Here is a 144,179-nt window from a genome sequence, read left to right as displayed (position 1 = left end):
GCAGAGGACGCTGAAAGTCTGCAAACAGATATAGATAGTCCAAGTGAGTGGGCGATGGTCCGGCAGATGGAGTACAATGTTGGTAAATGTGAGGTCATCCATTTTGATAGGAATAACAGCAAAATGGACTATTATTTAAATTGCAAAAAATTGCAGCATGCTGCTGTGCAGAGGAACCTGGGTATCCTTGCACATGAATCACAAAAAGTTGGTTTGCAGGTGCAGCAGGTAATTAAGAAGGCAAATGGAATTTTGTCCTTCATTGTTTGAGGGATGGAGTTTAAAAATGGCAGCTGTATAAGGTGCTGGTGAGGCCACACCTGGAGTACTGTGTACAGTTTTGGTCTCCTTAAGAAAGGGTGTACTGGCACTGGAAGGGGTACAGAGGAGATCCACTAGGTTGATTCCAGAGTTGAGAGGGTTGGCTTATGAGGAGATACTAAGTAGACTGGGGCAATACTCATTGGAATTCAGAAGAATGAAGGGAGATCTTATAGAAACATACAAGACTATGAAGGGAATAGATAAGATAGAAGCAGGGAAGTTGTTTCCACTGGCGGGTGAAACTAGAACTAGGGGGCATAGCCTCAAAATAAGGGGAAGCAGATTTAGGACTGAGTTGAGGAGGAACCTCTTCACCCAAAGGGGTGTGAATCTGTGGAATTCCCTGCCCAGTGAAGCAGTTGAGGCTACCTCATTGAATGTTTTTAAGGCAAGGATAGATAAATTTTTGAACAGTAAAGGAATTAAGGGTTATGGTGAGCGGGCGGGTAAGTGGAGCTGAGTCCAAGAAAATATCAGCCATGATCTTACTGAATGGCGGAGCAGGCTCGAGGGACCAGATGGCCTACTCCTGCTCCTAGTTCTTATGTTTTTATACTTCTTTCACTCGTAACAACATTACTGGCAGGTATAATCGGAGCAATCTGCCCCACTGGTTTTCTATTTGACTCCCTTCTTCACATGTGACCTAAATGATATTTCAGGATTTTATTTTGAACTTCCACCTCATATCATCCTGGAGCCATTCTGAACACAACAACCCTTGGGATCCAACTCGGGACCAGTCCCAAAATTTTTGACTCCAGATCATCCACTTTAAATGTCCTCTCCATCCTAGGTGAATTATGATTCTTCTTTTGAACATTTTGTTTTACCTCCACCCTCCCTGCCAAATTGGGAAAGACCAGGTCCAACCTGCTCCTCATACACCTATCAGCAACGCGGCAGGAGATACTCCAGAGGCTATGTGTGGAGTCACCCTATAGTTAATGAGAAAATTAGCTACTTTTGTCTGCGGGGATGCTGGTGGTTGCTTTTTCAAGACTGCCAAAACTCATGTGGATCCGGAAGCTATACCAAAATTCTATAGAGTCATTCATGTGCCTTACTTGTTGCAACAGAAGGTAAAGATTGAAAATTAGAAAATTTGGGCATCATAAAGTGTATGAAGTTTGCAGAGTGGGAAGTTCCCATTGTGCCAGTAGTGAAACCCGATAAGACCATATGAATATGTGGAGACTATAAGGTACATATAAGGTCTATAAGGTATATAAGGACTATAAGGTCGGCCAGGCAGCAAAATTAGACAGGTACCCTCCACTTAAAATAGAGGAATTGTACATTGAGTACACCATGTTAGACATGAGTTATGCATACCAGCAGCTGGAACTGGATGACGCTTCCAGGGAATTCATCACTATTAACACACCCAAGGGCCTGTAGCAGTACATCAGATTGCCTTTTGGAGTCTCATCTATCTGTGCAATTTTTCAACCCACAATAGAGAACTTATTGCAAGATTTGCCTAGAGTAGTCATTCACTCAGATGATGAGCTAATTACAGGAGGGGAGCACCTAACTAACCTGGAAAAGGTTTTTAAAAGGTTCCAGAAAGCTGGAGTAAGACCAAAGACCGAGAAGTGTCCTTTTCAGCTGAATGAGGTGACTTATTTGGGCTTCAGAGTGGATGCACAAAGATTGTATCTGATGGAAGGTAAAGTTAAGGTCATTAAAGAAGCACCGGCTCTGAGGAATATTTAATTATTATGGGCGATTCATGCCAAACCTGTCTACGCTGCTGGCACCTCTCCATGCATTATTAAAAAAACATCAAAGATGGTACTGGAAGATGCAACAAAAAGAAGCCTTCACCCTTTTCTGCACTTTACACGACAAGGGCAATTTCTAGCACCTTCTTTTGGGTTATTTCTGTTTCTGCCAATAGCTTTTTTCTGTATGGCTGTATTATTTACCCCACACACTAGACGATCTCTCAACATATCATTAAGGGCAAACCCAAATTCACCATGTTCAGCTGTTTACCTCAATCTCGTCACAATAGCTGCTGTTGCTGTCCCAGGGGTTCTGGCTGTTGAGTTGAACTCTCCATCATTACTGAGGCCTCCTGGTAATAATGGCCTTTTACTATTTCTATTAGCTTTTCGAAGATTTTAAAGTCAGGGATGTCCGGAGAAGACAAGCGCCTTATTAAATTGTAGGTTTGGGCACTGCAGGCTGTTAACAATATTACCCTCATCTTCTCCTCCCCCGCCATTTTGTTTGCTTTGAAAAAATATTGCAAGCGTTCGATGTATTGAATTCAATTTTCCGAATTAGGGTCACAGTGCTCTAATTTTCTAAATAGAGGCATTGTTGGAACTTACTGACTCTTGAATGGTCCTGGCTAGAATGACTTGCACACAAGGGTTGCTCTCTCTTTCTTTGTGACAGTTTGAAGGCATTCCCATTCATCCTCGTTGCCAATGTGGTATCTCAAGGGATTGGCGACCTAATTAAACGAGCTATTTATTGTAACAAATAAACTGTGTGCAGAGTGAAAGAAATGTGCTGCCAGCTACTTTGACTCCAGTCTCAGACTGACTGGGAAAGCCTACCCTCAGCTCCAGGATTCGCGGGCTTTGGCCCGATTGGCCGATATGGTCACATGACTCCCCGAAACCTCGCCCACTGAAGGGACTCACGACTAATGAATAGGAGAACTGCACTAACCAACTGGGATGATCGGCCTACTCAAAAGCAGCCCACAGAATGAATTTTTATTAAAATCTTTGAAAGGACATCGGCTGGGATTTTCCTGTGCTGTCCGTGGTGGGAATCAGACCATGCGGATGGGATGGAAAATTTGATGGACCAGTCCAAAGGTCCAATGGCTTCCAGCAGGAATTCCTGCAGGACCGGCTAAGCCTAGCCATCATTTTTATGTTGTAGCCTTTATATACAGCATCACTCCAAAATTGGACTGCCTCCCTCTTCTTTTTAGATATTCTGAAAGTAACTTTTATTTACATCTTTTGCCCATTGCATAGAATAGAACATATGACACTGATCTGCTGGATACAATAGTTATCATGACTGCATCAACATTTTTTTACCAGATTGAAAGATGCCATTTGAGTATTTTTTTTAATGGGATTGACTAGCCAGAGCAGAATGGACCAAATTGCAATACAGATTTAGTCCTGATTTTGTATTTAATTTAGAAGTTTAATAATGGTACACATTGCTGAATATTGTTGGCATTTCCTATCTGGGGAATTCAGCTATTGTACTTTCATTGATCCCTGATGGAATTTTTCATCCGTGTATAGGAAGGGGAGGATATTAACTATGTTGTCAATGATACTGCTTTCTAGCAATATGCATGTATCTGTGAGTGTGTGTGTTTATGTGGTGTCTATATGAGTGTGTGTGTGTGGTCAATGTGAATGTGTGGAGTGTGTGTATGTGTGAATTATGTGTGTGGTGTATGTGTCTGTGTCTATATGTCTTTGTCTATAGCTGGGATTTTCTGGCCCTGTCGTATGGGACCCTCAGGAGATTCAGTGGCCCAGCCAAAAGTCTACTGACTTTCAGTGGGTCCGGATGATCATAATCTTGGCGGTGGGTAGGGCCAGAAAATCCCACCCTATGTGTGGAGTGTGTTTGTGTGTTGCATGTGTACATATGTATGTGTACATGTGTGTGTGGAGTGTGTGCATATGCAAGGTGTGTGCGCGGAGTGTGTGTGTATTCGGTATGTGTGTGTGTGTGTGGAGTGTGTGCGTGTGCACGTGCAGTATGTGTGTGTGGCTTGGTGTGCATGTCAGTGTATGGTTGTTCTGTCAGTCTGGCTGTTCTTTTGCAGCGTCTTTCTCAGTGATTTGTCATTTGGGGAGATTCTCTCTTTTCACAAAAACATTTGCTTAATGATAAATAATTAGCCAAAGGCATCAAATTCCTTTTACCGTGAATATTGTTATGACAATGATGATGTTGGCTCCTGGATAAGAGGGATATAAATGATCAGATCCAGCTCAAGGCCCAGATCCAAGATGTTCTAATAGAAAGGGAGTGAAAATAGAACAACGTATTTCATTTCAGAGGAGATAGATGACCCAAAGACTATCTTGAATTGAGAACCTGGTTGGGCATATGATCACTTGCGTTTGGGTATTATTTTTGACAGGATGAGAAAAGAAAACTATTGTTGCATGCACTGTGAATTAAATCAAGGCTACTGTTAATGTTGAGGACAGGCTGTGCTGGTGAGCCTATTTCTGTGTTGTAGTTTCTATGGAGTCAATTGAAAATGGAATTATTTTTAATTTAGCAAAAAGAAAGCTTGCAGCAAAGATGAGGAAGGAAATGTCAATGGCTGAAGGTAAACGTTGTGCCACTTTAACCCAATGACACACAGTGTACATAATCTTACATCAGTTTAGTAGGAGATGAATGAGTTTTTTACTATAATGAAAGTTTTATCAATGTGATTGCTGCTCTGAAAAATGCTCCAAGAGAAAAAAGTGTTAATGCACTGCTCATGACAAAAGCGAGTTTGATTTAACACTGTCATTAGGAATTCAAACTGTAGATTGTGTTGTCGCGAGAATGTCCCGCAGACCCAGATACACTTTCATCGTTCTCTTGTTATCGTTGTTGCTATAAGGCAAAGCTGTTTTCAGAAACATTTTGCATTTAAACTACTGAACAAATTCCTGCAATGTGCATTGGGGCAGCCTTTCATGTACTGATGAATAGATGCAACCTTCTCTTCTTGGGAACTGAGAGCAGTAACTGGCTAAATTCTGCTTTACAAATCGAGTGGAGCTTCGAATCCTCGGGGTAGAATCAGGGATCTACCTATCAGGGCTTCAGACTAGTTAGCCAGTATTCATTATTCATCTTGTGTTGCTGTTGCAGCCTGTACATCTTTTGCTCTCTGTTGCTTTTTCTCATTTTCTGCTTGAAGATTGGTGCCCAGCTCTGCTTGTCTCTATCCATCTGTCTGTTTTGCTACAGTTACAGGTTAGCCTAGTTTCTGTCTTGGATCAAAAAGTTAAATTGCCAAGATATCCACAGACTGGAGTGCTGGCAGTGCCATGGCTTCTGTGGCAATGGCTCCAGCAGTGCGCCACTTGAAATGGAACAGATGTCGCAAAAACTAGCAGAGAAGATCGGTACGACCCACTGACCACTCCTGCGTTCTTAGCTTGGGCCAAGAAAGTAACACTGCTCGGCATCTTGAGGGTTCTCAAGAATTTGAGAATTTTCTTATAATTGGGTCAAATAAGCAACTTCGGGTAGGAAGACTTGGATTGTGGCTCCTCGTTGCCTGCTCTTCATATGTAAGGTCCAAAATTCACAAAGATGCATGGGAATCCGATTGCAATTACAACGTGGAGTGCACAGTATAGTTCGGAAAAGAAGAGGTGCTTTGAAGAATATTGACATTTAATCGCTGCTGAAGTATGAAATTACATTGGTATGTACACATGCTTATAAATTGATCTTGCACAATGTAATTATACTTGAAAGAAAGAGTGACAGGGAGCCTCAGGAGATTTAATAGGGTGGCCCAGCAAAGCACAGAGCAGTTTCTGGCTGTACAAGTGTCAGTGTCATCTCCTGTACATGTACAGCACACACCAGGTAAAATTAAATGACTCACTCACATTCAGTGCTGTATTGCTTATGAATGTGAGTGTTCACTACAGCACATTTGGTAACTGGTGTTTGCTCCCTGTGACACCTTCTCAGTAGTGGTGCTGCGGTTCAGGTCACCTAACCTGCAGTTTCGCACCGTTTCACTTCTTTGCTTCTGCGCAGGTCCAGTTCCCAGCCTAAAGATGCCAAAAGACACCAGCTCTGCATGTGCAGCCACTTTCCGGCTGGTCCTTGCACAGAAGGCCCCAGGCCCACTGGGAACTGGAGTTTTCAACCTACAAAGGTAAGTATCCAAGCAATGAAAGCTCCTTCAAATAGGTGATATGTACCAGACAAAAATGGATGTTCCACCAAGATTTCATGCTGTATTTACTACTAAAGACAGAAGGTCATGAGCTTTAAAGCAGTGGTTAAGGAAGGAAGGAATTAATTGGAGTGTCATGTATTAATGCCTTGCGTTAATTTTTGCTGGTGACTTTTCAAATCGACATGAAACAATATTATTTTACAATTACCTCTCTGACAGCTCCATTATATACAAACAGTGTATTGGATATGGTGCGTGACCACCAGAGGCAGAACAAGCTGTCTGGGTGATGGAGGAGCTGGCATTCTGTCCTCTTGCATCTCCTATGAAGATATCAAGTGCAGAAAATGGCATATATGTCTTCCTGAATGGTGCATGTCTTCTGTGGCAATGATGCACTGTTTCCATATTAGACATTTGTGTACCTTTGCACTGTAATGCTAAACATCCCAAACGAGCCAGAACCATCTTTTTTGCGCATGAAGAACAATAGCAGCTATTTTTTTTAAAAATAGACACTTGAGGATATGCGATTATTATGGAAGTAAGATAAAGGTTTATGTCAGTAATATTTCTAAAAACATGTTCATAGATTTAAAGATTCTCTTTAAAAACAAGATTACTTACTGACTATCCTTTTAATCAGAGGTCTCATTTTCCACTCGACTCCGTGTGAATAGTTGATACTTCTCATTTCAGTTTGGTTGAACACTATCTTCCCATGGTGCTTATGATTGGAAACCCCAGTTCCCAGTGGGCCTCAGGCCTTCTGTGCATGGGAGCCAGCTGGGAAGAGGCTGCACGTGCGCAGTTGGTGTCTTTTGGTATCTCTAGGCTGGGAACTGGTCCTGCGCAGAAGCCATACACCAATTGCAGCCAAGACATCGCGCAGTTAATGACTTGCTCCCAGACTTCCAGCTTTTCTCCTCTGAAGCTAACATTCGGAGTCAATCTGGATATCATTTTACAATTAACATTCACTACTAAATGAGGATGAATATTGTGGTGAACCATAGATGGTTACCACTATGGGTACTTGTATATATGTTACTCTCGTTGCTGTTGGGGTTAGAGTTGTTGGGTGTTCCACCTGTTATTACTGTTTATGTGGTACACTCGGTTCAGCTCCGCCCAGGACTCCGCCTTCTTACAGGAGTATAAAAGTCACTGCTACTTCCTAGTAGTCTTTAGTCTGGGATAATATTGTTGAGTAGTGTGCTCCTATTTGTAGTGAATAAAAGCCTTTATTCCCGGGTACGTTCTAGCCTCCCGTGTGAATCAATCACGCATCAAATTTACAGCAGATAGGAACATAGCAATTAGACAGGGAAGTAGGCAAATTCAGCCCTTCGAGCTTGCTCCGCCATTCAATCAGATCATGCCTGATCTCTCCCTGGTCTCATATCTTCCTCCCCATATCCCTTTATCCTGTTTTTTAATTAGAAATGTATCTATCTCCTTGAAGCCATTTAACGATTCAGACTCCACCATGCTATGGGGCAGCGAGTTTCACAAATTCAACACCCTCTGCAAGAAGTAGTTCATCCTCATCTCAGTTTTAAATCTACTACCTCTCAACTTATACCTGTGACCTCTTGTTCTAGATTGCCCGATAAGAGGAAACATTTGGCCTACATTTACTCTATCAATCCCTTTTTAAATTTTATATACCTCGATCAGATTTCCTCTCATCCTTCGAAACTCCAGCGAGATATATGTCAGGGACTTGATGGTGTAATGTTGATCTCGACTCCTTACTGCTAATTCATCTGACGTATCAGTGTCAGACTGAAGCAGAGGTGTGGTGTAATAGCAATGGTTGCCTCGTCTGGTTTGTGGATGCTTTTCTCTGTGAAGAGCCCTGCAGCCGGATCCAGAATCACAGCTATAATATATTTTTTCCTTGTTGTTGCTCATCCCACTTAACAGCAGTCATCGCGTTCATGGCATTATTATTCAGGAAAATAACATGTTTTCTTTTGGCCGATTTGCAATCAAAGCTTGTTGAAATTAAACTATTAATATTTTAGCAAACTGTGAAACAGAACTCCCTCGTTTCTTGAAGAGCGCTTCTTGATACCAGTGTAGCAGCTCAAAGGAAAAAGTCAATATGTTCAAGCAACAGTGGTGAATTTTAAAATCTTTCATATCTGTCTCATGTTGATGATCTGCTAACTTCAGTGGTGAAGTAGCTCAGGGAGTTACTAATCCTGACAGTATGAAGGGACCTGAAGTAACATCAACAGAGATACAGCCATTAACCCTGAGGTGCTTTAGCATTTGTGCCGTTTCAACTCTGCGTGTTATGTCAAGTTAGATGAATTATCAAGCACAGCAACTCCTCTCAGCAAATTCCTCTGTGGGTGTCATGAACACTAACCATTGAAACAAGTATTTCTTTTTAAATGCAGTCTTTAACATCGTAGCCACAAGGCTGCCTTGTCATTATTGATTTTAATTTCCAGTGTGGAAATAGTTCATTGAAAAATACAAACTGTTCGCGGAAAATGGCAGTGTAACAGGTTCAAATGTTTGTTGCAGACATCATTTACATTTGGAGAATTGAGAGTTGAGCACCTCTTATAGAGTTGAGCGGTGTTATGCAAGCAGTTCTACATCGGGTGAAGAGCTGAGAGACTCCACTCAAGCTTCAGCGAGCATCCTTAATGCATTTAAAATTCTTATGAAGTTTTCTTTGAGCTTACTCTCTCTCATCTTCCCCTTTCAATTCCACCCTCCCCTCCACTCATCCACAACCCTCTACAACTGCCTCACGCCACTTCCAGCCCATAGAAAGGATGCATAATTTGAGCCTTTGTTTATTCTTTCAACAGAAACCATAGATATTGAGATAATGTCTTTGAGTTGCTAAGCAGCAAGAGAAAGTAGTCAATGATGCAATGGCACCAAATGACCTTGAGAGTGGATTGCCATCCCAATGTTGGTCATGCTAGCTCACTAATCACTCTTATTACTGGTTTGGTCAGGAATGCATTGCAGCATTTATTATTTTAACTTGCATTCATCACTTGAGGTAGGGTGGAAATCAGTTTTCATTTAGAAATCTGCAGAAAGGTTAAATTATATTCTTGATCTGGTTCTATTATTTTAGGTATATTCTCGATTCCAAAGGGGTAGAAAAAATAATGTAACTTACATAGAGGTAAAGTTGCCATAGTCCCAGATGACCATAGGCTGCTCTGCCCTTTGAGAGTGAGAGCTGACTGGTGGTGATTTAACCTGAGGGTCACCACACTTCAGGCAATGTTGAGAAGGCAGGACCTTCACGAATAACCTCAGTCGGTATGGGAATTGAGCCCACGCTGTTGGCGTTGCTCTGCATTACTAACTAGCTGTCCAGCCAACCGAGCTGAACTGATGGGGCAAGCACATTGCAGTCTGACTCGGTTTCACATTTTGTGGATTGCATGGTTGTGCGTAGACCATTCTGCTTCCCAGATGTGCTGAAGTGAATACAACAATTGCCATTGGCTGGCATTGCTGCTGCTGCTGTTTTAATTACAACAGAGAAGGTAAAGAGGGAATCTGCTGGAAACATTCAAAATATTAGACCAGAGGACCAAAAGATATAGAACCAGTATTAGGCCCCTTGGTCCATCGAGTCTGCTCTGCCATTCAATCATGGCTGATCTGATTCTCTTCCCCATAACCCTTGATCCTCTTATTGACCAAGAACCTATCTATCTCTGTCTTAAAGACCCTCAATGACCTGGCCTCCACAGCCCTCTGTGGCAGTGAGTTCCACATATTCACCATCCTCTGGCTGAAGAAATTCCTCCTTATCTCAGTTTTAAAGGAGCGTCCCTTCACTCTGAGGTTGTGCCCTCGAGTTCTCGTCTCTCCCATAGTGGAAACATCCTCTCCACATCCACTCTATCGAGGCCTCTCAGTATTCTGTAAGTTTCAATTAGATCCCCCTGCATCCTTCTAAACTCCATCGGGTATAGACCCAGCCTCCTCAACCGCTCCTCATATGACAAACCTTTCATTCCTGGGATCATTCTTGTGAACCTGCTCTGGGCCCCCTCCAAGGCCAACACATCCTTCCTTAGATATGGGGCCCAAAACTGCTCACAATATTCCAAATGGGGTCTGACCAGAGCCTTACACAGCCTCAGCACTACATCCCTGCTCTTGTATTCTAACCCTCTAGAAATGAATGTTAACATTGAATTTGCCTTCCAAACTGCCAACTGAACCTACATGTTAACCTTAAGAGAGTCCTGAACCAAGACGTCTAAGTCCCTCTGTGCTTCAGATTCCCAAAGCCTTTCCCCATTTAGAAACTAGTCTACGCCTCTATTCTTCCTACCAAAGTGCATAACCTGACACTTTCCCACATTGTATTGAACTATTTTGAAGAATTAAGGTAAGGCTCTGTGCATCAATGAGTGAATAGAGGCATACATGCAAGCACATCACCAAAAAAATGAAGCGAGAGCGTAACAGTTGGCAAAGTGGATTGTTATAACATGGGATGCCACAGTCACAACAGATTCCAAATAACTTTTCAAAGGGAAATGGTTAAGTATTTCAAAGACTCTTTTGGAGATGCAGAGGTGGATTGGCCATTCATATTGTTTTAAAATTAAGTGAGTCCAAGTTCTAATGTCCAGAAAATCTGCCCACTGGACTGGACTTCCTAAAGTATTTTGATCACGAGTATCACAACTGAGCCTGAGCTTGATCCTATGCTCACCCAGTGGCAACATACATTTTCTATCAGATATCATTGGATTTTATTTGCCAATTTTAACCCTCATCTCACTTGTCTGCACACCCTGTCTAGATCAACTTAATGCTTTCCAACTGCAGGTACTGCTTGAGATCAGCTTTCTCAACAGAGATAAAGGATTATTAAATATAAATGCAGAAAATGCTCAGCAGATCTGGCAGCATCTTTGGAGAGAGAATAGAGTTGATGGCAGGAATTCTCCAGTCTCGCACACCCAGCTGCCACTGCCAGCGGGAACAGAGAATGTGGCGCTCAGCCAAATCTCCATTCCCAGTGGCGGGACTGGATAATCCCAGCTGCGGGCGAGGTCGGAGAATTTCGGCCAACATTTCAGGTCGATGACCTTTCACCACATCTGGGGAACATTGGACATGTAATGGCCTCAAGCAGGTGAATAGGGGATGGGTTGGAGAAAGAACAAAAGGGAGGATCTGTGACATGGTGGAGGACAGAAGAGTTTCTAAATGACAAAAAAGTTACTGGTGCAAGGACAAAGGGTGGTGGCAGTGGAACAATGAAGAAACAAAAGATATCCACAGATCTCTAAAGGTTGCCACTCAAGTGGATAGGTCTGTGAAGAAGGCCTATAGTGTGTTAGCTTTTATTAACAGGGGGTTTGAGTTTAAGAGCCGTGGGGTTATGCTGCAACTGTACAGGACCTTGGTGAGACCACATTTGGAATATTGTTTGCAGTTCTGGTCACCTCACTATAAGAAGGATGTGGAAGCGCTGGAAAGAGTGCAGAGGAGATTTACCAGGATGCTGCCTGGTTTGGAGGGTAGGTCTTATGAGGAAAGGTTGAGGGAGCTAGGGCTGTTCTCTCTGGAGCGGAGGAGGTTGAGGGGAGACTTAATAGAGGTTTATAAAATGATGAAGGGGATAGATAGAGTGAACATTCAAAGACTATTTCCTCGGGTGGATGGAGCTATTACAAGGGGGCATAACTATAGGGTTCGTGGTGGGAGATATAGGAAGGATATCAGAGGTAGGTTCTTTACGCAGAGAGTGGTTGGGATGTGGAATGGACTGCCTGCAGTGATAGTGGAGTCAGACACTTTAGGAACATTTAAGTGGTTATTGGATAGGCACATGGAGCACACCAGGATGGTAGGGAGTGGGATAGCTTGATCTTGGTTTCAGATAAAGCTCGGCACAACATCGTGGGCCGAAGGGCCTGTTCTGTGCTGTACTGTTCTATGTTCTATGTGTAGAGGAGGTGATGATGGCAAGATGACGAACAGCTGCCGGCCAAAAGCAAAGGAAGAGAAAAATACTGGAGAGTAAAATATGCAAAGAGAAAGGAAACAAAAGATTGTGGTCTGCAATTATGCGGTGCTGAGTCTAGAAGACTATGAAATGCCTAATTGAAAGATGAGATGGTGTTCCTTAAGTTTGGGATGAACTTTTATTGGAACACTGAGAGGCCGAGGAAAGTGAGGTCAGCATGTAAGCAAGGAGGAGAATTAAAATGACAGGGGACTGGAATCTCGGGGTCACACTGAAGCAATCACCTAACCTATATTTAGTCTCTCCAGTGTAGAGGAAACTGGATTGTGAGCAGCGGATAAAGTGCACTCAATTAGATTTTTGCACATGCAAAATTTGCCATTACATCTGGGAGGAATGTTTTGGGCCTTAAATGGAGAGGTGGTGAAAGGACAGGTGTTGCATCTAGAAAGGTGCCATGGGCTAGGGAACTGATGTGAAGGATGATTGAAGAGTGGGCTAGGATATCACGGACGATATCACAATCCCTTTGGAATGCTGGAAGGGGGAAGGAGAGATTATGTTTGGTGGTGTAAGCATGCTAAAAAGTATTATGCGAAGCACTATAACTTGGGCAATTATAGTTTTGTTGTTTGAATTAAAATCTTACATTCATCATAGAATCCCTACAGTGCAGAAGGAGGCCATTTGGCCCGTCGAGGCTGCACTGACCACAATCTCACCAAGGCCCCGTTCCCATAACCCTATACATTTACCCTAGCGAGTCCCCCTGATATTAAGGGGCAATTTAGCATGGCCAATCCACCTAACCCGCACATCTTTTGGACTGTGGGAGGAAACCGGAGTACCCAGAGGAAACCCACGCAGACACGTGCAAACTCCGCACAGACAGTGACCCAAGGCCGAAATTGATCCCAGGTCCCTGGCGTTGTGAGGCAGCAGTGCTAACCACTGTGCCATCCTGCTTTTCATATATGGGGAAAAGGCATGGGGAATAGCATTAAGCCACTATGTTTTTTTAATGAGCTGGTACAGTCCAAAGATCTGCAGATTAGATGGATTAGTCATGGTAAATGCATGGGCTTACGGGGATAGGGCGGGGGGAAAGTGCCTTGGTAAGATGCTCTTTTGGAGAGTCGGTGCAGACTTGATGGGACAAATGGCCTTCCTCTGCATTGTAGGGATTCTATGATTCAGATACGATGTGCCTCTTTCTGCCTCTTTCTGCAGTGGAATGATTCTGTGGTATGTCCATAGGGCATCACAGCTTTGAGCTGTGATGTGGTCTGGACAATTCTAAGAAAAATATCATGATTGACTTTGTTAGCAGTAGAAAATTTGAGGCAATCACAAACTAACATATTAAGTTAACTTTATGCAGTTGTTAAATAAATCCTTGACTGAAGTGAAAGCAATCAAAAACCACATAATTTGACTCCTAATGTCATTGAGGGATACAGTGCAGACTGTGTAGATAGCAGCCCATGGTGCTGTCTGAGTTAAGACTACATGGCACCACCAGGCGCAGAGTTGTGTGAACAATTTTCTCCCACAAACTCCCAAAGAGTTTCTATTTTTTAAAAACTTAAACGAAGATAAATTGACAGTAGGCTTATAAACCTCATTTGCGGCTTCTTCAGTCTCAAACAGGCCAGAACTCTTCACAAAATTATATTATTGCATCTGAAAATGCTTTACTGAAACTATTATGGGAAGAACCTACTAGTGGCTGCTGGGAGCAGGAATGGCTGTTGCCTGGTTCTGGGCTGGAAGTGGCCATCTCTGGGTCTATGAGTAAGCTTGGCACCATTTGTTACAGGTCTATGTTGGCTTGTCAATTTTAGCTGCATCAGCCACCTTTAGTGCAATGGAGACCTAAAGCCTTTACTGTTTTATGTTTGTAGCCATTAGTGTGATCCATCCAGGGGAAGATCAGGACATAACAGGCCATGAAAAGCTTGCTTACAAGAATGTGTATGAAAAATCACAACTGAACTTTAAAAAATTGTATGTTTAGAAGCATATAGGTATATATAGCATAGAACGTGAGTATTGCTAAAAAATACATTTATAATCAAAGTTTCTTGGTCTGCACTCATCAGGAAATTTCACAAGGATACAAATCCAAGGGAGACAACAAATTTATACTGTATGAAGGCTGTTTGGTTGGCAAATGAACTCTGATTGGTTGATGTCGTGCCATTGGAGAATGCAAGTTGATGGTGACTGACAGTTAACTGTCATGCATTGTTTGAAATTTAATCTATGGAGCTTGATTTGGATTTGTCAAAGTGTTACCCTGAGGAATGAACCAGAAAACAGCAGTCACTTATTTTGTTTAGCGGAAACAGACGCAATGTATGTACCTGTTCTTTCTGCTGCAAAGAACAGGGTTCTGTGTAGTTTCCATTATGCACAAATGCACCACACTGTGAGTCTGACTGATCATCTGCAATGGATTATCAGCATAAAGTTTCTTTTTTCAGCTATATATTTATATATATAGCTGAAAAAAGCTCAGTTGGCTAGTGTGTGGTTCAAAATCATGACGACAGCTGGCTCAATCCTATTTTGTCTGAGGAAGGCCAAAGGAAGGCCACCACTGACAAAAACTGCCAAGAAAATGGCTCAGGATGAAATGTCATAGACAATAAGCTGAAAGGTTATTTTCATGGGTATTAATCATGAGTAATTTATAAAAGAAGTTCATGCTTTTATGTACATCTTATGAATGTGTATTGTGATGATTCTGTGCCAGGAAGAAATATCTGTATATCAAGGCTGAAAATCTCCTGTCTTGCCTGCCATGGGAATAGTAGCGGGTGAGACAGAAAATTCAGTGGACAATTTTAAGTCTGTTGAGCTCGAGTGGGAATTTCCGGTCTTGGGCGGCATGCGGCCTTAGAAGCCCACCCAACGTTTCTTGTTAAGAATCATAGAAATCATAGAAACCCTACAGTACAGAAAGAGGCCATTCAGCCCATCGAGTCTGCACCGACCACAATCCCACCCAGGCCCTAGCCCCATATCCCTACATATTTACCCACTAATCCCTCTAACCTATGCATCTCAGGACACTAAGGGCAATTTTAGCATGGCTAATCAACCTACCCCGCACATTTTTGGTCTGTGGGAGGAAACCGGAGCACCCGGAGGAAACCCACGCAGACACATGTTAGGGGTATGTTTGCAATTCAGATCTGTTTTTCAGGGTGTTGATTTGTCTCAGAAATCTTTAAATTGATAGCTGGGAGCACAGGATAAATCCTCATTTTAAACATGACGTGTTTGTTTTAAGCTAAGCGAATACATTTACTTTTATTTAGCTTCCCTTGAGGTTTCAGAGTAGAGTTTTATCAGGTTGATTAACAGGGATAGAATCATATGCTTAGTGGGAGGAGCTAAGTTTGCAGGGAAAACGGTTTCTCTTTCATTTTTAAAGGAAGCAGTTACTGCCTGGTTCTAGACATGTGTCTCTGTAGCTCTCTCTAGAGGTTGTCTAAAAGCTCCAAAACTGGAGTGAAACCTCATATCCTCACATTAATGCCAAAAATAGCAAATTGTTGGGGTCCAGTTTGACTTCATAACATCTCATGGGGTTTCTAATCTGGTATCCTAACAGTATGAACAGAACCAGTGAATAGAAATAAAAGCATCTATAGATATGATGAAAAAGAACTTGTGTTCTGAGCCTCTCCCACCAAAGACAATTGTGTTATACTATCACAGTAACAGTCAGGCTTCTTCTCTTATGTCCGATCTCAATATTTTATCCTGAGCATTGGCAATGAGTTGAAGAGTTCATTTGGTGGCAACTTATAGGCTTGTGTACAATAGCTGTTGGAGATTGTAAAAGACAAAATAATCACATCATTTTATGTAAAATACTATGTAGTTGAATGATGTGACATGCTGCAATAATATTTATAATCGGTTAGTGGCTGTTAAGTATTCCACTCCACAGTGCCTGTCCATTGACGTTTTGATGCCGTAATGGCTTACGGTGAGGATGATGTGTTTAAGTACATTCTCAACCTGCAGTAACCTTTCTTACTTCCCCCCAATATGCAGCTCATTCAGCTGTGCCGCCTTTAGCTGCTCTGAAGGACCAACTACATTAAACTGGTTTAAAACTGCGCGAGATGGGTGAAAAGGTCGACTAATGTGTTTGACCTGCGTGACCGCTGCTTTTTCAAATAGCCAGTTTCAGTGGAATGGGAGGGAGGTAACGTCAATCAGCATTGACGTGACCCAGAGCTGAGCTAGGCTGGCTTGGTGCAGGAAAGCCAGAAGCTATCAGCTCACTCCACACTATTCCAGCAGTGACAGAATCGACTACTCTAGAGATAGCTGATGGACTTTGGCATCATATATATTGCAGCTGTCATACTCAAAACAATAAAAAAAACTGGAACAAAAAGTCTCTTGGCAACAGGCAAAAGGAGGTGAGCAGCAAGGAATCTTAGCAGCAGGTGTGAACTGTGCGTGTGTGTATCTATGTGTAAGATATGTAGCCATAGTGTCCAACAGCTACTCTTAGTTTGAACTTGTGCCATCTTGTTCTACTCTTTCTTTAGTTCTTTCAGATTGCCTCACAGAGGTGGCACGGTAGCACAGTGGTTAGCACTGCTGCCTCACAGCTCCAGGGACTTGAGTTTGATTCCCGACTTGAGTGACTGTGCGGAGTCTGCACGTTCTCCCCGTGTCTGCATGGGTTTCCTCCGGGTGCTCCCGTTTCCTCCCACAGTCCAAAGATGTGCAGGTTCGGTGCATTGGCTATGCTAAATTGCCCCTTAGTGTCCTGGAATATGTAAGTTAGAGGGTTTAGCAGGGTAAAAATGTGGGATTATGGGTTTAGGGCCTGGTTGGGATTGTTATCGGTGCAGACACTGGGTCGAGTGGCCTCCTTCTGCACTGTAGGGTTTCTATGATTCTTAATTGCCCTCTTCAAAGTTAAAGTTCCTGTAGACTTGTCTCATAAACTAGTCATGTGATGAACTCTATTTTTCCACTGTTTGAATTGTCTCATTTACGTTTAGTGACCAGAGGTAGATGCGCTGCTCAGAATGTAGTCTGACCATTTTGAGCACAACTTTCTCTGACTTGTACTGTCTGAAAAGAAAAGAAAAATCAAATTATCTGCCCTTAGAAAGTTGGTAACTAAACATTATTGCCAAAGATTGACATGGGGCAAGTGCTAACATATTGACCCTGCAAATTCTAAAAGACATGTATCTACAGACATGAATAAACCTACTACAGCCCAAACTTTGAAATAAGAACATAAGAACATAAGAAATAGGAGCAGGAGTAGGCCATCTAGCCCCTCGAGCCTGCCCCGCCATTCAATAAGATCATGGCTGATCTGACGTGGATCAGTACCACTTACCCGCCTGATCCCCATAACCCTTAATTCCCTTACCGATCAGGAATCCATCCATCCGCGCTTTAAACATATTCAGCGAGGTAGCCTCCACCACCTCAGTGGGCAGAGAATTCCAGAGATTCACCACCCTCTGGGAGAAGAAGTTCCTCCTCAACTCTGTCTTAAACCGACCCCCCTTTATTTTGAGGCTGTGTCCTCTAGTTTTAACTTCCTTACTAAGTGGAAAGAATCTCTCCGCCTCCACCCTATCCAGCCCCCGCATTATCTTATAAGTCTCCATAAGATCCCCCCTCATCCTTCTAAACTCCAACGAGTACAAACCCAATCTCCTCAGCCTCTCCTCATAATCCAAACCCCTCATCTCCGGTATCAACCTGGTGAACCTTCTCTGCACTCCCTCCAATGCCAATATATCCTTCCTCATATAAGGGGACCAATACTGCACACAGTATTCCAGCTGCAGCCTCACCAATGCCCTGTACAGGTGCATCAAGACATCCCTGCTTTTATATTCTATCCCCTTCGCAATATAGGCCAACATCCCATTTGCCTTCTTGATCACCTGTTGTACCTGCAGACTGGGCTTTTGCGTCTCATGCACAAGGACCCCCAGGTCCCTTTGCACGGTAGCATGTTTTAATTTGTTTCCATTGAGATAGTAATCCCATTTGTTATTATTTCCTCCAAAGTGTATAACCTCGCATTTCTCAACGTTATACTCCATTTGCCATATCCTCGCCCACTCACTCAGCCTGTCCAAATCTCTCTGCAGATCTTCTCCGTCCTCCACACGATTCACTTTTCCACTTATCTTTGTGTCGTCTGCAAACTTCGTTACCCTACACTCCGTCCCCTCCTCCAGATCATCTATATAAATGGTAAATAGTTGCGGCCCGAGTACCGATCCCTGCGGCACGCCACTAGTTACCTTCCTCCAACCGGAAAAACACCCATTTATTCCGACTCTTTGCTTCCTGTCGGATAGCCAGTCCCCAATCCACTTTAACACACTACCCCCAACTCTGTGTGCCCTAATCTTCTTCAGTAGCCTTTTATGGGGCACCTTATCAAACGCCTTTTGGAAATCCAAAAACACCGCATCCACCGGTTCTCCTCCATCAACCGCCCTAGTCACATCTTCATAAAAATCCAACATGTTCGTCAAGCACGACTTTCCCCTCATGAATCCATGCTGCGTCTGATTGATCGAACCATTTCTATCCAGATGCCCTGCTATCTCCTCTTTAATAATGGATTCCAGCATATTCCCTACTACAGACGTTAAGCTGACCGGCCTATAGTTACCCGCCTTTTGTCTCCTTCCTTTTTTAAACAGCGGCGTAACATTAGCCGTTTTCCAATCAACCGGCACTACCCCAGAATGCAACGAGTTTTGATAAATAATCACTAACGCATCCACTATTACCTCTGACATTTCTTTCAATACCCTGGGATGCATTCCATCCGGACCCGGGGACTTATCCACCTTCAGTCCCATTAGTCTACCCAGCACTGCCTCTCTGGTAACATTAATTGTATTAAGTATTTCTCCTGCTGCCAACCCTCTATCGTTAATATTTGGCAAACTATTTGTGTCCTCCACCGTGAAGACCGACACAAAAAACTTATTTAAAGACTCAGCCATATCCTCATTTCCCACTATTAACTCCCCCCTCTCGTCCTCCAAGGGTCCAACATTCACTCTAGCCACTCTATTCCTTTTTATATATTTATAAAAACTTTTACTATCATTTTTTATATTAATTGCTAGCCTAGCTTCATAGTCTATCCTTCCTTTCTTTATCGCTTTCTTAGTCTCTCTTTGTTGTTTCTTAAATTTTTCCAATCACTTGTTTCTCCACTATTTTTGGCCACTCTGTACGCAGCTGTTTTTATTTTAATACTCTCCTTTATTTCCTTCGTTATCCACGGCTGGTTCTCCCTTTTCTTACAATCCTTGTTTTTTGCTGGAATATATTTTTGCTGAGAACTGAAAAGGATCTCCTTAAAAATCCTCCACTGTTCCTCAGCTATCCTACCTGCCAGCCTGCTCTCCCAGTCTACCTTAGCCAATTCATCCCTCATCCTATCATATTTCCCTCTGTTCAAACAGAGGACACTGGTTTGGGACCAAACTTTCTCCTCTTCCATCTGAATCAGAAATTCGACCATATTGTGGTCACTAGACCCAAGAGGGTCCTTCACAATAAGATCCTTAATTCTACCTACCTCGTTACACAATACCAGATCCAAAATAGCTCGTTCCCTCGTCGGTTCCGTAACATGCTGTTCAAGGAAACTATCCCGACAGCATTCTAAGAACTCTTCCTCCATTCCACCCTTACCGACTTGAGTCTGCCAGTCAATGTGCATGTTGAAGTCCCCCATGATTATTGCCGTTCCGTTTTTACACGCATCCCTTATCTGCTTGTTTATAGCCCTCCCTACCTCAACATTATTATTTGGGGGCCTATATACCACACCTACTAGTGTCTTTCTCCCTCTACTATTCCTCATCTCTACCCATAATGATTCCACGTTTTGTTCCTCAGAGCCTATGTCATCCCTCAGTACTACCCTGATATTATCTCTTATTAATAGCGCGACCCCACCACCTTTTCCTTCCTGTCTATTCTTCCTAAACGCCTGATACCCCTGGATATTCATCTCCCAGTCCTGGTCACCTTTCAGCCACGTTTCTGTAATGGCCACTAGATCGTACCCACTCGTGCTGATTTGCACCATCAACTCATTTACCTTGTTCCGAATGCTTCGTGCATTCAGGCAAAGTGTCCTTATTCCAGCTTTTATCTGGACCCGCTTTGATGAGTCGCGAACACCCTCTCCCTCTACTCCCTTATCTAAATTACCGCCTTCATTCACTTGCACCCTCTCCTCTACCATTAATTTTGTAATTCCCCTTACCCCTGCATCCTCCACCCCATCAATTAGTTCCTTGATCCTAGTCAACTCTTCTAGCTCCCCTCCCCCCAACCTATCTAGTTTAAATTCTCCCCAGTAACCTTAGCCAACCTACCGGCCAGGATATTGGTCCCCGTGTGATTCAAGTTCCACCCGTTTTTTGTATACAGATCACCCCTGCCCCTAAAGAGGTCCCAATGGTCCAGGAACCTGAATCCCTGCCCCCTGCACCAGTCCCTCAGCCACACATTCATCTTCCACCTCACTCCATTCCTGCCCTCACCTTCCCGTGGCACAGGCAGTAATCCTGAGATTACTACCTTTGCTTTCCTCTTTCTCAGCTGTCTCCCTAATTCCCTGTACTCCCTTTTCATGACCCCTTCTCCCTTCCTACCCACATCAGCGGTACCAATATGTACCGCTACCTCAGGCTCCTCTCCCTCCCACCTCAGGATTTCCGGGACGCGACTAGCGACATCCTGGATCCCGGCCCCAGGGAGGCAGACCACCATGCGAGAATCCCGCCTACCTCCGCAGAAACGCCTGTCTGTCCCCTTCACCATCGAGTCCCCGATTAATACCGCCTTCCTCCTCTTTTCCTTAGCCCTCTGAGTTACAGGGCTGGACTCCACTGCGGAGACACGGCCACTGCTGCTTCCCCCAGGCGGGCTGTCCCCCCCAGCAGTACTCAAGCAGGAGTACTTGTTGTGCAGGGGCAAATCCACTGGGGTGCTCTCAACCACCCTAGCCTTACCCTTCCTGGCCATCACCCACTTGGCCTCCTCCCGTTGCCCTGGTGTGGCCACCTGATGATAGCTCTTGTCTATCACCTCCTCATTCTCCCTCATCAGCCTAAGATCCTCGAGCTGCAGTTCCAGCTCCCTAACACGGTCCCTCAGGAACCGCAGCTCGACACACCCCTCACAGATGTGGATGTCCGGGAGGCCAGATGCCTCCAGGACCTCCCACATCCTACACTGGGAACAACACACTGGTTTCACACTCATACTGGACACTTTATGTCAAGTAAGACAGTGAAAAGTTAATAAGAGTGTAAGGAAACAAAAACTCACCCCTGCTCGTCCAAGCCCTGTGAGCCAAAGCCCTGACAGCTCACTCAACTTCCCACTCACTCTGCTGCCCGCTACGATGCTGCCCGCTGTATACTTTGGTGCGCTTTTAAACCCTCCAAAAACTTCCCCAGGCCTCTCCTGGCCCGACTTCCGGTTTTGAAAAAAACCTCCGATTTTAAACCCAAAATTAACTGAAAAAATAAATAATTAATTAAAGTCAGAAAACCCACTCTCTTACCCTCAGCCTGCTCCTGGGAACAAATCCCTGATATTAACAACTGATATTAAACCCAAACAACTGAGATTAAACCCAAACAACTGAGATTAAACCCAAACAACTGATATTAAACCCAGAACAACTGAGATTAAACCCAAAACAACTGAGATTAAACCCAAAACAACTGAGATTAAACCTAAACAACTGATATTAAACCCAGAACAACTGATATTAAACCCAAACAACTGATATTAAACCCAAACAACTGAGATTAAATCCAAACAACTGAGATTAAACCCAAACAACTGAGATTAAACCCAAACAACTGAGATTAAATCCAAACAACTGAGATTAAACCCAAACAACTGAGATTAAACCCAAACAACTGGGTTTAAACCCAAACAACTGAGATTAAATCCAAACAACTGAGATTAAACCCACAACAACTGGGATTAAACCCAAACTGAGATTCAATCCAAACAACTGAGATTAAACCCACAACAACTGAGATTAAATCCAAACAACTGAGATTAAACCCACAACAACTGGGATTAAACCCAAACAACTGAGATTAAATCCAAACAACTGAGATTAAACCCAAACAACTGAGATTAAACCCAAACAACGGTTTGGGTTTAATTTTAAACAAAATACAACGGTTCTCTTATTCCTTGTTCAGGATCCGCAGTAAAATTAATCCCCCCGGGTGTCACAGATATTCTGCATTGTGGAAATAAAAGGCCTGGTGGTTGCAGGCCGAGCAGCATGCCGCAGCCTTACACTGGTGACAATTTGTACCATTAGTTGGACATCATACAGCAGATCAATCTCATTAACTACTCCCATTACCTCAGTCCATGAGCTAACATCAAGATATGCAGAATGTTTTCACAAAATTGGCAGCTTTAAGGGAGCTGCAATGTTGCGCTTGTAGGAGAATGCAAGTCCGTCAATTGACCTAGTACATTTTGCCCAATGCAATTTCCAGCATCTACAAGAAGAAATAGTGAAAGATTCTACATGACAGAAATTGTGAAGGATAGCCTGATTCAATTCAGCATGTCCATGAATACTTGATACCATTTTGGCCTTTGAAATGCTTTAGGCATCTAATTAGGGGGTTATTTTTAAAGGCAAGCAGGTCATCATACCAGAATCTATGCAACCTGATATACTTCAATAACTTTGTAACTCACACCCGGGTATAAATTGGATGGAAAGGCCCACAGGAGAGACAGTCTATTGGTCGGATATGAACAATGATCTGGAAGTCATTCTGAAGAAGTATGAGACATGTCAAGTGCATACGCCAAGTCAGCATAAAGAACCATTGATTCCACATGAAGTTCCTGCCCATTCTTGTCTTTTATGTCCATGGCACCGATTTTATCATCCATGTGCAAATTGGCAGAGGACAAATAAAATTAGAAAGATAAATGCGTGGCTCAAAGACTGATGTGGGAGAAGTGGGTTCTGCTTTTTAATTTTGCGTCTCACCTCAGCCTGATTAAGCAGAACATCTATCTTTGTTCTGCTTATGTTGTTGGTACCTACATGGACCACGGTGACTGAATTCCCCCCTCCCCAGTTCCTCTTGAGGCCTGAGCTGTTGTCACAAACCCTTGCATCGGACAGGCAACACAGCCTCTGGAGTCTTGCTGTTTACTGCAGAGAACAGTGCCAATCCCCCTCACTATACTGTTCCTTGGTACCATTACATTCCTTTTTGCTCCACCCACTTGAAAGGCTTCCTGCACCATGGCACCATGGTCAGTCAATTCATCCACCCTGCAGCCCCAACTAGAAAATCTCAAACGTGTCGGACAATCGCCAAGACTGAACCTCCTGCACTTCCGCCCTCTGAGTTCCCTAACGCGCCTCACTCTCCTGTCCCTGAACACTGATTGCATCACAAGACCCAATTCTAAGGGGGTGTGACTGCCTCCTGTTTCAAAGTATCCAGGTAATTTTCCCCCTCCCTGACGAGTCACATGCCTACAGCTCAGTGACTCTGAGCTGAAGCTTCTCAAGCCATACGTACTGCAAACACATTTGCCCTGGATTTCTCCGGCATTCAGGAGCTGTCACATGCTGTAGCCAAGAAACATCACCTGTCCTGCCATCCTTAATGTGTTTTGATTAACCGCTGAATTATTTTATTCACATATTTAATTTCCTTTTTTATATATTTTATTAGCCTTACCAACAGTTCCTGTATTATGTTAAACCTGAGGAACAGAATAGACATTAACCACTTACCAGACACTAACCAAACAGGTAGCTTCTTCCTCTGCAATAGAGTAAGGACCAATTCCTGACAAGGTGAAAAAGTTGGAAAAAGGAAAGCAAGGAGTACCTCCGACCTAAACTCCCCCACTCACCAAACCCCCAGCTATCCACTCAGTAACAAGCACCAATCATTAGCATTGAAGACCCATGTATTTATAGAAATCATAGAAACCCTACAGTGCAGAAGGAGGCCATTCGGCCCATCGAGTCTGCACCGACCACAATCCCACTCAGGCCCTACCCCCACATATTTACCCGCTAATCCCTCTAACCTACACATTTTAGGACACTAAGGGGCAATTTTTAACCTGGCCAATCAACCTAACCCGCATATCTTTGGACTGTGGGAGGAAACCGGAGCACCCGGAGGAAACCCACGCAGGGACGAGGAGAATGTGCAAACTCCACACAGACATTGACCCAAGCCGGGAATTGAACCCAGGCCCCTGGAGCTGTGAAGCAGCAGTGCTAACCACTGTGCTACCGTGCCGCCCTATCTAATTGATCTGAGGGATTTATCTAATTGAACTGCAGCTACTGAAACCAGATTAGACTAGTTAGCTAATTAACTACTCAGCTACTCACAGTCGAGATATTTTTGCCCTTCCTCCGACTGAAAGACCACTGTTTCTGTAGTGTAATGGTCATCACGTTTGCCTAACACGCGAAAGGTACCCGGTTCAAAACTGCGCAGGAACATTATTGAAACTTGTTCGTTAAAGGTGAGGGAAATTTGCATGATTTAAGCTTGTTGCTGAACATTATCCGAATCTCGATATTCCAGCCATATTATCTTTGCTCTGATCTTGGCCTCAAAATCAGACTGGAAGAAACTTACTCCACTTACACAGTATTTTCCAGTAACTGCTAACCATAGCCAAGACTAGAATTTTCAAGAACAAGATCAAGAAGTTAAACTCTGCTACTCATCAAACTCCCAGGTATCCACTTAATAACAAGTTGTACTCATTAGGAAGCTTCACTTAAGACGGCTGAGGATTATTTTTAATTTATTTAACTATTTACCTAGAAATGGGAATTACTTTAAAATCATTGGAGAAAATATAATTAAACCTCTAACAATCTGATAGAATCCTGAATTCAAATACACATTGATAATAGATTTAAAACAACTACTCCAACATAAAACAGATATAAATATTTAAGTGCTATAGGTTTCAAGATAAACAAGAAACCTCTGTTGTTACAATCTCTTTAAACTGTTGCTCATTCTTGGATCAATAGACAGCCTTATGAGCTGAAGCCATTTTGAAATCCAGCCACGCATTCATAATGGCCACAGCTGTCATAACACAAACTTCCAGAAATATTGCTTCAAGCTGACAGAACAGATGGTATCCCATTTCCATTTCAAAACAGAGTGCCTGGCTGTCCCAATTTTTTATTCATATTAGTTACTATCTGGGAGCTCTGGTGGAATCAAAATTGGCTTGTTCATAATTCTTTAGGATGGAGCAAAGAGGTGTAGGATTCTCTGGTCTTTCTCATCTTGTTTCAGTGAGAGCAACAACCCAATATGAGTTAATGTTTTAACGTATATGAGATGCTGTCCACAGAGTTCTCCATCATGGTTCAGAGCTCCTACACTTACAAGAACAGTATTAGGTCCAATAGCTGATGTGAATTTGTGTCAGATAAACATTGTGGGGTGCTGTTGATGATTGGACCTTCAGATCAGCTTATTAATTTGCTCTGGTGGGTAGACCTATTAATGGAGATTGAAATTCCAGATAATTATACACTCAGCATCCTGACAAGTAAAATTTTAGCTGAACAAACAACTCATACTTTGTCCCGGGTAAACTATGTGGTTTAAGTCTGCTAAATCTGAGCATTCCTCTGGCACACTTGAGGGTAGATCCTGAAATCTTAGCTGTTACCAATGTATGTTTAATTTCTTTGAGTTCCATTGAGTGTGTACCCCAGATCCAACAAATTAACAGTGTAGTGATGTGAATGTCATTGCTTTGATTTGGAGGCTTTAAAGCATGGTTCGGGTTTTTCTTCATATGAGAAAAGTTGATAACTGTGTAAGTGTAGCAGAGTAACAGAAGTGTAGGATGTGGCATTGTCCGGTTAAGTACGAAGAAAACCAATTTGTAACCATAGAAAGTAAATACAGCTCAGTGAGTGGAAAATCATGCAGGAAGGTGCTGACTCACACAACCTACTTGCACCCAGCAGAAATAGCAATATTTGATTGGATTCAAAGGGGATACATCTGCCTTCAGAAGTTAGTGAAAAAAAACTTTATTTGATTGAGGCATAGAGTTCAAAGAGCATGAATTAATTGTTGACATCCTCTTATGGCAGCACGATTGTCAATGTAGTAATAGCAGCAATTAGTGTTAATTTATGGTCAGTTCTGCATTGCAGGATATGCTTAACAGGAACTAGCATGAGCTGCTCTTGATTAATTTCAAGTAGCCTTTGTATCCATCAAACAGATGATTTTTAAAATAATCCTCCCACCATTCTAAATGGGATTTGACTGGATTCCACAGATTATGTGAAAAGACTCCAATGAATCACCTAATCCCTGATGTGGAATCATGTGAAAGAATCCATTCTTGTTGAAGTGGGAGAAAAGAATTGTAAAAGTTGCTATTTTGTTTTCATTAATTTATGGGATGTGGGCATCGCTGGCTGGGCCTGAGGTATAGGTACACCCACAGTGCTGCTAGGGAAGGAATTCCAGGGTTTCAACCCTGTGCCAGTGAAGGAACGGCAGTATATATTTCCAAGTCAGGATTGGGAACCTCCAGGTCATGGGTTTGGAAGGTGCTGTCTGAGGAACCTTGATGAGTTCATGCAGTGCATCTTATAGATTGTACACACTGCTGCCACTGTTTGTCAGTGGTGGAGGAATTGAATGTTTGTGGAAGGGGTAGCAATCGAGTAGGCTGCTCTGTCTTGGGTGGTATTAAGCTTCTTGAGTGTTGTTGGAGCTGCACTCATCTAGGCAAGTGGAGAGCGTTCCATTAGACTCGTGTCTTGTAGATGGCGGACAATCTTTGGGGAGTCAGGAGGTGAGTTACTCGCCACAGGATTCCTAAACTTTGACCTGCTCTGGTGCCACAGTATTTATAGGGCTAGTCCAGTTCAGTTTCCGGCCAATGGAACCCCCAGGATGTCGATAGTGGAGGATTTAGCAAGGGCAGATGATTAGATTCTCTCTTGTTGAAGATAGTCATTGCCTGGTACTTTTGTGGCTTGTCACTTGTCAATGTTACTTGTCACTCTTCAGCCCAAGTCTGGATATTGTCGACTTCTTGCTGAATTTGGACCTGATGATGGAAGGAACATAATTGATGAAGCAGTCGAAGATGGTTGGGCTTAGGACAAGACCTTGGGGAACTCCTGCAGTAATGCTTTTGATGTTAAGATAATTAACTTTCAACCACCACAACCATCTTCCTATCTTCTTTTGTGGGAGGTTTGATTCCAACCCTGATTCCCGTTGACTCCAGTTTTACTAGGACATCTCGATGCCATATCGGGCAAAAAGACTGATGTCAAGCGTAGTCACTCTCACCCAGCCCCTGGTGTTCATGCTTAAACCCAGGCTGCAATGAGGCAAGGAACTGACTGACTCTGGCGGAACCTAAACTGAGCATTCGTGAGCAACGTATTGCTGAGTAAGTGCTGCTTGATAGCACTGTTGATGACCCCTTCCATCACTTTACTGATGATCGAGAGTAGACTGATGGGGCAGTAATTGGCTGTGTTTGATTTGTCCTGTTTTCTGCTTACAGGACATACCTGGGCAATTTTTCACATTCCCTGGTAGATGCCAGTGTTGTAACTTTACTGGAAAAGTTTGGCTGGGGGCGCGGCAGGTTCTGGAGCACAAGTGTGTGGTACAACTGTCGTAATATTTTCAGGGCCCATAGCCTTTTCAGTATCCAGTGCCTTCAACCATTTCTTGATGTCATGTGGAGTGAATCGAATTGGCTGAAGATTGACATCTGTGATGCAGGGAACCTCCAGAAGAGGCCGAGATTGGTCATCCACTCAGCACTTCTGGCTGAAGACGGTCGCAAATACTTCAAACTCTTGCACTGATGTGCTAGGCTCTTCCATCATTGACGATGGGGATATTTGTGGAGCCTCTTTCTCTAGTGAGTTATTTGATTTCCCACCACCATTCATAGCTGGATCTGTCAGGACTACAGAGCTTAGATCGCTTTGTATTACTTGCTGCTTTGGTACGCAAGTAGTTCTCTCTTGCAGCTTCACCAGGTTATTGAGTTGTACAGCGCAGAAAAGACCCTTTGGCCCATCGAGTCTGCACCAACTATAACTACCACTAAAACTGCGTTCATCCCATGACACCTCATTTTTAGGTATGCCTGGTGTTGCTCCTGACAAGCCCCCCTGCACTCTTCAATGAAGCTGGGTTGATCCCCTGACTTGGTGGAAATGGTAAAGTCCGTGATATGCTTGGAAAAGATGTTACAGATTATAACTGAGTACAATTCTGCTGCTGCTGAGGGTCACAGTGCCTTACAGATGTCCAGTCTCTGATCGATCTGTTTGAAATCCACTCCATTTAGCACGGTGCTACTGCCACACAACATGACGGAGGGTATCCTCAACGAGAAGACGGGACTTTGTCTCCACAAGGAGTGTGCAGTGGTCACTCCTACTGATGCTGTCATGTAACAAGTAGTGTTCCTAATTGCACATCTTTATTTGATCTTTGCTATATCTCTTTAATATCAAACACTGACAACATAAGTGGATCCGCTCATCCTTCCAGATTTAAATAATCGATATATACTAATTATCGGTGCTGACTGGCAGTGACTGTCACGGAAAGGAATGGACAATAGACCAAGTACTACAAAGTGATGAAATCTTTCGAGGTAATTGATCCTCTGCCTTACTTCCAAGTCGTGCTTTGCAGTCATTTCACATGGGAGAGCAGACAAGGTGGTGTTTAATCATTGGTTACTTGCTATTCCAACTCAGCATCAGCCTCCTGGCAATATGGGATTAAAATGAAAGCAGATCAGAGTGATGGATTGCTGTAAGATCGATGGGCAATATAGAAGCCATCTCATCTCAATAGATCGAGGAGGGGCTTCCAGACAAGGTGTACTGTCCCACTTGTGGAAAACTGAATTAATTATTTTTTACATGTTACTATTTATTAGTCATCCTCCAATGTAAAAGAGAAAGGGGTTTATTATTCTCTTTGCAATATATTGAAGGCCAATTGGATTGGCAGACTATTCAACGCTTCATTTAACGTCTCTCTCCTCCCTCTGGGGAATGCTTGATATAATGGATTTCACAATTGACACAGCAGTACACTAACTGCAGATTACCAAACCTTGTACTCTAACTTTCATTTCATCATTATTCTGAGAGGAGGTGGTATTCAAATATAGAGTGCTGTTTTGGTTTTACAGTGGGTCTTAAATTCATGATAAATAGGCAAAAAGAGATGCCTGCTGCCATTTTGTAGATTTGTTATTTCCAGGGTGCGTTGATGCAATCATCAGAGAAAGTCGTTCTGTTAAATTTTTGAATTAAAGCAGTGACCTGCTAATAGTTTCCCTCATTTGTAGAATCCCTGCAGTGCCAAAGGAGGCCATTCAGCCCATCGAGTCTGCACCGACAACACTCCCATCTGGGCCCTAGCCCCGTAACTCCACATCTTTACACTGCTAGTCCACCTGACATTAAGGGGCAATTTAACCCGCACATCTTTGGAGTGTGGGAGGAAACTGGAGCACCCAAAGGGAACCCACGCAGACACAGGAAGAACGTGCAAGATCCACACAGATAGTGACCCGAGGCCGGCATTGAACCTGGATCCCTGGCACTGTGAGGCAGCAGTGTTTACCAATGTGCCACCATTGTAGTTCAGGGCTCTACCGAAAGAAAAGTACTCCTGTAAAAGGATAATCCTCAATGAAAAGCAAAATACTGCCGATCCAGGAAATCTGAACTAAAATCTGTAAATGGTGAAAATATTCAGCAAATCTGGCAATGTTCGTGGAGAAAGAAAGTTAATGTTTCAGGTCTATGACCTTTGGGGTGACCACCCCTTCTGTATTGGACCAATCAGCACACCAAGGAACCCAGGGTGACCCAGCATCTGACAACAAATTTCGCCAAAGGTCTGAGTTCTTCATTGGAAGCTGTGATTGCTACACTCTGGCTCTGAATATCACTGTTCAAAGGGGATTCAGAGCATCACAGCAGTCCATCAATCTCTTCCCCAGCCATTAGTTGGACTTCGGAGGGGTCGATCAGTCCGGGAGAGTGGCACAGGCTGGAGTTCGACCCCGCTATCCTCCCTCAGGATGATGACATTCCTGTTTTCGTTCTTGCCAACCTCCATTCTCCTTGCTGTTGCTTGTCAGCCACCTGCCCAGGCTGCTGCAAACCCAGGCCAAAATAGTGTCACCTGAAACTCTCGTCCCAGCGTTGCTGGGGCTTGCCCTCCATGACCACCTTCAACCTCCTCAGTTGAATATTAGGAATCTTCTATTGTACTGTTCATGAATTATTTGATCACATAAAGACTGGGCAACAAGGGGCCTCCCTTGTCCCTGCACTTCCTGTTATATCCCCCTTCTCTTCCCCGCCCCCCCCCCCCCCACCCCCCCACCCCTCCACCAACCCCTGCCATTTATGCTCTTGTCAGCTTTTCACCTTACCAGGGGTGAAAAGGTTAATCCTTCATAATGTTGATGTTGGGCAGCACATAGTGTACTATTCCAAAACATGATAGCCCCTTAGAATGCCAGCTGCTGTTGGTGGGTAGTATTCACTGTCTAATCTCAATCATTAGCAAAGTGATGGAAGGGGTCATCAACAGTGTCATCATGCGGCACTTGCTTAGCAATAACCTGCTCACTGACCCTCAGTTTGGGTCCCACCAGGACCGCTCAGCTCCTGACCTCATTACAGCCTTGGTTCAAACATGGACAAATGAGTTGAATTCCAGAGGTGCGCTGAGAGTGACTACCCTTGACCATCAAGGCAGCATTTGACCGAGTATGTCATTAAGGAGTGCTAGCAAAACTAGAGTCAATGGGATTAGTGGGAAAACTCTTACCTGGCACAAATAAAGATGGTTGTGGTTATTGAACATCAGTCATCTCAGCTCCATGACATCACTGCAGGAGTTCCTCGGGGTAATGTCCTATCCTCAACCATCTTCAGCTGCTTCATCAATGATTTTCCTTCCATCATAAGATCAGAAGTGGGGACATTCGCTGATGACTGCACAATGTTCAGTATCATTCGCCACTCATCAGACACTGAAGCAGTCCATGTCCAAATGCAGCAATACCTGGACAATATCCAGGCTTGGGCTGACAAGTGGCAAGTAACATTCATACCACACAAGTACCAGGCAATGGCCATTTCCAACAAGAGAGAATCTAACCATGGTCCCTTGATATTCAATAGCATTAGCATCTTTGAAGCTCCCACGATCAACATCCTGAGAGTTATCATTGACCAGAAATTGAACTGGACTAGCTATGTAAATAATGCAGCAACCAGAACAGGTCAGAGGCGAGGAATCCTCACCTCCTGATTCCCAAACCTGTCCACAAAATACAAGGCACAAATCAAGATAGTCATGGAATTCACCTCCGTTGCCTGGATGGGTGCAGCTCCAACAGCACTCAAGGAACTTGACACCATCCAGGACAAAACAGCTTGCTTGATTGGCATCCCATCCACAAACATTCACTCACCACTGATGCACAATAGCAGCAGTCTGTACCATCTACAAGATGCACTGCAGGATCTCACCAAAGTTCCTTAGACAACACCTTCCAAACCCACAACCACTACCATGTAGAAGGACAAGGGCAGCAGATACATGCGAACACCACCACCCAAAAGTGCCCCTCCAAGCCACACACCATTCTGACTTGGAAATATATCGCCATTCCGTCGCTGTCACCGGGTCAAAATCCTGAAACTCTCTCCTTAACTATGGGTGCACCTAAATCCCATGGACTGCAACGGTTCAAGAAGGCAGCTCACCATCACCTTCTCAAGGACAATTAGGGATGGGCAATAAATGCTCGTCCAGCCATCAAAGCCCACATCCCTTCATTGAAGAAAAAAAAATGCTAATTTCTGATCAGGAGGTTGTGCATTCTAGTCCCAATCCAGAGACTTAAACATAAAAATCTACCCTAATATTCCAGTATGGCTCTATAGGAGTGCTGCACTGTCAGAGGTGGGAGTGGAAAGGTGCAGAGTCCAGAGGCCCACCTCTGTTCCCAAAAGGTTTTTTCTTGATGGTTCTGAGGCAGTCAGCAGCTCATCTAAATACGATTGAACAGTCTGACCACTTCAAAACTCTCCTGCCCCCTCATCCTCACCCCATTTATCTCCTCACCCAACTACCCCCCCTCGCCTGATTACTTCCTCGCCCATTATCCACTTTATGAACAGAACTCCCAAGTCTTGTTATAACATTTGGAAACGATTGATTGGCCCAAGAAATGCAGAGTAAACAAACATACTCTTCAAAACAGCTGTATAAATATTGACAAACACTTGTAAAATGATTAGGCAATTGGACTGAAACCAAGAGCCCATACAACTCCCCGGGCAAACAAATAGACTCTTCAAAGAAACTGTATAAACAATATCAAACATTTGTAATTAGGCACCTGGATTTCAGCCAAGCTACCCGAGCAAACAAACAGATTTCTGAACTGTTATCTCAACAGGTGTCTAAACTGAATACATAAAAGCAGTGGGAAGAGCTGAAATATTTATATTTGGTTATCATACTAGGCTACCCTTTCAATAGTGTAAAATATACTCTAGTTTTTTATTCATTTGATTAACTTTATGAACTGTTTTGCCCACTTATAATGTTGAACTTTTATTTGCTAGTTGGCAGAAGTGGCAATCTGGCAAACACATTGTTTAAGGGGTAGTTACATCTTCACAGTTCTATCATAACTGACCTTACTGAACATAGATACAATTCATACAGCAGTGTTTAATGAAGAATTGGACTGGAGGTAAAACTATTTTACTTACTTTTTAAACTCCAATACATGGTTCACACCTCCATTTAGCTGGCTTGAGAACTGCTAAGTTCTGGCTGCTTCCATGAAAATAAAGGAAACTAACTTGGGGGGGCTCTCAGTGAGCCGATAATGCTGTAACTTGTCTCCTCCATAGGAGAGAGTGGGTTCTGAGATCTGCTCACTCCCCCGGCTTTGTGAAAATAACCTACAGCCATCCTGCCCAGTGAGCTTCTTCCTTCAACTGGGACTATGAAATTCTAGCCCTTGAGCCTGCACTTTAGTAAGTATTGTCTTAGAGAACGGGGCCTGCGTAATTACTTAATACTGGGTTGGAAAATTAGTACCTGCACAGTGGGTCAAAAATATGTTTTGACATTCCTCTTAGTTAGAGCAGTGATTAGCAACCCAGGCTAGTGAGTGGGCTGCATGAGTGGGCCGCAGGATTGAAATCGGGCTTGTTGACTAACCATGATCCTATGAATAAGATTGAATGGTAAAAACAAAATAAATATTTACACTAAGGAAGCAAAGCAAATGCACAACTCTCACAGTCAATGTTGTGAGTAATCAGCATGCCCCTCACATCACTTGCCCTTGCTTTATGTGTCACAGAATCCCTACAGTTCAGAAGGAGGCCATTCAGCCCAACGAGTCTGTACCGACCAAAACCCACCAAGGCCCTATTCCCGTAACTCCACACATTTGCCCTGCTAATCCCCCTGACACAAGGGTCAATTTAGCATGGCCAATCAATCTAACCTGCACATCTTTGGAGTGTGGGAGGAAACCGGAGCATCTGGAGGAAACCCATGCAGATACAGGGAGAAAGTGCACAGTCCACACGGACAGTGACCCGAGGCTGGAATTGAACCCGGGACACTGACTGATGCTGTGAGACAGCCGTGCTAACCACTATGCCACCATGCCAACCACAAGTATGTATCACATCAGTCATATTAGTAGGAAAAAAATCTGCGGATGGACAGCAGAATGTGGTAGCCCCACGCGTGGACAATGCTCAACAAAATGTCTCATGGGCCACACTCAGAGCCCAAGTGGGCCATGTGTACACCCTGGGTCACAGGTTGCTCATCACTGTGTTAGGGTCTGCATTGAGTGTCGCTGGAGCTTTTCTGGTATTCTGAAAATGTGTGAGATATGGAACACAAAGCTGGTTAGGAAATAAAGTCATTGCTGTGACAAGGTTGCAAGGGCATCCTCCAGCAGATTGGATTTTTAAGATCATGAGCAAATCTTGTGGTATAAAATCTATATTGCAGAGAGCTTTTTCCCTGAATAATAGCTGTTACCAGGTCTTTTCAAAGCAAATTCTTCTGAAAATAGAATATGTTAACCTAGTGATTATTGTATTAGCCTAGAAGCCCAATTGTGGTGAGTTCAAATTTCAACATGGCAAGTTGTGAAGTTAAATTCAATCGATTTGATAACATGCTGGAGGATGGCCACAAAGCTACTGTTTAGTTCTGAAGACCCAACTGGGTCACTAATGTCATTTAGGAAGAGCCATGCATAGTTTGGCCGACATATAATTCCAGCACCAAAGTATGTGACCCTTAATGCTCTCAGGACAACTCAGGAGGAACAGTGAATGCCGTCTTATCAGTGTGACCTGCATCCCAATAATAAATAAAGCTATTTTTCTTTCTGTACCAAGTTGTAAATATTTTGTTTTTAAATTTGTCTTTAAATTGCAAATATTGTAATTTTTCTCTGCTTCTTGCCTTTCTCTTTTGCCCCATACTGTGTATGTCCTCTTGTCAACAGCTGTTTTTAATCTTATTGACTGGTTAAACTTCAAAATACATTTTTCTCTCATTCTCAATTGTGTTGCAAATGTGTTTTCATCATGTCTTGGGACTGTGTCTTTAATTTGGATAAAGTTTAAAAGTTTGTTTATTTATTAGTGACACAAGTAGGCTCACATTAACATTGCAATGAAGTTACTGTGAAAATCCCCCAGTTGCCACACTCCGGCACCTGTTCGGGTACACTGAGGGAGAATTTAGCATGGCTATTGCACCTAACCAGCACGTCTTTGGACTGTGGGAGGAAACAGAACGTGCAGACTCCGCACAGACAGTGACCCAAGCCGGGAATCGAACCCGGGTCTCTGGCACTGTGAGACAGCAGTGCTAACCACTATGGGTTTATCTGACCTGGTCTGAAGTCTGCCTGACAACAGGATTTGGTAATGTGGGTGTCAAAGACTGCTGTTAGAACTGGGTTGTTTTACTGAAAAGGAGATTTTAGTTTTTCACAGCTGGAGACAATGGCAGCAGTATCTCCAGTGATTACACTGCTAGTTTCCAGAGACCCAGGAATATGTTGAGAATGTTAGGTTGTAAACAGTTATGCTAAAACTATCCCTTTACTTCCAAGATAAAAGAAAGCTGGGTCTCAAGGTCAGTTAGTCAGCATTTCTACCTGGATACAGGGCTCATGTGATTCATGTTGTCAGGGAGATGGACTCTGATAGGGGGAGAGTCCTTAGTATACTAGTCTGAGATTGGGAACAGAGGATCTGGGAGGGACCAAGTAACTAGAGGCTGTACATCGCTATCGTTTACTGCATAAGGCTAAGAGCGCACTTGGATTGTAAAGACCAAATCTGTGAGGATTTGAAATGAGGCTGTAAAATTCTCCTAGCTTGTGCTAGAAGGAGCGATCGTAAGGAAAAACCCTTACTTTAAAAGACAGTTCTGCGGTTAAAAGTTCCCAGACTGGGAAAGGAAAAGAAGACGTGAGCTCTTGAATGTTAAGAATCACTTTGGACTGAGTCCAGGGAAATTAAATGACTTCTTAAAGGATAGTGGAAAGTAAACTTGTGAAATTTTTCTTTTTTTGGTTGTGTCATAAGTAAAATGGGAACATTTTATTCTGTAATTTAAAGTAAAAGTTGCCTAAATGAAATAGTGTTTAGTCAGTGTGCTTTTCGTTTGTTTGTTACAGTAAAAATCTTGAAACATGACACCTTGCCATGTCATCCTTTCAGCTATTAACTGGAAATTTGAATTTCATTTTAAAAGCCATAAAAGCCTTTATGGAGATTGTAAAATGAGTGACTGAGCTCATTCAAGATCTGTCAAATATTGAAGTGTGCATTCCTGATGAAAAATTAAATCGAGGATGATTATTTCCAATCTCAGAAGAAAGCAGCTGTATTTCAATGGTTTTATGTTCAATCTCACCGTTGAAAGTTGTGTTTTATATTTACTTGTAAGAAAATGCTGCTGTCAGTGTCAGCTGTAGCTCAATTGGTAGCACTCTTGCCTCTGTGTCAGGAGATTGTGGGGTCAAATCTCACTTCAGAGTCTTATGCACAATAATCTAGGCTGACAGTTTAGTGCAGTGCTGAGGAGCGGATGCACATTGGAGCAGCCATATTTTGGGTCAAATGTTAAATCAAGACGTTGTTTCTTCTCTAAGGTGGGTACAGAGGATTCCATGGTACTGTACCGAGGAAGCTGGGTGGCACAGTGACACAGTGGTTAGCACGGCTGCCTCACAGTCAATTACAGCCTCAGGGGACTGTGTGGAGTTTGCATGTTCCCCTTGTGTCTGTGTTGGTTTCCTCCGGGTGCTCCAGTTTGCTCTCACGGTCCAAGGATGTGCGGGTTAGGTTGATTGGTCATGCTAAATTGCCCCTTAGTGTCAGGGAGATTAGCAGGGTAAATACGTGGAGTTGTGGGGATAGGGCCTGGGTGGAATTGTTGTCGATGCGGGCTCAATGGGCCAAATGGCTTCTTTCTGCACTGTAAGGAATCTATGATTCTAAGAACAGGGGAATCATCCCTTGTGTGGTGGTCTACATTTAACTTTCAAACAACATCACAAAAATAGATTATCTGGTCATTATTGTAATGCTGTGCGAATTATCTTAACACATTTACTACATTACAACAGTGACTAAGTTTTCAAAGTACATCATTGGCCGTGAAGTGCCTTGGAATGTTTTGTTGTGTGAAGACACTGTATAAATGCAAATCTTTTTTATCTCTCTTAACTTCTCAACAATTATTGCAATCCTTTCAGATCTAACTCAACCCTTGCTTACCAGCTCTTTCAAAGGAAGGATCATAATTTCTCCTCCTTTTAAAAAAAATAAACTAATTTAGGGCGGCATGGTGGCACTGCTGCCTCACAGCGCCAGGGACCCGGGTTCGATTCCCGGCTTGGGTCACTGTCTGTGTGGAGTTTGCACGTTCTCCCCGTGTCTGCGTGGGTTTCCTATGGGTGCTCTGGTTTCCTCCCACAGTCCAAAGATGTGCGGGTTAGATGGATTGGCCATGCTAAATTGCTCCTTTGCATCAGGGGGACTAGCTGGGGTAAAAGCATAGGGATATGGGGATAAGGCCTGTGTGGGATCGTGGTCGGTGCAGACTGGATGGCCGAATGGCCTCCTCCTACACTGTAGGATTCTATGATAATTCCTCACTGGCTAACAAAATCAGGAGATAGGTTAGCTTTGAAATGTACACTTCCCGAGAATTGTCAGCAGTAAAAAGAAGCAGCTAAGTAATGATAGACTTGTAATAACGATCATTTAATGTTTCTTGAGCAGCTAATGAATTAATTATTCAGTATAAATATCGATTGTTTGTTAACCCAGCTGTAGAAAACACAATTTTGGTAGAGAATGACTCAATGGAATTTGAGGTATTCCTGATTTACCATTCAGTCACCAGGTATGCTAGTGCGGAGAAAACTGAGCACTTTCTGAGTGGGAAAAGACAGCCACCACTATACAACGGGGAACAGCAACCAAAGAAGCATATCACAGAAAGAGTGGGGACACTGTTAGTGGTTTATCGGGAAGTTGGGAAGAAGTATCTTTCCTTAGGGCGAGTTGCACCCTTCAATGAAGGATGCAAGAGGGCATGTCAAGAGCTGTGCCAGGGACACCTAAAAATAAGTTTTTCCTTTATTCATTTATGGGATGTGATAATTGCAGGCTGGGCCAGTATTTATTGCTGATCCCTAATTGTCCTTGAACTAAGGGCATTTAAAAGCTGACCACATTGCTGTGGGTCTGGATTCACGTGTAGGTCAGACCAGGTAATGATGACAGATTTCCTTCCCTCAAAGACATTAGCGAACTAGGTGTCAACCTGGCGAAGCTACAACGCAGGACTATTTGCGTGTCAAACAGCAGCCTGTGATAGACAGAGCTAAGCGATCACACAACCAATGGATCAGACCTAAGTTCCTGCCACATTCAATCGTGAATGATGGTGGACAATTAAACATTACTTGAAGGAGGAGGCCCCACAAATATCCCCATCCTTAAATGATGTGGGAAGCCCAGCTCATCTGTGCAAAAGATAAGGCTGAATCATTTATAACAATCTTCAGCCAGAAGTGCCAAGTGGATGATTCTTCTTGAACTCTTCTGGAGGTCCCTAGCATCACACCTGTGATGTTAGTCTCCAGCCAAATCGATTCACTCCATGTGATATCAAGAAATAGCTGGAGGCACTGGATACTGTAAAGGCTATGGATCCTGACAATATTGTAGCAAAAGTACTGAAGGCCTATGCTCCTGAACTAGATTCACTTTTTGCTAAGATGTTCCAGTATAGCTACAACACTGGTGTCTACCCGACAAAATGTAAACCTGCCCAAGTATGTCCTGTACACAAAAAGCAGGACAAATCCAATCGAGCCACAAAGGAAAGTGATGAAAAGCATTGCTGACAGTGCCATCAAGCGGCACTTACTCAGCGATAATCTGCTCACTTACACTCAGTTTTGGTTTTGCCAGGATCGCTCGGCTCCTGACCCCACTGCAGCCCGAGTCCAAACATGGGCAAAAGAGCTGATCTCAAGGGGTGCGGTGAGAGTGACTGTCCTTAATCTTAAGGCAGCATTTGACCGACACTAAGGCGCCCTAGCAAAACCTCCTGGCCATCAGGAGGTGGGGGGCGGGGGGGGGGGGGGGGGGGGGGGGGGAGGGGGGGAAGGTGGGGGTTGGTGGGTTGTGGGGAGAACTCGCCACCGGTTAGAGTTCTATCGAGTACAAAGGAAGATGGTTGTGGTTGTTGGAAGTCAGTCATCTCAGTCCCAGGAGTTCTCCAGGGTAATGCCCTAGACCCAAACATCTTCCAGTACCCCATCAGTGATCTTCCCTCCATAATATAGTCAAAAGTGGGAATGTTCGCTGATGATTGCACAATGTTCAACACCATTAATGATTCCTCAGATGCTGAAACAGTCCATGCCCATAAGCATCTAGACCTGGGCAATGTTCAGGCATGGGCTGATAAGTACAAGTAATATTCGTGCCTCGCAAGTGCGAGGCAGTGACCATCTTCAACACGAGAGAATCCAACCATCTCCCCTTGACATTCAATGGCATTACACTCATTGAATCCCCCAATATCAAAATTATAGGGGTTACCACTGACCAGAAACTGAACAGGACCAGTCATATAAAATACAGTGGCTACAAGAGCAAGTCAAGGCTGGGAATTTCATGGAGATTAACTCATCTCCTGACTTTCCAAAGCCTGTCCGCCATCTACAAGATACAAGTCAGGAGTGTGTTGGAATACTCTCCGCTTTCCTGGAGGAGTGTAGCTCCAACTGCACTCAAGAAGCTCAACAGCATCAAGGACAAAGGAGCCCGCTTGACTTACACTCCATCAACATTCCCTCTCTCCACCACCGATACACAGTTGTAACAGTACCTACCATCTACAAGGTGTACTGCAGCAACTCACTAAGGCTCCTTCGACAGCACTTTCCAAACCCTCGATCTCTACCACCTAGAAGGATAAGGGCAGCAGGTGCATGGGATCACCACCACCTGCAGGTTCTCCTCCAAGTCACTCACCATCTTAACTTGGAACTATATCGCTGTTCCTTCACTGTCACTGGCCAAAATCCTGAATCTCCCTCCCTAACAGTAGTGTGCATTCACTGATTTTTGTATAGGCTAATCCCAAATAATAGTTAATGGAAATGTCAGGCCCGAATAGCAAAACTGTCACAAATTTATTATCAGCATAGATTGGCATAAAGGCAGACATATTAGTTTGAGGAGACTGAGTGGATTTGAAAACTAATTCAGATTCAATCCAAATTAATGAGATAAAGCCACCAATCTGGTGGATCTAAGAATTGATGGTAAAATTAGTTTGGCCAGATTTCACCTACTTCTGAGTACAGTGAGAAGTCTCACAACACCAGGTTAAAGTCCTACACGTTTATTTGGAATCACCTGATGAAGGATCAGTGCTCCAAAAGCTCGTGATTCCAAATAATCCTGTTGGTCTTAACCTGGTGTTGTGAGACTTCTTACTGTGCCCACCCCAGTCCAACGCCAGCAACTCCACATCATGGCTACTTCTGAATAAGCACCGCTTCCAAGACAAACCTGCCGATGGGTGGTGTGATGTAAATTAGAATTAAATTGTCAATGTATCATACGCCTCAAGATTAACTAGTGTAACAAATGGAAAACATCAGATATAAATTGTCCCATTGGTAAGACGCAGCATGGGTTCATGAAGGGAAGGTTATGTTTGACTAATTTGGTAGAATTCTTTGAGAAAGTTACATGTGCAATGGACAATGGGGAACATGTGGATGTGGTGTATTTGGATTTCCAGGAGGCATTTGACAAGGTGCCGCACCAAAGACAGCTACGTAAGATAAAGGTGCACAGTGTTACGGGTAATGAATTAGCATGGATAGAGGATTGGTTAACTAACAGAAAGCAAAGAATGGGGGTAAATGGGTGTTTTTCTGGTTGGCGATCAGTGACTAGTGGTGTGCCTCAGGGATCAGTGTTGGGACCGCAATTGTTTACGATTTACATAGATGATCTGGAGTTGGGGACCAAGTGTAGTGTGTCAAAATTCGCAGATTACACTAAGATGGGTGGCAGAGCAAAGTGGGTGCAGAGGACGCTGAAAGTCTGCAAAGGGATATAGATAGTCTAAGTGAGTGGGCGAGGGTCTGGCAGATGGAGTACAATGTTGGTAAATGTGAGGCATCCATTTTGGTAGGAATAACAGCAAAATGGACTATTATTTAAATGGTAAAAAATTGCAGCATGCTGCTGTGCAGAGGACCTGCGTGTCCTTGTGCAGGAATCTCAAGGAGTTGGTTTGCAGGTGCAGCAGGTAATTAAGAAGGCAAATGGAATTTTGTCCTTCATTGCAAGAGGGATGGAGTTCAAAAAGAGCGAGGTTATGTTGCAGCTGTATAAGGTGCTGGTGAGGCCACACCTGGAGTACTGTGTACAGTTTTGGTCTCCTTACTTGAGAAACGATATACTGGCACTGGAGGGGGTACAGAGGAGATTCACTCGGTTGATTCCGGAGTTGAGAGGGTTGGCTTATGAGGAGAGACTGAGTAGACCAGGACTATACTCATTGGAATTCCAAAGAATGAGGGGAGATCTTATTGAAATATATAAGATTATGAAGGGAATAGATAAGATGTGGGGAAGTTGTTTCCACTGGCGGGTGAAACTGAAACTAGGGGGCATAGCCTCAAAATAAGGGGAAGCAGATTTAGGACTGAGTTGAGGAGGAACCTCTTCACACAAAGGGTTGTGAATCTGTGGAATTCCCTGCCCAGTGAAGCAGTTGAGGCTACCTCATTGAATGTTTTTAAGGCATGGATAGATAAATTTTGAACAGTAAAGGAATTAAAGGTTATGGTGAGCGGGCGGGAAGTGGAGCTGAGTCCACAAAAAGATCAGCTATGATCTTATTGAATGGCAGAGCAGGCTCGAGGGGCCGGATGACCTATTCCTGCTCCTAGTTCTTATGTTCTTATATTCATGCAGTAGATCTTTTAAGATGATGAGTGGAGAATATTTATGGATATAGACTGTTGGGATGATATTTGGTCTGCCATCATTGGGAACTTGACCCATGAAGCCAAGGAAACTTTGTTCTACTTGTACTTAGAGTCATAGAGGTTTACGGCATGAAAACAGGCTCTTCAGCCAACTTGTCCATGCCAGCCACATACATAACCATCATCACCAAAAAACAAGTCAAATGATGTTGTCCTTATCTCATTGGTGCTTGAGAACTTGATGTGCAGAAATTGGCTGCCATATTTCCTTTATTACAACAGTGACTACACTTCCAAATGACTTAATTTGCTGTAAAGCACACTGGGATTTGCTGAGGCCAAGTAAGGCTCTATATAAAAGCAAATCTTTCTCTTTATTTGCTGATCTGTGCTGTTTCAATTTTATTGGGGGTGGAGGTTGGAAAGGATTTTTCTCTCTGCTTGAGTTTCATTGATTCCTACTGAGGGAAAAATCACAAAAACAACTGACTTTAGTTATATAAAACTACTTAACTAGGGTAAAGTGACCCTTGTACTTTATGCTTTCTTGGATTGGTGGAGCATTGTCGCAGAAACTTAATGAAATCAATGTTGTAGATTTATTTTGCACAGTAATGATAAATGTACACGGACACAATACAATAAGTTGCTTTGATCCACGTAGAATTTTATAGCAATGTTAGCACAATCTCAAAGTTGTAATGCTAAGAGGTTGAGACAACATAAACTGTGTGATAGAGTTAAAATGGTTTATCAATGTTATTCCAATGCCAGGTATCTATTGAGTTATTGGGCTTGGTCCAATAGCATATGTCTATGGAACAAAATACTTGCTACCTGTGAGGATAAGGATAAAGATTGTCAGAAGGGCATTCTGAATATAGACCAAGGAGCAGAACACTGTCTAAAGCAGTGGAGGGCGAGGGGTTGGGGGAGAGGGAGGAGGGGGTATTTATAGGGAATTCAATAACTCAGGGAACAAATACCATCTTTCATAAGTAGGATCAAAATTCATATGGTCTGCTGTCTTACTGGTGCTGAGGTGAGAGGCTTCTTGAAAAGGCTTGAGAAGGTGCTGACAGTGAGAGGGCGAATCCAGATGTGACCCACAATGGGAGGGACAACAGAGGGAATAATAAGCAAGAGGTCCTGTTGGAGTGTACCAGCATCTATGAACTAAATTAAACAGCTGGTCCTAAGGATAATAATCTCTGGAGTAAGAGCTCTGTGAAAAGGAATAATAAATAATAAATGAAAGGGATGACTTTAGGGGCTAGCAGTATGCCAACACTAGAAGGAAAATGTGTCATGCGATCCTCAGTTTCAATTTGGCCTGTGAGCAGAACACACAGCGCACAGCTCTGCTGCTGATATTCTTAACCTTTCTACTTTTGTACACATTTTCTCACGTTCCTAGTCTAAATAAATGAACCCACAATATGTTTACACAACTCTTATGAGTGATTGATGCTTTTATCATTATAACAACACGGCATGATGTTTAGTGGTGGTCAAACACTGTGGCCACAAGATTAAGTGCAGGAACAACATTGCGAACAGTTTTTCAGATCATGTTACATGGCATGAGACAATGCTTAACATTTTGGCCCAACTGCAATGTCTCTGCAGCGTCAGAGAGTGTTGAAACCACAGCATGGTGACTGCACAGAAAAGCTTTGATGAAATGATATAGTGCTTAAGTAAAGAGTTGGTAAATAGCTAAATCCCTCGTGGTGACATTGCGGTGCACAGCCTGACAGTGCATTGGGAGGAACAGCACTGAGTTAACTCAGTCAGGAATACTGTGGGCTGAATTGATAGTAAATGAGGAAGAGTCAAACAAAGGAAACAAACAAAACTGTCCTAAAAACTTCTGACGGTGGGAGTTTTTGGTCCCGTTGTCAACCACCATGAAACTCGCAGCAAGGTGATGCGCCATCAGCAGGAACAAAGATCTCACCGGCGTGAACGATTGGAAATGTTTGTCCCAAACCTATTTTGGTGTGCCTGTGGATTCCGTGACACCAGCAACCTTTAGTTTCTTTTTGACTTTCACTTTAGTCTGTAGGAGGTATTTGGACTATAGGAGGTTCTCATGCTTTGTGACATTTCCTATTTCCCGCCAATGATCTATATTACACTGACGGAGTCTCTCCAATTTTCACTAGATCTCTGAATGCACCTTGGCTCTCTACATTGATCCTAATTACATACTTCTCCTTATCACCTCGGTGATTTTTCAGCACATCATGTTTCCATGCATGGTGCATCATAAACATTTTGTCTTACTTTGCTATTGATGTCAGGCTCAAGGAAACTAAACCTCGTTCAAGGGGTATGTTTAGACAGGAACTCATAAAGTGAACAACCTATTGTTGGCGGTGGGTTTATTCTGCAAGAGAATAGAAAATTGTGTAACCTGTGTCAAAGAGAAACATAGAAACCACTGTCTGGGTTATCACCAAGCAAATACTTCTGCAAAGACCTCTTCAGAATCTGCACACTTTCTTCAGTATCACCATTTCTTGTTGGGAGATATGGTGATATTAAAATGTGTTTGACTCCATTCTTGCTCAGAGATATTGCAAACTCCTCTGACTTAATCTGGGGACCATTATCTGACACCAACCTTTAAATTGCAAACCAACTTTTTAAAAACCTCAGTAGGTTTGGTACTTGTGGCATTCGACATAGACTTGCACTTTTTCCACTTGCTATAGCTATCTCCCTTCCACTTCAAAGATATCAACATGTACTCGTTCCCAAGGCTTTCGTGTCTTTGACCATGAACAGGAAGTAAGCTTGGTTGGATTGTTTGTTATTTTGAGACACATTTCACAACTTTTCACCAAGTCTTCAATGCCTCTATTTACCTTTGGATGCTTCTTGCTATTGCTTTCAAATGGACTATCCCTGTGTGCTCCTGATGAAATTCCTTTAACAGCCTTCCTCTAAACTTGACAAAATAATTAATCTTAAACCCATAAGAGACAACTTCAGTTCATTTTCCACTCGGTACATCACACTCTTTAAGAGATCCTCAGGGTAGTGTCCTCGGCTCAACCACCTTCAGCTACTTCATAGGATCATAGAATCTTTACAATGCAGAATGAGCCCATTCAGTCCATCGAGTCTGCACTGACCACAGTTCCTCCCTGCCCCTATCCCCGTAGCCCCACGTATTTACCCTGCTAGTCCCCCTGACACTAAGGGGCAATTTACCATGACCAATCAACCTGACCTGCACATCTTTGCACTGTGGGAGGAAACCAGAGCACCCGGAGGAAACCCATGCAGACACGAGGAGAATGTGCAAACTCCACACATACAGTGACCCAAGCCGGGAATCTTGAGTGCCAGGCAACGACCATCTTCAACAAGACAGAATCTAGCATAGTCCCTTGACATTCAATGTCATTATCTTCACCGAATCCCCCACTATTAACATCCAGGCAGCCACCATTAACCAGAAACTGAACTGGTCTAGCTATGTAAATACTGTGGCTATAAGAGCAGATCAGAGGCTAGGAAAGCTGTGGGAAGTAATTCACCTCCTGATTCCCCAAAGCCTCTCAACCATCTACCAGTCTCAAGTCAGGCGTGTAATGGAATACTCTCCGCTTGCCTGGAAGAATGCAGCTCCAACAACACTCATGAAGCTTTACACCATCCAGAACAAAGGGCCCACTTGATTTGTACCACATCCACAAACATTCATTCCCTCCACCATCGACAGAGAGTGGGCGCCGTGTGTACCATTTACAAGATGCACTGCAGGAGCTCACCAAAATTCCTTTGACAGCACCTTCCAAACCTGCAACTGTTACCAACTAGAAGGACAAAGACAGCAGATACATGGGAATACCACAACCTGGAAATTTTCCCTCCAAGCCACTCACCATCCTGACTTGGAAATATATTGCTGTTACTTCACTCCCACTGGGTGAAAATCCTGTAACTTCCTCTCTAACAGCACTCTGGCTGTACCTACACCACATGAACTGTTGTTGTTCAAGAGGACAGCTCACCACCAGCTTCTGAAGGACAACTAGGGATGGGCAATAAATGCAGGTCTACCCAACGATGCCCACATCCCATGAATGAACAAAAGATCAGCCAGACATTCATGTCATAAATGAGCACTTTACTGAGCACCACGTTCATGTGAGTTTCTTCACTAATTTCTCTGGCAAACTCTGGCATGTCACTTGTGTATGTAACTCCTTGAAAAGGAATAAATCAGTCTTCACAGGAAAATTATGCTTGCATTTGCAAGACCTGCATGATCTTATATTTAGTATCATATTGATGGCTAATTTTAGCATTTGGTTCTTCCTGCACAAAGACCACTTTGTGTTCTCTGAGCATTTCCTTAATGGAGACGCCGGCGTTGGACTGGGGTAAACACAGTAAGAAGTTTAACAACACCAGGTTTATTTGGTAGCAAATGCCACTAGGGCATTTAAGGGCAGCGCTCCGAAAGCTAGTGGCATTTGTTACCAAATAAACCTGTTGGACTTTAACCTGGTGTTGTTAAACTTCTTACTGCATTTCCTTAAAGACAGACATAGTCTTACTGGTCCCTACTTTAAATAACTTGGGCCAGTCGAACTGCATCCTCTTAAGCCAATTCTTTCCCACCAGGGATACTTTGTTCCCTTCTACCACTTACCAATTGGCAAATTTAGGGGAGGCAATAGCCTAGTGGTATTATCGCTACACTATTAATCCAGAAACTTTGCTAATGTTCTGGGGACCTGGGTTCGAATCCCGCCAGGTGGTGGAATTTGAATTCAATAAAAAATATCTGGAATTAAGAATCTACTAATGGCCATGAAGCCATTGTCGAATGTCGCAAAAACCCATTTGTTTCACTAATGTCCTTAAGGAAAGGAAATCTGCCGTCCTTACCTGGTCTGGCCTACATGTGACTCTAGAGCCGCGGCAATGTGTTTGACCCTCAACTGCCTTCTGAACAAGAGCGACTAGGGATGGGCAATAAATGCTGGCCAGCCAGTGATGCCCATGTCCCATGAATGAATAAAATAAAATAGGATGTATCCTAGTGTTCCACTCTAAGACTAACTTCACCTAACTGAAATCCTGTTATCGGAATAACTAGTCTGTTTCTCACAGGTTTTGCGTAAGGGAATGTGACGTAATGGGCTTTTTCTGCTCTCCTGTGAAGGTTGCTGTGATTCCTGTCATTCAGTATCCTGGTTGCTACGCAAATGCTGAGCCCCTTTTCCAAAGTAAGAGTTAAAGTCCAACAGGTTTATTTGGTAGCAAATGCCATTAGCTTTCGGAGCGCTGCTCCTTCGTCAGATGGAGTGGATATCCTGCTCTATGCCCTGTTTGAGAGCAGATATTCGCTCCATCTGATGAAGGAGCAGTGCTGCGAAAGCTAATGGCATTTGCTACCAAATAAACCTATTGGACTTTAACCTGGTGTTGTTAAAACTCTTACTCCCTTTTCCAAGCCAGAGAGTGAGGGCACCCAACCTGGGAACCCCCTGCCACTGGAGCCTGACCATGATTTACCTAGTAACGGATGAAATAGATTCTGCCCTTTACACAGTAGCCAGGAATCTCTTGGATGTGTCAGCGACCCAGCCGACAGAAGACCTGGTGCAAGACCTCTTGCGCATAAACCCTGACTGCAATTCAGTTTGGAGTGCAGATTTTTAAATTATTTATTTATGAGTCACAAGTAGGCTTACATTAACACTGCAATGAAAGTTACTGTGAAAATTCCCTGCAGCAGAAATACAGCATGCACCCCTTCCTTTTGGGTGGTGTATGTTGCGCCCTCTAAATTAAACAGTTTGAGCTCTTTTTCTTTGAGTAACTTGCGCTGTACTATTTGGAGATTCAGTATATAAGATGCATCATCTTGCTGAGTTTTTATTCTGTCAGAATAATTTATATACTAGGATGGTTTGTAATGTTTTAACAGAATGGGAATGAATTTTCCGCAGGATTTTTTTGTGTTGTGGGTGGGATTAACATGTGAGCAGATGGCTCAGATTTTCATTTTCTCAAAGCCAACTCTAACTGAAAACTGAGAAGTTCCTGACAAGGCTTGTTTACGCGCCAAGTGGTTGGAACCAGACCCATTTTTCATGCAAAGAAGTAAATCCCTCACAGCATCAGAAAGGTTCACTTGATCATTATACTGTGGCATTTGGGAAAAGCTGTCCTCCTTTCATCCTTGACACACTTCCCCATTCTCTCATCTGGCTTGTTGGCTAAATCATTTGCTTTTTCTTTTTCCCTGCACAAAGCTGTGCCTGTTCTGCCTGCAGATGCAAGTCCCACTTTCCTATAGTGAGAACGTTGAAAACACTCCTTAACGATTTCATTTTAAACTTGGGAGAGTCTTGGCTGAATTTTTGGTCATTTTGGCCTTGCAAAAACTGGCTGATGATTTGGTAAATGTGTAGTCTATATTGTTCATCTTTGTGAAAAATGACACTGAGGGAGGATGTTTTGGGGAAAGAATGCGGTCTCTGGAGTATCTACTTTTAAGAACTGTGCTCTACATAACATTTAAAATTAGAAAACAACCCAGTAACATTGATTGAGGTGCAAAATATACACCGATTAATGAAAACTGCTTGTTTGTGATAGAGCAACAGGTGTTCTTTTCTGTATCTTTAACATACAAGCTTTACTGTAATAGTTTTCATTTATACAGTTTTAAGTTAATTAAACAATTATTCTAAATGTCAAGTTTCACTAAAGCATGCATAAGATTATTACAATGCATTTGAATACAGAGGTTCAAAATAGCCTTGGAAAGTCTGTGAGATTTGAGGGTATGTATTTTGTACAAAAGGCTGAGCGTCAGCTGAGCATCAAAGCGACACAGTGATTAGCACTGCTGTGTCACAGCACCAGGGACCCAGATTCAATTCCAGCCTTGGGTGACTGGGGAGTTTACACATTCTCCCTGTTTCTTCACTGTAGAGATTCTACAATCCATTCTTTGATCAAATATGGAGTAGTGTCCTATATAATCTGGCCTGTTGTTAACCATTGCGTAGAGATGTCAACAAATAGCACATAGCACAGTTGAGATGTAGCAAGTTCCTGAGTGACCTTAACCCCAAACCCAAGGCTTGCAATGTCTGATTTTTCAACTGTAGTGGATACACTAAATCAACTCATATAATAAGTACCACAAATCACAATGTATAAGTTGACCTGACGTATAAGACAACCACATTTTACAGTGCCAAAGATCATGTTTAGGCTTATCCTTGGCATATAGGTCAACTTCCCTTTTCTGCTAAGAAATGCTATGCTCGTTTAGGAGCCGGCCTCAATTTCTCACCACAGAAGTGCACGTAATACTCAATTTATAAGTTGGTGCATGGGATCAAGCAGACAACATGGGCCATGTTGCCAAGACGATGCTTGGAAATTTAAGACACAGATTAGACCACGCATGGCAAAAGACAAACAGAAATAGACCCACTGGCAAAAAGAATCAAATAGGAAACTGTTTTAAGCTGAAAGTCATAACATTTGCTAACTCATCAAGTAACAATACTACAGCGAGGGATTTGGGTGGTCGTAAAAAACCGCTGTGGAAATTGAAGAAAGATTATGCCCAACGCTAAATGCGGCGTGAGAACAGGGACCAGCTATAAGACACTTAAACAGGGGGGGTCTCACTTTCCTCTGAGGGCTGGACCCCTTATTCTAGGTAGCAGTGACACAAAACACAAACTTTGGTTACAATTTCCACTTCATGTGGCAAATGGTCATTAACTGCACACGTGTGTGTCCAGTCACAATGCTTTTCCATTTGTCCCGATGTCCTCCACTCTCTATGTTCGTCCCACCCATTGTGCTGCGCACGTTGGTTCACACCACAGCTTGTTCCATTTTATTCACAGGAATACAAGAGATATTAAAAATGCCTTGTAGCGTAACAGAAATACAAGAGATCTTAAATTGCCTGACAGAGACATTGACCTGATCCTGAGAAGCATGTATCAGAATGGATCCTTGGAAATTGCCAGAATGGTTACACCATCACCACAAATGCATTGCATATTAAGCACATAAGTGGACCAAATCAAACTCTGCATGCAGCCTGACAGTTGGTTGGTGTAGCAGCGAAAATGTCAAGTGTTACAGAGAAGATGATGATTTCTCAGAGACAGCCTGAAGGCCGCAATGCCAAAATTATCCAGGAATTCATCATTAGACAGTGGCAAAAGAAATGCACACCTGTTATGTTGCATCAACAACATGAATGAAATGCCTATGAAGTTCGACATACTCAAAAGCCGAAACCGTGGAGAGGAAAAAAAGCAGTACCAGTGAAAACCACAGGACATGGGAAGATGAGATTCAAGGGGCATGAGCCTGCATGGCTGATGGTGCAAAATTAAATGCTATGGAAATGTTCAAATGTAAGGGGTTTTGTGTATATCCCTGACAATTGTTCGTTGGCTAAGGATGGAATGAAGCTGTGAATCATTAATATGTAGAATAGTGGAATGGCCTCATTGAGGCCCAGGAGGTGGGTCTCTTGGAGTATGAGCTCCCTGATTGAGGTAATGGTTGCCTGCCCAATCAGGGAGCCTCACCTGTGTATATAAAAATGGGAGTGTCAGGTCTACTGACACTCCAGATTCTGACTTTATACCTGAAGCACTCTTAGGAGTGGAATTGAGTTTGTAAATAAAGGGAATCTGGTGAAGTAACGCTGGCCTCTGAAGAGTTATTTCAAATGGGTGATATGCGGAGTGGTAGAATGTGAAAAGAATGCAGGTACATGATCATACCCCACATAACTGTTCAAGAGACACCTGGGGTGAAATAACACTCAAATTGCAGTTACACTGGGGGGCAGGGTGGGGGGGGGGGGGGCGTCTAACAGCCATAGTTCAGTCTTTGGATGTATGCCCCAACATGCCATTCAAGGATCATACTCACACCGAATGGAATAGGTGGATGGTTGATGGGGAAAAACCTTCACATTAGATGGAAATACCTGTGCTGCCCCACTTGAACTTTTATGTGGCTTTATCATTAAATCATGGGATGCCATCAACACACAAACTGCCATTGGATCGTTCAAATAATGCGGACTACTTAATTCAGTGGTGAGAAAGGAAAACTGTGGAGGGATGATTCTGAAACATGAGTGGGACTCTTACGATGATGCTACAGCCAAAGTGACTCAGAATGAGTTTGATGAATTTGATGCATTGGAAGCCAAAGACAATGAATTTGAAGTTTTAAAAAATGCTTTGGTTGTGGTGAAAGGTATGTGTGTGTAGAATCCATTCATTCAAGGAAACATGCCATCTTTCTTAAAGTTTTAAAGTTAATTTATTAACGTCACAATTAGGCTTACATTACCACTGTAATGAAGTTACTGTGAAAATCCCCTAGTTGCCACACTTTCGCACCTATTCAGATACACTGAGGAAGAATTTAGCATGGCAACGCACCTAACCAGCACATCTTTCGGACTGTAGGATTCCAGGTTTGGAGCACCTGGAGGAAGCCGACGCAGACACGCGGAGAACGTGCAGACTCTGCACAGTCACCCAACCCGGGAATCAAACCCAGCACCCTGGCGCTGTGAGGCAGCAGTGCTAACCACTATGCCGCCCTTGATTTAATTTGAATGACAGATGTTTTCATCTCTCAATTTCAACACGATGATCAGTCACCATAATATTGGCGATTCACATTTTATGCATGGCGTACGAGTTGACCCTGTTTCTGGAAGGATTCTTCGAGGCTTCAAAGCCGACTTAGGCAGCGCCATCTGTGGTGGGCAGAGTGGAATCATTCTCAGCAAAGATAACGTGGCACTGTAAAGTCATGATGAATTGCATAGCAGCATAATAAATTGTGCTTTCTTCCTCAGCAACTCACTTCAGCACGCTTTAGTGACCCACATCGACTGGAGGGGATTAAAGGCACGAATCCCATTTAAGTTGCTGCTGTAGCTTTGTTGAGAAATGACCCCAGCTGTGAGCAGCTGCTTATGACCAGAGAGATATGTTGTTACTTGGAGCTCTATCTGTGGAAAAGTTGAGCAATTCTGCCTTGATGGAGGAAGCCTGGTAGCTTTGTTTAGTTAATGAAGGAGACAATCAAGTGAGGATCATCCACTGAACCATTTTAATTAAACCTTTAGATTAATATAATGATCAGATTTATTGTAATGGTAGGTGAGTTTGTTTTTATTCAGGAAGGTACTGTCACTAACCGGGATTTTTGTTTAGCAAGAAGATTAATGGTTACTCATTTGGAATTGTACTGAGTTTCTGCCCAGCAGTTTTATGGCTCAGTGAGATTTTATGATTTACTTTTTATTACTAGCCAGATTATGAGGAGACACTATTTTGATCTTACATGGAGAGGGGAGCGGCTGGTGCAGATTTAATATATTATAACTTATTTTTTTGGAAATGTTAAACTACACGTAGCAACAATATGTGAGGAAGAAATCACATAAAGCAAAAGAGATCAGTATCATTATCTTCACTCAGTGAAAAAAAATACTGTATCAATAACAAACTGAAGCTCGTAATAGCCAAAGATAACGGTGACAAATAATATAAACTGACAGAAGAGTTATTGTGGTGAGAGCCTCAGTGCGGACCAGGAAGGAGCATAAAGAATTGGCTTCAGGACAGAAAACAGCCGTGGCAAATGGTTGATTTTTCAGACTGGAGGATGGTAGACTGGATTTTTTTGTTCATTCGTGGGACATGGGCATCGCTGACCGGCCAGCATTTATTGCCCATCTCTAGTTGCCTGAGGGCAGTTGACAGTCAACCACATTGCTGTGGCTGCAGAGTCACATGTAGGCCAGAACAGATAAGGACGGCAGATTTCCTTCCCCATTAGTGAACCAGATAGGTTTTTCCAACAATCGACAATGGTTTCATGGTCATCAGTAGATTCTTAATTCCAGATATTTTTACTGAATTCAAATTCCACCATCTGCCGTGGCGGGATTCAAACCCGGGTCCCCAGAACATTAGCTGGGTTCCTGGATTAATAGTCCAGCGATAATACCACTCGGCCATCACCTCCCCCTCAAGGGTCCTCAAAGGTCAGCACGAGATCATCTGCTTTTTTTGATAAATATGAATGACTAAAATCTTGAAACACATTTCAAAATTTATGAATGATACCAAAACTTGAAAGTGTGGCAAACAGGACAATAAAAACCTCCTGCGACAGGATGTGGGAAGACAAACAGAATGGGGAGGGTGTAGCAACAGAGAAACCTGGAAATACACATGCTGAGATCCTTGAAGGTGGCAGGATATATTGAGATAGCAAGTAACTCCTGTTTTGGAGGGGTTGGATTAAATATTGTTTATTGATATGTAGAGTTACCAATTGGAGGCTGGTGTCCCTTCCCTATGCCCTGTCCAACCTGCCTTCCCCTCAGCCCCCTCACTGGACCATGCCTGAGATCCCTGGAGGTTTGGATCCAGTGCTGATTGCCTCCTCCTTGACTTAGCTGCAGTATTGGAATTGGCCCTTGTTCCTGGTGGTGATGCTTGCACTCAAGAGTCACCGGCCTACAGTTGGCCAGCAGCAAATGAGGCAGTGCTTCCTTCTAAAGAGCATCAAGGGATCTCATCTGATCATAATTATAAACCCATTGTTCAAATGAAAACGGGATAACCCAGCCAGGCTGAAGTGGCCTCGCCTTTGACATTTACCCTGAGGTGTGAGAGCTAATCCTCAGTGAATAATCCAGTCCTACATATCAATAAACAATATTTAATCCAACTCCTCCAAAACAGTTCCCTGGTACTCATTCAAATCCATTTTATTCTTTGTATTAATCATGCACATTGTGTCACGTTCGTGTGACATAAGGTTTGACTAATGCCCTATCTGAAGACAGCCACTTGATGCAAAAACAAGAAACCCATTATGATTTTTTTTATGGGCAGTTGGGAGGTCAGGATGAAGAGAAATTGCTGAGTTTGAATCAAATAGAAAGTAATTAAAAAAATACTGCCTCTGGTAGTCTAGCTATGGTTTGCTGTACTATTTAATCAATGTTCCCCCTGTAAATTGTTGATAACTATCAACATTAATAATCATTTAAATGTTCAAATAGTTGCAGTAACTGGCACAATATGGTGATCAATTATAAATTTCATCTCTGTCCTTGATTTGTGTGCTGCTGTTTCACTGAAAGCTGTGTCAAGTCTGTCCCCGCATTATTTTGTTGCCACTATTACTGATCTCTCTTTAATATCAAGCCTCGACTTCTGTATTTCCTTTTTTTGTTCCCCAAGGATCAGGTTATGTGCAGGATCAATGATTTGGGATCATGAAGCTGGATTTGTCAGTGAGGAGTTGACATCAATAATGAGGGGGTTGAAGTTAGTTTCTGAAAGAATCCAATTGTGCGGATCCAACTGAGGATGTATTTAGCAGAGGATAGAATTGTCATTTGTACTCTGCCAAGAAGCTTGCCAGGGCCATGACTTTTTTGCGTGCAGGAATGTTCTTCTGTTTTAATAAGTGACTTTGTATCCTGCATTGGTAGCTGTGATATTATAGCACCAGGATGTCAATAGTTTCTGCAGTTATAAACCTGAACCTTATCTGGTGCAGTGTTTTGGGGCTGCAGTACTTTTTAAAATTTGATTTGATTTGATTCACAGGTGGCATGGTGGCACAGTGGTTTGCACAGCTGCCTCACAGCAGCAGGAACCCGGGTCGCCGTCTGTGTGGAGTTTGCACATTATCCCCGTGTCTGCGTGGGTTTCTTCCAGGTGCTCCGGTTTCTTCCCACAGTCCAAAGATGGGCGAGTTAGATTGATTGGCCAGGATAAATTGCCCCTTAGTGTCAGGGGGATTAGCAGGGTAAATACATGGGGTTACGAGGATAGGGCCTGGGTGGGATTGTCATCAGCGCAGACTCGATGGGGCCGAATGACCTCCTTCTGCTCTGTAGGGATTCTATGATTATTCTCACATGTATTGGGATACACTGAAAAGTATTGTTTCTTGTGCACTATACACTCAAAACATATCGTTCAATTAAAAAAAGTTTATTTATTAGTGGCACAGGTAGGCTTACATTAACACTGCAATGAAGTTACTGTGAAAATCCCCTAGTCACCACACTGTTCGGGTACACTGAGGGAGAATTTAGCATGACCAATGCACCTAACCAGCTTGTCTTTTAGACTGTGGGAGGAAACTGGAGCACCCGGAGGAAACCGTTCATAGAGTACATAGAGGAGAAGGAAAGGAGAGGATGCAGAATATTGTGTTGCAGTTACAAATACTGTGTAGAGAAAGATCAGATGAATATATGGCAGGTCATTCAAAAGTCTGATGGCGGTAGGGAAGAAGCTGTTCTCGAATCGGTTGGTACGTGTTCTAAGACTTTTGTATCTTTTTCCTGACGGGAGAAGGTGGAGGAGGGTATGTCCAAGGTGTGTGGGGTCCTTAATTATGCTGGCTGCTTTTTTTCCCCAAAGCCACCTCTTCAGAATTTCTCTGGGTTCAGACTGACTGTACCAATCATCTATGGCACTGAATCTCAGATAATTTCAGAAATTAGAGAAGAGACCTCTTTTTTTAAAAGAAAGGCAATTTATTTTCAATTGGAGAGTGCACTTAATGTAATGAAAAGGAAAAAAAAACATTCTGCTAAACGCATTGGCTGGAATTCTCCGACTCGCCCAGGGCTGGGATTCCCCAGTGCCGCTGCAGTGAATGGAGTTTTGGCTGAGTGCCAAATTCTCCGTCCTCGCCGGGGCGAACGAGATCAGAGAACCATGGCCATTGCCTTGAAAATCAAACTGTTATCTTCCAGCACGTGGCATAACATGTCGAACATCCACCTGCTGCAATACAGAACAAATGAATGACTGATGCAGCCGACCTCGTGCAATCTGGCCAACAGAATAGTCACAATGGAAGGAACAGAGGTGACCTTTCATTTCCTTATGATGCAGCATAACTATTTATTTAATCAGAAGCATTATTCTCTTGAGTGGGGTTGTTGTAATTACACACAGGGACAGTTGCAGATAGAAATGCATTGCTTTAAGTCCTGCTGCCACTCATCACCTGCAGGCACATGCATAGACCCTGAACCTTCATGTTTGGATGCTGGATCTTTCCTGTGTAGGAACATGCACGAAGAATTGCTAGGTCAGAGCACCTTTAGATTTCACACCCTGTTCCCATAAAATACAGAACTGGTTGCATTTTGTAACACACACACTAACAGAAATTGGGTCTCATCTTTGAGGGCAGCATGGTGGCACAGTGGTTAGCACTCCTGCCTCATTGTGCCAGGGGCCCGGGTTCAGTGCCGGTCTCAGGTGACAGACAGTGTGGTGTTTTCACGTTCTCCTCCGGATGCTCCGGTTTCCTCCCACAGTCCAAAGATGTGCGGGTTAGGTTGATTAGCCATGGTAAATTGTTCCTTAGTGTCAGGGGGATTAGTGGGGTAACTATGTGGGGTTACAGGGGTAGGGCCTGGGTGGGATTGTTATCGGTGTAGACTCGATGGGCCAAATAGCCTCAGTCTGCACTGTAGGGATTCTATGATCTTTTGCAATCATTCAGTGAACTGATTATTTGTCCTTCCTGTAGCAAGCTGGGTGCAAATGTTGTGAATTGCTGGGATGAAGGCACTCTCTTTCTTTTCCATCCCTTCACCTTCCCCTGATTATGCCGCTAATGTTATGAAGCAGTTTCTCCGTGACAATTCTCGTAAAACATAAGGAGCTGGCGCTGACTGCCAGCGAGGAGATGGGAGGCTGGAACAACATGAAGTTAGATACATGAGCCAGGCTTGATTGATGCTTATAATGACCTCTGATACGGCAGAGCCTGTGAATTGAAATTCTGCAGATACAGTTGTAAATTAAATATTAAAGGATAAGTTATTGGGCTGTGATGAAGCAGATCTTGTGTAGAGATGCCGGGATTATTAATAGCATCCGACTTTAATATTTGAATATTTATGAAGTATGTAAGAGCAGCTGAGATTCACATTGGCCTGAAACAAGCTGGATCGGAACACCACGCAGTGTGTTTTATTTAATAAATTTTCGTCCATTAAGAGTTTCGGAACCATTCATGTTGTTGTAGGAATTCGCAAATAGTGAACAGTCTTGAAGGAATAATTTTGCTTAGACGCTATTTTCCTGAAAATTTAATTATGAAATCCTGTGAAAGCTACTCTCTCCTAGCAAGCTGATTTAGCAAATTTGCTTGAAGAACACTTTTTAAATTAGAAGAGTTCAGAATATGTTAAAAAAAACATGTGCTGGGAAAATTTAGATAATTTAATCCTTCTCTTTACTAACCTGTTTATTCTGCTGCGCGATATTTAAGTCGCACTCCCTGAAAAGAACACACATTATACAGATATAGTTTGTTTACACATTGTTGGCTCTGCATGTCATTGTGCAAAATATTAATTATTGGCTTGTAAATTTATTAGATTAAATCTTGTCAATAAATCAAACTATAGTTGTTATTACTGACTGTTTGGTTCTTTTTTTAATATATCGACTGTCTTTGAATTAATCAGATGTGGTGATGACTGCATGTAAATCAGGTCACTAAAGCTTCACCCCATCCTGAGTCCGGTGTATGTGATTTTATTTTTGGTGACAATGCTCAAACTGGCAGCCAGTGTGTTCCTTGTCACTAATATTCTCAGGAAAAGATTAATGAATAATGAATTGATTGGAGCCTTAGCCGTGCTATACCATTGGGTGGCACAGTGGTTAGCACTGCTGCCTCACAGCGCCAGAGACCCCAGTTCGATTCCCGGCTTGGACCACTGTCTGTGTGGAGTCTCCACCTTGTCTGCTCCCGTTTCCTCCCGCAGTCAGAAAGACATGCTGGTTAGGTACACTGGCGGTGTTAAATTCTCTCTCAGTGTACCCGAACAGGTACCGGAGTGTGGCGACTGGGTGATTTTCACAGTAACTTCATTGTAGTGTTAATGTAAGCCTACTTATAACACTAATAAATATTTTTTAAAAATTGTGCACTAAATCCAGAGTGTCGAAGAGACTCGCCCTGTTGACATGTTTAGTAGCCATTTCTACTCTTTGGCCAAAAATGCCCAAAATATCTCAGATTTAATTCTTGCCATTATGCCCCTCCTATCAAATGAATTTACTCACTTGTATGGAACCAGGAAGGCCAACCTAAACATGGCAATCTTTATAAAGATATTGATGGTCTTCAAACCTGGGACAGTAAGCTTTGTAACAGTTCTGCCTTGTGCACACACACCATAAGAGTTGCAGGCAAAACTTTGGTGCAGAAAAATTTAGGGGAAGCATTCACCTACATTCTATTTTCCGGATTCTACCAACTGGAACTGAAGTCTGGTTAGGTCGTCCTGAGAAAAGTACCGGGCGGAATTTTCCCATTTGTTTTCAGAGTGTCAGGCTCTGACTGAAAACCAGCCTGTTTTTAGTCCAGATTTTCAGGCACACTGAGAAAAACATAGAGTGGGTGGGGTTTACACCATCAGTGTGGCAGGGCAGGGCAGGGCCTGTTAAAGCAGGCTAGGCTGGCATCACAGAGATCGTGGAGGGGCGGTAGGTGAGAGAGCATCTTTAAAAGGCATGCCAATTAACACAGAAGGTAAATGGCCCCCAGTCCTACCGACGCCCCCCCCCCCCCCCCCCCCCCCCGCCCCCTCGCCACCCGATGGACACAGAGGACCTCCTTATCTTGCTTGCCCTCCCTCAGCTGAATCTCTTAAACTGTTTTCTGTCTTCACAAACCTGTCACATTGGCGAGGTTTCAGTATCCTGTGAGGGGGATAATTTGGAGGGGAGACCTTTTAAAATATAGAATCATAGAAACCCTTCAATGTAGAAGGAGGCCATTCGGTCCATCGAGTCTGTACCAACGACAATCCCACCCAGGCGCTATCCCCGCAACACCACATATTTACTCGGTCAATTCCCCTAACCCATGCATCCCGGGATACTAAGGGGCAATTTAGCATGGCCAATACACCTAACCCGCACATCTTTGGACTGTGGGAGGAAACCGGAGCTCCCGGAGGAAACCCACGCAGACACAGGGAGAATGTGCAAACTCCACACAGACAGTGACCCAACCGGGAATCAAACTCTGGTCCCTGGAGCTGTGAGGGAGCAGTGCTAACCAGCGTATTTAATGTATTTAAATGAGGTTTCTTCCCTTTTTGAGTAAGAACCTCATTATGTCACCAGCGAAAGTGGGGAAAATCAAGAACTTTATCTCATCGGTGGGAATCATGTTTCCTGATTTCTGTCAGATTTTGCGCTCAAGTTGCTGTTCCCACTGACAGCAAACGTGGGCACTAAATTTCCCTCACCGTTTCTGGAAGGGGAGAAGGAAGGAAATGAAGACAAGGAAGTCTGAGCTGCGTCGCCGTGAGAGATAGCCTGTCAGTTTGGCAAATAGTCAAGTTGGTACTCATCAGATTTAATAGTGAATAGGAGGCCCGAGCAGCGACTGAATCATATAACTAGAGCTATAGAAAAGGATTTAAACTAAATAGTTGTAATTGAGTGTGTGGTGGGGTGGGAGATTTAGAAAACTAACTAAAAAGGACAAGACAATGGAACAGGGTCATGATAATGATAACCAGAGAATGGCAGGAAGGGACAGAGCACACAAACAAAGTGTGCACCAGCTCACAGGGTGAGAGTCGAGAAAAATGGTACAAAGACAAAATTATAGGTTGTTATCTGAACGCAGTGTTCTTAGTGAGATGGAGCAATTGATAGCACAAATAGAAATACGTGGGTATGGTGTGATACCCATTACAAATACATGGTTGCAAAGTAACAAAGGCTCAGAACTGCATGTTTCAGTGTGTTTGACATTTTGAAAGAATAGAAAGAAAAGAAAGGAGGTGGGGTAGCTCTGTTGATAAAAGGTAACATCAGTACAGTAGTGATAAATTATCTTGACTAAGAAGATCCAAATCAAATCAATTTGGGTGGAGATAAATAGCAAAGGAAATAAGTTGGAAGAGAACAGTGTGGTCAGTCATGTCAAAGGCTGCAGACAGGCCAAGAAGGCTGAGGGGGTGAAAGTTGCCCTTAGTCACTGTCACAATAAGATATCAAGTGACATTGATAACAGCAGTTTGGATTCTGTGACAGAAAACTGATTGGAGGAATTCAGATGCAGAGTTGCATGAAATTTGGGAATAGATTTTGGAGATGGTGACATGGAAGGACCAGGAGAGGAATGACGGTACCTCTGACTGTACAGCGTTCCCTGAATGATGCACTGGATTGTTGACTTACATTCTCGTGCTCAACGTTAAACACACAACCTTCTCACTCAGGGGCAAGAGTTCTGCCAACTGAGTCACGGCTACTAATTAGTGAGATGCAATCTCTGGCCTGCATTGCCACAAATGTGTTGCTGAACCTAGCAAGTCTCAATATGTCAACGTTTGGAACATTGCATATTTTAATCCATGCCATCCCAGCTATTTCTGGTTAATGCAAATCTACCAAGTGCTTACTATCACTTCACTTAAACCATCCGCCCTTAGCACAGGCAGTCTTCTTTATTGGGCAAGTTGTGCTAGCCATTTGTCATAAATTATAAAAAGGATTGTCAGTGAGAATTGTATCCTTTATTTCCTAAGCATGAAAATGTAGCCCAGGCTTTGAGGTGAAAATCTTTTCTGATACAGCTATTAGGGGTTAGAGTATAAGAACATGAGAAATAGGAGCAGGGGTAGGCTATTTGGTTATTCTATCTTGCTTTGCCATTCACCATAATCGTCGCTGCCTGGCCGTGACTTCAACTCCACTTTCCTGCCGACCTTGACTCCTTTGTAGATATAAAATCTGCCTTGAATATATTCATGATATGGAGATGCCGGCGAGGGACTGGGATGGGCACTGTAAGAAGTCTCACAACACCAGGTTAAAGTCCAACAGGTTTATTTGGAATCATGAGCTTTCGGAGCGTTGTCCCTTCATCAGTGAAACGATCCAAAGATGTGCAGGTTAGGTGGATTGACCATGCTAATTTGTCCCTGAGTGTGCAAAGATGTGTAGGTTAGGGGTATTAGCGGGGTAAATATGTGGGGTTATGGGGATAGGGCAAAGGGAGGGGTCCTGGATAAGATGCTCGGTCGGAGAGTTGGTCCAGACTCGATGGGCTAAATGGCCTCCTTCTGCACCGTAGAGATTCTATGCAGCACAATATCTGGGGGCTACATGGCACAAAACTATTTGTGGTTTGGGCAATAATGGGCAAACTTATCCAGAGAGATCAGATTTTGAGAAACAGGGAGATGTATCTGAGGTAATAGTTAATACACATTAGGCCAGAACTTCTGAGGAGTGGCAGTCACAGTCAAATTGCTACATGGTTCCTTTTTACTTGCACTAGAATGCAGTAGCACCTTTCTCGTCAGACATTTCGACTCAATCCGGTTGCGGATCCGAAGAGATTCTATGAAAAAAGTGCAGTTCAGTGGGTTTGAGAGGCCTTCGATCCTTGGCAACGGTGAGGTAAGAGGCCACACTCCCTTCTTACAGCACCAGCTGCCACAAAGCCAGTAGAGGAGGTAAGTGTGTAAAGTAAATAGGTAGGATGAATGGGGGATGAATGTGGGGGGAGTGCGCGCTGTTGGTGGTGGCAGTTGGATGTCAGGGTGTGGGATTGCATGGTTGAGAAAGGTCGGATGTTTGGGGGTTTGACATTAGGGGAATGGTCGGATGATCAACGGGATAATATGGTGAGTGGGTCGGATGGTCGGATGGTTGAATGGTTAGTCGGGGGTGATGTTCAGTTGGTCATTGGGAGGTTAGGAGGGGTCGAGATGCTTGATTGGTCAGTCAGGGTGGAGCATCGTGTGGTCAGTTGGGCCAGGGTAGCCAGGGTGGGGGGTAGCGGGGGACATTGGGAAGGGTAGTCAAGAGAGTGGGGGATGGTCGGAGTCGGGGTTTAGTCGGAGGGGTGGGGTTAGTCAGGACGCAGGGTGGGTAGTCGGAGGGATCAGGAGAATAATTGGGAGGGTAGCTAGGGGTTAGTCAGAGTGATGAGGGTAGTCAGGGGGTTAGTCAGTTGGTCCCCTGCAGGGGTGATGGGGGGTTGGGTGCAGAGGGGTGGGAGAGGCAGTGGTCAGTACTACAGTTCCCATGGTTTTAATTCTTCTAACCACTTGAGTAACTATTCTTGTAACAATTTCAGAACCATCCAAGGTCTCTGATTTAAATCAGAGTATCAGATAGTTCCCAAAGAAGTCTGAACTTCCCAGACAATTCCCGTTCAGTCCTCACCACCTCTCTGTCTCTCTTCCTCCATTAAGACCCTCCCTTGAATCATTTCTGAATAATGCTATAGTTAAGAAAGTGCACCAACGCCTCTATTTTCTCAGGAGGCTGAGGAAATTCGGCTTGTCCGCTACGACTCTCACCAATTTTTACAGATGTACCATAGAAAGCATCCTTTCCAGATGTATCACAGTTTGGTATGGCTCCTGCTCTGACCAAGAATGCAAGGAACTACAAAGGGTTGTGAATGTAGCCCAATCCATCGTGCATTCATTCATCATTCTGCACTCTCTCGTTTCCTTCTCTATGAGTGATATGTTTTGTCTGTACAGCGCGCAAGAAACAATACTTTTCGCTGTATGTTAATACACATGACAATAATAAATCAAATCAAAGCAAACCCATCTACACTTCCCACTGCCTCGGAAAAGCGATTCCGTCAAGAACAAGACATAAAAAGTTGTGATCACGTACTAACCGACTTAAGAACAGCTTCTACCCTGTTGTCATCAGACTTTCTTATGGACCTACTATACATTAACCTGATCTTTCTCTACACTCTAGCTATGACTGTAACACTACATTCTGCATCCTCTCCTTTCCTTTTCCCCGATGTAGTCTATGAACGGTATGTTTTGCCTGTAGAGCGCACAAGAACAAAGAAATGTACAGCACAGGAACAGGCCTTTCAGCCCTTCAAGACTGTGCTGAAGAAATAATACTTTTTACTGTTACCAATATATGTAACAATAATAAATCAAATCAAATCAAACTTTGGGTCACCTGCCCTATTATCTCCTTAGGTGGCTCAATGTCAAATTTTGCTGGCCATTGTCCTGTGAAGCGCCATGTGTTAAAAGTGCTATATAAATGCAAGCTGTTATTACAGTTGTTGTTGCTTTAATGTTATTGTGATTTTTTTGTGATATATAAATAAGGTGTAACCCAGCATCATTATTCCTTTTCATTTTCTGGGCAGTGATTTATGGGATATAGGAATTAAAACTAAAGCATGCATCAGCCAGATACAGGATTCCTTTGTGATGTCGCCGTTCCTTAAAACTTTCTATTTTTAATATTTAATACCTTCAAAAAAGAATAATTGTGTTGAACTTTGCTAAAAGGCCTTTTGGATGAAACATTAGGTGCCAGTTGAGAACATAGCATCTAATTAAATGTCATGTTCTGCAGAATAATGTTAGATTGTCTGACCTTTGCCATTCTGTTTTTTTCCCTTAGATGTGGGTTTTGTGACCTCACTTAATGTGTGTTTCTTTGGTCCCAACTGGCAAATTTACATAACAATGGTGGGCACTTGGGGCTAATTAAAATGGATGGAATTCATTAGGCAAAGATTTAATTGGTAGGTGTTAACTCGCGTACCAGTCTTGGTAATTGTAATTGCAGTATTTTTGGAAATAAATCATTGAATAAGCAGTGTACATTTAAGCATGATTGAGCAGACCACATTGTGAGATGCTAAACTATAAACCAAGGAGCTGATTATGAATATAACATAACATTAGTATAAGAGTGACCAGCTACCATAGATTTGCCAAGTTGTATAAATAATCCCATCTATTTTAATCAGTCTCCAGCTCCCAGCATCAGAATCATTGTTATGTAAATGCAATGGTGGTGGCAGAATGTAGTTTTTTTCTCTGAATCAGTCAAGGGTAGTCAAGATAAGCCATTCAACAAAATAATTCTCTCAGCACTCAATGCCATTGACATTATTGGGCAGCTCACTTGTACTGGATACAAAGGGCTGGGCTCCAACTATTTATTTATCTTTGTGTCACAGGTAGGCTTACATTAACACTGCAATGGGGTGGCACGGTGGCAAAGTGGTTAGCACTGCTGCCTCACAGTGCCAGGGATCCGGGTTCGATTCCCGGCTTGGGTCACGGCAACTTCATTGCAGTGTTAATGTCAGTTTACTTGTGACAGTAATAAATAAAGAAACAATGTAATTACTGTGAAAATCCCCTAGTTGTCACACTCCGGCGCCTGTTTGGGTACACTGAGGGAGAATTTAGCGTGGCCAATGCACCTAACCAGCACGTCTTTCAGACTGTGGGAGGAAACCAGAGCCTGGAGGAAACCCAGGCAGACACGGGGAGAACGTGCAAACTCTGCACAGACAGTGACCCAAGCCATGAATTGAACCCGGGTCCCTGGCGCTGTGAGGCAGCAGTGCTAAGCGCTGTGCCACCGTGCTAATCACTGTACCACCCTTTCACCCCCACATGTACAAATCAAGTACCCCCCCCCCACTCCCACTCACCTGACAACAAAACAACAACAACTTGTCTTTGTATAGTACCCTTGACATACTGAGGTGCTTCGCAGGAGTGTTATGAAGCAGAATCTGACAGTGCACCATATAAGGAAACATTAGGACAACCAAACAAAACCATGGTCAAAGAGGTTGGAGGGGATTTTCCGCACTCCCCACCCCCCCCCCCCCCCCCAGCCCATCCCCCCATCCCGCCCCACACCCACCCCACCACCGCGGTATGTTCTGCAGCAGAGACGCCCCATCTTTGGCTGGTGGCAGGATCTTCTGGTCATGCCGCTGTCAACGGGGTTTCACATTGTTTGCACCTCTGCCATTAGACAACCCAGATTGGGGGAGGTGGGGTCACTATCGGCAGGACTGGAAGCTCCCGCTGACAGGAATGGCCTGAAAATCCTGCCCGTAGGTGTTAAGGAGCCTTTTAGAAAAATGTTAAAGAGGTGGAGGGGCAGAGTCATAGAGTCACAGAGGTTTACAGCATGGTAACAGGCCCTTCGGCCCAACTTGTCCATGCCGCCCATTGTTTTTAAGCCCCTAAGCTAGTCCCAACTGCCCACATTTGGACCATATCTCTCTATACCCATCTTACCCAGAGAGATTTAGGGAGGGGATTGCAGAGGGTAGGTCCTCAGGAACTAATTGCACGGCTGCCAGTGGAAGCATGATTAAATTTGGGGATACACGGGAGGCCCAGAATTGGAGGGGTGCAAATACCTTTGGGTGTTGTGGAGTTGGAGGAGATCATAGAGAATGAACCAAGGAAGGATTTGAACTGAGGATGAGAATTTTAAAAAAGTGAGCTGTTGCTTCACCGTGAGTAAGTGCAGGACAGCGAGCACAGGGGTAATGGGTGAATGGGACATGGTGCGAGTCAAACAGACATGGTAGAGCTTTGAATGATTTAAATTAACAAAGGAGAGATGTGGGAGGCAGCTGGGAGCATTTCAGGATACCAATTTTAGAGGTAACAAAAGCAAGAATAAGAATTTCAGCAGCAGATGAGCTGAGGCAAGGTAGAGTCGAGTGATGTTACGGAGGTGGAATTAGTTAGCCAACATAATGCTGGAATATGTGGTTGGAAGCACAATTCAGCCTCAAATACAATAGCAGGGTTGTGAATAGTCTGAAACAAAAGCAGAAAATGTTGGAAAATCATAGCAGGTCTGACAGCATCTGTGGAGAGAGAATAGAGCCAATGTTTCAAATCAGGATGACCCTTCGTCATTGTGACTAGTCTGGTTCAGCCTCAGGCAGTCACCAGTGAGAGGGATGGGGGTCAGTATCTCGGGGAAGGAACTTGTGGCAGGAACTGAAGACAATGGCTTTGGCCTTACCAATATATAGTTCAAAAAATAATCTGTTTATCCAGTTATAGTGTAGCAACTGTTCGTTCGATTGGTTCCTGAGAAATGATGTGAGACTGAGTAAATTGGGATTAGATAATCTCTGGAGTGTAGAAAATGTGATCTTGGTGAACCATACAATATTCTGAATGGACTTGACAGAGAAGGCATTGAGAAGTTGTTTCCCCTGGCTGGGGAATTCGGAACACAAGGGCACAGTCTCAGGATAAAGGGGTCATTAGGATTGAGATAAGAAATTGCTTGACTCCACGGTTGTGAATCTTTGGAATTCTCTACCCCAGAACACTGTGATCATCCCATGCTGAATATATTGAAGACTGGGATAGACACATTTCTGGTCTTTTATGAAATCAAGGGATGGGGGAATGGGTGGGAAAGAAGTTCAAGATCAACCATGACCATACTGAATGGTGGAACAGGCTTGATGGTCTATCCTGCTCTCACCTCTTGTGTTCCTGTGTTCTGGATGTCGGACAATCAGTTTGACAATTGCTTGTATCTAAACATTTGTTAAACTAATGCACAGGGATCCATCTCTTCACTACATGATGAGAAGGACAAAAAAACACTCTTAAAAATCTTGATTGTTGACTGTAACTATTCTTTTTTGCCACTACTAATTAAATTGCGTGGTTCTGTTTGGCCATGTTTGCTACTTAAATAAACTCTGCCATTTTTAGTCACTAGGTGCTGCTATTAGCAAGATCATTACGATGTAACAGAGCAGTTATAAAGTGCATTGGGAGCATGCAGTGGCAGGAAATTGTGCTACTTGGACTTTTCATTGTATTTAAATGATGATTTTGATTGAAGTACATTTATACAGTACTCAACAACTCCACTCAGATGAAGATTAGCAGAACCATAATTAGTATGCTCTTCTGCACTGTGGCGATTCAGAAGAAATCCATCAATATAGATTGCTTACTGGAAACATAAATTTTACTAAACATGTTTTTAATTAAAATTAAAGCATCAAAAGATTATTTGCTGTTATAAAGCAATTATTTTGGTTGCACCAAAGTTTTGCCTGCAGCCCGTATGGTGTTGTGTGCAAGGCAGAACTGTTACAAAGCTTACTGTTCCAGGTTTGGAGGTCACCAATATCTTTATAAAGATTGCCATGGTTAGCTTGGCCTTCCGGGTTCCATACAAGTGAGAAAATTCATTTGATAGGATAGTAGAAGGGGCATAATGGCAAGAATTAAATCCAAGATATTGGGGGCATTTTTGGCCAAAGAGTAGAAATGGCTACCAAATGTGCCAACAGGTCTTCGACAGTCTGGATTTAGTGCACATTTTAAAAAAATGTATTAGTGTCACAAGTAGGCTTACATTAATACTGCAATGAAGTTACTGTGAAAATCCACCAGTTGCCACACTCCGGCACCTGTTCGGGTACACTGAGTGAGAATTTAGCATGGCCAATGCATCTAACCAGCATGTGCGAGGAAACTGGAGCACCCAGAGGAAACCGACGCAGACACAGGGAGGACATGCAAACTCCAAACCAGGAATTGAACCAATTGAACCTGGGTCCCTGGTGCTCTGATGCAGCAGTGCTAACCTCTGTGCCACGGTGTTGCCCAATAATTTAGTCTGAACTGCTGATTACTACAACCTGAATTTGCCTGGAGATGGTAAACTAGGCATCTGCACCCTTTAGCACTCAAATACTGATTAGACAAACAAATCCTGGAGTATGTGGGTTCCTCATATCCACTTGCACCATAGGTGTGGAAGGCTCTGGGTGATACAGAGTGGCATATTGCAACTCAGAATTTGAGTGAGGGAAGGACACCTGGGTTCTCAGGTGGAGCAGTTCCAGAGGAGGAGAAATATTCTGTATCCTCAGGGGAAGGATGCCACCTCGCTCTCCCTCTCTTCCTACAGCAGCAACTGGCTCTCCACTGCCTTGCTGCATGTCCTCCTCCCATTTCTCCTCCAGATCAATGGGAATACCCAGCAAGATGCCCATCATCAGGTACCTCCTTTCTCCTTTATGATTCCCATAAGCCATCCAATAAGGCAGCATAGCACAGTGTTTACTCTTTTGGTGAAATCCCCAAAGAATTTGCGGGATAAATGTGGCCAGAATGTTGCTGAGGTCTTGTCAAAGCATCCCAGGAAATCTCCCGACATGTTTCAGAAATCCTCTTCACAGCTGCATTCAGTAAGATGACACGAAATTGTGAGCTTCCCTTTAAGAAACACTTTGAAAATCAAACAGCCGATAATTATTATGAGAAAGACAGTGCTAGCCACCCAAATGCAATGCAACCTTCTTCATGCGCAGTTGAAAGCCCCGCCCACAGCGCGATTTGGACTTGCGAGTTTTTTTCAGGCTAAGTGCTTATGGGGGCGCCTGGGAGCAGGTTTCCAAGTCGGATCTGAATTGCGCCCAGATTCAGCACTTAGAATCAAAATGATAAAATTGCCCCCGATGAGTCGGATTTCAAGGATATCTAAGATGTTGAGTAATTGGTCACTAATTTTAACTCATATAAAGTTGGTCCCTAATCGCTCAGCTCAGGTTATTTGATATTGTGACAAAATGGAAAAAGAGGAAATAAAAACTGTTGAGGAAACAAGATGACCAAGTATAACATAGCAGGTGACATAGATTGTTGTGAAAGCTAGTTAATGCTTGTCTATTGAAGCATTTAAAACAAAATGCTTTGGGCAACACGGTGGCACAGTAGTTAGCACTGCTGCCTCACAGTAAGAAGTCTCACAACACCAGGTTAAAGTCCAACAGGTTTATTTGGTAGCACGAGCTTTCGGAGCGCTGCCCCTTCATCACTCACCTGGAAACTTCAACTCACTCAAACTTCTTACTGTGCCTACCCAGTCCAACGTCGGCATCTCCACATCATGGCTGCCTCACAGTGCCAGGGACCCAGCTTGGGTCACTGTCTCATAGAATCATAGAAACCCTACAGTGCAGAAAGAGGCCATCTGGCCCATCGAGTCTACACTGACCACAATCCCACCCAGGCCCTACCCCCATATCGCTACACATTTACCCGCTAATCCCTCTAACCTACACATCTCAGGAAAACAAAGGGGCAATTTTGGCATGGCCAATCAACCTAACCCGCACATCTTTGGACTGTGGGAGGAAACCAGAGCACCCAGAGGAAACCCACACAGACACGAGGAGAATGTGAAAACTCCACACAGACAGTGATCCAAGCCAGGAATCGAACCCAGGTCCCTGGAGCTGTGAAGCAGCAGTGCTAACCACTGAGCCACCGTGCCGCCCCTTGAGAGTCAACCACATTGCTGTGGCTCTGAAGTCACATATAAGCCAGATCAGGTAAGGATGGCAGATTTCCTTCCCTGAAGAACATTAATAAACCAGATGGGTTTTTCCGACAATCGACAATGGTTTCATGGTCACCAGTAGATTCTTAATTCCAGATATTTTTTACTGAATTCAAATTCCACCATCTGCCATGCTCCAGTTTCCTCCCACAGTCCAAAGATGTGCGGGTTAGGTGGATTGGCCATGCTAAGTTGCTCCTTAGTATCAGGGGGCCGAGCTAGGCTAAGTGCATGGGGTTATGGGGATAGGGCCTGGGTGGGATCATGGTCGGTGCAGACTCAATGGTCTGAATTGCCTCCTTCTGCACTGTAGGATTCTATGATTCTATGAAAACTGGGGGAATAGCTGACCATGAAAGCAAATCTAGATTTCTTAGAGAAGCATAAACATGGATAAATTTTATTGAATGTTTTATAATCTCTTCTGAGAAAATTATCTATGATAACAAAAGAACATTTAATTTGGTAATTTTTCAACATTTTGACCATACAGAGATTATGGGCTGAATCTTCCCACTAGTTTGGCAGGGGGGTGGGACCCAAAGCAGTAGGGAGACAGAAGAGAAGGTTGAGGACAGCACAGAAGTTAAAGAGAGCACATTAAATAGTAAACACAGTGTCAGTAATCCTAGTGCTAGACAGGTCAGGCAAAAGCAAGATAGAGAGCAAGGGAAATCTAGATTAAACTTCATTTATTTCAATGCAAGAGGCCTGACGGGCAAGGCAGATGAACTCAGGGCATGGATGGGTACATGGGATTGGGATATTGTAGCAATTACTGAAACATGGCTAAGGGAAGGACAGGACTGGCAATTCAATGTTCCAGGGTACAGATGCTATGGGAAAGATAGAACAGGAGGTAAGAGAGGAGGGGGAGTTGCACCTTTGATTAAGGAAAACATCACGGCAGTACTGAGAAGAGATATGGGCGGCATGGTGGCACAGTGGTTAGCACTGCTGCCTCACAGCGCCAGGGACCCGGGTTCAATTCTGGCCTCGGGTCACTGCCTGTGCGGAGCCTGCATGTTCTCCCCGTGTCTGCGTGGGTTTCCTCCGGGTGCTCCGGTTTCCTCCCACAGTCCAAAGATGTGCCGGTTAGGTGGATTGGCCAAGCTAAATTGACCCTAGTGTCAGGGGAATTAGCAGGGTAAATATGTGGGGTTACAGGAATAGGGCCTGGATGGGATTACAGTTGGTACAGACTCGATGGGCCGAATGGTCTCCTTCTGTACTGTAGGGATTCTATGAATATATCCGAGGGTTCGTCCACTGAGGTCTATATGGGTTGAACTGAGAAATAAGAAGGGGGAAATCACATTGATGGGGTTGTACTATGGGCCTCCGAATAGTGGGCGGGAAATTGAGGAGCAAATATTTGGAGATTACAGATAGCTCCAAGAAAAATAGGGCGGTAATAGTAGGGGATTTTAACTTTCCCAACATTGACTGGGACAGCCATAGTATGAGAAGCTTGGATGGAGTGTATTCAGGAGGAATTTCTCACTCAGTATGTAGATGGCCCGACTAGAGAGGGGGCAAAATTTGACCTCCTCTTGGGAAATAAGGAAGGGCAGGTGACAGAAGTGTTAGTGAGGGATCACTTTGGGACCAGTGACCATAGTTCCATTAGTTTTATAATAGCTATGAGGAATGATAGGTCTGGCCCAAAAGTTAAAATTCTAAACTGGGGCAAGGCCAATTTTGATGGTATCAGGCACGAATTTTCAATAGTTAATTGGAAGAGTCTGGGGGAAGGCAAAGGGACGTCTGATCAGTGGGAAGTTTTCAAAAGTATGTTCACCAGGGTTCAGGGTAAACACATTCCTCTTCGAGTGAAGGGCAAGACTGGGAGAAGTAGGGAACCCTGGATGACTCGGGATATTGAGGCCCTGGTCAAGAAAAAAAAGGAGGCACATGACATGCATAGGCAGCTGGGATCAAGTGAATCCCTTGAAGAGTATAGAGGGTGTAGGAGTAGAGTTAAGGGAAAGATCAGGAGGGCAAAAAGGGGACACGAGATTGTTTTGGCAGATAAGGCAAAGGAGACTCCAAAGAGCTTCTACAAATACATAAAGGGCAAAGCAGTAAATGGGGAGAGAGTAGGGCCTCTTAAGGATCAACAAGGTCATCTACGTGTGGATCCACAGAGATGGGTGAGATCCTAAAAGAATATTTCTCATCTATATTCACTTTTGAGAAAAGCATGGATGTTAGGGAACTTGGGGAAATAAATAGTGATGTCTTGAGGAGTGTACATATAACAGAGAAGGAGGTGCTGGAAGTCTTAAAGCGCATCATGGTTTTTTGAAGGGGTAACCAAGAAGGTAGATGAGGCTAGTGCAGTTGATGTTCTCTACTTGGACTTCAACAAGGCTTTTGACAAGGTACCACATGGTAGGGTGTTGCATAAGGTTAAATCTCACGGGGTCCAGGGTGAGGTAGCCAAATGGATACAAAATTGGCTTGATGACAGAAGACAGGTGGTTGTAGAGGGTTGTTTTTCAAACTGGAGGCCTGTGACCAGCGGTGTGCCTCAGGGATCAGTGCTGGGTCCACTGTTATTTGTCATTTATATTAATTATTTGGAGCGTAGGAGGCTTGGGTGTGATCTTATAGAGGTCTACAAAATAATGAGGGGCCTAGATCAGCTAGATACTCAATATCTTTTCCCAAAGGTAGGGGAGTCTAAAACTAGAGGGCACAGGTTTAAGGTGAGAGGGGAGAGATACAAAAGGGTCCAGAGGGGCAATTCTTTCACATAGAGGGTGGTGAGTGTCTGGAACAAGCTGCCAGAGATAGTAGCAGTGGCAGGTACAATTTTATCTTGTGAAAAGCATTTAGACAGTTACATGGGTAAGGTGGGTATAGAGGGATATGGGCCAAACGAGGGCAATTGGGACTAGCTTAGGGGTTAAAAAAAGGTGCGGCATGGACAAGTTGGGCTGAAGGGCCTGTTTCCATGCTGTGAACCTCTATGACTCTATGACTCTGTGAGCTGAAGGTAGGTTCCGGAGCACTCATCATGAAGAGTTTCGGGATTGATGTCAGGTTGCGAACCTTGTGTAATCCCATCTTCTCCTGACTTTCCTGTGAGGAGGTTGCAAGCTCACCGGGAGCCCCCATGGGTCTGGCGGGAAAGCAATTGTGGTAATTAAAAGGGGGCAAGTAAGCATCTTTTTCACGACAAAATCCTTCTTTCAGAACTGTCCATGTTGTCTCTCCACCTCACCAGAGTCACTGAGGCCAGTGCAGAACTTCTCCGGTAAAAATGACACTGGGAAGAGCTCCAGACATGGCCACTGAGAGAATGCTATGTAAAGCACGCTTCCTTTCACTAATAATGTTTTCACTGCTTGACAGGTGATTGCCGACTGCTTGGAAGGCACTTCACCTGTCCAGTACTTTGCTCGCCTTCCCTGCTGCCAGTCTTTGTGCCATGGGAGCTTGAGCAGCTCCAACTTCCACATATGCTGAGAAACAAGAGCAGAAGCCTTAGAACCCACCAGCAACTCCATAAGGAGCAATAACAGCAGCACCAGTTGCCTTCTCTCCAACCGCACGACTCTCCATAAGGCAGAGGGAATGGATGTCATGATCCATTTGGCATAGACACTCTGGCGTGTGAGAGGAGGACGGAAAAGCATCCTCTGTTGAAGGCTATTGTGAAGTATGGGTGTGAGATGGCATTAGGCTGAGGATGAGTGTAAGAGTAACAGCAAATTGTGTTATCCTGTGGAATGCTGTGCAGAAGAGTGCTGGGCAAATCAAAGTAGCTATGAGTTTTAGCTATGAGGAGAAGTTGGAGAAACTTGGTTTGTACTCACTGGAATGATGCAGGTTGAAGGGCGATCTGATTATGAGAGGCATAGACAGAATGGATAATCAGAAGCTTTTTCCCAGGGTGGAAGAGTCAATAACTAGGGGGCATAGGTTTAAAGTGCAAGGTGCAAGGTTTAAAGGAGATGCATGAGGCAGGTTTTTTACACAGAGGGTGGTGAGTGCCTGGAACTCGCTGCCGGGGGAGGTAGTGGAAGCAGATACGATCATGGTTTTTAAGGGGCATCTTGACAAGTATATGAATAGAATCGGAATAGAAGGATCTGGTCCCCGGAAGAGTAGGGGGTTTTAGTTCAGCTGGGCAGCATGGTCGGTGCAGGCTTGGCGGGCCGAAGGGCCTGTTCCTGTGCTTTAATTTTCTTTGTTCTTTGCATGGGGTCTGGCACCTGAAAGTATTATGACAATCCCCTACACTATCCTTTGGAGATCCTGAATCCTTTTGATGTGTCAACTACAGGTTGGAAGGATCACACCTATGCTGTTGACTTCTTTGGACACTTCCATCCATGCTTGTTTGGTTGTAGAGATTGTCCTCTTCCTTTTATCCTTGGGAGATCTCACTGCAGTTCCTCAGATCCCACAGCAGGTTCTCCAGGTAAGAGTGAGAGAACCAAGGATCGGCTTTTGCAGGTTTCTTCTCCATTCCTACAGTTGTTGTAGTCTCAAAGACCTAAGTGTTGGCAGGCCCTCGTAATCCATGTTCATTTGTTTCGAAATCCTTCCTTTGATAGGACAGATGTGTCATACCTGCTGGCCTCTCCAGTTTGCTGGGGAGCCCAGAGGTGGTATGTTAATGGTGCCCCTCAAGGAAAGAGCTTTGGCAAAGCACCTCCATTTGGAAATTGGGTTCCTGACCTGAAAGTTGTCTCATTGTTCCAGCAGGAACAAAGTACACAAGGTTCCTTCCCATATATCAGACATTTTATATAGGGTTTTTAAAAAGTTTTTTTTAAGCTTATTTATTAGTGTCACAAGTAGACTTACATTAACACTGCAATGAAGTTACTGTGAAAATCCCCTCGTCGCCACACTCTACGCCTGTTCTGGAACACTGAGGGAGAATTTAGTATGGCAAATGCACCTAACCAGCACAGCCTTTCGGACTGTGGGAGGAAATTGGAACACCCCGGGGAAACTCATGCAGACAGGGGAACAACGTGCAGACTCTGTACAGTCAGTGACCCAAGCCAGGAATCAAACCTGGTCCCTGGCACTGTGAGGCAGCAGTGCTAATTGCTACTTGTTATATGGGATGCAATTCCCCAAACAATGTAAAGAGAGTCGAATGAGGTACACTCACGTTGCGAGAACAGAAATCTGAGTATAGTGGAACAAGTTGACAGTAAGGGCTCGACGGGCGCGAAACCGCAATAAAGTTGGGCGCCGGACCTATACCGCGATCTGCACCCGATTCCGAGCAGATCACGGCTTTACCGACACCCGATTTGGGCGCGGGTCCGGCCCGCGCCCGAATCAGGCGGCCCGACTTAATGAACCGCGCGCCCAACTCTACCGCCAAATCCCACTTTACCGTCTTCTGGCCCGTTCCGCATCCGCGCTGTTACCGTCCTGCAAAATAAAAGTCTGAAGTCGTCGCTGCAGCTTCCGAAGAACAGGGTCAGAGCCTGCAATGGCCATCCTCTGGTTGAGGGGGGTTGGGGGGGAGGGGGGGGTGGGGAGGGTGGGGGGAGGAGGAGGGGGGAACCCAGATCATCCTCTGGTCGGTGGGGGGGGGAGGGTGAGACCCAGATCATCCTCTGGTCAGGGGGTGGGGGGGGGGTGGGGGAGGGTGGGGGGGAACCCAGATCATCCTCTGGTCGGTGGGGGGGGGAGGGTAAGACCCAGATCATCCTCTGGTCGGGGGGGGGGGGGGGGCGGGGTTCCGCTGCTAGTCTGCAGCCGATCGGTGGGGAGGGAGGGGGCAGGGGGGTCCGCCGCCACTCTGCTGGCAATCCCTCCTTCCCACCGGAGGAACGAATCCCTCCTGCTGGGGTGGACGTGCGGCCATGCCATCCCATAAAACCTTCAGGATGAAGCGATTCCTCGCTAAGAAGATGAAGCAGAACCGACCGATTCCACAGTGGATCCGCATGAAAACCGGCTACAAGATCAGTACAAGTCCAAGAGGAGACACTGGAGAAGGACCAAGCTGGGCCTGTAAAGGGATACACAATCACTGGTACACTACCGGCCACAGCCATCTCTCCCGCTCTCTTGCCCCTGCAGGGAAGAGTAATCTGTGGCTGGTAGTGTACCAGTGATGGTACACCTGACAGTCAAAAATTTGGGAAAATATTTCAAAATATGGATGGGGGGATATATTTTGTAATATTTTCCCAAATTTTTGACTGTCAGGTTTTTAGTTCCTGCGATTATAATTTTGACATTATCTTCCAAAGGGAATTCCTCTAATTCTGTGCAATGTTCAGATGAAAACAAGATTTAGTAATCTCCTTGAATCTTATTTCCAACCAAGTTCCACCACGGGGACAATTCTTCCAAGTTCACCACAGGACTCTGAACATTTGAGCATCAACAATCCAGTTACAGATCACAAATGTATTATACAGGTCACTAATTGCTCACTAGGACAGTGTAGTTTAATTACCTTTCCCATAGATAATTAGGCAGCACAAAGACATTATTTGCAGTTTGCAAGATTCTCCCAAGTCCATCCTCCCCCCCCGCCCTCAACCAGAGATCCAAACAAAGAACAAAAGAACAAAGAACAGTACAGCACAGGAAACAGGCCCTTCGGCCCTCCAAGCCTATGCCGCTCATTGGTCCAACTAGACTATTCGTTTGTATCCCTCCATACCCAGAATGCTCATGTGACTATCCAGGTAAGTCTTAAACGATGCCAGCGTGTCTGCCTCCACCACCCTACTTGGCAGCGCATTCCAGGCCCCCACCACTCTTTGTGTAAAAAACGTCCCTCTGATATCTGAGTTAAACTTCGCCCCTCCCACCTTGAGCCTGTGACCCCTCGTGATCGTCACCTCCGACCTGGGAAAAAGCTTCCTACTGTTCACCCTATCTATACCCTTCATAATTTTGTACACCTCTATTAGGTCTCCCCTCATTCTTCGTCTTTCCAGGGAGAACAAGCCCAGTTTACCCAATCTCTCCTCATAGCTAAGACCCTCCATACCAGGCAACATCCTGGTAAACCTTCCCTGCACTCTCTCCAAAGCCTCCACGTCCTTCTGGTAGTGCGGCGACCAGAACTGGACGCAGTACTCCAAATGTGGCCTAACCAGCGTTCTATACAGCTGCATCATCAGACTCCAGCTTTTATACTCTATACCCCGTCCTATAAAGGCAAGCATACCATATGCCTTCTTCACCACCTTCTCCACCTGTGCTGCCACCTTCAAGGATTTGTGGACTTGCACACCTAGGTCCCTCTGTGTTTCTATACTCTTGATGGCTCTGCCATTTATTGTGTAACTCCCCCCTACATTAGTTCTTCCAAAATGCATCACTTTGCATTTATCCGGATTAAATTCCATCCGCCATTTCTCCGCTCAATTTTCCAGCCTATCTATATATATCCTGCTGTATTGTCCGACAATGTTCATCGCTATCAGCAAGTCCAGCCAACTTCGTGTCATCCGCAAACTTGCTGATAACACCAGTTACACCTTCTTCCAAATTACTTATATATATCACAAATAGCAGAGGTCCCAGTACAGAGCCCTGCGGAACACCACTGGTCACAGACCTCCTGCTACCCTCTGTCTCCTGTGGCCAAGCCAGCTCTCTACCAATCTAGCCACGTCTCCTTGTATCCCATGAGCCTTAACCTTCTTAACCAACCTGCCATGAGGGACTTTGTCAAATGCCTGACTGAAATCCATATAGACGACATCCACGGCCCTTCCTTCGTCAACCGTTTTTGTTACTTCCTCAAAAAACTCCACCAAATTTGTAAGGCACGACCTCCCTCTTACAAAACCATGCTGTCTGTCACTAATGAGATTGTTCCGTTCTAAATGCGCATACATCCTGTCTCTAAGAATCCTCTCCAACAACTTCGCTGCCACGGATGTCAAGCTCAGCGGCCTATAATTATCCGGGTTATCCCTGCTACCCTTCTTAAATAACGGTACCACATTCGCTATCCTCCAATCCTCAGGGACCTCACCTGTGTCCAACGAAGAGACAAAGATTCCCGTCAGAGGCCCAGCAATTACATCTCTTGTCTCCCTGAGCAGTCTAGGATAGATGCCATCAGGCCCTGGGGATTTGTCAGTTTTAATGTTACCTAAAAAACCTAACACTTCCTCCCTTGTAATGGAGATTCCCTCTAACGGGTCAAAACCTCCCTCTGAAACACTCCCAGTCAACAAGTCCCTCTCCTTCGTGAAAACCGATGCAAAGTATTCATTTAGGATCTCCCCTATTCCCTTGGGTTCTAAGCATAATTCCCCTCCTTTGTCCCTGAGACGTCTGACTTTTTCCCTGACAACTCTTTTGTTCCTGACATATGAATAAAATGCCTTAGGATTCTCCTTAATCCTGTCTGCCAAGAACATTTTGTGACCTCTTTTGCCCTTCTAACTCCCCGTTTGAGTTCTTTCCTACTCTCTCTGTATTCCTCCAGAGCTGCATCTGTTTTCAGTTGCTTGGACCTAACGTACGCCTCTCTTTTCTTTGTGATCACATCCTCAATTTCCCTGGTTATCCACGGCTCTCGAATCCTACCTTTCCTATCCTTCCTTTTTACAGGCACATGCCTGTCCTGCAGCCATATCAACTGTTCCTTAAAAGACTCCCACATGCCAGACGTGGACTTACCCCCGAACAGTCTCTCCCAATCAACAGCCACCAATTCCTGCCTAATCCGGCTATAGTTAGCCTTCCCCCAATTTAGCAACCTACCCTTGGGACAACACTCATCCTTGTCCATTACTATCCTAAAGTTAACAGAGTTGTGGTCACTATTTGCCACATGTTCCCCTACCGAAACTTTCACAACCTGACCGGGCTCATTTCCCAGAACTAGATCCAGTATAGCCCCCTCTCTAGTTGGGCTATCTACATACTGTTCCAAAGAACCTTCCAGTAAGCATTTTACAAATTCCTCCCCGTCCAGACCCCTAGCCCTAAGCACTTTCCAGTCTGTGCCAGGGAAATTGAAGTCTCCCACTACAACAACCCTATTTTTTCTGCACATATCCAGAATCTCCTGACATATCCGTTCCTCCACTTCCCGTGGGCTGTTGGGTGGCCTGTAGTACACCCCCAGCATAGTGATTGCACCTTTCCTATTTCTGAGCTCCACCCACAGCGACTCATTACATGACTCCTCTAAATTGTCCACCCTCTGCACCGCTGTAATATGCTCCCTAACTAATATCGCTACTCCCCCACATTTTTTAGCCCCTCCTCTGTCTCGCCTAAAACACTTATACCCCGGAATATTCAGCTGCCAGTCCTGTCCTTCTTTTAACCATGTCTCAGTCACCGCAACCACATCCAAATTCCGCGTAAGCATTAAGGCCCTAAGTTCGTCTGACTTACCCGTTACACTCCTCACATTGAAGCAGATGCACTCCAGACCTCCAGGCCCACTCAGGTCATCCTGCTCCAGAATGCTCTTCTTATCTAGCCTTGCCCTGGCCCCCAGCTCGACCCCAGCCTCAGTACTTACTGACCTACTGTTTTGATCCCCACCCCCTTGCCACACTAGTTTAAACCCTGCCGAAACACTCTAGCAAAACTCCCAGCCAGGATATTTGTGCCCTTCCAGTTAAGGTGTAACCCATCCTTTCCGTACAGGTGCTATCCACTCTTGAAGATTTCCCAATGATCTATGAATTTGAATCCATCTGAACTTGCCCCCCTCCTCTGGCGGACGCCAGCGGAAGGCCAGGAAGGTGCTGCAGGCTCTCAAAGGACTGCAGGTCAGAAGGATGGTGGAGGGAGACCAGCGATCGAGGTAGATTGGGGGTGTGCTCTGCCGAGGGGGGCCTGCCTCCCAGGGGGGTCCGATCCCGGTGGGGGGGTCTGCCAGGCTGGTTAGCGGGGGGGTCCGCGAAGGTTGGTGGAGGAGGATGGGCTTCGGAGATTCCCCTGCAGAATAGAAATGCGCTTCGGACTTTTATTCTGCAGGTTGCTAAAAACGTGGAACCGGATTGGGCCCCGCAGTGGTAAAGTGGGATTTGGCGGTAGGGTTGGGTGCGCGGTTCATTAAGTCGATTTAAATGCATGCAAATGCATTTTGCATGCATTTAAATCGTTGGGCCACCCGATTCGGGCGTGGGCCGGACCCGCGCCCGAATCGGGTGTCGGTAAAGCCGCGATCTGCTCGGATTCGGGTGCAGATCGCGTTAAAGGCCCGACGCCCGACTTTACCACGATTTCGCGCCCGAAAATGGGCTCGAATCTTTGGTAAAATCGGGCCCTATGTCTGAAAGTTGGAAGATCCCCCTTCCCACCCCTACATCCCTCTTCCCTCCATGAATAGTCTGATCAATGAAGCAATCTCTGTGCCTGAAAATTGTTGCAACCAATCTGGAACACATCTCATAAACATTTCCCATTTGAATTGAATGCAGTGATTTGAATCTGAATGACAGTGGTATACATGTAAGTAATTCATTTAACCGGTTAGCTTGGAGCTTCTTCACTTCATAAGATGTTTAGAAATGATAGCTATGCTTTGATCCAAAAATAGAATCCTTGTTGGTTCTGCTCAATAGCTGCTTTCGATTTCGTTGCAAATAGACCATAATTTTTCTAATGATGCCTTTGGCACACAGCTTACAATGAGGTGTAATTGTCTCCAAAATATACTTCAGGATAAGTAGTGCGTATATAAGTATTTTATTCTTGAATGGTCAACCATGCAACTCGCTGCCAAATCCGCCCTGAGTGCTACTTGACTATTTTCTTTCCAACAAAAAGAATGATCATACAGGAGGATATGAAATAAAGATTCTGGATATTACAAAAATAGGACTCTCTGCATATAAAGAGAAGGGAAAGCTTTGTTAAGGAGACATGCTGGTGACTGATCATAAGATTGGTATGGAGGGATATGGGCCAAACGCGGGCAATTGGGACTAGATTAGTGGTAAAAATTGGGCGGCATGGACAAGTTGGGCCGAATGGCCTGTTTCCATGTTGTAAACTTCTATGATTCTATAAAGCTCTATGACCGCAGCAAGCTATGTTTTGGCTTGATTATTTTGTCTCCACAGCGCTCCGTCCCCCAGTACTCCTCCATCCCACCCAAAAGAAATCTCTTACATATCTTCCTTGAATATGATCAATGATGTGATAACTCAAATTGTGCAATTCTTTTGTTTTTATCCCAAGTCTTCAATTGCAATCTTGTAGATTATAGAAAGACTTTATTGTGGAGCGATATGGTACCTGTAGGTCCCTGTATTGTAGAGGGATATGGTCCCCGGAAGGGTAAGGGGTTTTAGTTCAGTCGGACAGCATGGTCGGTGCAGGCTTGGAGGGCTGAAGGGCCTGTCCCTGTGCTGTAATTTTCTCTGTTCTTTGTTTAAATACTAATATATTTATTCTGCCATTAAATTAAGAAAAGGCTTTGAAATAGCATTATTCTTGGTCCAGGATGTCCTCAAACATCCAGTTAATTAACTTTGAAGTGTAATGAACAAAACACCGAACAATAAGGTCCCATACGCAGCAACGTGATAATGACCACATAATCTTTTATTAGGTGATATAGGATAGATATTGGCCAGGATAACAAGAAGGACTTCCCTTGTGTTACTCAAAATAAAGCCTCGGTGCCTGCGTGCATGTGCTGCTGATTCAGTGAAAAATAAAAGCTCGTTACCTTCGAAGAAGAGTGAAGTTAACGGTGGAGTGTCTTCTTGCTGAATCTTGGATACTTTATCAATCAAATGTGACATTTACAGCAGCCTGACCATCTGCTGCACTCGATCAGTGCCAGCACACATTTCATCAAGAGCCCCAGGTGCTGCAGTCAGTCCAGTGCAGGAATTAGCTCGAGGTTCGTCGGGACCTCACTTGCTGGAAGAATAGTTCTGATTGCACCTTCAAGTATTTAGTTTTCATAGTTTTAAAATGGCCGGATTTTACATAGATTAACACAGAAGGTACAACGCAAATAGGCCATTCAGCCCATCTGCTCTGCCTCCCAGCACTGCTCATCCCATTCCTCTCAGCATAAGGACGGCATGGTGGCACAGTGGTTAGCACTGCTGCCTCTCAGTGCCAGGGTCCTGGGTTCAATTCCAGCCTTGGGTGACTGTCTATGTGGAGTTTGCACATTCTCCCCATGTTTGTCTGGGTTTCCTCTGGGTGCACGGTTTCCTCCCACAGTCCAAAGATGTGTAGGTTAGGTGGATTGGACATGGTAAAATTACCCCTTCATGTCTGAAGATGTGGAATTTAGATGGATTAGCCATGATAAATACATGGGGTTATGGGGATAGGGTGGAGGGGAGTGCTTGGATGGGATGCTCTTTCAAAGAGTTGGTACAGACTTGATGGAGTGAATGGCTTCTGTTTGCATGGAAGGATTGAATGATAACTTTCTTTTCTATTCATCTCCAACTACTTATCTAGTTTCCCCTTTTTATGCATCTATACTATTCACCTCAGATACTTCATGTTCTAATCCCTCTCTGTGTAAAGAAGTTTTTTTTAAATTCCCTGCTGGATTTATTAGTGACTATCTTATATTTAGAGGTCTTGTGGTGCAGTGGGAAGCATCCCTTTATCTGAGGAAGAAGCATCGAGTTCGAGGACTTGATGGCCAAGGAAGTTGCTTTCATCATGTGACAAAACGGGTTGATCATCAACCTGAAACTCTTTCCAATAAACCCCAATGGCAGAGCAGGTGAAACCCCTGGTTATCCATGCAATAGAAAGAAAGTTGGAGCTTCGAATATCAATATCCATGGCTCCAATTACAACATGCAAGTATAAGTATAAGCATGTTGCCATAGCATCCCAGAATCCCTGAGTGATCTTGTATTTATGGCCTTAACTCACACCACCCGCAAGTGGAAAACATCGTCACTATGTTTAGCATAGCAAACCCTTTCATAATCTTAAAGACCTTTCATAGGTCGCCTCCCCCCACCTCCCTCAACCTTTTCTTCAAAGACCTCCATTTCATTCAGTCTCTCTTGATGGGTTATACTTTTCAGTTTTGAGATCATCCTGTAAAGCTTTTTTGCACTTTCTGCAATGTGTTATTAGACAATAGGGTGAACTTGAGTTAAGTGAAAGAAAAAATTGCAGAGAACCCGACAGAATGGAGAATAAATGATGAGATGTAGATATCAAGTAAGAGAAGGATGCGAACCAACAGAGACATAATAGCATAAAGGAGACTATAAGAGACCCAAAATATGTGAAAAGGAAATGAGACACAAATATCATAGAAATCATAGAAACCCTACAGTACAGAAAGAGGCCCTTCGGCCCATCGAGTCTGCACCGACCACAATCCCACCCAGGCCCCACCCCCCATCCCTACATATTTACCTGCTAATCCCCCTAACGTACACATCTCAGGACACTAAGGGCAATTTTTTAGCATGGCCAATCAACCTGACCCGCACATCTTTGGACTGTGGGAGGAAACCGGAGCACCCGGAGGAAACCCATGCAGACACGAGGAGAATGTGCAAACTCCACACAGACAGCGACCCAAGCCGGGAATCAAACCCAGGTCCCTGGAGCTGTGAAGCAGCAGTGCTAACCACTGTGTTACCGTGCCGCCCCCACTGTGCTACCGTGCCGCCCTATGAACGAACCGGCAAAAAACAAGAGACAGACAGACATGTAGAGAAGGAACCTCGAGTCCTAAAACTGGGGTCTTAGCAAGCAAAGTTTATGACTTGTTTTGGAAGTCCTTTCCCACTTCCTAATATGATTTTACTGAGGTGGGGGAGTGGAGGGTGGGTTTGTGGCAGTAATTCTTTGCACATCTATTTTAATTGTATCGCAGCCCAATTCCTTTTGGTTCAACTAAGATAAAATTCTCCCTATAATCATGGATCAAGGATGTTTCAGTGATGGCCTTAGCTTAGTTGTGTGCTTAGCATTCCTGTGTTCATTTCCTCTCTCCGTACCTTTGCTTGTTCCATGGTTAAATGGCAGGAATGCACAATTTTTTTCCACTAATTTTCAGCCCCCTTCTTTACTCTGCCAAAGTTGTCGATTCCATGCTAGGGTTGCCCAAGGGACTGTTATTCACATGTGAGCTTTGACAGTGATTTCTGAGAGGCTTCTTGACGATGCAGGCATGACAGCTAAGTTTGATTCTGTTCTCATTCAGTATTTGCTTACTTCGGCATTGAGGCCAATAAAAGCAGCTTACTATTCTTAGCAGAGATCACTCAAGACAATAGTGATGGAGCCAGGTACCTATACCTTTAAAAGGGTTCTGTTGGTAAGATCCCCTATTTAAAACATGCTGCGGTACCAAGATTCTCTTATTGAGGGACTTTGATTTGATTTGATTTATTATTGTCACATGGTTAGCACTGCTGCCTCACAGCGCTAGGGAACTGGGTTCGATTCCGGCCTCGGGTCACTGTCTGTGTGGAGTTTGCATGTTCTCCTCATTTCTGCGTGGGTTTCCTCCAGGCACTCCGGTTTCCTCCCACAGTCCAAAGATGTGCGGGTTAGGTTCATTGGCCATGCTAAATTGACCCTAGTGTCAGGGGGTTAGCAGGGTAAATATGCGGGAATAGGGCCTGGGTGGGATTGTGGTCGGTGCAGACTCAATGGGCTGAGTGGTCTCCTTCTGCACTGTAGGGATTCTATGATTCTATGTATTGGGATATAGTGAAAAGTATTGTTTCTTGCGCGCTATACAGACAAAGCATACCGTTCATAGAGCACATGGGGAGAAGGAAAGGAGAGGATGCAGATTATAATGTTACAGTCATTGCTTGGGTGTAGAGAAAGATCAGCTTAATATATGGTAGGTCCATTCAAAAGTTTGATGGCAGCAAGAAGCTGTTCTTGAGTCGGTTGGTACGTGATCTCAGACTTTTGTATCATTTTCTCGACAGAAGAAGGTGGAAGAAAGACGTTTATTTTAAAGGAACTATAAAAAGACCTTCATTTATTAAGAACTGTATGCACTAAGTATTCTGGTAAATTAGTAACCTGTCCAGAAACGGTGAAAAGTGGCAAAAATATTTGAAGAAAATGGTTATTAGCTTAATAAGATCATCGGAGTATGCATCTGTCTCGGAGCAGAGCTTTTACTGTCACCTAAATTAGCAGCTCCACATTTTTCATAAAGCACTGAAAAACTCATCTCTGGCAGTTCTGTTCCAAAATTCAGTGATGTCTTAACAAGGTACCTGACCACTTTTTAGGTTCTGTCCCTGCTTTAACGAAATTCAGATGTAACAGAAAGATGCACCTTTCCTCTGTGCCTGTACAGTTCCTCATGAGCTTGGTTCATCAGGCACCATCAGGCGGAGATTTTAAGCACACTCGTTGAAGACTTTCAATGTGCTGTTCACAGTGACTCTTTTAGCTGCACATGGTGAGTGCTTCTGGGTGAACCATTAAAAGCAAATAATACACTGCACCAGTTTTGCTCTAATGTTATAGCGGAACAGTGGAAATGCATTCCAGACAATGTGTTCACCCTCCTAGCTACTGAGTACTTTCTGTACTTCTTAAGAATGCAGTGGAACTTAATTCCTCCCACGCACAATTGCGCTTGCAATTGAGTCAGTCCCACGAGAGGCATTTTGTCCTGGGAGAGCAAGGAGGAGGATTAATTGAATTGATCCGTGCCAGTTGCACCCACCTTATGTTCGAATAAAGCAGCACTCGTATAAAGGTGGAGGTGTGGGCAGAGAGCTGAAGAAAAGGGGGAAAAAAACAACTCATAGTAGCATTTTCTTGGAAAAAATAACATCTTCAGATCCATTTTCTGTGTTTTTGGAAGAAAATCCAAATAGTGTAAAGCATAACCAGCTGCTACTTAATTAAATAGTGCTCTCGCTTTGACACACTGAGCTTAAGAGTTTAAACCTCAAAAAACTGTCACCACAGCTGACAGAAGCCCACTTCAGTCTTCTCGTTCCAGGGCAACTTGTCTCCTTCAGTCATCAACCTCCCCTCTGCTCAAATAATCCTCTTAAGTTCCTATCCGTATCCTTCTATGGCTTGCAGGGCTTGTCAGGCCAATTTCAGATGTCTTTTTATGTAACTTGACTTTGTCCTGTATGCAGCAGGACTAATCCATTTCAGAGCTCTGTGATGGTTTCAGTCACTCGTTGCCTAGCGGTTCTGTCGCTGATGGCGTAATTAGTAATTCTGTCCATCCTCTAAGCTATTAAAATTCTGCTCAGGTCACTGGTGACAATCATCAAGTCTTTTTTTTTGTTACTTCTCCCTGTTGTCAATAAGATTTCAGCTCCACACAATAAGGGCAGCAAACAGCACTATGAATCTATGGTTTGATGACTGTACTTCTTTCTTTCCCGGCACTTTTCTCACGAACATTTCAATGAAGCACAATAACAGGCTTTTACAGCTTTCATATCATGTCCATTTGATTGCTAAAAGCCTCCAGTGGTACAATTATCCTAAAATTGGTTTATGTCTTCAAGAATTTTGAGTTATATAACTGCAGAGTGGAACACTGCTGGGTAAAGATTTGTTTGCAATGATGAGAACAAGTTAAGTTTGAAATTATTATGCAGGCGATCACAACATTAAATATGTTTTGGTTTGAGATTATTTTATCCTGAAATTTACCAGTCTCATTATGCTTCATGCATCCAGTATTAAAACAACGTATTACGAGGTTACTCGACCAATAATTGTTCTGACTAATTTTCTTTTGGAAAGACCCAGCTTTTATTCCCGAGCATTTGATGGTTCAAGGCTAATGGTTGCTAACAATGTCCCTTCTGAAGATGTATATTCTCATTGAAGTCCGAGCAGATTGCTGGCACAACACAAGAATAATAATACCCATCACCAACTTGCTCACAGTGAGTTCCTGATTTCAGGTTGGTGAGATCACTCCTTTAGAGGTGAGATGGGGAGATCGGGATTGAGTTAAGCTGTGCTGCCCACTTACGTTATTTTAACATGGTATGATCAGATCCTGGGAGTCTGTGGCTTGACCCACATATATCCAAAGGAGTTTACAACACAAATGGTTGAGAGTTTCAAGTTTTTAGGTGTCCAGATCGCCAACAACCCGACCTGGTCCCTCCACGCCGACGCTATATTTAAGAAAACCCACCAATGGGGTAACTTTATACGGTGCATTTGTGCTGATGACTGAAGAGACCAATCTGCGAGAGGCAGACTGTGTCACATGTGCCACATATGAAGCGGTTATCAGGTGTCATTGTGTGTTGTTATTTCTGGTGTTGGTGTCTGTTGCCAAGCCAGTGTAGACTCTTATTGCCATGGTGGCACACATACACCCATAGGCGATCTTGCCATTTTACTCTTTCATTGGCTAGTGTCTCCCAAGTGTGAAAACCGATGATTAGGTCTTCGTGTCATGCTTGCAAGCATCCTTAAAATGGCTTTTGGCATTCTTCTGGTCTTGTGGCTCTGGCTTCCCCGACATATAGAAAACCCTCGGGTATGCGATCGCCTCCCGTCCTGCGAATGTGCCCAAGTTATCAAAGTCCCCTTGGTTTGTTGACTGCCAACATGCCTGGGTGAATTTGAGAGGACTGCTGTGTTCATGATTTTGCTTTTCCATGAGATGCCCAGACAAACAGCAACGATGGAGTTGTGAGCTTCTTTGCTTGATAGCTCTAAGTCATCCGTGTTTCACAACCATACCATAAGCTGCTGAGAGTACAGATCTCATAAATCAGCATCCTGGTCCTAAGAGTCAGCTTGGTGTTATTTTTTGAAGTTGTTCCCTATTGAATCCTTTATATTTTAAGCGCAACTTTAAATTGATAACCCTCATCTTCCCCTATTTATTATCATTTATTTTCTAGTTTTATCATCTCAGACCATTCCTTAGTCAGGCAACTCTTTCCGACCAAGATTATGTTTATACCTGCCTATTAAATGAGTAATAGTGGAGTGCAGAAAATCTATTGCATTTCAGCTTGCCACTGATATCACGTAGATTTATATTATCATTCATGACTTTGGATGAATATATATGACTGGGACAAAAGAAAAATAGCTGCCAATGAAGCATGTAGACAAAAAACTGTCTGCAAAATGCTTGTAATTCAATTGAATGGTTTGCCTGCTCCCTCAGATACCTGACTAGATATAACACCTCCATTCAAGCTTTGTGTATGAAAAGGAGTGGGGCCATTTTCTGTAAGTGAATCTGTTTTACTTCAAACATATTCTGCAAAGCAAAGAACAAAGCCAATACCACAATGTCAGGTAGTCGATGAAAGCATTCACCAAGGGGCTGTCAATAGCATGGATCTTGTCAACAAATTAATGAACATTTTCAAGGGAAATATTGAGGAGGTGAGTGGGATAGGGAGAAGGTTGTCACAATCTACGGGCCGAGGCGTTTGTTGGGAGCAGACAATAAGGCAGGTATGATAAAAGCAGCAGTGTCTCAGAGGAAGATAACGGGAAGCTAAAAATGACAACTTTTCACTGAGAAAGAGCTCTGGTGAGGTAAATAGTCTGATATTCCAGCACGTAATATCAGAATGTCCTCTTTCATCACCATTAACTCAGATTGAGAGAATCCAATGAGTGAGGAAACATTAACTTAGATTATGCAGCAACAACGACAACTCATGTTCAAATAACAAACTTAATGTAATAAAACATCCCAAGGTGCTTTACAAGAAGTTCATAAAGCAAATTCTGACACTTGGCCACATGAGGAGATATTTGGGCAAATGATTGGTCAAAGAGGTGGGTTTTAAGGCGGTAAGAGAGGTGGAGAGTAATGTTCCCTTTAAGCCGTGTGGCCGGAAGGTCCCTGCACACAGGTTAGCCCCTCATAGTTTAGCGTAGGTGTGTGACCGGACAAAAAAGAGTGAAAGCACCACCCATTTAAACTGGCTGTGCACTACAAAAAAACAGTAGTGTATGTTGCTAGAGAGGTGCAGAGGTCTAGCCGGGGGTGGGGACGGGTGGGGGGTGGGGAGCTCCAGATGCTAGGGCCTTGGCAAAGTAGGAACATCACCAACAATGGAACAATTAAAATCAGAGACCCCCAAAAGACCAGAATTAGAGGAGTGCAGATATCTCATGGGGCTGGAGGAGGTTAGATGGAGGAAGGGGTGAGGCAGTGGAAAGATTTGAAAGCTAGGATAAGCATTTTAAAATCAAGGCATTGCGTAACTGGGAGCTAATGTAGGTCAATGGGGTGATGGGTGAATGGGACTTTGTGCAAATTATGACACAAGAAGCATGGTTTTGGATGACCTCAAGTTTGCAGAGGGTAAAATGTGGCTGGCCAGTCAGGGTATGTTGGAATAGTCAAATCTCGAGGAAACAAAGGCATGGTTGAATGACTCAGTATTAAATGAACTGAGGCAGGGCAGAGACAGGGGCCATGCTACATCAATGCAATAGTTGGGTAACTTCTCAACCTATCAAGACTGAAAGCCGAGACAGAAGTGTGGCATGTCCTGGTCAGATACCTGAAGCTGTCACATTAGTTGCCCAGACAGAAGACGAGCTCCAAAGCCTCATGGATCGTCTGTCCCATGCCTGTGTCATGTTCTCACTCACCATCAGTGTCAAGAAAACTGTAGTTATGGAACAGGATATTGTGTTTCTGATTGTGATCGAACTCAACAACACACCTCTCAAAGCTGTCAAGAGAATTCTGCAACCTTGGATCTACTGTGATAGATAACCTATCTCCTGACAATGCACATTCATTAGAAAGGTAGCCACCAACTTTGGCCAACCGATGAAATGGGAATGGAAAAACAAGATTCTTACCCATAATGCCTATATTTTCATATTGCTTAATAACAGTGAAGCCTGGACAACCTACATCTACCAAGAAAGAAAGCTCAATAACTTCCATCCCTGGTGTCCATGACACAGCCTTGCCACTGCAGGTTAAGATACCAATTAAATAGCCCTTAATATCAAGCTTGCAAGCCCTAATAAAGCAAAGAAGACTTTGCTAGCTTGGGAATGTGCTCACTGTGGAAGATGGCTGTATCTCCAAGAATGTGGAGGTAGCTTGTGCCAGGTGACTAATAGGAGACCCAAAACCCTGATTGAAGGATGCTGTCAAAAGAGATATGAAAGCCCGCAACAGCAATCATGACAAGTGGGAAATTCTAGCTGATGACCAATGCAAATGGTGACATCAGCTGTGGACAGGAGATCACCACCATGAAGCAAAATTGGTGTGGAACTGACCCATCCATGCCGGCATACTCTGCAACCAAAACGCGCTGAGGGAGAGCTAAACAGGACCAATGTGGATCTTCAGCCCACTGGGAGTCAATCCTGCTCCTGGATTGGCCAACAACTCCATCGGTCCCGCCAGTGCCAAGTGTGCGTTAGTGGACATTGCTGGGACTGCAACCAAGGAAGCAGAAGGGGACCCAAACGATATTGGGGAGTAAGTCCGGGGTCTTAGGCTGAGGTCATTTGAGTAGGTTAGAGGGTTAGGGTGATGGGCAAGGATCAATCTGCAAAATAAGGGTCACATGACCCGGGGAACCAATTTGGGGAGTAGGGTTGCTGGGAGGCAGGGTGGTGGGGGGAGGGACGGAGGGGGGGGGGGGGGGGGGTCACCCTGGTAAGCAGGGGTTTCTGTTCCAGAATCTTCTTGGGAGCTGGCTGCAGCCTCTTTGTATAGCCTTTAGCTGTAACTGTGAATACTTCAATGCCAGGAGTATTCGCAATAAAGTGGGTGAACTTGCAGCGTGGATCAGTACCTGGGACTTCGATGTTGTGGCTATTTCAGAGACATGGATAGAGCAGGGGCAGGAATGGATGCTGCAGGTCCCGGGGTTCAAATGTTTTAGTCGAAGTAGGGAAGGAGGTAGAAGAGGGGGAGGGGTAGCATTATTGGTCAGAGATTGTATCACAGTGTCAGAGAGGAGGTTTGATGAGGACTTATCTGTTGAGGTAGTATGGGCGGAGATTAGAAATAGGAGAGGAGAGGTCACCCTGTTGGGAGTCTTTTATAGACCTCCTAAAAGTTCTAGAGAGGTTGAGGAAAGGATTGCGGAGTCAATCCTGCTTAGGAGTGAAAGTAATAGGGCAATTGTTATGGGGGATTTTAACTTGACTAATATTGACTGAAATTGTTATAGCTCTAGCTCGTTAGAGGGGTCAGTTTTTGTTCAAAGCGTGCAGGAAGGTTTTTTGACTCAGTATGTAGACAGGCCAACTAGAGGTGAGGCTATATTGGATCTGGTGCTGGGAAATGAGCCAGACCAGGTGCTAGACTTGGAAGTTGGTGTGCATTTTGGTGATAGTGACCACAATTCGGTTACGTTCACCTTAGTGATGGAAAGGGATAGGCATGAACCTCGGGCCAGTGGTTTTAGCTGGGGGAAGGGTAATTATGAGGCTATTAGGAGAGAATTAGGAAACATAGGTTGGACTAGGAGATTACAGGGACTGGGAACGTCCGACATGTGGAGTTTTTTCAAGGAGCAGCTACTGCGAGTCTGTGATAGGTATGTCCCTGTCAGGCAAGGAGGAATTGGTAGGGCTAGGGAACCGTGGTGCACCAAAAAAGTTTCTTTGTTGGTTAAAAAGAAAAAGGAGGCTTATGTTCGGATGAGACGTGAGCACTCGGGTAGTGCACTAGAAAGCTTTAGATTGGCTAAGAGGGAGTTGAAGAGCGAGCTTAGAAGGGCTAAAAGGGGACATGAGAAGACTTTGGCGGATAGGGTTAAAGAGAATCCTAAGGCGTTCTATAGGTATGTCAAGAACAGAAGGTTGGTTAGGGCAAGTTTAGGGCCAGTTATAGATGGCAGAGGGAAGTTATGTGTGGAACCGGAGGAGATTGGTGAAGCATTGAACCAATATTTCTCTTCGGTGTTCACGCAAGGGGACATGAATATAGCTGAGGAGGACACTGGGTTGCAGGGGAGTAGAATAGACAGTATTACAGTTGATAAGGAGGATGTGCAGGATATTCTGGAGGGTCTGAAAATAGATAAATCCCCTGGTCCGGATGGGATTTATCCAAGGATTCTCTGGGAGGCAAGAGAAGTGATTGCAGAGCCTCTGGCTCTGATCTTCAGGTCGTCGTTGGCCTCTGGTATAGTACCAGAAGATTGGAGGTTAGCGAATGTTGTCCCATTGTTTAAGAAGGGGAACAGAGACTTCCCCGGGAATTATAGACCGGTGAGTCTCACTTCTGTTGTCGGCAAGATGTTGGAAAAAATTATAAGGGATAGGATTTATAGTTATTTGGAGAGTAATGAATTGATAGGTGATAGTCAGCATGGTTTTGTGGCAGGTAGGTCGTGCCTTACTAACCTTATTGAGTTTTTTGAGAAAGTGACCAAGGAGGTGGATGGGGGCAAGGCAGTGGACGTGGTATATATGGATTTTAGTAAGGCGTTTGATAAGGTTCACCATGGTAGGCTTCTGCAGAAAATGCAGATGTATGGGATTGGGGGTGATCTAGGAAATTGGATCAGGAATTGGCTAGCGGATAGGAAACAGAGGGTGGTGGTTGATAGTAAATATTCATCATGGAGTGCGGTTACAAGTGGTGTACCTCAGGGATCTGTTTTGGGGCCACTGCTGTTTGTAATATTTATTAATGATCTGGATGAGGGTATAGTTGGGTGGATTAGCAAATTTGCTGATGACACCAAAGTCGGTGGTGTGGTAGACAGTGAGGAAGGGTGTCGTAGTTTGCAGGAAGACTTAGACAGGTTGCAAAGTTGGGCCGAGAGGTGGCGGATGGAGTTTAATGCGGAGAAGTGTGAGGTAATTCACTTTGGTAGGAATAACAGATGTGTTGAGTATAGGGCTAACGGGAGGACTTTGAATAGTGTGGAGGAGCAGAGGGATCTAGGTGTATGTGTGCATAGATCCCTGAAAGTTGGGAATCAAGTAGATAAGGTTGTTAAGAAGGCATATGGTGTCTTGGCGTTTATTGGTAGGGGGATTGAATTTAGGAGTCGTAGCGTTATGTTGCAACTGTACACAACTCTGGTGCGGCCGCACTTGGAGTACTGTGTGCAGTTCTGGTCCCCACATTACAGGAAGGATGTGGAGGCTTTGGAGAGGGTGCAGAGGAGGTTTACCAGGATGTTGCCTGGTATGGAGGGGAGATCCTATGAGGAGAGGCTGAGGGATTTGGGATTGTTTTCGCTGGAAAGGCGGCGGCTAAGAGGGGATCTTATTGAAACATATAAGATGATTAGAGGTTTAGATAGGGTGGATAGTGATAGCCTTTTTCCTCTGATGGAGAAATCCAGCACGAGGGGGCATGGCTTTAAATTGAGGGGGGGTAGTTATAGAACCGATGTCAGGGGTAGGTTCTTTACCCAGAGGGTGGTGAGGGATTGGAATGCCCTGCCAGCATCAGTTGTAAATGCGCCTAGTTTGGGGGCGTTTAAGAGATCCGTAGATAGGTTCATGGACGAAAAGAAATTGGTTTAGGTTGGAGGGTCACAGTTTTTTTTTTTAACTGGTCGGTGCAACATCGTGGGCCGAAGGGCCTGTTCTGCGCTGTAATGTTCTATGTTCTATGTTCTATGTAAATGAATGTGTTTTTTTTTCCTTAGCTGGTGAACAAGAATTATTACAGTGGGATTAAGGCAGCAGATGGGTAAGAAGAAAGAGGGCTACTATCTTAAGGATTCTGCCTCCCCTGAGCTGCATAAGGCACCCCCTGAAGATAGAGCTCCATCCTCTTCCTTCACGTCCTTTGAAGGACATTTTCAAAAATTTCTCTTCCGACTCCCGCCCAACTTCCCACGACAACCATTTTATGGCGCAGGCAGTGAATCAATTGGCTTAGTAACAAGACTTATTGACCTTTGATTAGCTATTTAAATGTGATGGGTGGGCTGCTGATTTTGGTCACCTCTGCCCGCATCTGCGCAGCCATGTTTTGGCAGTCAGTTCAGGGATGGCTGGGGTACCTGCCCCATTTTCTTTCCCCCTGCTAGAAGCACGTGGGGGCACATAAAATGCAGCCCGTAGTGTGGGATGTAGTAACATTTGCGCTGGTGCACTTGAGATGAAGACATATTCAGGAAGAGCACATGCTGATCAGTCCTGGGAGGACAAGATGCTGATATTGGCTGGAAAAGTAATTAATTTCTCAACGCTGGCATCCATCACCTTAATGATCACACAATGCGACCTGAACAATTTTGTGCTGGAATAATGATCATAAGTATTGAGCAACTTTGAATGAATTAATTTTGCAGAGTTTCACTTTCAGAGACTTCAATATGGCTAAAGAAAAATCTATTAGACTTCATTATGGATTCCTCCTGGAAAATGAGGAGAGAATAGAGGTAGATTAAGTAACTTCCATTTTAGATAACTTCTGATGGAATTTCTGAGGAATGCAAGTACATTGATACATTAAAGGCTCAGACTGGATTTTTCTCGACATTATTTTTTCAAGCTAGTTCATTGCTTGTTCTTTTCTGACCTAAGGCTACTACAGCACTCATGGCTGAGGGAGCTGGGTCGGGTGATCTCCTTCCAGGTCTCCACCAGTATCATTTATTGTCCTGTATACTCGAAACCCTGCATTGCGATTGTAAGAATCATATGAGAAATCCAAAACTAGTTGTTCTTCAGCGCTGATGTATATGTGATGTGATGTGGAGTTGCCGGCGTTGGACTGGGGTGGGCACAGTAAGTCATCTCACAACATCAGGTTAAAGTCCAACAAGTTTATTTGGTAGCACGAGCTTCCAGGGCGCTGCTCCTTCACCTGATGAAGGAGCAGCGCTCCGAAAGCTCGTGCTACCGAATAAACCTGTTGGACTTTAACCTGGTGTTGTGAGGCTACTTACTGTATATGTGATGTATGAATGAGCTGTTGAAGATAATAGATTTCAGGCCAACGTGTTCTCCATTGGGGAACAGAACTCTAATAAGGCTAATAAGGATGTGAAAGTTCGTAATAGTTCCAAGAAAAGCACAATCTCACAATAAAAGAGTGGCACGGTGGCACAGTGATTAGCATTGCTGCCCCACAGCGCCAGGGACCCGAGTGGTGAGGGACCCAAGTGGTGTGCCCTCCCCTTACATAGGCACCAGACTCCCATCCCATCCCAATGCAAGCATAGTACTCCTCCTTACAAGCATCAACCACACTCACTCATAAGATGAAACCCCCAATGGGACTCCCCAGTGAACCTGCCTTTGGTGCTGCCAGGAGGCAGTGCCAGGGCACTGCCCGGCCATGTCCCGCAATTGTTTATCCGATTGTTTGATGCATCCTACAGTGTGAATGTTTTGTTCATATATCACTATAGAAGATCAATTGAAATGCAGATATGCGCAAAGCTTAATTTCACTCACATTTACAGAGCCAGGTAGCTGTTTATCTTTCCTTAAACTAAGCCAGAGGTGTGCTCGCAATTTGGCCGGAAGGAGAAAATTGTTATTCTACAAGGTTGTCAGTGCTGATGAGATGATACGCATCTGAGATGTCATGGCAACCTGTCAACATTGTTTTAAATCACAGTTTTTGCTTGCTTGTTTTTAAATCTTTTTTGGTTAAGTCTAGCTGTGGCAAATCTCTGTTCATTTCACTTCAGCTGGAAACATATGATTTGAGCTGCGGATGGGAGGTGAGCAGAAGTGCTACGTGATGCTTCACTGTACTTAGATTCAGGGAAAGTTAATGTGAAATCGATAAGCAGGAAGAACATTCTTCCTTCAGATTTCCAAAGTAGCAATTAAAGAGGATTGTTGTCCAATAATATTGTATCAAAGTGTGATGGGATTTTGAAAGCATTGCCACAAAAGCAGAGTAATAAAGCAGCTTTATCATTTCAAACAGCAGTCTCCTAGTCAATTTCCAGCCAATTTCATATATTCAAACTCAGCGAGCAATTGATTGCTATATGCTTGAATTGACTGAGAAACAGGGTCTTAAGTGGGTTTGGAGCCACAATGACAATGGTTTTCCTTTTGAATGCAAAATAAATGCAGCCATTTCAAGAGAGCAATACATGTAAAATAATTCATGGTTTCAATAGTGCATGTGAGTGTAAAACATTGCATTTATAGATGTTTCATTGCAGTGATTATCCAACAAAAACATTTGACAATGAACCACATCGAGACATTAGGGTAGGTGACCAACACTTGGGTCAAAGGGGTAGGTTTTAAACCGCCTCTTAAAGAAAGAGAGAGGTAGAGAGATTGAGGAGGAGAATTTCACAGCTTAGGGTCGAGGCAGCTCAAGGCACAAGCACCAACGGTGGAGTAAAGAAAATCAGGCCAGATTTGAAGGGGCTCAGTGATCTTGGAGGTTTGCAGGGCTAAAGGAGGTTGCAGAGATGGGGAGAAGCAAAGCTCTTGTAGGATTTGAAAACAGCAATGAGAATTTTAAAATGGAGGTGTTGCTGGATTGGTAGCCAGTGTAGATCAGTGAGCAGAGGGGTATTGGATAAATTGAGTTTGATGGGAGTCAGGGCGTGGCAGCATTGCACTGTAAGAACCAAACACATATTTAAACACATGTGGGCGGCACGGTGACACAGTGGTTAGTACTGCTGCCTCATGACGTCAGGGACCCGGGTTTAATTCCGGCCTCGGGTTACTGTCAGTGTGGAGTTTGCACATTCTCTTCGTGTCTGTGTGGGTTTCCTCTGGGTGCTCCGGTTTCCTCCCACAGTCCAAAAATGTGCGGATTAGGTTGATTGGCCATGGTAAATTGACCCTATTGTCAGGGGATTAGCAGGGTAAATATCTGGGGTTATGGGAATAGGACCTGGGTGGGATTGTGGTCAGTGCAGACTCGATGGGCTGAATGGCCTCCTTCTGCACTGAAGAGATTCTATGAGTGGGAACATTCTTAAAGGTAAGTGTAAATTGTTTTGACACTTTGAAATGTTATTATTAGATGCTGTATTGTAATGTAAGGTGCATGTTTAATGCAGTGATTGATCATAGAGATCTGTCCTACAATGATAAATTGACCCATATATTGATCACCCTAAGTGCTGTCATGTATTACATAGAATCATAGAATCCCTACAATGCAGAAAAAACCATTCGGCCCATCGAGCCTGCTCTGACAACAATCCCACTCAGGTCCTATCCCTGTAACTTCACGCATTGACCCTGCTAATCCCCTGATACTAAGGGTCAATTTAACATGGCCAATCAACCTAACTGCACTTTTTCAATTGAATAAGTGCCATAATGCAATAAAAAATGTTTTTGAAAGTGTCTGGTAAGTCTCTGCTGTCATGGCATCTTCTGTGGTTTAAATCAACTGGCAGTTCAGGCTGTTATAAAAAACCCTGTGTTTAAAAATTGAAAAAAATCTCAACAGCTACTCACCTCTATTGATTGACAAGCACTCTGCCTGTTCCATCAGTTTCAGGAAATGTATCTGGAAGTTTTTGTTATGATAGCCACAGCCATAATGAATGCTTGGTTGGGTTTCAAAAGATGCTGACAGCTTCAGCTTAGTCGGCCTATTGATCCAAGAATGATTGACACTTTTAGGAGGCTGTAATAACAGAATATGCATTTATTGTGGTTTCTTATTTGTTTGCAAACATATTAGGCACTTAAAGAATTCTGTTTTTTACACTGGAATAGGTTTTTTTCTTTCCGATATCAATGATACTGTGTTTGTATTAATAGATTGTTATAGGTTTCTATTGTTGCCAATGATCTTAAAACAATATTGCATGGCTCCTACAGGATGTATATAGTGGATACTAGGTGAGAGTCTATGAAAGATACATTGAAGGCATGGAGCTGGCATAAGTGATCAGAACTGGGTCCAGTTGCCACTTTTGAAATTTTGCACAGTTCTAATGAAAGGCTTTTGAATTGAAACATTAACTCTATTTTTCTCTGCACGGACTTGCTAAGTATTCCCAGCATTTTCTGTTTTATTTCAGATTTCTGGCATCCATCGTATTATGCCCTTATATAAGTGCTAAATTGGTTGTTGCTTTTGGATCCTCGTGGCAAGAAGCAGTGATTGTCAGGGTCATCCTGCTCCAGTTAGAGTGTGAACAGTGGTCAAGAGTAATCTTACTCCAGGATTGGGAATCCTAATTATTTTGGGAATCGAACCCTATTATTTTTTTTCTATGGCCAGTGAAGCTTGACCTGATCATTTTGAAATACTTTGCCCAGCATCAACTTGAGTAGCAGAAACCAAGCCAGTTGTAACTCCTTTAAAGGCAATTTGTTTTATCTCGACGGTTTGACAACAGTGGCCGGAATTTTACTGGCACGCCCGCCCCGGAATCGGGGAAGCTGCGGCTCGCAGAACGGAATTCTCCGCTGACCTCGGGTGGGATTTTACGAGCCTCGCCCAAATGAGATCGTAAAATACCGGCCACTCTGTATCTTGAGTAGACTGTCCTGGTTGCATCAGTGTAAAGCTGCCATACTATTGGATGCTAATTCCATTAATGTGTCTCTTGGTATCCAGTCATTCAGAGTTTTACTAACGAAAGCAGAAAATGCTGGAAAATCTCAGCAGATCTGACAGCATCTGTGGAGAAAAAATAGAGCCAACGTTTGAAGTTTGGATGACCCATTTGTCAGATTTTCCAGCATTTTCTGTCTTTGTTTCAGATTCCAGCATCCGAGATATTTTGCCTTAATCTCAGTTTTACTAAGTTAGATATAAGGATACGTATTCAGATACAGACTTCTTTTCTTTCTAAGTTATACGTTTTCATCCAACAGTGAAACCTTGCCATAAAATTGGATGTGCAAAATTGATAGGGACTAAGAATCAAATCCATACAGCTCTCATCACTATTTAAGTCACTATTCAGGAGCTGTTTTGATCGCACTCATCTTCTTCTCGCTCTGGTACTCAGTTTGCATCACTTTACTCCTTGATAAATCTGCAATTCCAGCTTCAACTCTCCCCTCCAGCCCTTGGGATCCACAGGACTTACCTTATCAAAATTCCCTGGACTTAGTCCCAGGCAGAGCATTGCAGTACTGCTTCTGGCCACTGCAGCGCTGCGCCTGACTGGGCTGAAGGGTTTTCGGTCAATCTGATTGGCTGACAGCTGCTGTGGGCGGAACCTCCTTTCAAGGGCAGACGAAAGTCCTGCCCAATGCCAATCAGTACTCAAAGGAACATTAAATAGCAGAGGGAGTTTGAGAGTTGGAGGCTACAAGATTGACTAAATAAACTGGAATTATTCTCCCTGGAAAGACAGAGGCTGAGGGGGCAACCTGACAGAAATTTATAAAATTATGAGGGGCATAGATAGGGTGAACAGTTGGAAGCTTTTTCCCAGAGCAAAAATGGCAATTACAAGGGGGCACAAGTTCAAGGTAAGGGGGGAATGGCTCAGCAGAGATGTGCGCGGTAAGTCTTTTACACAGAGGGCGGCATGGTAGCACAGTGGTTAGCACTGCTGCTTCACAGCTCCAGAGACCTGGGTTCGATTCCCGGCTTGGGTCACTGTCTGTGTGGAGTTTGCACATTCTCCTCGTGTCTGCGTGGGTTTCCTCCGGATGCTCCGGTTTCCTCCCACAGTCCAAAGATGTGCGGGTTAGTTTAATTGGCCATGCTAAAATTGCCCTTAGTGTCTTGAAATGCATAGATTAAAGGGATTAGTGGGTAAAATATATGGGAGTAGGCCCTGGGTGGGATTGTGGTCGGTGCAGACTCGATGGGCCGAATGGCCTCTTTCTGTGCTGTAGGGTTTCTATGATTTCTATGAGTTGTGTGGGTCTGGAATGCACTGCCAAATGAGGTGGTTGAGGCAGACACATTAGCCACATTTAAGACTTATCTGAATAGGCACATGAACAGACGAGGAACAGAGGGATACAGGCAGTTGGTCTGGATAGGAAAGCGTGATCAGCGCAAGCCTGGAGGGCCGAAGGGCCTGTTCCTGTGCTGTACTGTTCTTTGTTCTTTGTGTTAGGCACCAGCTCTCGGGATGGCGAGTGCCGATCGCTTGCTATCCTTTAATTCTACCCAGGGAGATTGTGTTGTTTCTTTTGTATTTTAAAATTGAAGCAAGTTCTCTCCTCTAGCCGTAAGCATTCTCTAAGAGGTGCACGTTTTTGCACAGAGTTAAGTTCACCTTTTCTAAATTCCACAGAACTGCATGGAACACTTTCAGTTCCCTCTTAATCCGAACAATCTTTGAAACGGAAAGTTGTCCACTTGTAATAAAATCAATATTCTTCTGCGAGGATCCTTAAATCATGATTAGGTATCAATTTCTCATTCCTGGATGAATAATAGCCAAATGATGAAACGGTTCCTGATGAGTATAATTCCCCATTGGCTCATTAATGACAAGGGCAATTAATGCATTTGCTATAAATCAGGAAATTGGGAAATAATGTTTTATAACCTTGCCTCATTTCTACAGAGGAGTTTGTTCTTGGATTTTCTTTTCTGAAGTGGCTTTGCTAAAATGTGCCTGTACTGATGCTGAATTAAGAAGGGAGCAATTTAACCCCCCCCCCCCCTCCCCACCCACCCCACCCTCACAGCCTAGTGGGAACAAGGTAGAGGCTTTTAAAATGGAGCATTCAGCCAATCAGCTCTGTTCCTGCTGGTATCCCGATAAGCACCTTCTTTCACTGCTTGTGCCAGTTCAGTCTTTGAGGTAATGAGGTAGAAGCCTTATAAATATTTGCAAGTTGAAGCTCCATTAGGCATCAGAATGTGAACTACTGTGGTCTCCCTATTAGATGAAGGAAGGTCAACAGTTGGCAGCAGGACGGAGAGGGGTCTGCAAGGTAAGTCAGAATCTACTGATTGTGGTTCAAAGAGGGGCGCTCTTCCAGGTTCCAGAAAGAAATTCACAGCCGCTGCTTCAGACTCCTTCTCACTCCTCTCCCTCCCCCTTCTCCCCACTCTCTCTCGTGAAACCTTTCTGAAGTCCCCTCCCCATGTCTTACCTGCTCGCTTGCTTTCCTTTTGTGCTGTTCATGATCCTCTAGTCGCTGAACATCTTTTCCGGTATAGAGGCCAGTTTGGCTCACACATAATCCTGGAGGATTCATCAGAAGACCTCCTGCCTCCAACTGCCCAGTGCAGCCTTTTGTAATAACTTTGAAAGCGACTCATTGTGGCTTCAAGTTCTAAAGAGTTTATTATCAACAATATGTTTTATGTTTCTATGATTTTAATATACAAACAAGGGTGTGACAGAATTGTATACAAGTCTACTCTCCTCTCCTGCTTGGTTCCAACTGTTTCTCCCCGACCCAGGACGCGCGCCCTTGTAACTGATTGGCTTGGCTTCCTGTGCTGCCTCTCCATAGGGTCCGGCCTGACCAGCAGGCCCTCAGGGAATGCTCCCTTAAAGGGGCCTCGCTACCAAACCTTTCTTCTCATCTCTGATATTTGTTATAACGAAGAGCAGAATTGTTTAATTTGTTTGTTCACAAAGTAAAGCTTTTAAAAAATATTCCTTTTGTTTTCATAGAATCCCTACAGTGCAGAAGGAGGCCATTTGGCCCATTAAATCTGTACTGACCACAATCCCACCCAGGTCCCATTCCTGTAACCCCTCATATTTACCGTGCTAATCCCTCTGACACTAGGGTTAATTTAGCATGGCCAATCAACCTAACCCGCACATCTTTGGATTGTGGGAGGAAACCCACGCAGGCACAGGGAGAATGTGCCAACTCCACACAGACAGTGACCCGAGGCCAGAATTGAACCCGGGTCCCGAGTGCTGTGAGACAGCAGCCCTAATCATTGTGCCACCGTGCCACTCTGTATACATGCAGCAGATTTTGAGAGATCATTCTTTAATTCCTGCAGAGTCTGGGATTCTCTTCGAGACTTGAAAACTCTTATGGCCAGCAATTGTTTTCCAACCCTTTCTGATGATCGCTCGCTGTTGCTACACAGATGAAACCTGGGTATTAAAATATCAAGACCTGACATCTCAGCCTGCACCTGGCATTCTATCCCCTTGCCCATGCTCACTCATCTCATTGGCTGTTAAAATGAATCCTCAAATGTGCAGTTCAACTAAAGATACACAGAGATGAAAGCAATAATTTGCTGGAACATTGAGTGGCTTCTATGCATGGGAACCCTGTTCAATTTGTTCTAGGGCTTAAATTTGATTCCATTCTCGATGCAGTTTCTCAAAGCAGAACAATACTTCTCCAAACAGGGCATGTCTAACTTTATCAACTCGCTTTAAAAGAAAGCAGTTTATTCCTGTTGCAACAGGAAATGTATTTGTGGACATTTACTGACATTCCAATCACTTTCCCCAAGTTTTGAACAGAGACAAAAGTGTCTGGATTTTTCAGTCAGCATTATTTCTATGGGCAGAATTTCAGAATTTCACCACAGACAGACCATTATCCGCAGCAAACTACCCAGCCTTCAGGAGAACAGTGACCACGACACCACACAATCCTGCCACAGCAACTGCTGCAAGAAGTGCCGGATCATCGACATGGGTGCCATCATCTCACGTGAGAACACCATCTACCAGGTACACGGTACATACTCTTGCAACTCGGCCAACATTGTCTACCTGATACGCTGCAGGAAAGGATGTCCCGAGGCATGGTACATTGGGGAAACCATGCAGACGCTACGACAACGGATGAATGAACAGCGCTCGACAATCACCAGGCAAGACTGTTCTCTTCCTGTTGGGGAGCACTTCAGCGGTCACGGGCATTTGGCCTCTGATATTCGGGTAAGCATTCTTCAAGGCGGCCTTTACAGCACACGACAGCGCAGAGTCGCTGAGCAGAAACTGATAGCCAGGTTCCGCACACATGAGGACGGCCTCAACCGGGATCTTGGGTTCATGTCACACTATCTGTAACTCCCACAACTTGCCTGGACTTGCAAAGTCTCACTGGCTGTCCTGTCTGGAGACAATACACATCTCTTTAACCTGTGCTAATGCTCTCTCCACTCACATTGTCTGTACCTTTAAGACTTGATTAGCTGTAAAGACTCGCATTCCAATCATTATTCATTATTCTGTAAATTGAATTTGTGTCTTTATATGCCCTGTTTGCTGTTTATGACCAGATCTCCCACTCACCTGACGAAGGAGCAGCGCTCCGAAAGCTAGGGGCGTTTGCTACTAAATAAACCTGTTGGACTTTAACCTGGTGTTGTTAGACTCCTTACTGTGTTTACCCCAGTCCAACGCCGGCATCTCCACATCAGAATTTCAGGAGCAGGCAGGAATGCAGTGGGGGGGGGGGAGGGGGGTGGGGGGTGGTCACAGAATCGGAAGGGACGTCTGAGGGGTGGGTAGGGGGCATGATGGTGTGGCCACTGCCTTCCCGAATCATGCCGATAAGTCAGCGACAAGGAAAGGATTCTTGCCTGGAGGGCGAGACCAATTGAGACCCTTAAGTGGCCAGTTAATGGTGAATGCTAGCAGCTCTCACAGTGCAACACTCTCTCATTCTGCAGTAGTATTCTATTGATTCTATGGCCATTGGGGCGATATGGGATGTTGAGAGACCACCCAGTGAAAGCTGATGGACACCATGCGGGCTTGGGGTGGGGTGTGGTTGGAGATTCGGAAACCCTCCTAACTGGGCACCATGTGGTCAACAGAAGGCTCCGTAGGCAGCTCTGCTGAAAGGGACTCCATAACCTTACTGACAACCCCAACCCCCATCTTGCTGCTGCCTGCCTGATGCACCTGACCTGACTTGGTTCATTCCAGGTCCTTCTCCATGGCTGTCCTTCTGGGCCTCCTGCAGTCCCAGCAGTGGCCACTGCTTCCAGTGGTGCTGCAGGGACTGAAAAACTTTCGGCCCTTTGATTGGTTTTGCCATTAAGGACACCAGGAAGCCCGATGGCAGATAGCTAGCTTGCTGCCTGATTAACATTTACTCAGCTTGGGGCTCCTGGAAGTGGCTGCATTGGGGTTACCATGGCGTTCTGGCTGATGGATTGGGGCACTGCCGTGGCCATTAAATTCATCCTGATGTCTACTGGATCCCTTTGGCCAGCACTGCTGATAAATGGTAACAAGTGAAAAACTGAGGAAGGAGATGGTTCATAAATCTGTTTAGATTGGGGTGGATAGGAATTTTACTAAAATCAGTGCCATCAGTAAGATTTGTAATTGGAAGATGTTGAGAAATTTAATGGGTTTTAGAGCAATCGTTTTTCCATTAATATTTTTTTCCCTAGCTTTTAGTTACCAGCCTTGCCTCAGTAATGGCACGCTCACCTCTGGACTAAAAGGTCATCAGTTCAAGCCCTATTCCAGGACTGAAAGACATAATCAAAGCTGCCAATGGCTGAGCGAGTTGCTACTCTGTGAGAGCTGCTATCTCTCCAGGTAAGATATTAAAGTGAGGTCCTGTCAGCCCACTCGATGCTTGCAAAGGATTCCATGGATCACTTGGAAGAAGAGAAGTAGAGCAAGTCCTCCTGTTTGCCCTGGTCAACATTTACCCCAAAAACAGATTATCTGGTCATTTAACGCATTGCTTGCCTGTGAGACCTTGCTGTACATAAATTAGCTGCCACACTTTACAATGACCACAATCCCAGCCAGGACCTATTCCCGTAACCCCACACACTTACCCTGCTAATCCCCCTGACACTAAGGGGCAATTTAGCATGGCCTATCCACTTAACCTGCATGTCTTTGGACTTTGGGAGGAAACCAGAGCACCCGGAGGAAACCCACGCAGACACAGGGAGAACGGACAAACTCCACATAGACAGTGACCTGAGGTTGGAATTGAACTGGGGACCCTGGCACTGTGAGACAACAGTGCTAACCACTGTGCCACCATGCCACCCATTTAGACCAGGCAGGAAGTAGCCTTTAAGTGGCCAGTGGTTGGCCCCTTAAGGGCCCCAGCTGGCAAGTTGGGACGGATGAGGGGATGTTGATAATGCCATGCAAGGAATTTTACATCTTCTGGGGGGTGGCGGTCCCAGGGGTGGGGTGGGGGGGGGGGGGGGGGGGGCGGTAGTAAAATACTGCCCTGCAGGTTGTAAGCAGTTCCTTCTTGAACATCCAGCTTCAAAATAAAATTTTGTTCTGAGAAATTTCACAGGCTCCAGATGAATATTTTCAACTGTTAAACTGTCCGCTCTCCAACCTCCCTGTTGGCTTCATTAACTGTGGCCTGACATGGATGCACATTTCCTGACTGCCTCTGTGGACCCAGACTCTTTCCTTACATGACTTCATCTTTCCCAGCAGCTACACCAGTCTGCCTGCCTTGGCCCTGGCCTGAACTGGCTGTCTGCAACTCATTTGCTTAGCTCTGTGGAATTAGCCTGTAATTTCATAGGCAAGCCCTCCAATTTAGCACGGTGACACTTGATGAAAATACTTTGCAGTAAAGAAATAATTAAACAGTTTTATCACTCAGTTTGCTTTCAAATCTCGTTCACTCTGTAAAACAAACCTGTAATTTGTGTCAAACTAGCACCTGTGTCTGATATGGGCCGCATGGTGGCACAGTGGTTAGCACTGTTACCTCACAGTGCCAGGGACCCGGGTTCAATTCCCGGCTTGGGTCATTGTCTGTGTGGCGTTTGCATATTCTCCCTGTGTCTGCGTGGGTTTCCAACAAATGCTCCGGTTTCCTCCCACAGTCTGAAAGACGTGCTGGTTAGGTGCATTGGCCATGCTAAATTCTCCCTCAGTGTACCCCGAAAAGGCGCTGGAGTGTGGCGACTAAGGGATTTTCACAGTAACTTCATTGCAGTGTTCATGTAAGCCTTACTTGTGACACTAATAAATAAATAAACCATTAACGCAAAACATTCTAAGAGGCTTCACGGGAGTGTTAAGAAACACATTTTGACACTGTGTTACATGAGGACAGATGGCCAAAGCCTTGGACAAAGAGGTAGATTTTAAAGAGCATCTTAAAGGAGGAGAAAGAGGCGAAGAGGCAGAGAGGTTTCAGAGGGAATTCCAAAGGCATGTCCTCCAATTGTGGAGCGATTGAAGTAGAGGATAAGCAAGAGAGCAAATTAGAGAAGTGAAGAGATTGTGAAGAATTGTAAAAGGAGGTTTCAACGATGGAGAGGAATGTGGCCATGGAGGTGTTTGGGAAAAAAGCGTGCCACTGGGAAACATGACACAAGCAGCTGCAGTCGGAACACAAGTGTCTCATTTGTTTCAGCTAAATATTTCTGTGGTGATATTCTGGGCTGGAATGATACTTCCATGAAAGTTATTTGTTGAAATGTTGCTTCTTGAAAAACAAGTGACGCATTTTTCACTCATCTTTGAATGACTGCAGAGGAATAGATTGAGTAGGTCATCCTGTTAATTGCACTTTGGTGAATTAGATCATGTTGGCAATGCACATACTCAGCTGAGGAAGATGTCACACTTGTAACTGATCCACACAGTGTTCCTTGAACACAACACAATCCTATATGTCCAAGGCATAAAAAGCTGCCCAATATTTTTTAACCGGTTGTGGTCTGTTTAGAGACCAGTAATGTTTTTGTTAAAGTAGAGGGAATTTTAAATCTCAGACGTTTAATAAGATAATAAAGCCACAAAATTCCATGGTTTAAAATGGACTAGAAAAAGTTCACTGCACAAGAGTCAACAAAGCAATCAGTCAATACTATCTATTTTATACGCTAACATACAAAATTAACATGATGTAAATATGAATTAACAGGCAAACTGTGATCAAGCATATCACAAACTGTACATTGAATAGCAGACACCACCAAGACAGATTCCACAACCGTTCTCAGAAACTTATGATGTGGAGATGCCGGCGTTGGACTGGGGTAAATACAGCAAGAGTTTTAACAACACCAGGTTAAAATCCAACAGGTTTATTTGGTAGCAAATGCCATTAGCTTTCGGAGCGCCGCTCCTTCGTCAGATGGAGTGGATATCTGCTCTCAAACAGGACATACAGAGACACAAAATCAAGTTACAGAATACTGATTAGAATGCGAATCTCTACAGCCAACCAGGTCTTAAAGATACAGACAATGTGAGTGGAGGGAGCATTAGGCACAGGTTAAAGAGATGTGTATTGTCTCCAGACAGGACAGCCAGTGAGATTCTGCAAGTCCAGGAGGCAAGCTGTGGGGGTTACTGATAGTGTGACATAAACCCAACATCCCGGTTTAGGCCGTCCTCATGCGTGCGGAACTTGGCTATCAGTTTCTGCTCAGCGACTCTGCGCTGTCGTGTGCTGTGAAGGCCGCCTTGGAGAACGCTTACCCGAAGATCAGAGGCTGAATGCCCGTGACCGCTGAAGTGCTCCCCCACAGGAAGAGAACAGTCTTGCCTGGTGATTGCCCGATCCGTCTCCCTTCAGGTCCTAGTTTGCAAAGTAATTTACCAGTCCCATTATGCAAATCCATTATTGCTGTCGAGGCAACATTCAGTTGTTTAACGAGAACCGCTTTGTTTTCTGGCTGCTGAGAAACCTCCTTCAATGGTTCCATTTTATCCAGCCGAGAAAGGGAATCCAGAACCGAGAATGTCACATTCTCTGCTCGTGCTGGTACCCTGAATTTAAAGATCTAGATTTCCTCACAAACTGTGTTTACACTTGGACAATATTTGGCAAATTGTTGTGTCTATGTCCATGATTACCATTTGGTTCAAAGTTGATGCCCTACAGGTTCATTGGTGCCTTTGTCATATAATATTTTAAATTAGTTTTTAAACTTGGAAACATTGCTGTCTGGTTTGACTCCTGCCCTGCTAATTCCAGTTTCTTTTGGCTACATAAGTGTATGTGAATACTGACAGATACCTGGAGTTCCTGTGATCCATGCAGCCTATCCCACACCATTGTGTGACCTTGGCTTTTTGATTATAGTCTGGGGAGCAGGAAGGTGTTGAGAGAAGTGCATATGTCTTTGCCCCACCATGTCATTTGCCATCAGTGGGAAATATGATAGAGGGACTGCCCACTGGGAGGCCAGTTAAGCTACTTAAGTAACCGGTTCTGGGCTACCTCCCACCACTGTGAGAGTTTTCTTGCACCAGCAGGGCCTTCTATCTTGTGCAGAGACTGCTGAGCGATACCTGGTGGCCTCCAAGTGGGTTCCGGCGAGTGCCTTTATGGGGACTCCATGGTCCATGGAGGGGCCCCCTAGTAGCAATGACCATCCTCACAGCAATGGTATCGCACTGCCCGCCGCCTTTTACCACCCCCACCAATCACCAGGGCCTGGATTTAGTGTTTCCCAACCCCACTTACAATTCCTTTAGGGTGCCCGGTCATGGAGGTGCCCATTCCCTGCTGTTGCAGTCTCAGCACTGACCACTGCTATTGGTGGCGCTGCTGAGCTGTGCATCCTCTGATTGGGCCAGCAGTTCTTGGGGAAGGACTGTTGTCCTTAATTGGATGTGGCCCAGTGGTGGCTATTTAGAACATAGAACATTACAGCGCAGTACAGGCCCTTCGGCCCTCGATGTTGCGCCGACCAGTGAAACCAATCTAAAGCCCCTCTAATCTACACTATTCCAATATCATCCATATGTTTATCCAATGACCATTTAAATGCCCTTAATGTTGGCGAGTTCACTACTGCTGCAGGCAGGGCATTCCACGCCCTTACTACTCTCTGAGTGAAGAACCTACCTCTGACATCTGTCCTATATCTATCACCCCTCAATTTAAAGCTTTGTCCCCTCATGCTAATTGGACACCAACAAGAATATGCTGCCCCTGGTCCCATCTCCAGCCAAAGTGGGATCACTTCAGCTTGCAGGACCTGGCAGCCTCTGGCCACCTCCACAAAATTCAGCCCCTTGTGTTTCTTTATAATATGCTCACCTTGTTTGCTCCAACAAACTTGTTTGCTTTTGAAACTTTGGATCTCTTCTCCAACATTACTTTGAATAAAGGCCATTAGCATTCGCTGTTTTCAGAGAACAGTAAACTCTGTTGTCAATCCCAAAGCACCTGTAAAAATTATAGAATGCCATTTAATGAAACTGGAATTAGCCCTGATAGTTTCTCATAATGGCATAAAAATCCCTATTGTTAAATAACACAAACTTCGAGCTCACCATGATCACTGCTAGGGCATTTCATTGCTATGGGTTAATTTTATTGGAATGGGAGTTGCCAAAGCTCAATTATCATCGAGAATCATAGAAACCCTACAGTGCAGAAGGAGGCCATTTGGCCCATCGAGTCTGCACCAACAACAACCCCGCGCTATCCGCATCATCTCATATTTACCCTGCTAATCCCTCTAAGTTACGCATCCCGGGACACTAAGGGGCAATTTAGCATGGCCAGTCAACCTAACCTGCGCATCTTTGGGGTATGGGAGGAAACTGGAGCATCCGGAGGAAACCCACGCAGACACGGGGAGAATGTGCAAACTCCGCACAGACAGTGACCCAAGCCGGGAATCGAACCCAGGTCTCTGGAGTTGTGAGGCAGCAGTGCTAACCACTGTGCCACCCTATTCTATTGTTATATTCCTGGAGATTCTTTTTACCTTAGTTAAATGTTTTAGCATCATCAAGCATCAAATAAAAAATGACTTTTTGTTTTATACTGAGGTGAACAGCTTCACTTATAAATAAAGAAAAACAAATAAAAAGGTTTAGCAATAAACCATGTTTAAGTAAAAACACATTCTGAAATGTTTCTCTGGCATTGACTGCAATAAACAACTTCCAAGGTTATTACCAAAAACAACTGAGATAAATTCGAACTAAAGCTTTTGCACATATTTTATAATGTTTTACAGTACACAACACATTATCGAAACAATAAATCAGATCGAACCTGATTCAGTTCTCTGAATCCAGCCCACCACTGACGCCCAGTGTCAGAGAGGTGAGACTCAGCCCTCAGAAAATAGCACCAAAGCTGCCTGACGCCCTGATAGCACACACCATAAGCCAACACAACCCTTCCTCCCTTTTCCAGTTTGTGTCTCTCCTACTGCCTCCCTCAATTACTCCCTCAGTACTCATAGAGTCATAAAGGTTTACAACATGGAAACAGGCCCTTTGGCCCAACTTGTACATGCCGCCCTTTTTTTTTTAAACCCCTTAGCTAATCCCAATTGCCCACATTTGGCCCATATCCCTCAATACCAATCTTACCCATGTAACTATTTAAATGCTTTTTAAAAGACAAAATTGTACCCGCCTCTAATACTACCTCTGGCAGCTTGTTCCAGACCTCACCGCCCTCTGTGTGAAAAAATTGCCCCTCTGGACACTTTTGTATCTCTCACCTTAAACCTATGCCCTCTAGTTTTAGACTCCCTTACCTTTGGGAAAAGATATTGACTATCTAGCTGATCTGTGCCCCTTATTATTTTATAGACCTCTATAAGATCACCCCTCAGCCTCCTACGCTCCAGAGAAAAAAGTCTCAGTCTATCCAGCCTCTCCTTATAACTCAAACCATCAAGTCCCGGTAGCATCCTAGTAAATCTTTTCTGCACTCTTTCTAGTTTAATAATATCCTTTCTATAATAGGGTGACCAGAACTGCACACAGTATTCCAAGCCTTACCAATGTCTTGTACAACTTCAACAAGATGTCCCAACTCCTGTATTCAACGTTCTGACCGATGAAACCAAGCATGCCAAATGCCTTCTTCACCTCTCTGTCCACCTGTGACTCCACTTTCAAGGAGCTAAGAACCTGTACCCCTAGATCTCTTTGTCCTGTAACTCTCCCCAACGCCCTACCATTAACTGAGTAAGTCCTGCCCTAGTTCAATCTACTTGTGGGGTTTCCAGGCAATTTCCGTTGGCCTGAATGCCATCATCCTCACAAGCAAGAGTGAAGCAGTCTTTCATTGTTCAAGATTCTCTTAAGGTTAGCGTGCAGGTTCAGACGGCAGTTAGGAAGGCAGATGCAATTTTAGCATTCATGTCGAGAGTGCTAGAATACAAGAGCAGGGATGTATGTCTGAGGCTGTATAAGGCTCTGGTCAGACCCCATTTGGAGTATTGTGAGCAGTTTTGGGCACCATATCTAAGGAAGGAAGTGCTGGCCTTGGAAAGGGTCCAGAGGAGGTTCACAAGAATGATCCCTGGAATGAAGAGCTTGTTGTATAAGGAACGGTTGAGGACTCTGGGTCTGTACTCGTTGGAGTTTAGAAGGATAAGTTGGGATCTTATTGAAACTTACAGGATACTTCGAGGCCTGGATAGACTGGCTGTGTAGAGGATGTTTCCATTAGTAGGAAAAACTAGAACCAGAGGGCACAACCTCAGGCTAAAGGGACAATCCTTTAAAACAGAGATGAGGAGAAATTTCTTCAGCCAGTGAGTGATGAATCTGTGGAACTCTTTGCCGCAGAAGGTTGTGGAGGTCATCGAGTGTCTTTAAGTGTCTTTAAGACAGAGATAGATAGGTTTTTGATTAATAAAGGGATCAGGGGTTATGGGGAAAAGGCAGGAGAATGGGGATGAGAAAAATATCAGCCATGATTGAATGGCGGAGCAGACTCAATGGGCCGAGTGGCCTAATTCTGCTCCTATGTCTTATGGTCTTATGAACAGCAAGGAGGCCAGCCGGGCTCAGAAGATATCATTCAGTTGCAAGCCAGGACGACTGAGGTGCCACACACGTGCTGCAGGAACCGTGACCATTTTTCCTGAGTTGCTCGGAGCAGCATTCAGGAGATCAATCACCCATTTCAGCTGGATCCCACCAACAGCAGGAGGGTTGGGAACCCTCGCAGGGATGACTATTTGACCCTTTTTGCCCCTTCTTCATTTTGGCAGCACAATTTTATTCATCCAAAATCCCCCTTTTAAAGGTGCCTCATAAACATCTGCTCTTTTAAGCACCTCGGTTGGTTAGTATCAGCGACCTTTTGTGAGGAATTATTTTCTTGGATTCACTTTGAACTGCCTTAGTTTGAATGTTAAGATTATCAACCCTTATTCTAGATTGTTTCCAGCTACTCTTGTCAACTCCCTTCATTATTTGAAAGACTGCAGTCAGACATCATCGTCACTAGGGAATATAACCCAGACTTACCCTGTCTCTCATAACTCACCCCTTAGTTCCAGGTATCATCCTGGTGAGACATGACTGGACATCTCCTCAGGCAATTTCTGAAGCTGGGAAGATCAGCGCAGTAGTCTGGATGAGGTTTGAACAGCTTTCTTATAACTATGGTAACACTTATTTGGTTCATATTCCATTCAATCAGCCATTTTTCTCAATTCCTGTACCTGTCGGCTAGCTTTGTAATAATAGTTATGCATGAACTGTTAACTACCTTTGTGCATCTATTCCCCATTTGACTATATTTCCATGCACCATTCTTTGTCAATTATATCAAATTGTATTTGCCGTCATTCTGAACCACTTGCTTAATCTGGCCTATTAGAGTTTCCTCCTCTCTTCAGTGTCCATCATATGTCCCAGTATTTAAGCTTGGATATGTCTCACTCCATTCCCTAATCCAATTTATTTATAGAAAAAGTGAGGTTCCAGCACTGATCCTTGGGGAATATCAATTTTATCCCAACTCTCTACCTCCTCTTTCCTAGTCCATTTCCTGTTAATATCTCGCGATTGGCATCAATTCCATGGCGCTTATGTTTGTATCATTTTTTGTGCAGAATTGTTATTAAATGTCTTGACAAAAGGATACCTTTCTCTCTCTTTATCAATCACGCCATTGATTCTTTCAAATGTACTCCAGCTAGAGAAACACATCTTTTACAAAATCATGTTGACCCAATCAGTTTATACTTTTCCAAGCACTCACTAATAAATACTAGAAATTTCCCAACAAGTGAAATGAAAGTCATTGGCTTGTGATTTTATTCACCTTGAAGTTTTACTCCTTTTTTTAAACGGTGATATAAGAATACTGTCTAAATAAGTTTATTTTCAGACACTGAATATATTAGAAAAATAGCAATAATGATATGGCACTGGCCTCCCATCCATTGACTCTGTTTACACTTCCCGCTGCCTCGGAAAAGCAGCCAGCATAATCAAGGACCCCACGCACCCCGGACATTCTCTCTTCCACCTTCTTCCGTCGAGAAAAAGATACAAAAGTCTGAGGTCACGTACCAGCCGACTCAAGAACAGCTTCTTGCCTGCTGCTGTCAGACTTTTGAATGGACTTACCTTGCATTAAGTTAATCTTTCTCTGCACCCTAGCTATGACTGTAACACTACATTCTGCACTCTCTTATTTCCTTCTCTATGAATGGTATGCTTTGTCTGTATAGCGCGCAAGAAACAATACTTTTCACCGTATCCTAATACATGTGACAATAATAAATCAAATCAAAAAATCAAACCAAATCAAAAATCAGACCTTGATCAGTTTGCTGCATCATCTCTGTTAATGTGAGCAGTTTCTATGTTTGCATGAGTGTGAACGCATTTTTACAAATAAAAAAAACAGAAAACACAGGAACTTCTCAGCTGGTCAGTCAGTGTTTGTGGAGAGAGAAACACAAGGATTGACTCCACCCCTCCCCCCTTCCCTCCACGGCATTTTCCGGCAGAGGAGGTAGCTCGCCATTATGGCATTTTGCGTGGCTCGCCCCTCTTGCCGCTGGGGAATCTGCTGCTGGGAGGTCACCTTGGGTGGGACCGGGCGATCCAGGAAGGGCCGGAAAATCCCCTCCACAGTTAACCTTTCAGTTCATTGACTTCTTGTTTGAACTGGCCAAAATGAGAGATGTAACAGGTTCAAGTAAGAAGAGGTAGGCAAAGGGGGAGGTGGTGGGTGGGGGAGAAAGAGCAAGATGTTAGAGTGAAAGGGAGGAGTGATTAAGTAACAAGAAAGATGGTGGCGCAAACAAAAGGGAGTGATAGTGAGACAAGTAAGCAAATGAAAGATGTGATTGGGAGAGTTGAAAATAGCAACAGCAGAATCATTACCAGCAGCTGGTGTCCAAGTAAAAAATGGAAGCGGGAACTGAAATCTGAAATATTTGAATACATCATTGAGGCTGGAAGGTTGTGAGGTGCTGGTGCAGTTCCTCAAGCTTACACTGAGTTTCATTTGAACAGTATAGGGGGCAAAGGACATAGAGGTCCGAGTGAGAGTGGGGTGAAGAATGAAATATAGGGGGGTTGGAGGTTTGGGTAATGCTTATGCACTAAGCGGAGGTGTTCAGCGAAGCGATCACACAACCTGCATTTTCCTGATGCAGAGCCGCAAATCCAGTACACTAAAATTAAAGGAACGTAAGTATGTAATTGTTTCATCCAGAAGATGTGTTTGGGCTCTGGTGTTGGCTAGGGAGGAGGTGAAAGAACAGACGTTTCATCTCCTGTACTCACATGAGAAGGCGCCATTAAGAAGAAGAGGGAGTGTTGGGAATGATTGAAGAGTAGACCAGGATGTCATGTTGGCAATAATTCCTCAGAATACTGAAAGGAAAGAGGGATGAGCATTTCTAGTGTGTTCTGTTTGTGTTTAAGGTTTCCAGCATCTCTGGCACCTTGTTAAAGTTCACAATTACTCACTACATTATGGGCGTGCACGGTGGAGCAGTGGTTAGCACTGCTGCCTCGCAGCACCAGTTCTGGCCTCGGGTGACTGTGAGAAGTTCGCACGTTCTCCGTGTGTGTCCACGTGAGTTTCTTCCGGGTGCTCCGGTTTCTTCCCACACTCCAAAGATGTACGGGTTAGGTGGATTGGCCGTGCTAAATTGCCCTTTAGTGCTGGGGGATTAGCAGGGTAAATACATGGGGTTCAGTGTTAGGGTCAGGGTGGGGTTGTTGTTGGTGCAGGCTCAATGGGCCTCCTTCTGCACTGTAGGGATTCTATGATTCAATGTTTAGCATTTCAGTATTATTGCTCCATCAGTATGTGCTGAGAGTTATGTATCAGCTTCTAATTTGCCTTCCATTAGGATAGAAAATACTCATAAAAAGTGGTGGATTTTTTATTATGAACTAACAGCGGTTGCAAAATACATTTGGTTTCTCCAATGAATTTTGCGCTCTGGTACAGAGTTCTCGTAAGTAAGGAAATTATGCGATATTGATTTTATTTGTAAATGCTTTCTCAGATAGAAGAAGGATTGCTCTTTGGTGTATAGTGACATAAATTATCTCACAGCATAATATTTCATTTACTTAAATGGTAGACGACACTACGCTCAAAATAACTTAATGAATCTGCACTGGTTGAGTGACGGGGTCAAATGCAATACTGGATAGATTCATGGATTTGAATAGAATGAGGTCCTTTGCTTAATTTGTGTAGTTGAATTAACTTAATATTATTCTATGACATATTGTTGTGTCATTAGGGCTAAATAAAACTCAATATTTTACAAAGACAGTAATCTTACAAAGTGAATGATTGGGAAAGTAAAAATGGTTTCTATTTTAAATGAAGATTCTTAAAATAGGGCTTGCTAGTTTAATATAGCTGAACATGAGTTACGTCAGCCAATGGTTCAAGATGGTTCAAGAGGCATCTTATAAATTTCTTAGATAGTAATTTTGCCTGATCGAATCTAGATTCTTATTCTTTTTAGGCAGCCCCTCAGAGTAGAGGATGACTTGCTTTCACACTGCAGATGAGTTCTCAGGTGACTGAGGAGTCCAAAGTGTAACTTGCAGCCTCTGTCACAGGTTGGAAGAGAGGGTCGGTGGAGTGCCCGGATTGTTCCTTTCACTGTTGACGTTTGGCTAAAGCTTGCTCTCAGCTTTGAATCTCGAGGTGTTCAGCTCCTTCCCAGATGCTTTTCCTCCACTTCGGGCAAACTTGAGCCAGGGATTCTCAGATATCGGTGGGGATGTAGCACTTTTTCAAGGAGGTTTTGAGAGTCCCCTTAAAGCATTTTCTCTGCCCTCCTGGGGCTCACTTGCCATGTCAAAGCTTTGACTGCAATGCTTGTTTCGGGAGCCTCGCGTCAGGCATGCGGATGATGTGGCCTGCCCAGCAGAGCTGCTGGTAAAATATCACTGGTGACAGGATGAGATCTTTAAGTGGACAATTAAGAGCTTCAATTGATCTCCAGGCAGGAAGGTCATCCAGGAATAATGGGTGGGAGTCAGAAGACAAAAGGGTTTCCATCCTGCACCTACCTGCCCAATTATACAACTCCTCCCAGCCCCATCTAGAGAAAGCATTACATTTCACCCTAAGTTTGTACCTTTCAAAGTAATTTGAGTATTTCTAAGTCCAAACTTTTGGGCTAATCAGATTGAAACTGAAACATGCACAGCTTGGTTTCGACTCACTTGTGTGATTATCCCTAAGAATTATACAGAAACTTATGACAAGCTTTATCAAATGTAAATTCATCCAAAGAGTCTCTAACAGATTTTGAGTACCCATATGAAATGATTAATCTTCTGGAGAGACCACACATGCGACATAGCTACACACAAGTGAAGCGTTTATAAGCCCTCAACAGCTACTTAATCAGCTGTGGAGGATTCTGCTGCACATAATTATATCCCTTTCCACTACTAACTAAGGGTGCACTCGTGTCGTACTGATCCATTCCGTTTGTGCACGTGCGTGACTTTTAAACATTGAAATGTCTCACCAGTTCCCAAGAGAGTTGTGTTTTGGGAATTGATTGTATGATGATGCAAGTTGCAGTGATGTGTTGATCGTAGAAACAAAAGCATGTGGAAAGGCCAAAATCCGGAGGGTTGTGGGTGGATAGGGAATGGGTATGCTGTGTGCCTTTCACAGAATCACAGAATCACAGAATTGGGGCGGCACGGTAGCACAGTGATTAGCCCTGCTGCTTCACAGCTCCAGGGACCTGGGTTCGATTCCCGGCTTGGGTCACTGTCTGTGTGGAGTTTGCACATTCTCCTTGTGTCTGCGCGGGTTTCCTCCGGGTGCTCCGGTTTCCTCCCACAGTCCAAAGATGTGCGGGTTAGGTTGATTGGCCATGCTAAAATTGCCCCTTAGTGTCCTGGGATGCGTAGATTAGAGGGATTGGCGGGTAAAATGTGTAGGGATATGGGGGTGGGGCCTGGGTGGGATTGTGGTCGGTGCAGACTCGATGGGCCGAATGGCCTCTTTCTGTACTGTAGGGATTCTATAAAATTCTATTAAAAAATTGTTATGGTGCAGAAGGAGACCTTTTGGCCCATCATCTCTGCATTGACTCTCCAAATGAGCATTACAGAAACATAGAAGAAACATAAAAAAACTACAGCACATTATGACTGAGTGTCATTCCCCTGCCTTTTCCCCTTGCACATTGTTTTTATTCAAGTAATCATTCTGGCTTGACACAGTGGCACAGTGGTTCGCACTGCTGCCTCTCAGCGCCAGAGACCTTGGTTCAATTCCTGGCTTGGGTGACTGTTTGTGTGGAGTTTGCACATTCTCCCCGTATCTGTGTGGGTTTCCTCCGGGCGTTCCAGTTTCCTCCCACAGTCAAAAGATGTGCAAGTTAGGTGGATTGGCTATGCTGAACTGTCCCTTAGTGTAGGGTAGGGGGATTGGCTATGGTAAATGTGTGGGGTTACAGGGATAGGGTGAGGGAGAGGGCCTGGGTAAGATATTATGATATTCTGTCAGAGAGTCGGTGCAGTAGTGGGCGGAAAATTGAGGAGCAAATATGTAAGGAGATTGCAGATAGCTTCAAGGAAAATAGGGTGCTAATAGTAGGGGATTTTAACTTTCCCAACATTGACTGGGACAGCCATAGTATTAAAGGGTCGAATGGAGAGAAATTTGTTGAGTGTATCCAGGAGGAATTTCTCATTCAGTATGTGGATGGCCCAACTAGAGAGGGGGCAAAACTTGACCTCCTCTTGGGAAATAAGGAAGGGCAGGTGACAGAAATGTTAGTGAGGGATCACTTTGGGACCAGTTACCATAATTCCATTAGTTTGAAGATAACTATGGAGAATGATAGGTCTGGCCCAAAAGTTAAAATTCTAAATTGGAGCATGGCCAATTTTGATGGTATCAAGCAGGAACTTTCAACAGTTAATTGGGGGAGTCCGTGGGAAGGCAAAGGGACGTCTGGTAAGTGGGAGGTTTTCAAAAGTGTGTTAACCAGGGTTCAGGGTAAACACATTCCTCTTAGAGTGAAGGGCAAGGTTGGTAGAAGTAGGGAACCCTGGATGATTCGGGATATTGAGGCCCTGGTCAAGAAGAAGGTGGCACACATAGCCGGCTGGGATCAAGTGGATCCCTTGAAGAGTATGGGGGTGTAGGAGTAGAATTAAGAGAGAAATCAGGAGGGCATAAAGGGGGACACAAGATTGTATTGGCAGATAAGGCAAAGAATAATCCAAAGAGCTTCTACAAATGCATAAAGGGCAAAATAATAACTAGGGAGAGAGTAGGACCTGTTAAGGATCAACAAGGTCATCTATGTGTAGATGCACAAGAGGTGGGTGAGATCCTAAATGAATATTTCTCATCAGTATTTACTGTTGAGAAAAGCATGAATGTTAGGGAACTTGGGGAAATAAATAGTGATGTCTTGAGGACTGTACATATTACACAGAAGGAGGTGATGGAAGTCTTAAAGCGCATCAATGTAGATAAATCCCCGGGACCTGATGAAGTGTATCCCAGGACACTCAGGAGGGCTAGGGAGGAAATTGCGGGTCCCCGAGCAGAGATATTTGAATCATCGATCGTCACAGGTGAGGTGCCTGAAGATTGGAGAGTGGCAAATGTGCCTTTGTTTAAGAAGGACTGCAGGGAAAAGCCTGGGAACTATAGGCCGTTGAGCCTCACATCTGTAGTGGATAACTTGTTAGAAGATATTTTGAGAGACAGGATCTATAGGCATTCAAAGACACAAGGACTGATTCGGGACAGTCAGCATGGCTTTGTGAGTGGAAAATCATGTTTCACAAATTTGATTGAGTTTATTGAAGGGGTAACGAAAAAGGTAGATGAGGGCAGTGCAGTTGATGCTGTCTACATGGACTTTAGCAAGGCCTTTGACAAAGTACCGCATGATAGGTTGTAGCATAAGGTTAAATCTCATGGGATCCAGGGCGAAATAGCCAAATGGATACAAAATTGGCTTGATGACAGAAGACAGAGGGTGGTTGTAGAGTGTTGTTTTTCAAACTGGAGGCCTGTGACCAGTGGTGTGCCTTAGGGATTGGTGCTGGGTCCACTGTTATTTGTCATTTATAGTAATGATTTGGTTGAGAATTTAGTCGGCATGGTTAGTAAATTTGCAGATGACACCAAGATTGGTGGCGTAGTGGACAGTGAAGAAGGTTATCTAGGATTGCAACGGGATCTTGATCAATTGGGCCAGTGGGCTGACAAAGAACAAAGAACAGTACAGCACAGGAAACAGGCCCTTTGGCCCTCCAAGCCTGTGCCGCTCATTGGTCCAACTAGACCATTCGTTTGTATCCCTGATGAATGGCAGATGGAGTTTAATTTAGATAAATGTGAGGTGATGCATTTTGGTAGATTGAACCAGGGCAGGACTTACTCAGTTAATGGTAGGGTGTTGGAGAGAGTTACAGAACAAAGAGATCTAGGGGTACAGGTTCATAGCTCCTTGAAAGTGGAGTCACAGGTGGACAGAGTAGCGAAGAAGGCATTCGGCATGCTTGGTTTCATTGGTCAGAACATTGAATACAGGAGTTGGGACGTCTTGTTGAAGTTGTACAAGACACTAGTAAGGCCACACTTGGAATACTGTGTACAATTCTGGTCACCCTATTATAGAAAGGATATTATTAAACTAGAAAGAGTGCAGAAAAGATTTGCTAGGATGCTACGGGGACTTGATGGTTTGAGTTCTAAGGAAAGGCTGGATAGACTGGGACTTTTTTCTCTGGAGCGCAGGAGGCTTAGTGGTGATCTCAGAGAGGTCTATAAAATAATGAGGGCCATAGATAAGCTAGATAGTCAATATCTTTTCCCAAAGGTCAGGGAGTCTAAATCTAGAAGGCATAGGTTTAAGGTGAGAGGGGAGAGATACAGAAGGGTCCAGAGGGTCAATTTCTTTGCACAGAGGGTGGTGAGTGTCTGGAACAAGATGCCAGAGGTAGTAGTAGAGGTGGGTACAATTTTGTCTTTTAAAAAGCGTTTAGACAGTTACATGAGTAAGATGGGTATAGAGGGATATGGGCCAAATGCGGGCAATTGGGACTAGATTTGGGGTTAAAAAAAAAGCGACGGCATGGACAAGTTGGGCCACAGGCCTGTTTCCATGTGGTAAACTCTATGACTCTATCACCCAAGACTGGAATTGAACCTGGGTCCCTGGCGATGTGAGGCAACAGTGCAAATCACTGTGCCACCTTTTCGCACCCGCTTTCGGGCCCGCCGAGTGCAGGGGCTCGATGGTCAAAAAATTTAGGCCTCCTGCTTTTTAAAGTCTTATTTGGGTTTCTAGTTGGTTGATTAAAAAACCATTATGTGCCTTAAAGCATCTTCCACCTTCTACATACCATGTGAGCCTTAAATCTTCTTGGACTGAGGTAGTTTCAACCTGAAACTGTTTTCTGCTATATTGTCTTTGCAATTGCCTTGGCTTCAACCAGAGATGTAGCACTCCCCAGTGCATCATTTCACTTTCTAAAATATGCCATTTCTGTCGCTCAACAATGTGTGTCCCCAGTTTGTGTTGAATTGTGGATTCCTGTGACAATAGCTATCTGATCCGCAAGTTATAATTAAATAAAGCACTCAGATTCATGCTATGGCTTGTTGGCTTGTGGTTACTACCAGGATTCACAAATTCACATCCTGCATATGAATTAAGTCCCAACTAAGAAGTAAGAGTGAAAAATCAAACATCTGTATGTATTGGACGCTTTTCATGTCCTTCGGATCGCTAAAGCTCTTCACAACCAGTGGATTATGATTGAAGCTTAATGACTTGTGTTCTGGACAGTAAGTGGTCTCAACACCAGGTTAAAGTCCAACAGGTTTATTTGGTCGCACGAGCTTTTGGAGTGCTGCTCCTTCACTCACCTGATGAAGGAGCAGCGCTCCGAAAGCTCGTGCTACCAAATTAACCTGTTGGACTTTAACCTGGTGTTGTGAGACTACTTACTGTGTCTACCCCAGTCCAACACCGGCAACACCACATCATTTGTGTTATGGAGGTATACATGGCAGCCAATTTACACACAGCAAGGTTATAAGTAGCTGGTTAATCTATTTTTGATGTTGTTTGTTGAGGGGTTAATGTTGGCCAGGAAACCGAAGTCCCACTCTTCTTCAACTGCTACCTTTTCTTGAGCAAATAGATGGGGCTTCAGTTTAACTTTTCATCCAACTGCCTTCACTTTTGACAATTTGATAAGCAGTCAGCATTACATTAATGTGGAGATGCCGACGTTGGACTGGGCTGGGCACGGTAAGAAGTCTCACAACACCAGGTTAAAGTCCAACAAGTTTATTTGGAATCACGAGCTGTCGGAGCACTGCTCCTTCATTAGGTGAGTCACCTGATGAAGGAGCAGCACTCCGAAAGCTCGTGATTCCAAATAAACCTGTTGGACTTTAACCTGGTGTTGTGAGACTTCTTACAGTATTACATTGAAATGCAGCATGTGCAGGGTGCCCTGCCATTGTGTGATGATATTGTGCCTTTAAGAAATACACTTATGTCATGTTTCTTTTAAGAGGCAGTATTTTGTTGCAAGGAGTCGATTTGTTTGAAAAGACATACAGCCCCATGCTGAGACTGCAGGATAACGACTCATTTCAGCTGATGGTTTGTTTGTCTAAACAGGTTTAATAGATCTGGGGTTTCAGAGTAGAGTTTTGATTATGTTGATTGAAAGAGGCAGAGTCATGTGCTTAATGGGAGGGACTAAGCTTGCAGGGAAGATACACAATTTCTTTTTCATTTTAAAAATGAGGCAGTTCCTGCTTGGTTCTGAAAGAAGCAGGACGCGCCTCTCTGTTTCTCTCTAATATCTTCCTGCCCACCCCATCTTCCAGCCAATTACCCTGGAGCCAGGAAAGTCCTGCCCGTTAGCTGTTTCTCTCTCCACTGATACTTCCTGACATGCTAAGTATTTCCAACATTTCCCACTTTTGTTTCAGATTTCCAACATCTGCAACATTTTATTTTTTGCAGATAACAATGGAACATCTTTCTTTGGTCAAAATTTGTGTGAAACCGATGTATCATGAAGGAAGTTGTAGCTTGTCCCTACTGCTGTCAAACTACAATGCCCAAAGAGTATTGATTGTAACAACCAATATAATCCTTAACTCCCACTTTCTCGCCTTATCCCGATAACCCTTGATTCCCTTAAAGATTAAAAATCTGTCTATCTCAGCCTTGAACGTACTAACAACCCAGCCTTCACAGCTCTCTGCAGTAAGGAATTCCACAAATTCACTACCTTCTAAGAAAGAAATTCCTCTTCATCTCTGTTTTAAATGATCAGCCCTTTATTCTGAAATTATGTCCTCTGGTCCTAGACTCTTCCACAATAGGAAACATCCTCTCAGCATCTACACTTTCAAGCCCCCTGAGAATCCTATAGGGACGATATTACCAAAAATATTCGAACTGCCAAACGTGAAAACAGGAGAATTTCAGATCAGATTTTTCGGCGCGGCCACAAATGAAATCTTATGGTTCTTCATGCAACAAATGATGCACAATCTGATTCTCGCCAGTAGGGGGTGGGGACGGCCTTAGCTCGCTGGAGAGCCACCTGCTCACACAGAGGCCTGTCAGTCACATCCCCCCCCACCACCCCGTATATCGCCCCCCCCCCCCCCCCCATCCCTCCCAGCCTGGTTGATTGCTGCCCCGGCGATCACCACTGGGGGGCTTCAGGCAGGACAGCTCTGGGGTGATTTTAATCTTACCAGCTGGAAACTGGGCGGGTGAACAGGTAAAATGATCCAACCACAATTGGAGAAGCTCAGAGCTGACAGTTCCAATTTTCACCTGCTCTCCTCAGCAGGCAACAAGAATGTTGTGTATTAAAGTAATTCACTGATACAGCAAAGATAGAAGAATGAAAGTGTTGTCACACGGTGGATTATGTAGCCAGTCCATGGAGCTTTATTGGATAGGGTGTTGCTTGCTTACAGTCCAGGATGGAAGAGAGGGAAAATCTCCCCAAATGCCTCTGATGATCTCACCACTTAATCATGTGACATATTATTCAGAGATGCATTGGTTTAACATACATAATGAAGGACCCTTGCTCAAAGCCAGCAGGACATTTTGTTATAATAATGTCGGATCCTGATGATATTGGGAGCCAGCTGACTGCAACCTTTCACCAGGTGATGTGAGTGGAAAGTGACATGAGTGCCCCACCTGGCCCCACAAGGGAAAGTGGCACAGCCTCACAGCACCAGGCACCTGGGTTCGATTCCTGGCTTCGGTCACTGTCCATGCGGAGTTTGCATGTTCTTCCCGTGACTGCGTGGGTTTCCTCTGGATGCTCCAGTTTCCTCCCACACTCCAAAAATGTGCAGGTTAGGTTGACTGGCTATGTAAATTGCCCCTTAGTGTCAGGGGGTAAGCAGGATAAATGCATGGGGTTAGGGGCTAGGGCCTGGGTGGAATTGTCGGTGCAGGCTCGATGGGCCGAATGGCCTCCTTCTGCATTGTGAATTCTATGATAATTCTTTGACCATGAAATCATCCAGTTGAGGGTAGGGGTGGCTATGGGAGGGCCTCACAGCCAATTCCTTCACTGCCCTGCTGTTGGTAGGCACCCCCTGAGCACTGTGACTTTCTGCTGACTTCCTCCCTGGAAGAGGGACTTATTTGGCAGTTCAGAAGTTAAAGTCCCCTGGGTTTCCATTCAAGAGTAGGTGGGTTAGTTACCAACACGTCCCACTGCTCACCTCATCTGCTACAAATTGCCCTCCAGTTAAAACCTGCGCCTTAATCCCAGAAGAGACACGGCACAGAATACGTTATGTGGCGACAGTTGTGATGTGGACAGAATTGATTCGAGGTCAGCAGGTGCCATGTAGTTCCTAGTTTGAAATGAACTGCCGGCATTTGAACTGTGTGTTCTGTAGCAAGAGATGTTTGTACTTAGCTGTAAGTAATAAGCAGAACACTGATTTAAATAAAGATATTTTGGTAACCTCAGGGTGTGTAACAGCTGTGATCTCTCATACTGGGCACACTTTATCACATTGTATTGTCCCGTGGGGAAAAATAAACTCAGAGATACAAGAAGATAAATGGTTTCTTTTTGTTGTGAATGCATTGGTGGTGGAAACATGAATTCCTTGCTTGTTGCCCGTACTGACAGCATAGTATTGCTTCGAGACCTCTGTGAATTAGAGGCATTTTCATTCCAAATTTAATGTATTACATCCATTGGAGAATTAAATTATAGAAAACAGCGATTTAATTTTTGTTTGCACCTAATGGCATACATCGTCATTATAGGTACTGATCGTCATTGGAATATTATTTATTTATTAATTAGTTACAAGTAGGCTTACATTAACACTTCAATGAAGTTACTGTGAAAATCTCCTAGTCGCTACACTTCAGCGCCTGTTTGGGTACACTGAGGGAGAATTTAGCATGGCCAATGCACCTAACCAGCACATCTTTCGGACTGGAGGAGGAAACCGGAGCACCTGGAGGAAACCCATGCAGGCACGGGGAGAATGTGCAGACTCTGCACAGGCAGGGACCCAAGCCGGGAATATAGAAAATGACTTAAATACTAACACTTAACCAGTGTAACATCATAGTGTTAAAGATGAATATTAACATGAATTATCAAGGTGTTGAAGGAAGTCAGTTTCTGGCACACAGTTTCCTCAGTGAGCCACAGGGATGTGGCTGTTATTCACTGTAAGTGTTGAACAAAGAACAGTACAGCACAAGAACAGGCCCTTCGGCCCACCAAAGCTGTACTGTCACAGATGCCTCTCTAATCTTATATTTTCTTGTCTCTACGTGATCCGTATCCCTCTATTCCCTGCCTATTCATGTATCTATCCAGATGCCTCTTGAACGTTGTTATGGAATCTACTTCCACCACCTCCTCCGGCCATGCGTTCTAAGCATTCACCATCCTCTGAGTGAAAAACTTGCCCCTTACATCTATTTTAAACTTTCCCCCTCTCATTCTCAACCTATGACCCTGAGTAATTGCCCCTTCGACCCTGGGAAAAAAAGATTCTGATGATCCATTCTATCCAAGCCTGTCATAATCTTGTAAACCTCTATCAGATCCCCCCTCATCCTCCCACACTCCAAAGGAAACAATCCAAGTTTGTTCAATCTTTCTTCAGAGTCCATATCTTCCAAATCAGGCAACATCCTGGTAAATCTCTTCTGCACCCTTTCCAATGAATCAATAGCTTTCCGGTGGTTTGGCAACCAGAATTTTACACACTACTCCAAATGCAGCCTAACCAGTCTTATACAGCTGCAACATGATTTTCCAATTGCTGTACTCAATGCCCCAACTGATGAAAGCCAGCATGCCACATGCCTCCTTGACCACCTTGTCCACCTGAGTTGCCACCTTCAGGGAACTGTGGATCTGCACGCCGAGAACCCTCTGTATGCTAATATTTCTAAGGGCTCTATCATTTACTGTATACTTTCCTTCTGCAGTAGACCTTCCAAATCTCATCACCTCACATCTGTCTGGGTTCAATTCCATCTGCCATCTTTCAGCCCAGTTTTCCAGCCGATTTATATCCTGCTGTATCCTCTGACAATCCTCCTCACTATCCGCTACTCCCCAATTTTTGTATCATCTGCAAAGTTACTAATCAGACCACCTACGTTTTCCTCCAAATCATTGATGTACATTACAAACAACAGAGGCTCCAGCACTGGTCCTTGTGGAACACCGCTTGTCACAGACCTCCAGTTAGAAAAGTTCCTTCCACTGCTACTCTCTGCTGTTTATGTTCAAGATGTGGAGATGCCGGCGTTGGACTGGGGTAAACACAGTAAGAAGTTTAACAACACCAGGTTAAAGTCCAACAGGTTTATTTGGTAGCAAAAGCTACCAAATTTTGCAAAGTCCCTGTCTACCCAAATTTTGCTACCAAATAAACCTGTTGAACTTTAACCTGGTGTTGTTAAACTTCTTACTGTGTTTATGTTCAAGCCAGTTCTGTATCCATCTTACCAGCTCACCTTGGATCCCACATGACTTCACTGAGGTTGAGGGCAGCACTGTTACTCGTGGCCAGCGATTGCTCATGCAGGAAGTTTCTAAACTTCAGTGTAGCTTTGAGCTGAGGTCTGACTCTTCCCTTCAAAGTGAAATGAAAAATTGGAAGAGGAGTAACCCAGGCTTTTTGTAGTTTTGTCAACTGTCAGTCAGAGTGGATCTGTAAGGAAGGATTGAAAGCAGGCTACATGCCCATCAATTTACAGCTCCGAGTGATGTGTGTCAAGGTGTCATGCTCATAGTTGGGAGAATTAGGGGGAAGGAGCAGAGGAAATGGGGAAAGCAATAAAATCTGTTCGTAAAAGACCTGTTTAGATTTCAATCTTCTAATTGGGTAGTAATTGATAATCTCGAATGTGAACTTTGTTCAGTCCTTATCGCTGCTGCCTTTGAGCTGGGATATTGTAAACTCAATCTCACTTTGAGTTAAGCATGTAAAGAATGCTAACACCTCAGATTTGCTGACAGGCTGTGGCTAACCCATGGTTAAAACTCTAAATGACTTGAACAAAGGTCAATGGATTGGGCAAATTGAAGTCAGACAAAATTTACTGTGGAAAAGACGTGACACATTTTGGAAGGAAGGAGCAGGGGAGGAAATCAGAACATTAAAAGGAGCAGGGACACGTAATAGTGAGTGTGAAAGTTAATTAAAACTACAGAACAAGATAGTGCATAGAACATAGAACATAGAACAGTACAGCACAGAACAGGCCCTTCGGCCCACGATGTTGTGTCGACCTTCATCTGAAACCAAGATCAAGCTATCCCACTCCCTACCATCCTGGTGTGCTCCATGTGCCTATCCAATAACCGCTTAAATGTTCCTAAAGTGTCTGACTCCACTATCACTGCAGGCAGTCCATTCCACACCCCAACCACTCTCTGCGTGAAGAACCTACCTCTGATATCCTTCCTATATCTCCCACCATGAACCCTATAGTTATGCCCCCTTGTAATAGCTCCATCCACCCGAGGAAATAGTCTTTGAACGTTCACTCTATCTATCCCCTTCATCATTTTATAAACCTCTATTAAGTCTCCCCTCAGCCTCCTCCGCTCCAGAGAGAACAGCCCCAGCTCCCTCAACCTTTCCTCATAAGACCGACACTCCAAACCAGGCAGCATCCTGGTAAATCTCCTCTGCACTCTCTCCAGCACTTCCACATCCTTCTTATAGTGAGGTGACCAGAACTGCACGCAATATTCCAAATGCGGTCTCACCAAGGTCCTGTACAGTTGCAGCATAACCCCACGGCTCTTAAACTCCAACCCCCTGTTAATAAAAGCTAACACACTATATGCCTTCTTCACAGCTCTATCCACTTGAGTGGCAACCTTTAGAGATCTGTGGATATGGACCCCAAGATCTCTCTGTTCCTCCACAGTCTTCAGAACCCTACCTTTGACCCTGTAATCCACATTTAAATTCGTCCTACCAAAATGAATCACCTCACATTTATCAGGGTTAAACTCCATTTGCCATTTTTCAGCCCAGCTTTGCATCCTATCTATGTCTCTTTGCAGCCTAAAACAGCCCTCCACCTCATCCACTACTCCACCAATCTTGGTGTCATCAGCAAATTTACTGATCCACCCTTCAGCCCCCTCCTCTAAGTCATTAATAAAAATCACAAAGAGCAGAGGACCAAGCACCGATCCCTGCGGCACTCCGCTAGCAACCTGCCTCCAGTCCGAAAATTTTCCATCCACCACCACCCTCTGTCTTCGATCAGATAGCCAGTTACCTATCCAATCGGCCAACTTTCCCTCTATCCCACACCTCCTTACTTTCATCATAAGCCGACCATGGGGGACCTTATCAAACGCCTTACTAAAATCCATGTATATGACATCAACCGCCCTACCTTCATCAACACACCTAGTTACCTCCTCAAAAAATTCTATCAAATTTGTGAGGCACGATTTGCCCTTCACAAATCCGTGCTGACTATCCCGGATTAATCCGCATCTTTCTAAATGGTCGTAAATCCCATCCCTAAGGACCTTTTCCATCAATTTACCAACCACCGAAGTCAGACTAACCGGTCTATAATTACCAGGGTCATTTCTATTCCCTTTCTTAAACAGAGGAACAACATTTGCCACTCTCCAGTCCTCTGGCACCATCCCCGTGGACAGCGAGGACCCAAAGATCAAAGCCAAAGGCTCTGCAATCTCATCCCTCGCCTCCCAAAGAATCCTAGGATACATTTCATCAGGCCCAGGGGACTTATCGACCTTCAGTTTATTCAAAACTGCCAATACATCCTCCCTCCGAACATCTATTTCCTCCAGCCTATTAGCCTGTAACACCTTCTCTTCCTGAAAAACATGGCCCCTCTCCTTGGTGAACACTGAAGAAAAGTATTCATTCATCACCTCGCCTATCTCTACTGATTCCATACACAAGTTCCCACCACTGTCCTTGACCGGCCCTAACCTCACCCTGGTCATTCTTTTATTCCTCACATAAGAGTAAAAAGCCTTGGGGTTTTCCTTGATCCGACCCGCCAAGGACTTCTCATGTCCCCTCCTAGCTCTCCTCAGCCCCTTTTTCAGCTCATTCCTTGCTAACTTGTAACCCTCAATCGAGCCATCTGAACCTTGTTTCCTCATCCCGACATAAGCTTCCCTCTTCCTTTTCACAAGACATTCCACCTCTTTTGTGAACCACGGTTCCCTCACTCGGCCATTTCCTCCCTGCCTGACAGGGACATACCTATCAAGGACACCCAGTATTTGTTCCTTGAAAAAGTTCCACTTTTCATCAGTGCCTTTCCCTGACAGTTTCTGTTCCCATCTTATGCCCCCTAATTCTTGCCTAATCGCATCATAATTACCTCTCCCCCAATTGTAAGCCTTGCCCTGCCGTCCGGCCCTATCCCTCTCCATTGCAATAACAAAAGACACCGAATTGTGGTCACTATCTCCAAAGTTCTCTCCCACAACCAAATCTAACACTTGGCCCGGTTCATTTCCCAGTACCAAATCCAATGTGGCCTCACCCCTTGTCGGCCTATCCACATATTGTGTCAGGAAACCCTCCTGCACACACTGCACAAAAAGTGCCCCATCCAAACTATTCGACCTACAAAGGTTCCAATCAATATTTGGAAAGTTAAAGTCCCCCATGACAACTACCCTGCGACCCCCACACGTATCCATAATCTGCTTAGCAATTTCTTCCTCCACATCTCTATTACTATTTGGGGGCCTATAGTAAACTCCTAACAACGTGACCGCTCCTTTCCTGTTTCTAACTGCAGCCCATATTACCTCAGTGTGCATATCCCCCTCAAAGTGCTTTTCCGCAGCCGTTAAACTATCCTTGATTAACAATGCTACTCCTCCACCTCTTTTACCAGCTTCCCTACACTTACTGAAACATCTATACCCCGGAACGTCCAACAACCATTCCTGTCCTTGTTCTACCCACGTCTCCGTAATGGCCACAACATCGTAGTCCCAAGTAGCAATCCACGCCCCAAGTTCATCCACCTTGTTCCGGATGCTCCTTGCATTGAAGTAGACACACTTCAACCCACCTTCCTGTCTACCGGTACCCACCCTTGACCTTGATACCTTCCCCAATACCTCACCACCCTCAACACTGACTTCCGGACTACAACTCCTTTTCCCACTCCCCTGACAAATTAGTTTAAATCCCCCTGAAGAGCCGTAGCAAATTTCCCTCCCAGGATATTGGTGCCCCTCTGGTTCAGGTGCACCCCGTCCTGTTTGTAGAGGTCCCACCTTCCCCAGAACGTGTTCCAATTATCCACGTATCTGAAACCCTCCCTCCTGCACCATCCCTGCAACCACATGTTTAAGTGCACTCTCTCCCTGTTCCTCAACTCGCTATCACGTGGCACCGGTAGCGTACCAGAGATGACCACATGTTTTGTCTTTGCTCTCAGCTTCCAGCCCAGCTCCCGAAATTCCTGTTTTAAATCCCCGTCCCTTCTCCTACCTATGTCGTTGGTTCCAATGTGTACCACGACTTGTGACTGTTTCCCCTCCCCCTTAAGAATCCGGAAAACACGGTCCGAGACGTCACGGACCCTGGCATCCGGTAGGCAACAAACCATCCTCGAGTCTCTTTTGCTGCCACAGAACCTCCTATCTATCCCTCTAACTAACGAGTCCCCAATAACTATTGCCCTCCTGCTCTCCTCCTTACCCTCCTGAGCCACAGGGACGGACTCAGTGCCGGAGATCCTCTCACTGCGGCTCACCACTGGTATGTCGTCCCCCTCAACCGTATCCAAAGCGGAATACTTATTGCTAAGGGGAACGACCACAGGGGATCCCTGCACCGACTGCTTCTTCCCAGCCCCTCTCACCGTCACCCATCTATTTTCATTCCGCGGAGTAACTGTATCCCTGAAGCTTCTGTCTATGGCCATCTCTGCATCCCTAATGATCCTAAGTTCCTCCAACTCCAGCTCCAGTTCCCTGACACGGTTTTGGAGGAGCTGCAGATGGATACACTTCTCACAGGTATAATCAGCAGGGACACTGACGTCGTCCCTCACCTCGAACATAGTGCAAGAGGAACATTGCACTGCCTTCACACCCATCCCCTCTAGATACCTTGCCAGTACCAGGTAGAAACAGCAAAAAATGAATTAACTCACCCCTGCTCGCCCTTTCTGCCTAAGCCCTGTGAGCCAAAGCCCTACAGCTTTCACTCTGCCTCCTGCTCACTCCACTGCCCGCTAACGACGCTGCCCGCTCAAAAGTGCGGCCTACTTTTAAACCCTCCAAAACCTTCCCAGACTCCTGCTGGGCTCACTTCCTGTTTTGAAAAAAACCTCCGATTTTTTTACACAAATTTAACTTAAAATTTAACCAAGCATATGGGTGCTTGGTTTACAAATCAGGAAATGGAGTGTCAAGGCAGAGTTTATTTATTAGTTTATCTACCAGTGGCACATGTAGTGTAACATTAACACTGCAATAAAGTTATTGTGAAAATCCCCTGGTCACCACACTCCGGTTACTGTTCGGGGACACTGAAGGAGAATTTAGCATGGCCAATGCACCTAACCAGCACGTCTTTCGGACTGTGAGAGGAAACCAGAGCGCCCGGAAGAAACCCACGCAGACACAGGGAGAACGTGCAGACTCCGCACAGTGACCCAAGCCAGGAATCGAACCCAGGTGCCTGGCACTGTGAGGCAGCAGTGCTAACCAGTGCTGCCCCTAAAGAGGTAATGTGAATCATTAGTTAAACTCAGAATGTTATGCCCTGTTTTAGGGCTCTACTTCAGTAAGACTATTGAGGCCATGGAGGGGGCTGTTTAATTGACTTCCTCTTTAATCTTTAGGATAATCCAGAGGTAAAATCAGCTAAGGCTTCTAACTCGGGTGCTTCCACCACAGGAGACTGAAAGGTTAATTCTCCATTGGCATTCTTTGTGGTGTTTTTCATGGGCGATCACTTGGTCAAAAGCATGGACGGCCGGGTGGACTGTCTCTTCTCCATCTCTAAAATGGCTGCTTTCATGCTGTGTTGGCAAAACAAGCCAATACAGGTGTTGTTGGTCGAAAAGGTTTATAAGGCACGGTAGCACAGTGGTTAGCACTGCTGCCAGGGACCCGGGTTTGATTCCCGGTTTGGGTCACTGTCTGTGTGGAGTCTGCACGTTCTCCCTGTGCCTGTGTGGGTTTTCTCCGGGTGCTCCGGTTTCCTCCCACAGTCCGAAAGACGTGCTGGTTAGGTGCATTGGCCATGCTAAATTCTCCCTCCGTGTACCCGAACAGGCATCGGAGAGTGGTTATCAGGGGATTTTCACAGTAACTTCATTGCAGTGTTAATGTGAGCCTATTTGTGACACTAATAAATAAGCTTAAACTTAAAACTTAGACTAGTAAAAATCCTTGATTGGGTTGGGTCATGTCTGCCGTCTCAATTAGCTGTGAACAATCTCATGGCTGTATTCCATGAAGAGTCTCCTGGTTTCCCAGCTACACCAGGAATAAATGATCTGGCAAGTCATTTTGTCATTTTGTTTTCCCCTGGGAGAGATCTGATTGTGCACAATTTGGCTGCTGGATTTAGTAAGAAGCCCTTTTAAGTGGGCAACATTTTCATAGAATCATAGAATCCCTACAGTACAGAAGGAGGCCAGTCGGCCCATGGAGTCTGCACTGACAACCATCCCACCTGATCCCCGTAACCCCACATATTTACCCTGCTAATCCCCCCGAAGCTAGGGTCAATTTGGCATGGCCAATCAACCTACCCGCACATCTTTGGACTGTGAGAGGAAACTGGAGCACCCGGAGGAAACCCACGCAGACACTGGGAGAACGTGCAAACTCCACACAGACAGTGACCCAAGCCGGGAATCGAATCTGGGTCCCTGGCACTGTGAGGCAACAGTGTTAACCACTGTACCACTGTGCAGCCCATTTGGAAGCTCACGTAACCTAATAAGGCCAAAGAGCGGGAATCCTGGGGCTGAGCATGGGCTTTCCTGACAGATCCTGGAGTTGCAGAAGTCAGCAGCACATCCTAGCAGTCTGCGCTGCCAAGTAGGGTGGTGGAGGCAGGCACGCTGACATCGTTTAAGACTTACCTGGATAGTCACATGAGCAGCCTGGGAATGGAGGGATACAAACGATTGGTCTAGTTGGACCAAGGAGCGGCACAGGCTTGGAGGGCCGAAGGGCCTGTTTCCTGTGCTGTACTGTTCTTTGTTCTTTGTAAATAGTTCTAGTTATTCTAATAAGTAGCTTGTTGTTCAAACCTGGTCGTCCCTAATCACTCAGGTACTAGACTGCAATAATAGATATTTTAATTCATTAGTTGCAAATTCTTTGAGAAGAAAGATAGTGCATAAAAACCAATCCCTTTCATTTCCTCTACACATCCATAAAAACTGAAAAAAATGTAATGCAACAGATAAAAACATTATTCCTTTAATTAGAGATTTCATGGATTCTGACAGAGTGAGATTTTTCATTTTCTCTTTCCTTCATCAAAGGATGCTGACAGTTGAAACTAACAAAAATCTCACATTTTTTTCCCCTCAATGTTTTAAAAATAAATGAAAAGATCATTTCATGCTGTGCCAAAAGATGAACAGACTTGAAAGGTATGAAGGCAGAAGACTTGTGGGACTGGTTAAAAATGAATGTCCCCGAGTCCTCTTAATTGCCCAGGAGAAACTCCAGGGAATCATAACCTCGGTTTTAAATTGTGTCATTTAGATAACCTGCAAGACTTGTATAGCCTGGTGATGTTAATAAATTGTGAGCTTGTTCGGGGATATTGCTTGTTAGGGAGGTACTCAACGTAACTTGTGCAATTATCTGTAAGATATCTTAAACCGCTGTCTTCATGTGATTTTACAATGCTTCTTCTGCTTTAGATGAGAGTTTGGTAAATAAATAAGAATATCAGTGGCCTAGGAATTTATTGATGCTCCACCCAATTTACAGACATGAAATTGCGCCAAAACACCAAACCTGATGTGTATTGTGTTTGCGCTCATTTTGTGCCAAAAGTGATCTGAGCACTCTATTGCTGAAGTCTCCAGTGTAGCTGTTCAGTATTCATGCCTGCAATATTACATCCCTTATTAGACCCTGCAAGTGCAGGCCTAATGACTGTTTAAGGCTACTTCCCGAATGTGGGCTGTCCTGCAGTCAGAGCCAGACCGGCTAATCATGTCTAGATGCGGCCGAACCAGATGCTGTTAGAGGTACTACTGGAAGCTGCCAGCAGAAGGAATGTTTTTAAATAAGTGACCATCTGACTGTGGAGACAGGCCCCTGCTGCTCAGCAGTCCTGAAGACCATTACTGTCTTCTACTCGGTCCTAAAATTCTCCTGCCCCTGTCCCGCCTTCCAGGATTTACTTGAGGGCTATCGCTGAGAGGCAGCTAGCCCAATTTTTTATCCTTGGGAAAACAATGAGCAGCCTCTGGCACATAATTGGGGCTGGTGCCTTGTTGGTACAATGCCCAATTTTGGTGCACCTCGGACCTCTGGTTTTTGCTGCACCTGCTCCAAGCACACAACCTATTTCAGATCCTGTTACTGTCCTGCCAATAAGTGAAAACAGTCTTCAAGACCTTGAAGAGGTTGCCTCTCCACCTTCTTGGCTCAAACAAAAAAGTCCTAATTTCTCATATCATTTTGTTTCTGTAAGTCCTTAGCTACGCTGAACCCTTTCCATTGTTTTTACATCCTTAATGAAATGAGTGCCCAAAAGTAGACAAAAGCACCCCCCCTCCCCCCACCCCTGTCCAGCCTGCCCTTTGGTGGTGCCAACCTGCCACTGCATCCTGGTACCCTCTCGGTTCCAACCTGGCACTGCCAGGGGGCAGTGCCAGGGCACTGTCCAGCAATGTCCCTGGTCACCCAGAGACAACAATAGCCTCCAAACCCCCAGCATAGTCATCATGTCTCTCCAGAGAATTCAACAGTGGTTGTGAGAAGGTCCTCATTGAGGAACCCTTGCATTTTAATGCCTGAGTTGTGCCAGCTGCTTTTATGGTGGAAAACTACCTCCAGTATAGGCAAGCCATTCAGGCATAAGGGGTTGAAAAAAAAACACAATGGAAAAATAAAAGTCGTCCACACTTAGAAATTTTCTTGGGAGAACTGCACCCAAAATGTCTTTGCATCTTCTCTTAGCAATTGTCCATTTATCCTTTCTATAGACCAAAATACCTCTTCTCTCTACTGCATGTAAATTCTTAATATTTAATATGCCTACTTCCAAAAATATATTACTGTAATATAGTTAGGTGGTTGCCTGATTGCTTTAAGAGCTGCTCACATAATTTGATGGTAACGACATTGGGATGTTTCACAGGTTCCTGCTTTAGTTTCATTTTCTATTGCGCACAGGCAACAGCTCCTACAATAAATCTGTTGGCATTAATTTGAATCTACATGTGCAAGCGACATCCTTTCCATTTTGTTTACAACCCCGAACATAGTTAGGACATTACGATTAGCTCACATTTTTCCTCTTGGACTATATCACATCTCTGCCCTCATTGTAGTTTTCACAATCCCATCACAATTCTCCGTCCCATCCCCGACCAAATTTGGTGTCAAAGACTTTTTTTGCGATTGTCTTCTGTCAATTTTCAGCTCCAGATCATTATGTATGGTAATTAAGAATGCTCCTACAACAGATCCCTGTGGAAATCCACTCACCTCATCTTTCCCCACCAAAAGATTCATTTAGCTCATAGAGTGATTGGGTGTAAAATTTATTTCTGTAGCTTGGGGAAGGCAGTCACCTTCTGGGAGTAAATGCTGTACCACCACCCACTTCCACTGTGCAGTCTTGTGAAGGGTGCCCATGTGGGCATCTACTGTGGAGCACTTGAAGCAGCAGAACTGGTAATGTCTTGACATCATACAGCCCTACCAGATGGTGTAACGTCCACTGTTCTAATTTGGATCACCAAGTTTCAAATTCCGATATCATTCACTGAAATCAAGTGTTCAGCTAAAAGAGGGGCCTAACATTAGACCGACTTAAAGAGCCAGGCATCTGACTTCCAGGTGAGGTCAATTTGAAGGCCTTCTGCTATGGCAAAGTGCCTCTAAGTACCGTGGAGTGTTTCTGGTGGTGCGGTGGTGAGTTTCTGCATTTGACAGGGAGTTTTCCTGCCTCCTCACAGAGCAGAAGATTCGATGATCCGTTCACATGATAAAATCTGAAATAGCTACAGGACTGCAGTATTATGTTGAGACTGAAAAGCAGCACTGTCCATGGTATGATGTATAGAGTCACATGGTAATATACAGGGACCACTCTAGAAGCAGCCTGCATTGGGATAGCAGCACCAGGCATGACATTAACTGGGATCTGCAGATATAATTAAAAATTGCCAATAAATGGTTTATATTTAAACATACAAGTCTCAAGGTCTCATCCGTGAGACGTCAAAGAAATCCATAAAATAGTATCAACTCCAACTATCTCTGCAGCTGGTCATATGTTCCCTAATTTTTCTTTTGTTCTGTCCAAATTTATTAAGAACTTGCTTATCTCATTCTAACAAAGGGACAAAAATGAATCTTTTTTTCAATATATGCTGGCAGATCACCTGTGTTTTGTCAGCATTTTACTATTTTATTTCAAATTATCTTTTCCAATCTTTCAGCATTAAAGGGTGAATTTAAAAAAGAAATCAGGACATGGCAAGGTTATTCGATCCACAAATAAAACAGGAACCGTATTTCTTTATAAGCAGGATTCTGTATAAGCACGGTATACAGGATTCTGTATACCGGACAAGAAACAATACTTTTCACTGTATCCTAATACATGTGACAATAATAAGTCAAATCAAATCAAAACAGGAAGCCTGGTGGCACAGTGGTTAGCACTGCTGCCTCATAGCGCCAGGGACCCAGGTTCGATTCCCACTTAGGTCACTGTCTGTGTGGAGTTTGCATGTTCTCCCCGTGTCTGCGTGGGTTTCCTCTGGGTGCTCCAGTTTCTTCCATAGTCCAAAGATGTATGAGTTAGGTTGATTGGCCATGGTAAATTGACCCTTAGTGTCAGGGGGGCAAGCAGGGTAAATACTTGGGGTTAAGGGATAGGGCGTGGGTGGGATTGTGATTGGTGTAGATGGGCCAAATGGTCTCCTCCTGCGCTGTAGGGATTCTATAATTCTGTCAAATCAGGTCCAGTTTTTTCTCCTTCCGTTATTCTTCCCCACACCGGAAAAACATTCACCTCCAGAACAGTATTGAAATAATCCCCAACTGAGGTTGCAAGAACTTCATGTGGGGAATGATATGTTCTTGTATTCTCTATACTCATCAGAGCCAGTAGGAGCACCATGAATATATTCAAAACATTTTCATTGAAAGTTGAGGGTAAATGGCTGTTTGGAATAACGTTTTGGAAGGAAAAACAGGCTACCACACTCCAATGGCAGTTTAAAATTTGTGTTTTATTTTATTTCTTCTCCTTGAGTCCAATATATGTACTATTATGAGTTTAGCTTGGATTAGAATCATAGAATCCCAACAGTGCAGAAGGATGCCATTGGGTTCATTGAACCACAATCCCACCCAGGCCCTATTCCCGTAACCCCACACATTAATCCTCCTAATCCCCCTGACACTAGCATGGCCAATGCACCTAACCAGCACATCTTTGGACTGTGGGAGGAAACCGGAGCACCTGGAGGAAACCCGCAGAGACACGGGGAGAATGTGCAAACTTCACACAGACAGTGACCCGAGGCCGGAATTGAATCCGGGTCCCTGGCGCTGTGAGGCAGCAGTGCTAACCACTGTGCCATTGTGCTGCCCTTCTTAGATAATAGACATGGCTGCAGCCGTATCAGTGATGAAAGTAAGTTGTGAAACTCCGACTTTCATTTTGACTGTGGATGCAAGAATTTATCTCCAGCCCCATTACTCTCATCTTCCGTGTGCTGTTTTTCTTGCTCCAAGTGCAACTCTCGATCGTCCTCCTTCTCATATTGTCACAGGTAATTAGGTTTGATCTTCCCATGAAGAAACCTGAGTAATCTTTCTCCATTTGCTCTCTTACTCTTCAGACAGTGCAGTTGGAAGCGAGGTGCATTCTTCATTTACTAAGAAAGTTCAAGCGTATTTGAACCACACGGCATATGTCACCGAGGACATTCAAGCGGCCACTTTATTCAATTTGAATGTATAACATTCTTGAAGATGTTGAAACATTCAGGACAGTCAATCTCTCCGCATTTCAAAATGCATTTTAACTCCTTCACATTTTATTTATTGAAATCATCCAAACTGAATAGAATTTGAATGTCTTGCTAAATTTCCATGTATTGCGCCCAATGGTCGTATTATGGCTGGAATTTTATCATCCCACCCGCCACGGGAATCGGAGCAGGGGTGGGGGCGGACCATGGGAAGGTCCGTTGACCTCGGGTAGGATTTTACGGTTTTGGGATGAGTGAGATCATAAAATCCCTCCCTATGTGTCTGGAATGAGCTTGATCAGTTCATTCACAGACTTATCTGCTGGGGGGAAACATATTCATAATTTTTAAATGCCCATGAGTAAATTGCCTTTGCAAAGGTGATGTGGAGTCATCTTAAACTGTTGGAGTCCATGTGGTGCTTTTCAAGAAGGAGTTAGATATATTTCTTGGAGTGAAAGAGATCAAAGGATATGGGTGGAAGGCAGGATCAGGATGTTGAGTTGGATGATCGGCCATGATCATGCTGAATGGTGGAGCAGGCTCGAAGGGCTGAATGGCCTACTCCTGCTCCTATTTTCTATGTTACCCACAGTGCCTTTAGGCAGGGAGTTCAGGATTTTGACCCAGTGGCGATAGAAAAACAGTGATATCTTTCCAAGCCAGAATGATATGTGACATGAGAAATGAGACCTGACCACTATAATATTCTTTGTCTTATTATGCTAATACAGAATATTTATAGTGTCTTTGAAGGTAAGAAAAATGTTAACTTTTATTGGAAAAACTCTTACTGTGCCTAGTACATCTTACCATGAGGTTTGACGAGAGAGAGCAAGGTCGTGTGATATTCCATCATTTATTTGATGTATATGTCTTGCTAGTATATCACACAGTTAGAATTAACCCCTTCTATGACATCACTTCCTCACCCCAGCCTCTGACTTCAATTTCATTTTCATAGGGACAAGTGCTGGGCATTTTCACTAGTCTGCCTGAATGGGTCCTCAGCTTCTTTGGAGGAGATTGGGGATTTGAATCCCATGGGTGATCTCTAAAACTCTGCTGGGCAGAAGGAGAATTAATAGATGAATTGGGCTCAACTGTTTGATATGCACTTGGATTGGTAGTAGATGAATGCAGCACTCTGGCCTGGTTTGGTAGGCTGGTGCAGCGACAATAATCTCTCCCTCAATGTCAACAAAATGAAGGAGATTGTCATTGACTTCAGGAAGCATAGAAGAGAACATGCCCCTGTCTACATCAATGGAGACGAAGTAGAAAGGGCCGAGAGCTTCAAGTTTTTAGGTGTCCAGATCTGGTCCCCCCATAACGACACTATAGTTAAGAAAACCCTCCAACACTTCCACATTCTCAGAAGATGAAGGAAATTTGGCATGTTAGCTACGACTCTCACCAGCTTTTACAGATGCACCATAGAAAGCATTCTTTCCGGTTGTATCACAGCTTGATATGGCTTCTGCTCTGCCCAAGACCACAAGAAACTACAAAAGATCGTGAATGTAGCCCAATCCATCACGCAAACCAGCCTCCCATCCATTGACTCTGTCTACACTTCCCGCTGCCTCGGCAAAGCAGCCAGCATAATTAAGGACCCCACGCACCCCGGACATTCTCTCTTTCACCTTCTTCCTTCGGGAAAAAAATACAAAAGCCTGAGGTCAGGTACCAACTGACACAAGAACAGCTTCTTCCCTGCTGCCATTAGACTTTTGAATGGACCAACCTTGCATTAAGTTGATCTTTCTCTACACCTTAACTATAACTGTAACACTACATTCTGCACACTTTTGTTTCCTTCTCTATGAATGGTATGTTTTACCTGTATAACATGCAAAAAACAATACTTTTCACTGTATGCTAAAACATGTGACAATAATAAATCAACTCAAATCAAATCAAAAAGTTGCTTCTGTGTGGCGACTAATGTACATTTGTTCTGTCTCACCATACCATTATCTGTTTGGATAGATGGGGTCTGTGAATGTTGTGTCTGTTCAACCACTTGTCCATGGCAAACTTGTTCTCACCTCCGAACTAGCTCTCCCAATCGGAGGGAGGTTGCATACTTTGTGACATTTGTCATAGTTCCAACCCAGTTGGATGATACTCACCCTCTTTCTCCCTCACCTTGTACAAGACATCAGCTTGTACATATAAGTGTGTGTGGGAGAGTCGGGAGTTGAGTTCTTAATCTTCTTCCCATTAGGAGTTCACATGATACTAAACTATTTTGGAGTGGAGTTGAATGATAGTTCAGAAGTCGCATTGGTCCACTTGAGCAATTCTTTCACTGGACGCCTTCCTCTTTCAGCTTCACCGTTGGTTTTAGGCTATCCTGGTGAACTGGCAGTATGAACAAATCCATATGATGCTGTTACCTCTTTAAAGTATTCATTGGAAAACTGTAGTCTGTTGTCTGAAATGGCAAGGTTTGAGATTCCATGTGTTGCAAAATGTGATTGCGCAGTTGCTTAACTTGTACTTATCTAGAGTGGTAATCTACTACAATCAAAAACATTTTACCTCTGTGTTCAAAGAGGTCCATCGCAAGACGTTCCCATTGTCTCGATGTAAAGGAAGATGACATCTATGTTTCTCTTGTCTCTTGATGATGAATAGCGCAAATAATAGTTTGATATCAATCCTTACCAACAACTTTGCTCTGGCTCATCATTTTGTGGCACCCAAATATTCTTGGTGCAATTGTTGCAATTTGTCGAGTCTCAGAATCCTCAGAATGATCACTCTATCACCATAGATAAATAAATCACCAACTGCACTGGAGGTGTCCTCTCCGTTCATAGTATTGTCTGAGAATGGCATTGTGTGGCATTTCTACTGGCCAACCTTTGACAGAGTCCTCTCTGTTTGGAGTACATGCTTCACCACATTTCTGAATATCTCTGATTTCATTCCGTGACTGAGTTGTTGCTGGGGGAGTTGTGGTTGTTATCGATGCAAAGGTTTCTACCTCTTCAACAAGGACCACAACACCTTGTTCAAGTGTTGCAATGGAAAAGGGACAAAGCATCTGCTGTAGCCTATTGTTTTTCCCAGAACATATTCTGTCTTTGCATCAAACCTCATTATCCTCAGTCTGAATTGTTGTGCTCATGGAGACTCTTTTGCTGAATCCTTAGAATTTAAGAGTTTCAGAAAAGATCTGTCATCTGTCTCTACCTTGAATTGGAAACAAAGAACTTAATCTGCAAACATTTCACAAGCCTATGTAGTAGCTCATGCTTCTTTCTCTATCATTGCATATCTCTGTTCAGTCTCTGTCAGTGAGCGGGATGCATAGTAAAGTGATCTATACTTTCGGTCTGTCTGTATCTGAAAGACAGCACTCCCAATTCTATAGAAGATGCATCTGCAGCAATGATAGTGGGTAGCTCTGGGTCATAATGAACTAAAATATCAGGTGATATCAGCACCTTTTTGATTTTCTCAAAAGGTTTTCTTCCCATGTATCGTCTTGTCATAACAACTGATATTGTGGCTTATTGAGGATATCAGGGTTGGGCAAGAACTTTCCAACTTGATTTATCATACCCAGGAATCGCCAGAGTTCAGTTAAGTTCCAAGTACTGGAAACTCCCTGAATGCTCTTAACTTCTGTAGATCAACTCTGATGCTGTGTGATCCAAAATATGCCTGATAGTCGGCTGTGAGAATGCGCATTTGTTGTTGAGTATAAATCTTGCTTCCTCTGGGTATTGCTCACACGATGTGGAGATGTCGGCGTTGGACTGGGGTAAACACAGTAAGAGTTTTAACAACACCAGGTTAAAGTCCAACAGGTTTATTTGGTAGCAAAAGCCTTTGGAACAGGCTGTTCCTTCGTCAGGTGGTTGTGATCAGAACTCCCATCCACCTGATGAAGGAACAGCTTGTTCCGAAAGCTAGTGGCTTTTGCTATCAAATAAATCTGTTGGACTTTAACCTGGTGTTGTTAGACTTCTTACTGTATTGCTCACACTCCAGTGTCATGTTCTGTCTGAGTGAAGCAATTGATTAAGACATCATCCATGTGATGTATGATTCCATGCAGTTCTTCTAGGATAGTTGACATTGTCCTCTGAAAGATTTCTGGCACTGATGTGATGCTGAAGGGTGATCTTTTGAAACAATGCCTCCTAAACAGTATAATAAAAGTTGTAAGCAACTTAGCCTCATCATTGAGGGGGTAATTGTAAAAAAACACTATTTGCACCTACCTTTATGAAGATTGAACTCTTTCCCAATTTTGTTAAACTCTCAGCCATAGATGACATGGGATGAACTTTGCATTCTGCGGCTTTGTTCAGTTGTGTAAGATGGACGCAAATTCTGAAAAGTCTTTGGGTTTTGGCAGTTCTGTTGCAGGTGAGATAGCCCCTTGTTTCAACATAGAGTAAGTTTCCTTCTTTACATTTAGCACAAGTGGATGAGGAACCTTCCTGGGTGTAAATAGACATGCTTACTTCATTTCAGGACTAAGGATGCTGTGGTACACTGAAATTCAGCTCTGAATTTTTTAGGCTGATCTTTTCAGCTTTTCAATTCCACTGCTCTGCAAAGCAGTGGACGTCAGTGCAGGCTTTGCTGCTCAGGAGTGAACTGCTCTGATTCAGCATCACATACAAGATTTCAATACATTATCTCTCTATATTGAAAGGTTGCATCCAGTTGTTCAATGACCTTGAGTTCCATATCTCCACACCTGTGTCGCTTTTTTTGCATGAAGGCTGAATTTCTACAACCATAGTTCAGCATCAGAAAGTGCTGAAACTTCTGCACCTGTGTCTAACTTTAAACATGTTTTACTTTCCACGACTAGGCTATCAGCACTCTAGTAACTTCCATTTGGTTCCTGGTTCTCTCCAAAGAAAGAGATCTTAACATTATTAATATCTTCTACTTAATGGATCCTGACTTTTCTTTTTGTTTATTCTGTACAGACTTCTTGCCACAGCCCACAGCCTGCAAATGACCTTTCTTTCTCTGAAAATAGCATTCATCCTCTTTGGCAGTACAATTTTTACACCTCTGTTATTTTTTCCTGTCACACCGGTTACTGAGACAGTTTATGGATGCTCTTCCTGCCTCCCCTGATTTTTTATGATCGCCTCTCTGCCTTTACATTTTACATACTGTACTGAGTCAGCCATTTTTGGATATAGTTCACCCTGTCACCATGAATCACCTCTTAATTTTACTTCCTGACCTCAGCTTGTGTGCTCAGTTGAATTGCCTTTGTTAAGTTTAAATCATCTCTGGACTGCAAATGGACTGACAATGCTTCATCCAAGAATCCAATAACAGTTCTGTCCCTGATTAGTTCATGTTGTCATATTCACAGTTCACTGTAAGTCTATACAGATCATTGATAAATGCATCAATACTCCTCCTTTGTCAGTGGGTATGCTCGTTAAATTTAGCCCACTAGACAATGGTATTCTTTTTCAGATTGAAGTAGGTATCAAGTACTTTTATTACTTCATTGTACCTAGCTTTTTCTTCATTACACCGTGTCTGATTATTGTCTGCACTGCCACCCATCGGATATAATAGTGTACTAACCAGCTCACTGCTCTTCTTCACAGCAAGGCCTGGTGCAATATCTGGTAAGTCGTCAGCATCAATTTAGCTATGTCTCATTTGGTTGAGACTTGTGACCTGTTCAAAGCTTTCTAGTAATTGCAAAGACTTTCCCATGCTTATTTTTTCAGACATTGCTACGATTAAATAATCATGGTCTGCGAAGATAAGGAAAATTGTATTTTTTATTGGAATATCTCTTACTGCTGTGACGTTAGTGTACCTTTAAGTGTTTTTTAAAATCATGTTCTCTGTAGCTCTCAGCTCTCATTGTGGCACTGGGTTGTCTGTAGGAGTCTTATTGCTCCTTAAGTGGCTTCAAAGGGGGTTGTTTATTTTTACTTTGTGAATTAGTTTTATGACCCTGCATTGCCAAGAAGAAGAATGTTCACAGGCCAGGTGTCAGGAGATCTTTCATTTTCAGTGCAGGTTTTAGTTTTAGAAGGGACATCAGGTTGGAAAGAAGTCTCTCTCTCTCTCCCTCCCTGGTTTTGGGAAATTCTACTGGTTAGCTGAAAGCCTTCCTGGAGTAGAAAATCTGTTGTTGGTGGCTTGACCAGAGTCTCTCCCTGGTGTTCTGGGAAGCTGTTCTGACTTCAAACTGTTCTGAGTGTATCAAGAGAACTGCAGCATTCATCCAAAGGACTCAGTTCCAGTATCACGTGCACATTAGCCTTTGCTGTGTTAAACCTGTGGAAGCATTTCATTTACGGGATTAGTTTGATTAGAACATCTTGGATACATTTGTTAAGTGTTATACATTATTGTGGTTGTTTTGTTTTGTTTGTAATTGATAACAGTTATTGCTAATGTTCTTACTAAACATGTTAACTATATTCTTAAATAAACTTTGTTTGATTAAAAGCTCCCGAGTGGGTCATTTGAATCATACTTGAGGTGAAACATATCATGCTTATCCTAGCCAAATTCAAAATCCAAAACTTATGATCCAGACGTGCTTCATAAAACACTTTGGAGTTTCTGACCTGAGCCATAACATTGCACCTATAACCTACCGCGAGGTTCTATCGGGGAAAGAGCATGATCACTTCCCATGATAATGTATACTCTCATTAGCATTAATTAGAATTAACACCTTATCCTACAACCTTAAGGATGGAATCACTTGCCTGACACTAAAGTTGGCAGTTTCCACAGTGCAAGGTCTGAGTCATACAGCTTAGTTTTGTTGCATGTAATTAAGAAAAGTAAGGTTCAGTTGTTATAGATGTCGAGTCAAATGATTGATATCACTGTTAACTTGACTCAATTTTAAGTTCTTAATTATGGATACTTAATGCAAGGTCATTTCACAATGATAAGTGTTAGGGTGGGGTGGGTGTGGGGCGGCAGGGAAACCACTTTTTGTGGAATGTATGCCCACATTTAAGAGTCCAAGCAATCTTTATTCTATTCTTTTTAATGAATGGCATGTTGTATATGTTCTTGACCTCATAAATATGCACCAAATGGCTATTTGTGTAGAGGCAGGAGAATTCCTTACAGAAAATACTATGATGCTTAAAAAGCATAATAAATCCATCATGCTGTCTTCAGTACAGTTCTCATAAATAAATGACATAGCACCACGGTATTAGATTTTATACAAAAAAAGGGCCAAATGGCTTT

The sequence above is a fragment of the Mustelus asterias genome, chromosome 16 (assembly GCF_964213995.1).
Source record: "Mustelus asterias chromosome 16, sMusAst1.hap1.1, whole genome shotgun sequence".
Classification (NCBI taxonomy): Eukaryota; Metazoa; Chordata; class Chondrichthyes; order Carcharhiniformes; family Triakidae; genus Mustelus; species Mustelus asterias.
The sequence above is the reverse complement of the archived record's forward strand: the minus strand, read 5'-3'. Positions refer to the sequence as shown.